Source organism: Quercus lobata, chromosome 3 (assembly GCF_001633185.2).
Source record: "Quercus lobata isolate SW786 chromosome 3, ValleyOak3.0 Primary Assembly, whole genome shotgun sequence".
In the NCBI taxonomy this organism is placed as follows: domain Eukaryota; kingdom Viridiplantae; phylum Streptophyta; class Magnoliopsida; order Fagales; family Fagaceae; genus Quercus; species Quercus lobata.
The window spans coordinates 39,081,645-39,218,590 of NC_044906.1; the positions used below are offsets into that span (position 1 = coordinate 39,081,645).

General features: G+C 34.6%; 6 protein-coding genes, 1 long non-coding RNA gene and 1 other non-coding gene across 14 annotated transcripts; 7 read left to right on the forward strand and 1 right to left on the reverse strand.

Annotated features, from left to right (window-relative positions):
- Positions 1-14,314: 14,314 nt before the first annotated feature.
- On the forward strand, positions 14,315-28,724 carry LOC115980869 (type IV inositol polyphosphate 5-phosphatase 9). Its single transcript, XM_031103076.1, has 10 exons — positions 14,315-14,444; positions 14,531-14,700; positions 14,838-14,945; positions 15,033-15,369; positions 15,649-15,833; positions 16,760-16,868; positions 17,015-17,166; positions 17,497-17,724; positions 24,757-24,788; positions 28,207-28,724. Exons 1-10 carry the CDS (start codon positions 14,424-14,426, stop codon positions 28,722-28,724), a joined length of 1,860 nt encoding a protein of 619 aa, XP_030958936.1. The 5' UTR covers positions 14,315-14,423.
- An 8,736-nt stretch (positions 28,725-37,460) lies between these two features.
- On the forward strand, positions 37,461-39,985 carry LOC115982825. The gene is made up of 3 exons (XR_004089747.1): positions 37,461-37,734; positions 39,065-39,126; positions 39,654-39,985. It is a non-coding gene; the product is annotated as an uncharacterized LOC115982825 (long non-coding RNA).
- A 10,346-nt stretch (positions 39,986-50,331) lies between these two features.
- On the forward strand, positions 50,332-59,943 carry LOC115982365 (cyclin-J18). 3 transcript variants are annotated; one of them, XM_031104941.1, is made up of 10 exons: positions 50,332-50,441; positions 50,522-50,598; positions 51,243-51,345; positions 51,441-51,539; positions 51,628-51,645; positions 51,729-51,799; positions 51,923-52,049; positions 52,163-52,223; positions 59,374-59,466; positions 59,578-59,943. In XM_031104941.1, the coding sequence occupies exons 1-9, from the start codon at positions 50,358-50,360 to the stop codon at positions 59,454-59,456; spliced, it is 723 nt and encodes a 240-aa protein (XP_030960801.1). In that variant the 5' UTR covers positions 50,332-50,357; the 3' UTR covers positions 59,457-59,466; positions 59,578-59,943. The 3 variants fall into 3 exon arrangements, with proteins under 3 accessions (XP_030960801.1, XP_030960800.1, XP_030960802.1); XM_031104940.1 differs by having other exon boundaries at positions 59,374-59,943; XM_031104942.1 differs by lacking the exons at positions 59,374-59,466; positions 59,578-59,943 and adding an exon at positions 53,467-53,545.
- Positions 59,944-71,135: 11,192 nt separating this feature from the next.
- LOC115981684 (65-kDa microtubule-associated protein 6) lies at positions 71,136-85,056 on the forward strand. 4 transcript variants are annotated; one of them, XM_031103986.1, is made up of 13 exons: positions 71,136-71,157; positions 77,677-77,784; positions 78,810-79,013; positions 81,356-81,622; positions 81,970-82,185; positions 82,264-82,419; positions 82,516-82,675; positions 82,903-83,054; positions 83,345-83,432; positions 83,508-83,581; positions 83,662-83,736; positions 84,020-84,372; positions 84,613-85,056. In XM_031103986.1, exons 2-12 carry the CDS (start codon positions 77,710-77,712, stop codon positions 84,356-84,358), a joined length of 1,806 nt encoding a protein of 601 aa, XP_030959846.1. In that variant the 5' UTR covers positions 71,136-71,157; positions 77,677-77,709; the 3' UTR covers positions 84,359-84,372; positions 84,613-85,056. The 4 variants fall into 4 exon arrangements, with proteins under 4 accessions (XP_030959846.1, XP_030959845.1, XP_030959847.1 ...); XM_031103985.1 differs by lacking the exon at positions 71,136-71,157 and having other exon boundaries at positions 77,174-77,784; XM_031103987.1 differs by lacking the exon at positions 71,136-71,157 and having other exon boundaries at positions 77,174-77,784; positions 84,618-85,056.
- A 2,588-nt stretch (positions 85,057-87,644) lies between these two features.
- On the forward strand, positions 87,645-99,272 carry LOC115981685 (IAA-alanine resistance protein 1). The gene is made up of 11 exons (XM_031103989.1): positions 87,645-88,362; positions 89,389-89,472; positions 89,570-89,619; positions 90,980-91,031; positions 91,545-91,664; positions 92,608-92,885; positions 93,235-93,405; positions 93,531-93,638; positions 98,599-98,700; positions 98,790-98,834; positions 98,922-99,272. The coding sequence occupies exons 1-11, from the start codon at positions 88,086-88,088 to the stop codon at positions 99,075-99,077; spliced, it is 1,443 nt and encodes a 480-aa protein (XP_030959849.1). The 5' UTR covers positions 87,645-88,085; the 3' UTR covers positions 99,078-99,272.
- Positions 99,273-101,237: 1,965 nt separating this feature from the next.
- LOC115981921 lies at positions 101,238-103,183 on the reverse strand. Of its 2 annotated transcripts, none has more exons than XM_031104360.1 (3): positions 102,959-103,183; positions 102,631-102,816; positions 101,238-101,819 (listed from the first exon to the last, which is right to left on the reverse strand). In XM_031104360.1, exons 1-3 carry the CDS (start codon positions 102,995-102,997, stop codon positions 101,526-101,528), a joined length of 519 nt encoding a protein of 172 aa, XP_030960220.1. In that variant the 5' UTR covers positions 102,998-103,183; the 3' UTR covers positions 101,238-101,525. The 2 variants fall into 2 exon arrangements, with proteins under 2 accessions (XP_030960220.1, XP_030960221.1); XM_031104361.1 differs by having other exon boundaries at positions 101,276-101,792.
- Positions 103,184-120,776: 17,593 nt separating this feature from the next.
- TRNAI-AAU lies at positions 120,777-120,850 on the forward strand. The gene has a single exon. It is a non-coding gene; the product is annotated as a tRNA-Ile (tRNA).
- Positions 120,851-123,108: 2,258 nt separating this feature from the next.
- On the forward strand, positions 123,109-124,501 carry LOC115978670 (putative clathrin assembly protein At1g25240). Its single transcript, XM_031100508.1, has one exon. It carries the CDS (start codon positions 123,169-123,171, stop codon positions 124,327-124,329), a length of 1,161 nt encoding a protein of 386 aa, XP_030956368.1. The 5' UTR covers positions 123,109-123,168; the 3' UTR covers positions 124,330-124,501.
- The last annotated feature ends 12,445 nt before the right edge of the window (positions 124,502-136,946 follow it).

A 136,946-nucleotide genomic window follows, 5' to 3' on the forward strand; every position in this document is an offset into this window, starting at 1 on the left:
GTATTGTTTGGACTTAGATTAGTGTTTACAGTTTGTGATAGCTCTTAAAAACTTTGATAGAAGTTCTGGAAGAGTTTTATTTGTGGGGCTTAACCAAATTCAAGCTAAGATGGAAATTTGTTACATCTTTGGTCAACTAGATTGACCAAGTCCTATTTAGGACTCCAAAATTAGTCGCTTTTTGGTTTGCTCTCAGTCAACAACCCCCTAACCAACTTTGCTTAGTAATATATATGTACATATGCAGCAAACCGGCAATTGTTTAAAATCATGAGAGTGCCGCAAAACAGAGCTAAGTCGTGGCATTGGTTTGAGAGAAATTTCAGGTTTTCTCGTGTCATGTGATTTTGGTGTGAGGAGTTCTTTGCGTGTATTTGAAATTTGGGATTTGTGAGTGTATTTTGGTACCATTTTTGTAATAATCTCCCTAAGTGAAACTTTCTTTTCAAATCCACTAGACGTAGTAGGTCTAAAACAAACTCTTGTAAATCTTTTTGTTTTTTTGTGTGATTTTCTTTTCTATTTTCTATATATACCCTTGAATGGGCCGGTCCTAAACCTAGGCCACTTAGCCCACCGCCTAGGGCCCCTAACTAGAGGAAGGCCCCAAATATTAGGGTAAAAATTGATATATTAAAAAAAAATGGAAATATAGGAAAAAAAAATTAGTTGTATAATTTTCCTCTACTTTTAAGAAGTCCCAAAGTATTGAGTAATGCTAAAGATAATATACAACTTTTTTTTTTTTTTGACTATATATAGAACTTTAAATACATGGGTTTTACAAATAGAATAATACTATAGTTTTACAAATTATTTTACAACATTTTTACAAATTGTTGTTGTGGCCAAATTTTTACTGGTTCTCATCTGAACCCATCGATAACATCACTTTTTTATTTATCTATAATCATTCACCACGTCATCAGTTTGTAAAAGTTTTTGTAAAAGAATTTGTATTTCAAGAAATAATTTAGATAGGAAAAATACTAGAAATATTATTAATTTTACTTGAAAATTTTACAAATTGATGTGACAATTAATATGATATGTGGACGTCAATAATCTATTAAATATATTTTTGAATTATTGTGATTAATGATACATCTCTATAATCCTCATCTTGTAAAATTTATAATATTTCTAACATCATTCATTCAAATACTTGTTTATTATCCTCTTGAAGTGTCACTAATCGTATTCATTTCTACATCATTTGAAAGTTTTTTTTTAGTAAAATTTGTTATAGTTTTAGCATTTTTCCACACACACACACACACACACAAAAAGAAAAAAAAAGAAAAAAAAAGCATATTACAAAATAAAAGGAATAGATTTTTGTTATAAAAAAATTATGATCTGAAATACTATTTTTTTTTTTTTGGATAAACAACACTCAATAAACATTCATTAATCCAGAACAGAGTTCAAATTGATTACATCACATTGTATTTGGTCCTTAATAACTAAGGGGGTATTCTCTACCCAAACAATACAATCATCTAAACCTTTGGCATTTTTTGCCAATATATGAGCTGCCCTGTTGCAGCCCCTTCTGGTGTGAACAGCCTTCCACGCACTAAATTGCCTCAGAGACCATTCAATGCCTTCAATTACCTTCCTTATGGAACTCTGAATGGGACCTTGCCCTCGCAGAGCATTCACCACAATCTGCAAGTCGCTCTCAATGATGATATCTTTGAGTCCAAGATTCCAGGCCAGTTGTATCCCCTCCTCCACGGCTTTAGCTTCCGTCTCTAATGCCCCCAAAGGCAGCTCCATATGTTTACTCATCGAACCCATCAGCTGGCCTCTTTCATTTCTGATCACAACACCCACTCCACAACAACCAATACTCTCGAAAACAGCTCCATCTGTATTAATCTTGTACCAGCCGAGACTAGGAGGAGTCCATGAGGGCATACCTGAATTGAGAGGCTGAGGATTGACTTGATGAGACTGCCTCACTTCCTTTGCGTACTCTGTTGCGAATCTTACCATTTCAGCTACTGTTTTTCCACTCCCTTCATGTCTGAGTTTGTTCTGATTACTCCATAAACTCCAACCCGTAATTGCAAACAAAACCCAATCAACCGCCGGGCATCTCTCCCTTATTTCCCAAACAATGTCCACAAAGTCCAAGCAAGGCTCAGGCAAAAGGAGAAGCTTTATTTTTGTTGCACTCCAAACCTCTGCTGCTGTTTTGCATCCCCACAGGATGTGGCTGACAGTTTCATCTCTTCCACACACATTGCAGCTAGTTTCCACCTCCACACCTTTCGACTTTAGTCGAAACTTTGTTGGGAGAATGTTTTTGCATGCCCTCCACATGAAGTGCCTAATTAAATGTTTTTAACTTGGATATGAAATACTAATTAAATGTTATTTAAGTGATAACAAAAATACTTCATTTAAATATATCGTCTTAGTCCTCCAAATTTGTTGCGCTGCCCTGCCCTTGCTTATTGGTTACATACACAAACTTCCGTTATTTCAAAAAATTGGTATCCATGCTTCCGTTGTTACAACAAAAAAACTTGAATATACAGGAATTGGGCCATCCGAGCTGGAGATGTTTGCTTGCAATAATTATCAAAAAGAATTTATAGCAGTTGTCACTGGCGCAGCACCGCTAATATTATTTTATTTTATTCTTTTGGGTTGGATAGCACCACTAATATGAATGGCCCGGGCTGAAATTTATTGCAGGCCGAGCTGGGTGCAAGTAGTCATCATCGATTTGAGCTCAAACCTAGCCCAACTTATATATATAATTTTTTTTGAGCTCAAACCTAGCCCAAGTAATACATATGGCTAATAAACTCCATGTCTCCATCCTTACTTTCTTTCTGTTTCATCATTCATGCATGCACGCGCACACAAATGCCTAACACTTAGTATAATTGGATTACTCCAAGAAGTGTATGGAGCACTATTGCACAAAGTTCCCAACCAGATCAAAAGAACAAAAAAGCGCATAAAAATCTAACAAAATATGATAAAAATTGTGTAAGAAAGCATTAGCAGTTTATAGCTATGCTCTTTAGATTGAAGTTCTTTTGATTTAAAACTAAATACCGGATGATTTAATGTAAATTTGACATTCTTTATTAATAGTGGCCACTGCCTCAGCCTATATAGATATCTATCCAAGCATGTCTTAGGCATATCAAGCTCAACAGATTTTATATTTTATTTTATTTCTCTGAACAGGCTTAATAGGATTGAGGGCTCATTATTACTATGCATGATTTCAGAAAATATGTATTAAACAACCTGTTTTAGTCCTTAGTTGATTTTATTCTCTCAGAATCTTGAAATATAAATCCATGCATATAATATATGAAATCATTGGAACATTAATTTTGAATTTTTAAACCTCAATTTGAGAGGACTAACCAGAGATTTTTTTTTCAAATGATAGAATAATCCCTTATCTCTACCCCACAGCCATGGTAGGTTGAACTGAGACCTAATTGGAAATATTATAATTTATTTGTATTGACTACAATGTGATATTTTCATTCTAAACAATTTTGAAATTTGTTTTTGACTTTATGACACAAATATCTTGAGATTTTAGTACTATAGTATTTTTTTTTCTCTTTCATGATTTAGTTCTAGTAATTTATAATAACTATAAAGCTAGTAAATATACAATTTTTTTAATGGTTTATGAGTCAACAATCATTTCCTATTATTCACATTAAAAGCTTGTAAGTTTATTTCCACGGTTTTGGAGGAAAGAAATTATATGGTCCAGAAGTTTCACTAGTAGATAAGCATTGTATAAATAAATATAAAAATCTGATCATTGACATTTTAAAATAACTAGTGGTGTAAGTGGATATATTGTTATAATAAATTAAGAAATGAATAATAGAAGACCACCCATTTTTAAATTCAACAAGCCAAAAATTGAAAGTGGTCCCTAGAGTGTAATGCTTGTTAGCTAAACAGCGTGAAATGGACGAATCATATTTATTTTGCGGCAATTGGTAACCCTTAAAGTGTTAATTGGGGAAGATAGGACGACAAGGTCATACGCTTGCAATTTGCAATATTAATAATGCACTTTCTCATTGTAATAAACTCTATTATTCAACCCGACTCTCTGTGGAAAAAGTTTTTCTTTGGTACTACATTTCATTCTTTGGTGTTTCATAGTAATCTTGTTATGCCGTCCATCCAATGCTACGTGATTTGCGTCTTTGACAAGAATCATAGAAAAGTACAAGCAGCACATAATCTTAATCTGTCAAGTTTAGGAAAGAGCAGCCATTGTTAAATGATAATCAACTCTCTTGTCCTAAAATGGAAAAGGGAATACGAAAGCACGCATGGCTCCAAGGATAGTCCTATTTCTTTAGAAAAATAAAAAAAGAAAAGCAGGCGGGGCCAAATATATATATATATATATATATATATTTTTTTTTTGTTTCGAGGATGATATGATAAAATAGACGGGGTAGTTGATCTTGCTGCACATGCGTTTCCAATTTTTTTTTTTTTTTTGTCCATTTGGATCATGTTTGCCCGTCATTTCTGCATTTTTGCCTTTTTTTTTTTATTTTTTTTATTTACCATAGCCTCTTGCACTATTTATGTCCCATGAACAGTGCATTAAGACAAAACTACAGTGTTTTCAGCAGTGAACAGTAACTTATAAATTATTTTTTTATTATTTTCAGTAAAATAAGCGGTATCCAAACACATACTAGTTCTATTATAGGTTTTGTTAGGTGACTAACTTTTTGGACAAAATGGGCTTCTCCCCTTTTCAGCCAAATTAATTAGTTTTTTGTCCTTCTTCCCAAACTAAATAGGGAAATGCCCCTCTTTTGAAACTCGACTTTTTCAAAATCGAGTTAAGTCCTATAGTGACGTTTTCAAGGACCTATAGTGACCTTTTTAAGGACCTATAGTGGCGTTTTGTAACTTGATATCCATGAAATCGAGTTATAGGCAATTTTATTGCCTATAACTCGATTTCATGGATATCAAGTTACAAAACGTCACTATGGATTCTTAAAACGTCACTATATGTCCTTAAAAATGTCCCTATAGGACTCCAGAATTTTTTTTTTTTTTTTAACTCGATTTTGAGAAAATCGAGTTTCAAAAGAGGGGCATTTCCCTATTTAGTTTGGGAAGAAGGGCAAAAGGCTAATTAATTTGGCTGAAAAGGGCAAAAGCCCATTTTGTCCCTAACTTTTTAGTAAGTTAATTAAGATGGTAATTAAGGACCTCATTGCATCACAAAGCTCCTAGCTTCTAATTAATTGAGTATCACCATGCGCTTTTTAATGGATAAAAATGTATGCACCACATTATATTAAAGGGTTAAATTGAAAGTGAAAGTAGAATTCTTGTTAGCTCTGTGATTACAGACAGACCAGATTAAATAAACTAAAATGTCAAATTGTTTAACAGGTAAAAGTGTATAGGCTATATATATAGGTCAGCTAAGTGTAGCACTTTTAGTTATAATGGATTGAAAGAATTGAAGCCCTCGTGTCATTGATTGTCCTTTAGTATCTCTTCCTAATTCTGTGTGATCGGACATTCGCTTATATATAGAGCTCAAACATGACTCAAAGATGTGATGGCCAACTACTGCATGACATGATATGTTGAAGCATTTTGATCGATAGTGATTTTATATGTTCTTATATATGTTTATCGAATTAGTTGTCTATGAGCAACGTATCGTTCTAATTAAGTCTATCATAATTAAGTTTGCTAGATATTGTTTTGGAGATTCTTCTCAAAAAAAAAAAAAAAAAAATTGTTTTGGAGAACCTAGCCTTGCGGTATCCACTCTGATTCTCTACTCAACATCTTCCTGCTGTGCTTCAACTAAATTTCATGAAAAACGACCAACATCCCAGTCAGTACCTAACTAAAATCTACATTCATCAGCACCCCAACAACAGCAGCTGCAGCAACAACAACAAAAAAACAAACAAACAAAAATCCCCAAGTGTACAACTTGTCAAATACTCACCCTTGCTCTGTGCTTCATCCCGGCCACAAAAGTAAGAGTAAATGTTGGGCCAAATATTTAATTTGGGGATGTTTCTTTCACAAAGTTTGTTTTACACGTGATGTGTTTTTATAACTGAAAATGTGGGATTAAGCTTAACTCATGTTTTAATTTATAATAACACGGAAGAGCATTTTTCCTTAAATTTATATAAGTATTATAGATATTACGCCCGGTAATATTGTGTGGTACTATTGTGGCCACTATCTACTTAGTTGTATTATAATATATATTTTAATTAGGGATGGTAAAGTAAACCCAAACTCATTTGCCAATCCAAACCTATTTGCCCATCCAAATCCACCTAGTGCCCGTTTGGGTAGAGCTGAAACTTGCGTTTCAGCTCTACGTTTTCCTACTTTTTTTTTTTTTTTTTTTTTTCCTCTGCACGTGAACAGTAAAAGTACTGTGCAGGGGACAAAAAATACTGTTCACGCACTGTTCACGCACTATTTATGGGTCCCACGACACTATTTACACATTTAAAAATTATTTTGCTACAGTGTTTTCAGTTTTCAGTTTTCAGTTTTCAGTTTCAGCAACAATAAGCTCAATCCAAACAGACCCCTACTCTAATTGAACCCAAATCCATCTAATTGTTATTAGTTGAATTAAATGAGCATTAACCCAATTAGACTCAATGATTATTGGGTTTTAATTAAAAACCCATTGAACCCCGTTTAACACAAATTCAACCCAACCCTTTCCATAATAAAATTAAAAAAAAAAAAAAAAAAAACCCTCAAACGTTTCAGTTTCAGGATTTTCATTTTCTCATTTTCTTTCATTTTCTCGGCCTCCAAACACTTCTTTCTCTCTTGCTGTCTTTACCTCTCACAGATAAGGGTGTCAAATGGAACAAAGAGATCCGTCCAACCCAAGTTTTTTGTTATCCAAGGCGTCCCCATTGAGCACCGTCGACTCAACAAGTTTCTCCAAACTCGTTGCCCAGAACTTGCTCTCGACTCACCTCCCAGCCTTCTGCTCCTTCGTGAACCTCCTTTGCTTCCCCGATTTAGCGCCGAGTCTCGAGAAGCACGACAAAGACTTGAACTTTGCTGGGTATGCGGACCGGAACTTCACCAACTACGGCACCGATCTGCTCGGAACTTGTCGGTGGACTCGTTTCGTTGATATAGCTGGGAATCCACTATTCACAAGGACAACTTTAACAACTACGCATCAAATGGAAACATGGTGGACCAGGGTTTCAATGGGTACGTCACTAGCTCCACCGGCAGTTCTAGCAAGTTCGCGAAGTACACTGACTCAGTGAATGCAGGTTGGATTTTCTCGAGAAAGTTAGAGAGAGAAAATGAATGAAATGAAAGTTTCTCAGAAATCAAACAGAGAGAGAGAGAGCAAAAGTGATTTTGGTCAAAAAGTGTTAGGTTTTACTTTAATGGCATTTTGGTAATTTTGATCATTGTGTAATTAGGTAAGTTGGGGTTTACCTATAATAATTGGGTTGTGTTGGATTTGGGTTAGAAGCAATTAATTAAATGGGTTTTAATGGATAAATGAGTTTTATATACCCAATCCAATTATACGCACCTCAAATCCACCCATTTGACACTCCTAATTTTAATGTGTTAAGTCACTAGCACAATAATAGTAAAATGAAGATTTTAGAGAGAGACAAGTGGTATCCTCTTATTGGAAACTAAGTTAGGATATTTTCCACAAGCCACAAGGAGCAACTTATGCATATATGCCAACGTAAAAACATATGACAATTACTTGAACAATTTCAATCTTTCCTCACACAAGATCAATTCACGAAAGATGGTAACGTGATAAGCATGTGAGTGAAAGCAGTAAATTTAAAGCAATTTATGAAGGGGTTTCAGCCAAAGTTCAAGGAAAGTAAAGCAATCGCAGCATGACACATGGCAAGAATCAAGATTAACTGTCAAGATCAATTTTTAAAAAGGAAAATACTTCCTCACACAACACATGTACACTCATCTATCAAATCAAAGACATTGATTCACTCAATCCTGGAATCCAAAGGTTATTACTTTTTGCTTGTAAGCACATCATCACCTTGCATGAAGTAGGCTTTGTAACTTATGAGGCATTGTAATTTTCTTTTTTGTTATTAATAAAGCATCTTTAATTTCCTTGTTCTCATTGTTAACTTGTGCATTATACAAAAAAGTCCAATTAAGTTAGGCCATACTAAACCCATTTCTCTTTGTGTAAAGCACCCATTCCTCTTTGTGCGAAGTTAGTTTCCTACTATGAGGTGTTGAATCACTTTGAGAGAACTAAAAAATGATTTTCAATCAAAAATATTGGTGACAATAGTGGGAGTACATGCCAATAACAGCGTGTAGAATGAGAAATACTCATAATAATAACACAAGTTCTAGTTTTCAACATAATCAAGAACGACGAAAATGTCATCATCCTGTAATAGGATAGGGTGAAGGGATTGATGCAAGGTTTCAACAAGTGTTGGAAGCAATGATGGATAAGTTCCATACAACTGCCAAACTAGATTCCTTTCCGGATCAAAACATGAATAAATTTGCTAAAATTATTGACAATTTAAATAATGCAAGATATCTAGGGCAAACTTTTAGAGGAAATAATGGCCTAGTGGCCAATAATATACCCAGGGGCATGAAGTATCCACTAGGATCCTCCTGAATGGCCTGTTTGGATTGAGGGAAGAGAAAGGAGGAGTAAAGTAGAATTTGTTGAAAATTAGCCTATTTTTGGACCTTTACTCCTCCTCAATCCAAATAGACCATAAAGAAATTTTAGTGAAGTTCCTCATGTGGAAGTACCACAATGAGTGGAAGGTTATCCTCCATGTATGGAAGAAAAGTTTCAAACCATTTCTCTTGAATTGAATTAGGAATATAAATGATTGATCTAGCTAGATTAAGGAATAAAGTAGATGAATTTGTAGACCAGTTCATCATGCAGTTTAAAAGGGCTCGCATGCAATGTCAAACTACTCTACCAAAAACAGAGAATGTCAGGCTTGCAGTGGATTAGAAGCCAAACTAATTAAGTTAATTGGTAGGCTGAAGGTGAAAGAGGTTAGAAAATTAAAGAAAAGAAGATTAGGATGAGAGAGAGAGAGAGAGGGAGGGAGGTGAAAAAAAAAAAGTAGATGATGGGTCGAAAGGAAAAGTAAAGGTAAGATAAGGAATAATAAAAAGAAAGAGGCATAAAAGAAGAAGAAATGTTAGAAAAAATATGATAGTAAGGGGGAAATAATAATAGCCAAAAACTAGAGAGAAAGGTTTGGAAAAAGGTACTTAACGTGGCACAATGAGAGATTAATTTTGTTCACACAATGCTTAATTTTTGCAGAAAAAAAAAAAAAAAATTAAGGAAAAAAAGGGGAGGGGTGGGGGGTGGGGGGAGGAAGCTTAGCAAAATAATTACAAATCAAGGTATAAATCCAATCAAGTTTATGAAGGTTTGACATTGTTAATAAGCTCAAAAGCGAAATTTGGTTTTTGAATTAACATGGGTCACCTCCCCAAATCTCACTCTCCTAATGGTATAATTATATAATTGAGTGTTTAATTATCGGGAGACATTTCTTATTTAATGCAAAATCATGAATCTTATTTTCGTTTTCTTTAAAGCTACAATGAAACAAACAAAATCGTTAGGGAACATAAATTGTTCATCATAGACTAAAAAACTGTTTATTTTAATGTCTGAGAGAGAGAGAGAGAGATGACAATTCCATTAACAATTAATGTATCTATCACCATCTATAAAATGGAGGCAAAAATTCAGAGAGAGAGAGAGAGAGAGAGAGAGAGAAACCCACCTACTGTTGATTTGATTTCCGTGACTCCTGTTAATGCCTAACAGATCCAAAATATTGAAAGATGCGTACTGATTCAGCGTGGGATAGTTTAATGTGCAAGTAGAAATGTAACCAAAAACCACTTGACATTTCTATATATATGTCAATGGATATTGGTGAGTGAGGCATAGTTAAAGCCTTTTCAGGTTAGGTTGGATACTAGTAATACTATTACAAGGTCATCTTCGCTTTTATGATCATATCCATTACACGACAGAATTACACAAGGGATTGTTTAATCTTTGTTCTAATTATTTAAAGAGAACGTACACCAACTTGTTCTAATTAGCACTAACCCAACCAATCTTGCTAGCCGATTAATTTCTCTTTTTTGGACTAAGCTGTTACCGACTTGATCTTAAAATTTATATACTGAATTGAGCTGATATTTCATGAAAAAGTGAATACCGTGTTTTATATGTATTCTTTTCATTTCTTTCTCAATAATTCAGAACCATATGAGAGATCCCTTTGGGGCCACTCATGCATTAAAAAACTAGTCATGTGAAAGTACACACTACGTTTTATACATCATGCAGAATAATAAACAAGAATGGGGCCGGGCTGCAATGCTGTAAATTCTGAACAGCTTCACTTTCACTGCATCACCTCTACGGTGAAAGGGAATGTACAGGTACAGCCCATTCAAATTATCATATTTGTCAAAATATAACTGTACTTCTATATAACAAAATGATATTAATTTTATTTCCTTTCTCTATTGATAAATTCCTTAGGTATATTAACTTTTGATAAATCCAACATGAAAGTAACTGTGATGGTAATACAATAGTTTAGAACTTATTGATATATTTTAACCAAATTGATGTCAGTTCAATTAATTAATTATGTTCCTTGAATTTAGATTAGTTAAAATTAGTCTCTCAAAAAAAAAAAAAAAAAAAGATTAGTTAAAATTAAACGAGTCACATAATCAATATTGTAATTATTATAGCGTGGAAATCAACCGAGACAACAATATGGTTACGAAGAATAAAATTTAATGTGAAAATCCTTCAAGAGCTTTATTGCTTATACTCAACAAAAGAATCCACTATCGAAGTTTAGAAATAAAATTAACCCTAATTCTAATTCGTTACCTCTATTATAACTTACTATTAGAACACCACCCAATTAACATCAACCTAGTTGAACTCTTCCATTATAAATCTCTTCCACGACTGCAATCTCTGACCGATTCCAAAAAACTTTTGAATATCTTCACAGCAGCAAGTTTTTGGTAGATGCTATGGCATCTATTTTTTCATTCATTTTTCTTTAGATATACTTTGATATCTCCAATATGATGAATTTAAAAGAAACTTGAATACAAAATCCTAGCCACACAAATGCAATTCTCTCCTCTAAAATCTCTTATTTAGGTCAACTTATAATGTCCCACTTATACCCTAACAAGTAAGGATCAAAATCCAAGAGTTTAGCTTACTTAATAGACTTGATTAAAAACCTTGTCCCTGTAGCTTGATAGATTGAGGTTGCTATTGAGCTTACAAAAACTTCTATTTTTTGAATTAATCTCAAGTCTTCGTCTTGATCTTGAATTACAACTGTTAGTGTCATATTTTGATAGTTGGCATACTCTATGACAAAACGCACTTTACTTATATTTGGTTAGATCTAAGTGGATTCAAGAATATCATGATGTACTTTGAAAAAGTTTTTCAAATGGTAGTATTGAAGACATGAAGGTTGTACAAAGAAACAAGTGTGAAAAAGCTGAAAACTATCTGCTAGACACCTGGCTCGATACAAGCTTCTATTGAGAATTAATCAGGCTTGATATCTCTCAATTTATCGAGTTTCTCAAATCCAAATTTCTTAGATTTGATTTTCAGCCTATGATGATGTGGCTTTTCTTTTTTTTTTTTTTTTTTTTTTTTTTTTTTTTTTTGCACCACCACAAATAGTTGCTCCAAAATCCATTCTTCCTAACTTAAAACTCCACAACAGAATCAAACCCAAAATCCACTAGTGAGGATCTCGGTGTTGTCGCTCAGCTCGATCTGGGACCATGAATTGGATTTTTTCCCAAAATGGGTATTCTGCAACTCAGTGAATTGCATTTGGGTTGTTGATCAAGAGAGCTTTTTTATGTGGGCTTTTGATGGGTTTTGAATCTAAAATAGGTTTTCAACGTAGGTTTCTAATGGGTTTTGAATCTAAAATGGTTTTTTTTATGTGAAATATTTATGGGTTTTGAACCGATGGGGTGGGTTTTGGATTTGATGAGTTTAACAATTGTCTTTTCTGATAGGTTTCATGTTGGATTTTAGATTTGGGTCATTGATGATGGTGGTTTGATGTTCGTTCAAATAGTGGCTACATGCAATGGTGGCTAGGTCTTTGGGTTGTCTTTGATGGTGGTAGCGTACAACGCACGAAGAGAGAGAGAGAGAGAGAGAGAGAGAGAGAGAGAGAGAGAGAGAGAGAGAGAGAGAGAGAGAGAGAGAGAGAGAGTTTTTTTTTTTTTTTTTTTTTTAATTTTAACTTGTAGCTTCAATGAACAACTATAGATGGTAGTTTAATTGGGATGTAGCATGGTTTTTGGTTTTGTAAGTGCTAAAAAAGGTTTTTTTTTTTTTGCTAGAATAACACCTCCAATATGAATGCTCTATTAAGCAATGTAAGTTTCTTGCCAAAGAGAGAGAGAGAGAGAGAGAGTTTTTTTTTTTAATTTTAACTTGTAGCTTCAATGAACAACTAGAGATGGTAGTTTAATTGGGATGTAGCATGGTTTTTGGTTTTGTAAGTGCTAAAAAAGGTTTTTTTTGCTAGAATAACACCTCCAATATGAATGCTCTATTAAGCAATGTAAGTTTCTTGCCAAAGATTTTAAAAAATATTCTCTCTCTCTCTCTCTCTCTCTCTCTCTCTCTCTCTCTCTCTCTCTCTCTCTCTCTCTCTCTCTCTCTCTCTCTCTCTCTCTCTCTCTCTCTCTCATAGATGCATCCGAGGTGGAGATTAGCGTGGGTTGTGGTGGAGATTGGTATGTGTGTAGTGGAGATTGGTATAGGTGTGTTGAGGACGTCGATATACTACGTACTAGTGCGATTTAAGGATGAAGACAATGAAGGCAGCGTTGATGGTTTCTAGATCGTGTATATGGGTTGTGGATCATGAAAATTGGGTTGATTTTGTATTTTTTTGGGATGATTTGTGGGTTATTTTGGCCGTGTTTGGGATGATTTTAGCCTGTGGCCATGATAGCGGTGGTTAGGTTGTGGTCACAATGGTGGTTAGGATGCTGTTTTTTGGTTGGGTTGATTTTGGGCTAGGGTTTGCGGTGGTGGCTAGTAGGTGAGATTCAGTTTGTGGTGGTGGCTATTGAGTGGGTGGGTTTTGGTTTATCGTAGTAGATGGTGGGTGGGTTTAGTTTGTGGCAATGGCTAGTGGGTGGGTATCTGTTTGATGGGTAAGATGAAGTGAGAGAGAGACAGAAATGAAGAGAGAGAAAAATGAATAAATAAATTAATAGTTTTGATTGCGATATGAAAAATAAGAGATGAGATGTAGCAGGTTATGAAATGATGTGTTAAAATAAATAAAAATAAGTTTTTTGAGGGTTAAATGCTAAAATTTTGTAGTTAACTTGATGTGCATGCTCTTAACTCTTTTTTTTTTTTTTTTTTTAGCTTTTATCTCTGGCCACAAGTAAATAATTATTGTTCACTGTTAAATCTTTTTTTGTTAGTTTGTTGGGGTTGATGCGTTTAGTTTTTGTGAATTTTTAGCTATCTTTTTAGCATCTTGACTAACCTGCTCACAGTAAATACCATGTAATCGGTTTGATGTTATTTTTCTAAGATGTTGAGCTCCAGGTTTCAATTTTAAACTCCTCAGCTCCGTCTCCTTTTTGTTGCTTTTGCTTACCCAATTAGCGATCTTGCTTCCAATTTTGCAACTTTGGCCGAGAATTTGTAGTGTGATGGGATGGGATGGGATGGGATCTGTGTTCATCAATCAGAGATACAATCCAAAACTTGATCAATCCTCAACCAATGAAATGGAAGGAAGAGAATATTCCATCATTTGGGGCTAAGATAATCTTGAAACATCATTGAAGGAAAAAATGCTAATCAATAACCTATGGCCACCTCGGCAAAAGCATGGTTTCCTCTTATTGATGGCAATAGCGACTCATTATCCTTTTTAACAATTTGTACATTTTGTCTTGGACCACCCCACTTGCACCACTTTAACAAATCTCTAACACATAAAGATATTATTCAAATCAACCCAACAAACAGAAAAATTCAAGCCTGCAAAGACCCATGTTCTATCTATCTCTCTCAGGGACAAACTTCTCAATGAAATGGTATATTAATTTCAAGCAATTTGGTCTCTGATGCATCATCATCAACGTCATTCTTTGAGCTTCTTCCATTCCAACTTGTCGAGGTCTCCCTCTTCCTTAGCCTGATCTCTCTCCCATTTCTTTCCTTTTATACGTTTAGGCTTTCTCTTATCCAATCCTTTTTCCTCTTGACTTTCTCCAACTTCCTCTCCCTCCCCTCAATGCCAGATATGAAGGGAGAAGTGAGCACCTCCTACCTCTGTCTCCTTAGTTTATTTGCATAATCTGTAGCTAACAATAAATATATAATACGTTCTTATTTTTTCAGGTCATGTGGCCTCGATTAGTGGCCAACAAATTCCTCAGGAAGACATTGGGAAGCAACAATTTTGTCACAGATTTTCCGGGCAACATAGAAGGCATCCTGGAAATTCCAAGCTCAGACCAAACATCTCCAAGACCTAAGACTATCTTCAATCATCGCAACGACGTGCATAAGTAAGCAAACATTTAATGCTATCTCCCTCAACCCCATATTGTAAAGTTGGTCTATCTCTAATATATGTAATTCAAGTAATACAATATATCTGAGTTATTCTGTTATTTTATTTTCTTATTTAATCTCTTTCTCTTAGAGTTTTCGTTAGTACTTGGAACGTTGGTGGGATTGCACCACACGATGATTTGAATATTGAGGATTTGTTCGATACATGCAACAATTCCTGTGACATTTATGTGATTGGGTAATTCTACAACTCCAAATAAAGAAACTAGAATGAATAAACTACAATTTTTTTTTTTTAAATGATCTAATGATATTCTCTATTCAGGTTTCAAGAAATCGTGCCCCTAAGAGCATCAAATGTTCTAGGATCAGAGAAGAGTAAAATTTCTATGAAATGGAATTCCTTAATTAGAGAAGCTTTGAACAAGAAAATACACAGCCGGGAACATGACCAATATAATCATCTACAAGAAAGTGCAAAAAATGCAAAAAATGGAAAGTCCATTGAAAGCAGCATTCCTCAAGATTATCAGTGTATCATAAGTAAGCAAATGGTTGGGATAATGATATCGGTTTGGGTTCGAAACAATCTCCGTCCTTTCATCAAGCATCCAAGCGTCTCATGTGTAGGTTGTGGCATCATGAGCTGCCTAGGAAACAAGGTAATTCATAATTTGTTTTACACAGTACTAGTTGCTTAATATTTTAAACTGATGATGTTGAATGTTTATCAATTGTCAACAAAGTAATGCTAGATAATAAACCAACAAGCCATAGTTGCATAGCCGTACGTAATTTTTTGCCAACCAATAGGGTTCTATGTATGATGCCTCCCATGTGTTTGCAACGTATAGTGCACCAATCAACTGAAACATATGAAAAAGTAATACATTTGAATATTGTTGAAATCGATGCTTATTTTCTAATCCTTTTGTTTGCAGGGGGCAGTGTCTGTTAGATTTCAGTTGCATGGAACAAACCTATGCTTTGTGTGCTGTCATCTAGCTTCAGGAGGTAGAGAAGGGGATGAGAAGTATAGAAACTCCGACGTAGCTGAAATATTTTCTCGGACAAGTTTTCCTAGACGCCCTTTACTTGATTTGCCGCGAAAGATTCTTGATCATGAGTATGTAAATTTCATTATCGTGTATCTATCAAAAATGGTCGACCAAACCACTATTTTATCACGAAAAATCTATAAATCAACGTTTCTTTTGCTAAAAATAATGAGAGAGTAATATTATTAATATTACAAATTTTATTATACACCTTACAAACTGATCGCCAATAAAAAAAAATAAAAATTAAAACTTAGATATTCATTTATTATATGGTTCATAATCTACTAATATTCATTATCACATAAATATTATTGCAGTAAAATTGCTAATAATTTTAGCACTTTCCATAATAAGAATGGCATAAAATAGATATAATTTCTAAAATGTTATAGCATAACTTTTCCGATTTAATTTCATCACATAGTGTATTAACTATTGTAGCATAAATAATATTATCTTGCTCATCAAAAAAATAAATAAAATAAAATTATCTTGAGAATAATGAAATTTGATGCAAGTATACATTTAAATTTAATTAAAAACCAAAAGTACAATATTCAAGAAACTGCATTTAAGCTTTGTGCAAATAAAAATATAGAAGATACGGAACTATCTGCAACAGGTTAAACAGCATTATTGCTTTCCATCCAACTTTTAATTTGTCCTTTTAATTAAAGCCGCCAAATTGTTAAATTATTCCTAGGTGGTTTAGATGTGGTATTTTTCTGTAATTTCTTTTTCAATCAGGGTAGTTGTTGAAAGAATATTTAATATGGTGGGCTGAGTGAGTTAGGGTTGCTAAACCACCTGAAAAACATGATTTCTCAAATTAAGTGCAAAATCACTAGTGTAATAAACACCCTTATAAATTATATAAAAAGTTGATCGTAACCATAACCATAGACTTAATGCAAATAACAATTTAAGTTAATTTTTGACTTTCTAATATCTTGATGATGTCAGCAAGTTAATTATGTTTGGTTTAATGCAGCCAAGTTATCTTTCTTGGGGACTTAAATTATAGAATTTCCCTACCAGAAGGAACAACACGATTATTAACAAATAGAGGAGAGTGGAATGCATTACAAGAAAACGATCAGGTAACCAAATACACAATTTTTAGATGTCTAAATTCTAAAAGTCGTGTGTATATATATATATATATATGAAATTCTTCCTATTGTTACTCTAGTTAACTGGAACAATTTTTTTTTTTTTTTTTTAATTTTTTTTTATGTAAATGAAGCTAAGGATGGAGCTTAGGGATGGTCAAATATTCCAAGGTTGGCAAGAAGGAATAATCAAATTTGCTCCCACTTACAAATATTATCCGAATTCTGATTCATATTATGGATGTCTTGAAGATATAAAGGGTGAAAAAAGACGCGCTCCTGCATGGTAATATATTTTTTTAATTTTATTTTTATGTATAATCTTTTGGACAATCAAAAATAATAATGATATGGGCACAACAAATTTTATAACTTTTTTTCACAATTAGTTGCAGTGATAAATTGTAATTAATGTAATATTATTTCTAGGTAGACCCATAATATCAGTTTTATTCTAAACCAATCATAATTAATCTACTATCTATCTTAACAATTATGAAAATGTGAAAAAATTTGTTGCCATTAAACTTATTGTTAAAAAAAATTCAAAGTGACATTTTGGATTTTAGATGGGAATTAATGTCAGGAACATCATTTTGTTTTTCTGCTTTTTTAGGTGCGATCGGGTAATTTGGTATGGAAAGGGTTTAAAGCAGCATAAATACTATAGAAGTGAACTAAAGTTGTCAGATCATAGACCTGTCAAAGCAATATTTACAGCAGAAGTTGGGGTTACACAAACGTTGAAAGGATTTCAAAGTTTTTTCCGATCCGACAGGTTTGAGCGAATTACAAGCCACTTTGAGTTATCTGCCTCCACTGATGATATTCTATGTAAAGGTAGATCAAGTTTACAAATGTAAAATTAAACTAAACCTATAAGATGGTATATATATGGTGTTTGAACACAAAATGAAAAGGGAAAAAAAACACCAAGTGTAGAAGCTTCTGTCATATATTTTTATATATATGCTAGCAGACGAGTGTACAGTGATTTTTTTTTTTTTTTTTTTGAGTGTACAGTGAAGTTGGTTTCATTATTCTCCATGGTTTTATATATTTAAGAGTCTTGGAAAGCCAGTCCAAAAAGTCGCTATTTCTCTTTCAAAGATAATATGAAGGTTCGTTTTTATCCAAGAAGAATGGTCCAAATTGAAGAGCTTACCTGATGCTCCCAGCCAGGGTGTTGCAGCCTCACGCAGTGCATGTGGTCTTTAATTAATTCCAAATACTTCTCAGTGACAGCTTGAAAGACAATTTGGCAGGCGCATTTTCAACTTTGAGATTGAAGAAATAAGGGGAGAAGAGAAAGAAGAACCCAGTTATTATCGTAAGACAAAATTGTGAGTTGGACCATGCGTCATCCTCCATATACAAATACACCGCTGCTAATTTGTTTATTTATTAACATGGGGTGGGAGATTAAAGTTATTTTTCTTTTATGCATTTGAGATATGATTCAATAACTACAAACAGTTAAAACAAATAGAGCTAGAATTTTCCTCCAAGTTGATGCGGAAGAATAATACTTTAACCTAGTTGCTAGATAGCAACTGAAATAACATTACGTTTATACCTTATTTAGTAATCACATACCAATCAAGATAATTTAATAGCCATTTTATTGAAAGCTCAAATTAATAATAATATATGTTGTTACATTGATGGTTTAAATTTCTTTTACCAAACTAGTTCGAGAAATACTTGTGCGAACACCCCTAGAAACAATGGTTCAATCTAATTGGACCTATCCTAAATTGTGTTTCTGTAAGAGTCATATTTTTATATATTGGCATATTTGAGTCAAAACACACTTTACATGTATTTGAGTCTTAATTTTAAGTGTGTTCAAGAAAAAACACAAGTGGTACTATTGAAAATATAAGACCAAGCAAGAAAAGCTGAAGATATACGAATTCAATACCTGTCAATCTATCAATAATAAATGATTCTCGATACCTAGCTTGATACCTCTTGATTTATCGAGTTACGAAAAAACTAACCAGTATTTTTTATTTCAACTCACAATGACTTGGCCCATCTTGGAATTTGTGCACTAGGGTTCCTAAATATATAAAAGAGATATTTTATGACCGTAATCATATACATAGAAAGACAAACGTATACCTAGTGGTTTAGCGACATTCTGTGCGCCTAGGGTTTTGTACCAAGTTACTATCGATTAATTAAAGAGTAATTTGAAGAACATTGCAAAAGCTACATCAATTTATGTGGTTGTTGTGGTGTTAGTCATGGATAGGAGATTCATACAAATGAGAAGTCTTTTGCAAGAAGTAGTCCAATTGGGATTGGAGCTAAGCTCTCTTATAGATTAGGTAATGTTAGGTTAAAGATTGCCTCAATTAATTAATTCAATTACCCAAGTTGATTAATTATTTAAATTACATGCAAATAACATGGAGACACAATCAAATCACCAAACTAAATTAGATGTAATGGAAAATAGATTTGGCATGGCAATTTGATCACGATGGGGAAAATCTTTGCAGACAAAAACCTCATTAGGTGAATTTCAAATTACTACTCCCGAGGAATCCACTAATCAATAATCAAGAGGTTACAAGTATAAAGAATCTTACTCTATTAGTATATTACAAAATACCAACCTATAATTGAATATACTAAACTATACCAGTATTAGCTCCAATACCCAATTAGACTTATTCTTGTAGAAACTTCACTCTACACGGATTCCAGTACGTGACTAATAACACAACAACTTGATGTTGTTGTATGATGCAGATTTCATCAATCCATGCTTGTATATCTGAAAGTAGCTTAGTACATAACCCAAGGCGCACAAGAAGTTGCAATAGCTCCTATAAAGCATGTATTCCAATATGCTCTGGAAACCTATTGCACAAAGCCCTAGGAAAGCATTGTCATCGTAGGCCGAAAATAGATCTTGAATCTCAAAATTCACGAATCTCAATAGATCAAGAGTTATTAAGCCTAGTATCGAGGTTCCTTAAATCTCGATAAATCGATAGGTGCGAGTGTACCGTCTCACACTCTTACGCGCAATTCATGCCCCCATGGGAAGTATGCCTCAACCAAATGGACCTATGTAATTTAAAACTATGCATAAAATATAAGCTTATAGATTTTATAGTAAATAATATCCGATTGACACAAAATTTGATATAAGTATTAAGAGCGTAAAAAACATGCAATCCAACCGTTAGATTTTTAGTAATGTTAATGATATTGAGGAAGGTTGTAGCCTTAGGTTACAACCAATTTTGAAACTAAATTTTGTCTAAGAAGTTATTAAAAGAGCCCTAATCCTTAACCTAAATATACATCATGAATTAAATGAAAAGAGCACACAAAACATGTTAAAGATTGCATCACACATAAAAGGAAACATATTAAAACACGATTAAACAGAGTATATTAAAAAGAAATATCAAATAAACAAAACATGCAAGGAAATATGTCAAATCAAACTTAACATGGCAAAAAAAGACTAAAGTAAACATGAAAAACAAAATATCAATTAATTAATCTAAAACATAGAATTCAAAATCAAACTAATCACAAAACACATGGGAATTAATTAATTAAATCAAAACAAATTTTTTGCCCTATTTTGGGCTTGGGGTGTGTACGCATACTCAACCATGCATGCGCATCTTCGAGTATGCATATGCATCCTCGAAGATGCGCATGCATCCTTAGCACAAAATTTGCTGAATACACATTTTGATCAAATCAATTACATACATGAGTTTAAATCAACGAGAAGTACAAAGAAGACACCAAAAACCAAACAAAACTATATCATGGTTAGGTTAACATCATGAGACAAATATCAAAATAATCTAATAAAGCACATGTAAATACTTCTATATGTTAGAACATATTAATTTGAAATTTAGAGGGATGAACAAAAGGAACCACAAAGGAAATACTCAAACAAAGCACAATTAAATCACATGTCTATATTAAACAACATCATATAACATACATTATCGTTAAACCAAACAAAAACAATAGATTCATGTGGATCTTATTAAGCAAAGAAGGAAATCATTGAAAGAAAACTACCTTGCTTTAGGCTCACAAATTTAGAGTTATTTAATCGATTCCTTAGTGCCTATAACACAAAGGTTAGATTGAGATAACAAGAATAATCAAAAGAACACAAAAGAACTTAGGTATCACAACTTAATAACAAAATATTTTGAAAAGATTTTGTAAAAATGAATTAGGAACTAGTTTCTGCTTTAGTAAAGTGAAAGAAAGAGGTTTTGAATCATGTAAAAAAAATGTGCTAGCTACTGTGTGAGTGTTTAGAAAAGAGTGAGTAGGGTTTTGAAAAGATGAAGACACTTTTTTAAGCTAAGGTTTTGATTAGAGAAATAAGGTTAGTATGTGTGTGTAAACTAGGGTTTTTAAGGCATTTTAGAAGTTAACATTCCCAAGGGTCTGGGGGCTGCCTCCCATCAAAGAATGAAGTTTTGGAGCCCAAAAACAGAAGTTTTGAAGGCTTGAAAATTGGATCACGTACGCATGGTCATGGGTGCATTTGGTGCAAATTTCCTTAGATTCCTTACTTCAATTTGACTCAAATTTAATTGGTTTGATCTCAAGGGAGTCAATTTTGTACCATACCGACTGGTACAATCAGAATTTACTGTACCGGTGCCTGCACCGATATAGAAACGCAACTATTTCTTACTGCTCCAAATACTTGATCATTCTGGGGTGTACCAGTTGTAGAAGACTAAATTTCTCGATTCGAAATGAGTCAAACAAGTAAAATAGTTTCACAAATGCGAATTTGTATTGATGAGTATGTGGCACAATTCTCTATAATTACAAAAAAGTGATCCTCTGATTCGATCTCCTTAAAAGACTTGTTGATTGGAATTGTGGTAATGTGATTTTGATTTGAACACAAGATATCCTTCAATTTGGCTAAGGAATGGATTAAAGATCTTTGAAACAGAATTACAATGAATCTCTAGCTATAAGCTTGTTAGAAATCCTTTGTTCTTCACGTTCTTCGTGTTCTTTGTGTGCTCTTTGTCTTCGAAGGTTTGTGGTGGAAGTTCTTCAGGGCTTTAAAGGCTTGAATCCGTAAAGCTTCACTAATTTGTGGTTGTTTGAGGTTTCTGGAGGCTTTTGAGCTTGATTCTAGTGAACTTTGAGATCTAGGAATATGATTTGGATGATTCCTCTTCGAATGTTCTTCGTATTTAAAGGTTTGTAATGAAAGTTCTTTGGGGCTTTGGAGGCTTGAATCCGTAGAGTTTTGCTGATTTGTGATTTATTGAGGTTTCTAGAGAATTTTGAGCTTGATTCCAATGAACTTTAAGATCTAGGCAGATAGTTTGGATGATTCTGTTTCAAATGTTCTTCGATTTAGAGTTTGAAGTTCTTGAAGGCTTTGAGGCTTGATTCCTGTAGAGCTTATGTACTTCTGAGTGCTTCTGAATCTTCTCTGATGCTGCTTGTGCTCCAGATGGCTTGGTCCCCTTAAATGCCTTAGGAAGGCTTCTATTTAGAGGAGTTTAGGGATGGATGAACGACACGTGGCAGAGTCTGATTGATAACACATGTCACAACCTAATTGGTCCACTTATGTCATCGCTTACACGCATTGGATTGCTTGTGTCATCGCTTACACGTGCTAGACTGCTTGTGTCATCACTTACACATGTCGGACTGCTCGTGTCATTGCTTACACGCGCTGATATGTGATTGGTTTTTGCATGACACTTGGCAAATTTCTGTTGGTTTCTGAATAGTGATAGCAAAACCTAGCAGCAATACGTGGTGCTTTGTAATTGGCTGTATTTTGTGGACTTGGTAGTATGACGTGTCAGCTTGTGATAGGTCAGAAATTTTCCCTCTCTACACCGGCCATACCAGGAAATATTTTGGACTTCGGCAGAAAAATGAAAATTGGACAGTAAATAAAAGTACTCAAAAAAAAAATTCAGCCTAAAAAAATACCAGAAAATATCCTTGCAGTCACCACCACTTTTTATGTGGTGAACCAATGTCACCGATCTTCCTCACCATCTCTTGTTCTCTGTCGTCTTCTTCATTTCTCCTATGTTTCAGCTTTTATGAACTGAAGTGTGAATGAGGAGTGAAGACTTTGCTCCGACTTGCCTTTGAAAGGTTATAAAAGCTAAAAAGAAGTCTTGGCCTTTTGTTAAGTTTGGGGGTGTACCTAACAACCACTTGCTATTAAAAATTTATAAAAATAATACTCTTTGCTTTTTATTAAGGGTCCGTTTGAATTGAGCTTATTTTTGCTGAAAATGAAAACTGAAACTGAAAACACTGCAGCAAAATAATTTTTAAATGTGTGAATAGTACTGTGAGACCCATTTTTAATGAAAAAGTGGCTGAAAAGTGGAATTCGTGGGACCCGTGTACTGTTCATGGTTGACTTGTTCAAATAGTGCGGCTGGAACCAAAAAAAAAAAAAAAAAAAAAACGAAACGTGATTTTCCAAATGCAGACGTGCAAAACGCCGAATCCAAACGGGTACTAAATGTGATGGTGTAGTGTTTTAATAATGAAAAAAAAAAGTGTGGTGGTGTCCTTTAATCCTGACACCCACCCACGTGAACTTGAAAATTCAAATTTCAAATTTTTTTTTTTTTAAAAGAAAAAAGTTGACAATTTTTTGTTTACTCCTTGTCTTATCAAACTAGTATTATTATCATCATCAATTCCGTTGATGATGTTAACCTATAAGAATTTTGAGTTAGTGAGCGTTTGGGTTCAGCATTTTTCTCTTGCGTTTGCATTTCTAACGTTTCATGCCTCATTTTTTTTTTCACGTGTTTCAGCTTTAGGAATAAAGTGCACTGTTCAAGCACTGTTCACGTACCTGTTCACACACTATTTATGAGACCTATAACCACTTTATTCAGAAAAAAAAATATTAAAAATGGGTCTTACGGCACTATTCACACATTTAAAACTTATTTTGCTACAGTATTTTCATTTTTTAGCAAAATAAGTTGTATCCAAACGAACCTTTAATATGGATTTTGAGTAAATCAATATCTATATCTATTTATTAGTATATGTATAAAATTAGCGGTAATTTAAAAAAGGTACACCGGTATTAAGGGTGAGTTTGGTTTAGCTTTTTAAAACTAGGTTTTTTCCAAAAAGTGGAGTTTTTAAAAAGTGCATAATGAAAAAATGCTTTTACAAAAAGCTAAGTATTTGGTAAAAACTGTTAAAAAGTATTTTTTGAAAAAACTGAGTGTTTGGCTAACACTTATAAAAGTGGCGGTTTGAGTGGTAAATTACCAAAAAGGACAATGTATATGTAAAGTATTGTGAAAATACTTTCTAAATTTTTTTTTTTATAAAACTTTCTAAAAAATTATTTTAAAAAGAACTTTCAAAGTTTCTAAAAAATTATTTTTTTCTCACCAATATTAACTAATAATAACCTACCACTTAAGATTTATTGTGAAAATATTGTGATAGCATTTCTCAATTTTAATTTTTCATTCTTCATTTTATTTTTCCCTTATTTCTTTACCTTTTTTTTTTCATCCATATTTCCTTCTTCTTTTTTCTTTTTTTCCCTCTTTTTTTCTCCTCCACACACGTACCCTTCTCTTTTTCTTTTTTTCTTTTTTTTTTTTCCTTTCTTTCCCCTTTTTCCCTACCACTTCCTCCAAAACATTCCACTTTTCTTTTTTTTCTTTTTTCCTTCTTTCCCTTTTTTCCCTTACCACTTCCTCCAGAATGTTCCCCTTTCTTTTCTTTTTTTTCTTTTTTTCCTTCTTTCCCCTTATTCCCTACCACCTCCAGAACGTTCCCACTTTTCTTTTTCTTTTCTTTTTTTCTTATTTCCCCTTTTCCCTACCACTTCCTCCAGAACGTTCCAATTGCCGCAGAGCTCTCTCTCTCTCTCTCTCTTTTTCTTTTTTTTTTGACAGTTCAAAAGTTACAAGGAAGAGAGAAGATGATGATGATGATGATGATGATGATGATGAAGATGAAGATGATTGAAACATAAGGAGATCCCTCATCTCTCTCCTTAATTCTTAGATCTCTTAAGTCTCTGCCACTATTGAGTTTGTATTTGATTTTGATTTTGGGTTTGGGTTATGAGTTTTCAGTTGATGGTTTAATTTTGAGTTGATTTTCTGTGGATTTTGGGTTTGATTTTGAGTTGATTTTGTTTTGGGTTGATTTTGAGTTGGGTTTGGGATGGGTTTTCCAATGCGGTTTGAGTTGATTTTAAGTTTTTTTGTGTTGATTTTGAGTTTTTTTTGGTTTGGTTTTGTTGATTTTGTGTTTGGATTATCAAATGTTGAAATGGGTTTTGTTGATTTTGTTGATTGTGGTGGTAGACTGGTGATAGTTAGGTGGTGCTATGTTTGTAGTAGCACGAAAAGGGTAGAGTAAAGAGAAGAGATGAGAGGAATGAGGAACAGGCGTGAGAACTGAGGACATGAGCATGATTTATTGAAAGGTAATTTGGTAATTGCTCAAAGAGTCCAACGGATAGTTGATCAACGCGCATGGACGTTTTCTAAAATGGACCTCAGAGCTCCTTTATGGTTTGCGCGTTCTCAGCCTTAGCCCAAAACGCAACTTTTTCCAAAAAGTTGCATTTTATAACTCACCAAACGGGCTTTGGACATTTGCTTTTTTCAAAACGGGCTTTTTGGGTTGAAAACGTTGAAACAAACAAGCACTAACTGGTAATGAAATATCTTGTTCCCTTGACCAAACCAAAATGGTCTCTAGTATAGTATTGACTCTCTTGATTGACCTTCTTTAACCTTATTATGGCACTTGTAAAAATAAAGTCCATTAGCCTTCTATTTTGTACAAATCTGCTCACCATTTTCTCCTTTCTTGCTAGATTTAATTTGATTTTCCTACAAAAAACATATTCACACATTAAACTTCATTTAAGCACAAAATTAATTATTCAACATTATTCCAAAACCAAATATAAGATGATGAATTAATATAAAATAAGTATGATAATGCTTTTTATAATGATATAAATATGAAAAATTAAGTTATTATCAATAAATTAATTGGGGTCAATATCTTAACGCAAAAATACCGATGTATGCCATTAGTTCAAGGCTAGAGCAAAGAATAGGAGTTGCCACTTGGTTAGGTCTAAACCACCTAGGACTCCTATACAAAGGTTAAACAAACTAAATGTGTGTCTGGAGTTAGGATACGAGTTTAGGAAAGTGTTAGACACTCAAGTTTACCCGATTGAATGTGTCAATCTCCACTTATGTATTTCATAGACATGGCCAGACCTTTAGCACTGGGCTTCTTATGAATAGAGCTTAAGTCATATGAGATACAAAATAGGGTTTGTCTACACTACCACCGCACACCCTTGATGTGGTGGTCACTCCACAAGTTAAATGTTCGTGGGGTGTGAGGGTAAGGGTCAGGATTCAAGTCTCCAAGAGAGAACTTCACACAGATATCTATATATATATAGACACACACACACACACACACACACACACACACACACACACACACACACACACACACTTAGATTAGGTTAGAGTAGAATTTCTATCTTATATAAAAAATAAATAAAAATAAAAATAAAAAATTTAAAAAGGGTGTGTCTACACTTGGTCTAAGAAATATTAAGTATTCTTCGATTAGAAATGAGTTTAATCCAATACCGATAAGAACTCAGTCACTTTCATTCCAATGCAAAATACATGATTGATCGTTTGGACTTCTTTCTTCTCTCTTTCTTTATCCTTACAAACAATAAATGTCTTTCACTATGGTTTAGCTACAATTACCAAAAACTCAGATACCCTTAATCCTATGCACATAACTTCCTTGAACTTGCTTGATCTCTCTGTCTAGCTCATACTCTCTCTCTCTCTCTCTCTCTCTCTCTCTCTCATCCTCACAAGGAATTTAAAAACCAAACTAGTCAAAGAATTAGAAAATGAAGTGGTTCTCGATTCTCTGACCGGATCAAAGTCAGATTGGTGATTGAATAAATGATGTCATAAATAATTAATTAGTAATTTAAAAATTATAAAAATATATAACAAGTTTATAAATAATAATATTTATTTAAAAAAGGCAGAAATCACATTTATGTCTCTACATTTTCAGGCAATTTCCACTTTGTTCCCTAGATTTTATTTTTACTGTTGTTAGTCCATATTTAGAAAAACGTCATCCATTTTAGTCCTTTCCATCAGTGCCCTAACAGCAAAATCCTAGGTGGCAGACAAAACTATTAAAATAATAATAAAAATTTTTATTTGGCATTAAAAAATGCTACGTCAGTATCTAAATTAAAAAAAAATTAATTAATTAATTAATTTTAACTAAATAAAAAAAATTAAAAACATACTTAAAAACCAAAAATCACATGAATTGAGATCTAAGTGTGCGTTGAACAAGAACAATAAGAACACAAACTCAGATCTAACACACAAAAAAAAAAAAAAAAAAAAAAAATTAAAGAATTCACCTTCTAGTCCTAGCTACTACAATTTAGCAGCTCAATTCCTCAGCAACAATGCAAGTCAAGATCTCACACACCATCTTAGAGGTTGTTTGGATGACCTGTTTCCGTAACTTAATTCTCAGTTTCTATAACTCATAACTCAAAAATGGTGGGACCCATAGCTCAATATCCGTTTGGCGCACGATAACTTTGTTTCCATCATTCAATTATCTGATTTTTGAGTTATGAGTTATGGAAACTAAAAACACATTTTAGCTGTTTTCAGTTTCCATAACTCATAACTCAATGGCATTTTTGTAATTAAACACACATGGGGGACCCACTAGTCATAACTCAATCGCACCTTTTGACCACCTTTTGACTTTTTTTTCCCCCCTTCTTCTCCTATTTCGGTCTTCAGTATTCTTCCTTCTTTTTCTTCTTTTTTTTTTTTTTCCTTCTTCTTTCATTGGTTCGGTCTTCATTTCTTTTCTTTTCTTTTTTCTTTTTTTTCACTGGGTTCGATCTTTAGTTCTTTCTTTTTTCTTTTTCTTTTTTTCTTTTTTTTTCTTCTTCTTTCACTAGGTTCTGTCTTTAGTTCTGGGTTTTTTTTTTTTTTTCTTCACTGGGTTCGATGAGTTTGGGTACTTAAAAAAAAAAAAAAAAACTGCACTTAGTGACAGGTATGGAGCCCACAAATAGTGTGAAAAATATTGAGTTATGAGTAATGAGTGATGGTGGCAAACGGGTAAGGTATTTTAAGTAATGAGTGATAAGTGACGGAAATTGAGTGATGAAAAAAAATGATCCAAACAGCCTCTTAGTATCTCCCACCATTCCACGAAGACCACACCCTCCCTCTTTCCCATCTCAACATCGACCCCAACCTCCACGTCACCTTCTGTTACCTCCGCACCTACCTTAACACCGCCACCATTGCTGCTGCCGCTAACAACCCTTTCCAAGTCATTTCCACCGCACTCTCCACCACACTCTCCGCCACTCTCATCCACTACTACCCTCTTGCCACCATTCTCCACCAAAACCACCTCTTTTGTAGTATTAAAAACCTAATCGTGCCACTTACCCACACCACCGTGGATGACACCACTCTTGACTCTCTCAACTATCTCGACGACAACCTAGATACCCACTTTCTCAGGCAGTTGGTGCCCGACCTGAATCAAGAAGAGAGGCTTGTAAACCCGTGTGTGCTACAAGTCACGGTGTTCAAGTGTGGTGGGTTTACTCTCAGGGCTGCAATACACCACTCGCTGTGTGATGTAGTCGACGTAACTCAATTCTTCAACGTTATGGCTGAGTTGGCTCGTGGGGCAACTCGGGTTTCGGTTAAACCGGTGTAGGATCGGACGAGTCTGTTAGGACCCAAAGACTAGCTAAGAGTTGAGGCACCGATTCATGAGTTCTTGAGTTTGGAGAAGGGGTTTTCATTGTACAGTGAGGGCATTGGTCCGGTTTTGAGGGAGTGCTTTAACGTGAGTGAAGAGTGCTTTAAGGTGAATTCTTTAGTTTTCTGGGTTTGTGTATTAGACCTGGGTTTGTGTTCTTGTCGTTCTTGTTCAAGACACACTTAGATTTCAATTCATGTGATTTTTGGTTTTTAATTCTATTTTTAATTTTTTTATTTAGTTAAAATTAAAAAAAATTAATTTAGATGCTGACGTGGCATTTTTTAATGCCAAAATAAATTTATTATTATTATTATTTTAATAGTTCTGTCTGCCACCTAGGATTTTGCCATTAGGGCACTAACGGATAGGACTAAAATGGATGGCGTTTTTTTAAATAGGGACTAAAAGTGGTAAAAATAAAATCTAGGGACCAAAGTGGGAATCGTCTGAAAATGTAGGGACAAAAATATGATTTCTGCCTTTAAAAAATATATATAAAAAATTATTTGGCATATAACAAGTTTATAACTAAATTTTATTTATTATTTATTTGGTTTATATAATAATTATTTGGTATATATATATATATATTTGTTACTTATATAATATATCAGTGTTTAGTTAATATATAATTGATTCAGATATTTATAATGCCAATATTAAATTTAGAGTAAAGGATTCAAGCTGCGGGATTAGCAGCATGTTGTAATTATCTCTAAAAAAAATGATGTGTAACCAATTACAAAGAGGTCATTCAAATATTTATTTATAAGGTGATTGAAACTCACCAATCACATTTATTGTCATATCAATTTGTATGTTTTATAGTACCTACCACATTTTCCATGAATTTATGGTCATGTTTTTGTTTTTTATTTTGTCATAAATAAAATTTATGCTAATATTTTTGTTTTGTTGCATGGCCAACAACGTATCACACTACGACTCACTACAAATTGTATAGAAAAGAAAAAAATTCAATAATCAATCTCTCTCTCTCTATATATATATATAAACCGAATCCTTTAACTTAGTTTTGACTTTTGTTAGAGCTCCCACATTTTTATACATCAGCATTATTAAAAAAAATTATAAAAAATAAAAAGCTAAAACTCAAAATTTTTTCCACAATTCTGAAAATCAAACTCGTAACCCCCCCAACTCTGAAAATGTTCTCTACTTTCTCTTTTCTACCCTTCTCTTCCCCCAAACACCATTCTCTACATCAGCTTCCTCCAATTGGTTTTAAAAAGAAAGTCCCAACTCCTTTGCTCCACAAACTCTATCGTCTCCTTCTTGCTCAACTCTACCTTGATGCCGCAGTGGTAGTGGCGAGACACTCCGTGTTTTCAAATCAATGTTCTTAATTTTTTTTTCCGTGTTTATTTTTCCTCACATCCATGATCAAACATAAAACTTCAGATTTGCTACTAAATGATTTGTGAGGGAAAAAAAAAAGAGTAGAAGAAGAAGAAGAAAGAAATCTGCCGTTCTTCAAGGTTTGCATCTGTACTTTGTAAGTTTATAGAGTTTTCAAATTGCTATAGTGAGATAACTAAATGAGACTTGGAAATATAAAAAGGCAAAAGCATTGGAATGTGGTATCATGTGGGTAGGTGGCTGGACTTGGGAGTGGAGAAGCTTCATGATGTATAAAATTATAAATATACCAACATATTTGTTTATTTACAAGAAAACCCAAATGTGAATTATTTTTTCCTTAGTAACCACTCTGATCACTTTATTATGATTTTCTTTTTTAAAACATTGTAATAAATAAAATTCATTAAACTATATCATTTAGCTTAATAATAGTCATATATAAGTAATATATATGAATATTGGATATATAACTATTATGCTGTGTATCTAAGAGTTAAGTCATTTTGGATATACACTACTATCAGTTTCTTTAAAACTTTCTCCACTCTCCCCATGTGTATGTGTTAAAATACTTGGTATTCTCAAAAAAAAAAAAAAAAAAAAAAAAAAAAAAAAAAAAAAAAACATGGCAACATTTATTGGATTATTGAATACTATTTTTTATTTCTTATTTTTTGTATGATTGATATTTTCCAAGAAAATGTTAATGCTAAAACAAAAAGAAATTAGTAATTTAATGTTTCATATCAAATTTTTAAGATTGGAATCTTAATATGTAATCAAAGAGGTTACAAAAGTTATATTTGCAAAATATTCATATAATATAATAAGTCATACTCAATAGTTTTCCTATGCAACGCACGGGTTAGCGACTAGTTTATAATATATTATAAAAGTTAAATCTCTATAATTAATAAATGCATAAAATGGTGACACATGTCTTTTTTACAACGCACAAAACAATGACACATTAAATGCCACGTGGTAGACAACTATTGGCATATGTGAATCTTCTTGCTATGTGTCACTAAAAAATAATAATAAAAAACTTAAATGCGCACTATAAATTCAATCCTTTTAATAATTATCCACTATAAGCTCTTTTAGGGTGTGTTTGTATGAAGGTGAAATAGGGTGGATGAAAAATTTTGGAGAGAAAATGAGAATGAAAACTTTTTTAGAGTGTATTTGGTTTGGTAGGGATGAAAGAAAATAAATAGTGGGGCCCGGGTGTTTTCTCCCCGAACCCACCAAAAAGTTCTCTCTCCAAAATGGAGAGAAAACTGAAGGGAGAAAATGAGGCTGTTTAATGGAAAAAATACATATGTGCACGTGCAAATGGGCAATTCATCCAATTCCTTTCTTCTTCTTCTTCTTCTTCTACTTCTTCTTCTTCTCCTTTTTTTTTTTTTTTTTTTTTGTGCTTTCCTAGGAAGTCGTTGCCTCTTCCTTTTTTAATTTTTTTTCTTTTCCTTTCCTAGAGGTTTCCTTTTTTTCTTTTTCTCTTTTTGATATCTTAGGCTGTGGGTGTGATAGTTGTTTTTTTTTCTTTTTCTTTTTCTTTTTGTTGTTTAACTAGACATGATTTTTTTTTTTTAATAAATTGGGTGATTGCTTTTTTTTTCTTTTTTTTTTTTGGTTGTTTGTCACTTTTTTGTTTTAATTGGCCATCATTTTTTAACAATGGTATATGAGTAAATTTATAAAATTTTTCTTTCTCTCTACTTTTCCACTCCTAACCAAACAAAAATCAAAGAAATTAAAATTTTTTCTATCCTTCTACTTTTCCATCCTCCCACCATTTTCTATCCTCCCATTTTTTCACCCCTCTAACCAAGCCAACCCTTAATTACTCCATAAATTTTTCCATTCTTATTCCCCAACAATTGTTTCTATAAGTAACTTAAAAGACATGTTCTGAAAAAGGAATATTTAAATAATGCTCGATTTGATTTTAAAAACACATTTAGGCAACAATTTGTCTCTCCCTCATAGGAGCTCTCTCTCTCTCTCTCTCTCTCTCTCTCTCATCCCAAAAAGTTGAGCCTTTCCCTCCCTCTACCTTGATTGGGGTTCCTCACTAGGGCATGCCCCTCCCTTCCTAGTAGTGTCGTCATGGAGCAAACGGTGGTAAACGGCCTACTTAATCTCTGACTTACGAAGGAAGAAGAAGAAGAAATTTCCATCACAACAAAATGCAAGTTAGAACTACTAGAGGAATGCTCCCTGGGTCTCTTTGGCCAGCTTCTCTTAGACAAGCACCAAAATCAAAGAGCAATGAAAAACACCTTGAAATCAGCATGGAAGATGGGATCGGATTTATAGATAGTTGATGTAGGCAATAATGTGCTACAGTTTAAGTTCAGTTTAGAATGTTAACTAAAATGGGTCGAAAAGAATGGACCTTGGAACTTTGATAACAACCTCTTGCTACTGACCTGATGGAGAAAAGGCCTATCTTCCACAAACATTATCTTCACCCACTCACCTTTTTGGGTTCAAATCTAGGGGCTCCTGTTTGAACACATGTTAAAAGAAGTAGGCAAAGAACTGGAAAATAGCCTAGGAAAGTTTATAGAATCAGATAGAAGATCAAGTCAATCAGACCAAGCTAAGTTCATGAGGATTAGAATGGACTTATAACTGGACAAACCACTTCGGCATAGGGGAAAGATAGCAAGCATAGAGGGGGGAAAGTTCTGGGTAACCTTTAAATATGAGAGGCTCCCAACCTTCTGCTTCATATGTGGCAAGATGGGTCACGATGACAGACACTGCCACATGAGCACAGAGGAACATAACACTCTCCAACAATATAGGGATTGGTTGAGAGTGAATGGAAATCCCAAGATGGGGCTTGACAGATCACGCTTAACTAGCAATGGAGGGAGAAGGGATAGAAACGAAGACAGAGTGGAAGAAAATATCCAGGCCATGGCAAGAACCTCCTTCATCTTTGTAACGGATTTAGGCGTGGGAAGTGCTAGTAACAGAGGCAACCAGGGACCAAAGGAACCAGGATGTACGAAAAAAGTAGACGTTTTTGGATCCCCCAGAAGCAAATCGACACAAATCCAGGATGGATGAGACAATACATCACAGAAGGAGTGTACCCCCAGGCAAGAATAAGAGGCGTGTGCGAGTGAGACAGACAAGTTGGAAAAGGATGCCCTGTCTATAATGGGTCTATCAACCCAAATTGAAAAGGATATGATGGAAGTTTCAAGCCCATTGAAGCCCAGAGAAAGCTCAATTGCAATTGAGGTAAGTATAAAGGAAAATATGAGCCTAACGAATGTTATAAAAATAAAGGGAAAGGGCTGATGGAAAAAATTAGCTAGGGAAAAGGGCCAAACCCAGCATTCTTATCCAAAGGCCCATTCAAAAGTCTCTGGGTTCAAAAGATTAAAGAAGATAGAATTTTTGGAGGATGAGGAAATAACCCAGAAAAGAAGAAGCATGATTACACACACACACCAAGCAGAGCCTAATGAGGGATCGGCAGTGGTTGCTAGGCAGCACCGTCGGGAACCATGAATCCCTTTAGCTGGAACTGCCAAGGACTTAGGAACCCCTGGTCAATCAGAGCACTGCACAATCTTGTGAAGCATTGGAATCCCAAAATTGTATTCCTCTCGGAGACAAAATCAAAAACAAGACGTATGGAGCAAATAAAAACAGAATTAGCTTGGCAAATGGACTCATCATTCCAAGTGAAGGACAAAGTGGAGGAACTGCTTTCCTTTGGTCAAGACAGATCGACCTGGAGATTAAGAGCTACACAAAGAACCACATAGATGTAGTGATCAAGGAAGCCAACAGTGATTTTAAATGGAGACTAATCGACTTCTATGGCCATCTGGAAACCCATAAAAGGTGTGAATCCTGGAATCTTCTTACTTTCTCAAGTCCCAATTCCACTTGCCATGGCTATGCCTGGATGACTTTAATGAGATTCTGTCGATGAATGAAAAATTTGGGGGAGAAGACCGCTCTTAACAACAAATGGATGGCTTCAGGAGTGTAGTGGACTACTGTAGCTTTCAAGATTTGGGATATAACAGGCCAAACTTCACTTGGAGTAATATGCAGGAAGGTGAGAATAGAATTTTCCTAAAACTAGATAGAGTCTTTGCAACCCTTGAATGGACTACAAAACTTAGGGATATAAAGGTTCACCACTTGGTCGACTCAACGTCTGATCACTGTGCTTTGCTAATCACAGATCCTCTAGCAATACGCCAACCTAAAACGAAGTGATTCCACTTTGAGGCTATGTGGACAAAGAGAGAAGATTGTAGAGCCATTATTAAGGCATCATGGAGAATAGAAGGTGATTTCAGCACCCTTGAAGGTATGGCAGCAAACCTAAAGAATAGTTCCTCAGAACTTTCAAAATAGAACTCAGCAGTATATGGGCAACTTGCAAAGAAAATTCAGACAAAAAGGAATGCACTAACCAGCCAAGACAACATGGGAGAGATGAGCTCAGAAATCAACAAGCTAAGGAGGGAAATCAATGAACTCCTTGATGATGAGGAAACCTATTGGGGTTAGAGGGCAAAAACTCATTGGCTTAAGGAGGAAGATAGAAATACAAATTTCTTCCATGCCCAAGCTTTGAAGGGGCGTAAGCAGAATACAATTTTGGGTCTTTGGGATGCGAATGGAAGATGATGTGATGAAAGAGAAAGCATAGCCCAGGCAGCCACATCATACTTTAAGAGCATCTACACAACCTCCCATCCTTGTCAAAGTGACCAATGACATGAATGCAAGCTTAACTCGGGATATCTTTAGGGAAGAGGTTGTTATTGCACTCAAACAAATCCATCCCACAAAGACTCCCGAACCAGATGGTATGTCTACTATTTTTTATCAGAAATATTGGAGTATTGTGGGTGATAATGTCACTAATTTGGTGCTAAATGTCCTTAATGGTGGTATGCCTATAGCAGAGCTCAATAAAACCAACATAGCCCTTATTCTGAAAACAAGTAACCCTAAGAGGATGGTTAAATTCTGACCCATAAGCCTCTGTAATGTGATTTACAAGCTTATATCTAAGATCCTTGCCAATTGCCTTAAAACTCTCCTTCCCAAATCATCACAGAGAACCAGAGTGCCTTTACCTCTGACCGACTTATAACGGATAATGTCCTTGTGGCTTTTGAGTTGATGCATTACCAAAATCATAAAACCTCGGGCAAAGATGGCTACATGGCAGCAAAATTAGACATGAGTAAGGCGTTTGACAGAGTTGAATGGGGATTCATACAAAAGGTGATGGAAAAGTTGGGTTTTAATGCTATATGGGTAAATTTAATCATGCAGTGCATTACATCAGTAACATATTCAGTCATCATAAATAGGGTTGCTTATGGAAACAGTATCCCAACAAGGGGGCTTTGTCAAGGCGACCCCCTTTCTCCAAGCCTTTTCCTTCTTTGCATAGAGGGATTATCTACCTTAATCCATGAAGCTGCCAGGAACCAAGCAGTCATAGGTATCTCCATTGGTAGGGGCTGCTAAAGGGTCACTTACCTCTTCTTTGCTGATGACGACATCTTTTTCTGCAAGGCAAGTTTGTAAGAATGCCAGACACTCAGAACAATTCTCCAAAGATATGAAGAAGCATCAGGGCAGAAAATCAACACCAATAAGTCATTTTTGTTCTTCAATCCTAACATAACCCAAGAAACAAGGCAAATGATTTTCAGCATTTTGGGTCCCATGCAAGATTTAAGACACACCAAATATCTAGGCCTCCCGTCCTTTATTGGGAGATCAAAGAAGCAAGTGTTTGCTGTCCTAAAGGAGAGAGTGGGTCAAAAGCTAAAAGGATGGAAAGGCAAACTTCTTTCAATGGGTGGAAAGGAGATTCTCATCAAAGCCGTTGCCCAAGCAATCCCTATATACACAATGAGTTGTTTTCAACTCCCACAAGGCTTACGTGAGGACATGGAAAGTATAATGAGAAGTTTTTGGTGGGGACAGAAGCAAAAAGAATAAAAAATGGTCTGGATCAGCTGGAAAAGAATGTGCAAACCAAAAGCTAAAGGTGGCATGGGCTTTAGAAATTTACAAGCTTTTAACCTGGCCATGTTAGCAAAACAAGCCTGGAGGATCCTTTCAAATCCAAACTCTATAATAGCTCAGATGCTCAAAGCCAAATACTTCCCCACAGGTGACTTCCTCAATGCTATGCTAGATAACTCACCTTCTTACTCTTAGAGAAGTATTCATAGCAGCTTGAAGATTATCAAGAAAGGGACTCGTTGGAGAGTTGGAAATGGGAAGCTTATCCATGTTTAGGAAGACAGATGGCTTCCAACACCATCTACCTACAAAATTGTGTCCCCCCCAAACAACATCCTTGAATTCCCTATGGTCTCCTCCTTGATTGATACTGACACAAAATGGTGGAGAATGGATTTATTCAGTGCAACCTTCCTACCCTTCGAAGCCGATACAATCCAAAAAATTCCTCTGAGCCACAACCTTCCAAAAGACAAAATCATCTGGATTGGGAACAAAAAAGGTGAATTCACAGTTAAAAGTGCCTACCATATAGCATATAATCTCATTAAAGCCAAGGAGGAAGGGGAATGCTCCTCGAGTGACCCCAATGCCCAGCTTTGGAAGAAGCTTTGGTGTCTTCATCTCCCTACAAAGGTTAAGATTTTTAGGTGGAGAGTGTAACACCCCGACCCAACTTTATAATTAAACTATGTGTTTGAACGGTTAATTATTATTTTAAGCCACTTTCTTTCTATAATTAATAAAAGAGTATTTAATAAACATATTATTTTATAATGATATTGAATAAGAATTGTAAAGATTATAAATAAGTGAATGGCTAATTGTATTATAAAAATATACTAAGTATGTACAGAACTATATTAAGTGGTTAAGTTATTAGATATATAGTTATTGGTGCTTAATTAAGTGTTTAAGGTAAGGGTTTATATGCTTGTTATTATCTTAATTACTTTAAGTGCATAAAGTTTTGATATTGTGATATTATAAAAGATATATGCTCTTTTAATGATAGAAAGAAGTTTATAAAGGTAAGGGCTTAGATGTAAGGTTATTTTGTTGTTTGGGCCTTTCTAGAATATAAGCTTATAAAGGGGGGGGGGGGGAAGTAAATTTAAAAAAAAGAAAAAAAGTTTAAAGGGTGACCCATCAACCCTCTTTCTCTTGGTCAACACACGTGCCCCACAAATCCTTCCCTCTTATCTTTTCTTGGCTGCACCAGAAGGTTCAGCCCTTATTCTTCTTTCCCTATTCCTTTTTCTTTTTTCTTATCTCTTTCTTATTTCCTTGTTCCCACACAGCAGCACCTTATCTCCTCTTTGACTTTCTCAAAGCAACTAAAAGACGTAAGAACTCTCTCCCTCTCATACCCACGAGTCCAACATCAAAAGAAAGAAAAGCTCTCAACACTTCTCTCCCTCTCACACCTACGAGTCCAACAGAAAGGAACAAGAGTTTCTTTCAAATCTTCTCAAGCTCTTGTTCCCAACTTGAAATTAGAGTGATTCTAGCTCTATCACTCTAAGAAACTGTGTCTAGGGTAAAGGGAAAATCTAATCCTTTTAATCTATTGTTCATTTTAAACTTAAGTGATGGTTGTATGAATTTGTATATATATGTGTTGGATTTTAGAGACTGTTGATTGGCTGAATATGAAGAGTCATTGTTTATGCTTGCATGTGCTCCTAGATGATAGACTATGATAAAATCTGTTATGGGTAAGTGTTAAAATGAGTAAAATGACTAAATAAACTTTATGGAAGTGCTCTTTGAGGTGCTGAATGTGTAATTGATTCAGTAATTGAAACTTGTTGAGAGTTAGTTCATGAACTTGTTAAAAGTTGCACTCGCTGGTTAACCTGTTTGGTCATTATAAATCTTGTATTTTTCTAGGACAACTATGGGTAAAAGGTTTATTGGAGATTATTATATGATATGTCTAATAGGTGTGTATTAAATTTCATATGAAAATACCATCGTTTGATAATTGTTTGTGAATTTACAAGAAAATGTTGTAAAGCTGTCACTGTGACAGATTCTGTGTTTACGCATGATAAATTATGTATTAAATTGTATATAGTGAATTAGGATGCTAAGAATAGTTCTTATGAATGCTAAGGCACATATGATTGTAATGGAAGTGGTCTCACAACATTTGGATTAATATAAAAATAATGGTTTAATTTCTAAGTTGCATAAAATTCTGTTAGGATAGATTAGAGCATGTTCTTGTATGATTTTTAGTAAAGTTTTATTCTTTGACTCCAAAATTAATATGATATTTACTAGACATCTAGAGGAGTTACTCTGTAAAATTGCACGAAGTTTGGATGTGAATTGATAATCCATTTGTATTTCATAAGTGAAGTATATGCTGCTAAAATAAAACAATGAACAGTAAGGACATGCCTAACTTTGAGGATTTAATTCTAAAGTTAGGATGAATGTTTTGAGCTCTAAATTATTTTGTATAACTTGGTTTAAGGTTTAGTACTCAAAAGAGGGGTTCTAAGCCATTCTACTACTTTTTCATGTTGCGGTCTTGTTCAACATGTTTTATGTTGTCATATGAGTGTATATGGTTATATGACCATGTTTAAAAGAGTTTATGTTTATGCATGCATTATTGCCTTAATCTCAAGCACCTTTTGAAATGAAGTTGGCTCCTATGGAGATATGATATAAATATGAGAATGATGGTTTTTCTTTAGTTTGGTACATCATTTGTTGATGTGTGCTTCATATGTTTGTGGGAACCTCGTTGAGGTGAGATTAAGATTTCCTTGATTATAAGAAATAGGCTTTGAGATAAATATGTAAGTTTATGGTAAGGAGTAATTGATAGTAATAAGCTTTGATATTTGGTTTAGGTGTTACCAGTTCCCAAGTTTAAGCTCCTTCAACTTTAGGCTCTCGGTTCCTCTACTTTCAGGTAAGGGATAAGTTATATGACCATTTGGTAAGTCATGGGGTTATTTTAAAGTGTATTATGCATTAAAAAGTTTTTGATTAGAGATATGGCATGTAATCATGTTTTAGACAGAGATATGTTCGTGAGCTTTCGAAACCTTATGTATATGATTTACGCATATTGATGCTATTACTAAATCCATAAACATGATGTTTAAAGAAAACAATGAAAATGCTATTATTGTGAAATGTAATGTTAACTATGAATTTCAGTATGATGTATAAGTATGAAATGTTTTTGGGTTATGTCCTCTGGTGATCTGAACTCGGCCAGTAGGGGTTAATTACTGGCTTTCCATGGAAAATGTTATCTGTTTGGTCATTTAAAGTAGAGGAAATGAGGTTGCCCGTAACTCTAGGCTATTTAAAGTAGAGGAAATGGGGTTGCCTGATGAGAATGCAAATTGTCATATTTTTCTCCCTTACTGTTTAGTCTTTTATATTTATTTAGTGTCTAAATGTACTCATTATTCTTATATTTTGATTTAGGATGCAAATGAAGACGTTAAGTGCAAAACGTAGCTAATTGGGCGATTCTGGACAGCTTTGACATTGCTTCGTAATCTGGGCATAACTCTCTCATCCAAGCTCCGATTGAGATGATTCAAAATGCTATGGAACGCCAAGACAAAGTTCTACAACTTTCATATTTTGAGTTTTGAGAGATACGGGCTGAATCAAGGTCGAAATTGGGCTTGAAGTTGCTGCACCTGCACTATTGACGTTCTGGAATGTTCTTTTGCCTGCAATTCTAATACGCAGATCTGATGGGGTTTATTTTCAGAAGCTTCCAGATTTTGTGCACGAAATTTTCAGCTGAAAAACACCACTTTCCTAGTTATATTAGGACTTTGTTTTATTTTTAATATTTTTCCTTAATTAGTTAGATTTGGATATTATTATTGAGAATATTTTTAGGAGATTTTGTGGGCATGGGAAAGGGGGAATTAACATGTAAAAGGGGGAGGAGAAATTAGAATTAGAGACATGCCTCTTTCTCCCCTCTTCTCTGATTTTTTTCCTTTGAGTTTTCATCATGGCCCTACTTGACTAAAGTTTTATACTTGGTCGAAGGAAACTGAAGCCTGAGAATCAATAAAATTATGAGATCTAATTTGTTTTTATTGTTCAATTTATACTTTGAATATCGGATGTTCTTTTGTGCCTATTTTCATGATTGTCTCGTTTAATTACTAGGAGGCCTACTAGTTTATTGTTCGTTGCAATCTACTGCTAGGTTAGATACTAAATCCGTAATTGTTTGATCTCTCTAACTTGTGAAGCAACCAAGATTTAATAATTTGCTACGTCAGAAATTATTAGATCTTAGGAAGAATGCTCGACTAAATTAAATGCAATCGCTTGTGTTTGTGTTATTTAGTTTCATCGATCTCTCTAATTCTTAAGGCTGCTACTAGATTAAACCTTTAGCGCTTGTCTTAAGTTGTTTAGTAGTTAGGGTTTATTAGATCGCTTGTTTTCTAATTAACTATGACTAAAGAGAGATAGGAAAATTGTTCCAATGGTGAATATTCAAAGTGTGAATTGATATATACTTGCATCGATGATCAGTTGTAAAATTCCGATGGTGGATGTTAACTTAGACCAAGGTTTGTTCTTTTGATTAATTTTGATACTTTAATTTGAATTGTTCCTTAGTTGTTTTTTTTTTTTTCCTTAAAATTGTTTTCATTATACCCCCCTCCTTATTCACATATCATAAAACTAGGCTAGATACTCTCCGTGGGAACGATCCTTACTCGCACTGCTACATATATTTTTAGGAGTATAGGTTTTATTTTTGGTTACCTGCGACAACACACCATTGCCCGTAACTCTAATTTGAACAAGGCCTTTTCCCCAATGTGTACGGACGGTTGGGAGGAACAAAACCTTGAGGGGATGTGCCATCAGGTCTCCCAAAAAGGACAATATCATGCACACGAAGGCACCCAAATGTGATGAAGCCTTCTCTGTACAGACTTGTCAGATATGGACTAACCAATATGTATTTATGAACAGCTATATTATGTTATTAATCATGAGAGAGTGATTTTGTTAAATGCATTGTGAAAAGTTAAAAGTTCTCCTGAAAAGAAGAAGTTTCTGATGAAAAGAAAAGTTGTTCTTTAAAGATAAGAGTTTCTGAAGTTCTGTCGTGCGTTAAAGATAAAGAATCTGATGAAAATGTTTTAGTGTTCTGTAAAGATAAAGCTTCCGATGAAAGTACAAGTTTATGTTAAAAAGTTATCAGATATATGATATTTATGAAATGTTAAGTTTTATGACTATGAAAGTTATAATATTTTATGAGAATAAGTTTATAAATACAAGTTTTCTTATTCGTCAAGATGTGTCTAGCTTAAGACAAAGTTACCAATCATTTTATTTAATTTAAAAAGATTATCTTGTAACAAGAATATATATATATATATATATATATATATATAAATGCATGTATGTAGATGGTTTTAAATAATCAATATTATATTTGGTGACTTTGTAAGAAATGAAAGAAATTCAATCCGAAAGGTTTGGTAATAGTATTCTGATAAGAAAAAAGGAGAACAATTATTTACCTATGAAAAGCATATAAGTTATTACTAAGAATAGTATAAAATACTATGCATGAAAAGATGTTCTCCTATCTGAATATTTATAGAATGAAATGATTTGATTTACCTGTATCCTTATTAAATTCTCATGTATCTTACCCTTACTGAGCTGTGTAGCTCACTCATTCCACTCTTTCAGTTAACCGGTTTTATTTTGAAGTAGAGGGAGCCTTAGTCAAGTTTTCTAAGGAGCTAGTTTTAGTTTTAATGTATAGATTCCAAATTAGAAATTTGATGTTAATTTTGTAGTATTGTGTATTTTAGGATCTAATGAAAGTTGTGTACCTTAAAGCATTAAGAGATGTATTATGTGAGATTTAGAATTTGGGTAACTAATGTATTATGTTATTCTTTGAGTACAGTGTAAATGCTCTAAATGTTAAGTGAAAAGTTATTTCATTTAAGTAAAGAATCAAGAATGAAAAGAAAAAGGGAAACTTTTGTAAAATTTTTGTAAAAGTTAAGTTGGTTCTTATTAATATCAAGTTTAAGCTTGATATTAGCATGCCGGCCATTATCACAAATCCGGGTATCGGGTTTGGGGCGTGACAGAGAGCTTGTGTCAATGGCCTTCCAACTTTGGAGAATATTGCTATTAGGGGTATTAACACAAATAAGATTAGCCCAGTCTACAATAAAGACCCTGAGTGCCTCCAACATGCCTTACTTTGCTGTGAGTTTGCTAAACTTGTCTGGGATCACTGGCAAGATACCCCACTAATCACTCACCATAGCAGAAGATCCTTTTTAGACTTTGCCTTGCACCTGATCACAAACAAAACCACCCAAGACCTAGAATACTTCTTTGCTTCAGCTTGGGCTATTTGGTATAATAGGAATCAAATCATCCACAATGAAGCCTGCCTTTTCCTATGTAGGTCTAGCAGATAGCAAAAAGTATTGTGGAAGATGAATGTTCAAATAGTGTGAAAAACACCTTGAACGTTTAGACCCCCAATTTACAAATTACCAATTTAAGCTTATAATCAAACAAAGTATATGCGAAATATGAACATAAGCTTAAAACAGAATTGATAAAACAATCTAAACCAAATAAAATCACAACCACAATAAAAATTAAATGACAAAGATTAAGGGAAGAGAGATGCAAACACAAAGACAACACAACGATGTGTTATCGAAGAGGAAACCGAAGTCCTCGACGTAAAATCTCTTCGCCGCTCTCCAAGCAGTCAATAATTCACTAGATAATGAAGTTGGGATACATGAACAGCAGAAGACCCTTCAAGCCTAATCTACCTAGTGTACCTAAACCCTCTAAGCTTCTTGCTCCAACAAGGTTACGCCAAACCTTTGTCTTCTCTAACTTACTGGATTCCGCTATAACTCATAGCATCAACCAATATCAATTAGTCCTTTCTTAACTGCTTCCCTAGTAGCAAAAAAGTCTTCTCACAGATATGGGTATGGTAAGAAAAGGATTTGGTTAATGAACCTCTTAAGGATGTAACAATGGAAAGGGTGAGAGTTGAGGAATTTGGAGAATCAATATGTAAAGATTGTGGATGAGTCAATCTTGTTTTTCTCTAGGGTTTCTCTCTCAAAATTCTCTCTGGAAGCTCTTTACATTTCGTGGGTATAAGAGGTATTTATACTGGTGTGTGTTTGGAATGCAAAAGGTCAGTTTTTCTCAAACAGAGTGGACTGGCGACTTGGCCTCGCGACTTGACTGAGTCGCAAGTCCAAGGTGCGAGCTAATTGAATGGCCAGACTTGACTTTTTGTCCTGTAGTACTCCAGCTGGCATGACTATTCAGCTCCTCTGCATACTTCACTCATGTGCATCCTTTGGCAACTTGCAAACCACGAGCAAGCCACGAGATCCAGTCACGAGTCCCTTAATGCTGAGTGCACAATCTTGAGCTTTTCTTCACACTCTCTCACACTACCCTTACATGATTCACACCTAAATATAAGGTTTCTAAATGTTGAATTACAAGCAAATTGGCATAGAATAAAGTCAACAAAATGGTTGATTAAATTTATAGCAAGCATCTGCAAGCCCATTATCCAGCAAAGTTGGTGGAAGTTTTGGCCATGGAGCAAGGTGTCCTGCTGGCCCAAGAAATGCACCTATCTCAGGTCATCTTCAAAGTTGATGCTCTCTCAATCATACAAGCCATTAATGACAACTCGACAGGGAATGAATTTGGTCACATTATACAGGAGATACAGCAAGCCAGGCACTCCTTCGTTAGGTGCTTCTTTAAGCATGTATGTAGGGACTTTAACAAAGTAGCCCATGATCTAGCACAGTTTGCTAGGCGTAGTGAAAGCACTCACTTATGCAAAGGTGTTACACCACCTTTTGTGTTGCCTTTAATCCAAGCTGACTTATTGTAACGTCCTACTTCTGCAGGCACTTTTGCTGTACTCTTTATTTATTTTAATTTTTTTCTGTTTTATAATACTATCATTTCCACTTCAAAAAAAAAAAAAAAAAATGTTTAGGCAAAGAATCTGAAATCAAGCATGCAAACAACCGTTACTCTCCCTTTCTCAGTTGAAGGGTTTCATATACCCACCATTGCTTCCACCATCTTCTCAATCAAATGTGAGTTGTCACGTTCAAGCTCAGCACAAACCCCCATCTTTTGCCTACCCTCTATCTTTCCATCAAATCCTTTTCTTACGACTGCAATGGTCGCCCAAAAATTGATTGGAATGACTTCAGAGCCATACGTGAGCTCCCTAGCTCCACCTTATCCATTGCCTTGATTGTTATTTTTATTATTATTATTTTATTTTAACGTTGCTGGTTTCTGCTTTCTACTTTATTTGCTCTGGGTGCTTAAATTTTGTAGGTAATTTGTCTCAAAATTAACTATTTTTAAGAGACAGAGAGTACAAAGAAGAAGCCTGCACTTGACCATCAATTACAATGATTTTCTTTGTATAGCATTATTTCAATGTGTATGATGTAGGCTGCTTAATTAATGTACTTCGGAATTGTTCCCCAATTTTCTTGGGTAAACAATATTGAACTTCTTTTCTTCTTTTGCAGCTTCACCTTTGATGCCAAACCCGCAAAATCAAAGGGATGTAAGATGTTCTTGGGAATGGCGTGGCTGAAAAGCACTAAACATCAGAAAAGGATTACAGGGAACATCCTAAAAAACTCACAAGACTACTTGAAGGGGATGTTCTGTGTAGTTGAGAGGGAATTTTTGCAGCAAGATAGTGGATGGATCTACTGCAATTTGTACATTGATATATGGACTTTGGTTGGATAATTATCTACTACATTTTTCTTTGCAGATGTGCCCTCTAAACATATGAATCTCCTTGGAGCTACCTGCTTCAGTCTTACCCTCACGTCCCTCTTTCTACAGTAGGGCATTTATTTCTTTGGAGATTGATAGGTACCACCCTCATGGCTCATGCTCCTCATATATGTACTAATAGGAATTATAGTACCATCGGAAGAAGGGGCACCTATTAGAACATGAATTAAGATTGGTGCAATAATTAGGGCTATTGTACCATACAATAGGAAATCAACGATTGAGATTAAAAGTTGCAAAAGTTGCTTTTACTCTCAACTCTTAAATAAATTTTATTTTAACCCTTAAATTTTTACACTATATTTTTTCACCTCTCTCTCACACCACATGGTTGTGTATATATATATATATATATATATATATATGTATGTATGTATGTTAAATGAAGAGTAGATGGTGGTTGTGGTGGTAATGAAAGTGGTGGTGAGTAGAGGGCTCATAATGAATAAAAACCATGCCAAACCGCTCAATTCATTTGATTTGTACATCATTGGGCCTCACACCACATGGTTAATTGTACATTGCAATAGCATTTTACTATTGCACCGGATTTCAATCCATGAGAACATCTTTATTGACAAACCGTTTCAAAAGTACGGGTAGTAACTTGTTGCAGTCAAGTACTTTTCAATTTTCCTATTAAATGGCAAATAAAGAATATCATTATCATGAGTAGTTCATTGACTAATTATGGTAAACGGTCATGATTTTAAAAATCAATATGAACAAAAAATTAGAAAAAGAATGGTTTGTTAATTTTATGGTCCAGTTGGGGTCGAACTAGTAATGTCATAATTAATATAATTAAAATATTTAAAAAATAGATAAATAATTTTTATGTGGAATTTCATAACTTATAATAAGAAAAAAAATTTAAAATATAATTTTTTTATTTGAATACAATTTAAATTCTGTATTTTTATTTTTATAAATAATATTTTAATAGTTTAACTTTACTTATATGTTTTAACTTTGAAGTTAACTACTTATTATCATTTTTAAAAGTCATAAATGTCACTTTCTAACTAAGTGTATTTAAACACTGAGAATTATGGGGGCAAAAAAAAAAAAAAAAAAAAGTGTGTTTGGTAAGGTTGTTTAACTAAGAGTATTTAAGGGTCCGTTTGGTACATGTGTTTAAGTAACATTTTTCAATTTTTTTGGAAATACGTGTGGGTGAAAAAATATGTGGAAATACGTATAATGCTATTTAAAAACTGAAAACATGTGTTTAAACACATATACCAAATGGGCCCTAAGTCACAGCTCTCAATTTTTATTATATAAAAAAAGTATGAATAATAAATATTTTATTAAAATAATATTTAGAATAAATAATCTAAGGTGTATCTTTGGAAAAGTGGTTAGGTTGAATAGAAAAAAAATGTTTTATGTTAAAATAAACAAAAAATTTTGCATGAACTGACGCGAATGCTCTTGAATATTCATTGTGGGGCCTGAAATTTGGAATCCCGGCCCACTTCACATTAAGGGCCCAAAGCCCAAGCCGAGAAGCCCTACTGCCAAGGATGTATGATGAGAGCCCCTTAATGGCCCAAGAATGTGGCCGAGGACGATCTTACGCTCAACACCTCACAAAACGCTTAAAGAAAAAGACAAACTCAGTACAAGAGCAGTACCAGCGGGAAAGCTGCCAACACCATAACGTGGAGCCCAACGCTTGGCAAGCCCATACTCCATACCATGCTATCCAGGTTTTCCCAACCACTCTGACGTAAGGATTGATAGGACGAGTAACTGCCCCAAAAAAGGGAAAACTGATGCGTAGATGAAGAACGGGAAGGAAATACCAGTATAAAAGGAGAAGGAGAGCTAAAAAGAAAAGGGGGGGGGGGATCATGTAAAAAAAAGAATGGTGAGAATGAGACGCTCCTCGGACTTAGTCCGAGGAGCCAAACCTTCCAAACCACATCCGTGTAAGGCTCAGCTATACAATCCAAACCTACCTTTGTATAAGTTCTCATGAAACCAGGACCAGACCCCCGCCCAATGACCAAGGTCCAGCCTTTCCAAACCCACTCTCTACAAATTGTATTGTTCGGGCCCTTTACGTACAAGCCCAATGTTATCCTTGGGTCGTTAAAAATCGTGTCCTTACAATTGGCGCCGTCTGTGGGAAAGGCTTGCGCGTTGGCGCAGGTGGCGATGGAGTCAAGCCTCTATCAAGCAGAGATCCGCGAAGTTTCCTCCATCTCCGGCGACGTGCAGTTGTTGCTCCGACATAAACTTCTGCTAGGGGCTACGTCTTGCAGTGCCAATGGCGCGGGTAGCTCAAGGGGCTTCCGGCCTCAAGTTGACTCTCCCCGCCCTGGTCTAGGGGCTGACCTTCGAAAAATAAATAAATACAGAGAAAAAACTACTTAACAAGAAAGAAAAATTACAAGTTTTGGACAGAACCAAGGTCTTGTATGGTCCTCGGACTCAAGCCTATGGGGAAACCAAGTACTCAAAAGAAAAATTACAAATTTTGGACAGAACCAAGGCCTTGTATGGTCCTCGGACTCAAGCCTATGGGGAAACCAAGTACTCAAAAGAAAAATTACAAGTTTTGGACAGAACTAAGGCCTTGTATGGTCCTCGGACTCAAGCCTATGGGGAAACTAAGTACTCAAAAGAAAAATTACAAGTTTTGGACAGAACCAAGGCCTTATATGGTTCTCGGACTTAAGCCTATGGGGAAACCAAGTACTCAACAGGCGAATTATTTGAAGTTTGTCGTTCTCGGACGGTCGCCTCGCATGCATTACGAAGCGCTCAGTCATTGTCTCGGTTAGTTTTATGAGTTTAATCTATTGGGAATTATCATTATTATGGTTGGTAATGTCGGTAAATTAGAATTAGTAGGGTTCTGTTTCAAGGTTTCCTGCTCTAAGTATTATCAAAGGAAAGCACACATATAGCACACCCATGCACAAAATAATCGTTGCAGAAAGGAAAGATATTTGAAAAGAAGTAAATTCACCTTTTATTAAGACAAAGAAACAGTACAGTGTACATTGAAAGAGCTCAAATAAGCTCATACTGAAACTAACTACACAAAACAAAAAGAAAAAATACAAGGGAACTAAGAAAAAGCCGAAGAATAGGTGCAGAGGAGAGACGTGCTGCCGCTTCAAAATTTAGTCTAGGGGAGCCATTCCTCAATACTTTTACATGCCTATAACTCAGGCAGCAAAAGAGCCCGACTTCGGGTCGGCACCGTTGAAGAAAAGGAGCCAGGAGTCCAACTCGAGGCTAGCGCTGCTGAAGAAAAGGTGCAGGGAACCGGAAGTTGATGAGCCTCTACGGAACCATGCCTGCGAAAAAGCAGACGGCGCTGATGGCGGAAAACCTTTCTTCTGACACACCGAAAATCTGATGTGACCAGAACCTGCTTCGGATTTTGACTGAAAGAGGTAGGGGTACCATCCCTACCTTATCCAAGCGGGAGGTTACCTTAAATCTGTGCCTCCCCTGCCCAGACCACACCACCTTAAGTCTCGGAAGGGACCGGTGCCTCTATGGCGGGTGAAGTTCCTCCACCTCCACCCAAGCCTCAGACATATTGCACTAAAGAGAGACGACACTGGATGTGGGAACTGGTTATGGATAAAGGGTTATGATTTTGAAGAGAGCAGTAGGGTTTACATGCCAGGAGAATAACCACCTATCCTACTTATATAAAGGGTAGGGTGGTGTCATTTAATTTGAGCAGATTCCCAAGAAACGCTGCAGACAAGGCAGCTCTGGCACGATTTCCAATACTATCCGCCACCACAAGATTTAAAGGTCCTCGTAAAGGCGCACCTCGAATACTGAAACATCAAAGGACACTGCGCTGGTGAAGAATAAAGTAATGCCTCTTAATTTGGCACATCTCCCATGCAAATGGAAGAACACAAACAACAGTAAGGTACAGAACTGGAACAAGCCGCGAGGTGGGCCCAACATCACCAAAACCCTTCTTCCCAACTAAAAAGTCGGGAAGCAGGATTTTGAGGGGCTATTGTGGGGCCTGAAATTTGGAATTCCGGCCCACTTCACATTAAGGGCCCAAATCCCAAGCCGAGGAGTCCTACTACCAAGGATGTATGATGAGAGCCCCTTAATGGCCCAAGAATGTGGCCGAGGACGATCTCACGCTCAACACCTCACAAAACGCTTGAAGAAAAGGACAAATTCAGTACAAGAGTAGTACCAGCGGGAAAGCTGCCAACACCATAACGTGGAGCCCAGCGCCTGGCAAGCCCATACTCCATACCATGCTATCCAGTTTTTCCCAATCACTCTGACGTAAGGATTAATAGGACGAGTAACTGCCCCAAAAAAGGGGAAACTGACGTGTAGATGAAGAACGGGAAGGAAATACCAATATAAAAGGGGAAGGAGAACTAAAAAGAAAAGGGGGGGGGGGATCATGTAAAAAAAAGAATGGTGAGAATGAGACGCTCCTCGGACTTAAGCCAAACCTTCCAAACCACATCTGTGTAAGGCTCAGCTATACAATCCAAACCTACCTTTGTATGAGTTCTCATGAAACCAGGACCAGACCCCCGCCCAATGACCAAGGTCCAGCCTTTCCAAACCCACTCTCTACAAATTGTATTGTTCGGACCCTTTACGTACGAGCCCAATGTTATTCTTGGGTCGTTAAAAATCGTGTCCTTACATTCATGATAGAAAGTGTTATAAAATATAATTAAACTACTTGGCCCTGAAATTGTACTCACATACTTCCAATCAATTTTATTGTAAGAAGTAATTATCCAAAAAATAATAATAATATAACGGGTAAGAACAACCTTTAAATTATTTTTAAAAAAATATGGTTAAAATTTCATTTTACCAAATAAGAATTTTTTATAATTAGCTGTGGTTTGGATAGCTGAAAAGCCGCGCTTTTTGCGCCTGTGTTTTTTTTTTTTTTTTTTAGTTGTGATTTTTGACTTTTCTGTTAGTGCATTGTTCACCTAACAAAATAAGCGGTGGTGGATAGTGCACACTAGTAGGTCTTGTGCACTGTTTACAGAACCCACAAACATCACTTTTTAGTAACTTTTTCATTAAAAATGGGTCTCACGGTATTATTCACACAATTAAAAATTATTTTACTACAATATTTTCAGTTTTCAGCAAAATAAACTGCATCTAAATTGTCCTTTATTCCTCTCCCAAAAAAAAAAAAAATGCTATAAATAAGTTTAACACTTCAACTTTCAAATTCATTCTTCAAAAGTGCGAAATATTGGGTTCCCGCTTCCAGATTTTGAGAACATGAACATGAAGATGTGGATGTGGAGTGAGCAGCAGCGGCCTCTGCGTCTTCCACTGCTCCAATTCCTCATCCAATCCGCTCAGGTCATCTCTTTTTCTTCATATTCAATATCTAATCACTTCTCTCCAAATTTATTATATTCAATTTTTTTTGCAAACAAAAGGAACTGAAAGTCGCACCGATTGTGAAATACGCCGCATTGTCACTCTTCTTTGATCGATTCTACCCCTCCTTGTCCAGGTCCAACTCCAACTTTTTCACTGCTTTATTACATTACATATTTCAGGAATTTGATTCAATTTTTTTTTTCTCAAATTACACTCACTATGAATCTGCAATTGCGATTTAATTATGCAATTTTCATGAACTGAAACTTCAATTGTATCACAACACTATTTATATATATTTGTGCCTCACTATTTATTCACGGTTTTATTGCCCTTATTATTTGTTTTAAGCTTTCAATTACTCCATTACATTATGATTGCATACATAGTTGAGGACTTTGATCAATGTTTTCCTCAAATTACACTGCATATAAATCTGCATTTGTGATTTAATTATTCGATTTTCATGAACTGAAACATTAATTGTATAACAAGTTAACAACACAATTTATAGATTTGTGCAGGTTAAGCTTCTTCCGTTTTTTTTTTTTTTTTCAATTATTTCTAGTCTCAATAAGGATGACAATAAACCTCGGACTTGGTTTGAAGTTTGAAATTTTTTTTTTTTTTTTGTATTATTAAAATTTTATTTTTAGGAAGAATCGAATTTTCAAGCATTATTTGCATTCTCTCTATGTTACTGTTTTTTTTTCCCCCCCAATTTCTTTGTTCCTTTCCTATATGATGTAATGCTAAAATTGTAATGTTCTTGTAAAGGTTCACACAACAAGGGGATGACACTGCAAACTGGCTTTTGCAACCAATAAGAGAGAGCAACTTGCAGTTGTTTGCGCTTATTTCTATATGGGTTTCGAGCAAAGTGGGTTTTCATGTTTTAATTTTCTGCAGGTTCTCTTTTATTCTTTTGGGTTAAATTTTTTTTTATTGCTTCTTACAATGTTGATGTTTTTGTAGATACATGATTCCCGTCCATTGTCGGTGAAAAGTTTGAAGTCTTTGAGCGACAAGACTATCACGGAACAACATTTTACAACGCGTGATTTTGTAGAAGCAGTAAGCTACTTGTGTTCTACAATGGTTTTAGAAACTGCTTGCTTTTTATATTGTTGTGTTCACTGTGGTTGATGAGGATATTCTGTAGGAGGTGGTCTTATTGCAGGTTAATTTCATTGAACCATTGAGGTTTCTTGAACTATTGTGGTTTGATCTACATGATATAAAGATATAGATGGCATTTTGAAGGTGTTGGGTTTTGAGATTGGTACGGCAAACAATGCTTTTGTATTTCTTGAAGAGCTTTATTTTCAGTTCAAGTAAGCCCCTTTGTTTCAGACTCATAATTTTTATAGTTACATAGTCATAGACATATATAGTTTTTTTGTCTTAATTATAACTGGGTTCATCTAGGTACATCTTTTATGTGTTTTTGAATTCAGGGAAGTGGCAAAATTGGGCGAGGTTTTGAACTTTGAAGCATGCATTGATATTATGGATCTTCTTTATGAAAGGGATGAGACATCGGTTCTTTATAGTTCTCCTCGTTCTCTTGCTGCATCAGTTTTGGCATGTTCTTTTTTTCCTTTTTAACTATTTATATTCCAATTCAAGTAATTATAATTTGATGCACATTTATCATTTTCTTTCTTTTGGGGATAAGATTTTCTTATCTATTGCAGGTTGCTTCATATGTCATTACAGTCCCTAAACAGAGGCAGGAGTTTCCTGTTCTTCCCTGGGGTAAGATACTACTTGTAAATATCATCAATTCATTTTCTTCATCTCAAACTTGGACATAATTGGACAGTTAAACCGTAGACTACCTATCAGTCTAGGTTTCAAATTTTCAGTTCCATTTTTTTCATCCCACTATATTCGTATTTGTTTGTCAAGTAACCTTTTTTCTATTATTTTCTTTATATAATATATCCATATGGTAAAGAAAATTACATTCTTAATAATTTTCATCACACAGTCTATTTGGATTAGAACGTTAGAGTCTTTTAGCGTGTGAAATAACCTGCTTTATCGGCTGAGGATGGTCTTGCTTTCAGAACATCTGTTTTACCTCCTGTTTACAGCCGAGAAGGGTTGTGGTAGATTGAGGGCCAGCCTAAAATTTAGTTTATTATGAATGGACCTATGATAGATACACTTTGGGGCGTCCTTTCTTAACAACATGCTGTATCAGGCCCAAATGCAATGAAAAGAAGACAAGGGTTAGTTAGGGCATTCCCTATATGGGAGCTTAGGTGTAGTGAAGTTTGGACACAAGTTCCTGCATTTGATGGACATATGAGGGTAAAGACGTTAGTCCAAGAGAATAGAATTTATATAGGCACTTGGAATATAGGGTCTTTAAAATGGAAACTAATGTAAATAATAAATACAATGATCAAAAATTGAATAATCATAGGACTTAGGAGACAAAGTGGGTAGGTGAAAAATCTAGAAATTAAATATACAAGATATAAATTATGGTATACAGGAAAAGGTAAAATTAGAAATAGAGTTAGGTATAATCATAAATAATCCAGAGAAATCATTAATTTTCGGAGGATCACAACTTATTGCTGACTTTGGAATCCATAGAACTCTGATTATTGAAGATTTGGAACTTCAACCTATGATTGTTCAACTTGCTGATTTCATAGTTCACAGAGTTCCGTTAATTGATGCTAATTCAACCTGTTGATTAATTCAGTTTAGGAATTGAGATCTGAAATTTCACAAGCATGTTGAACAAAATAGATATAGCATATGGCTTTGGACTTAATTCGAAAGCTTGTAGGTAATGCTTCCCTCTTGCTAAATTGATGCCATAAAATATGAGTAGAAGAGACTTAGGAGGGTTCTGCATTGGATTGACTCATACAATATTTATTGCCATATAGGATCAAGGCCACTGTAATCTCTTAGCCTTATTACCAATCACTAGGTAAAGTGTGCAATATTTGTCGAGTTAAGAAATTTCTATCTCCAGGTGATGTGCTAACGAGGTGCTTAGCTGACAGGACCACAATTCTGTGTATTGGCTAATTTCTGTTTGTTTTTTAAGGGAATTTTGTCTTGAAATATTTAATTATTTCTTTTGCTTGTTCATTGAAAATCACATTTCATTTGCTTTGCTTGTAGTGGATTATATATTGTATGGGGGGATAAGGATTTGCTTTAAGAGTAAACCATAGCCTGTTAGAAAGGGATTTCAATGATTTGTTTGTACTTTAATCTTACTTGTTGATTTTAAATATCTTGTAGCCTATAAATACTTAGAAAGAAACAGATTATAGATTTTAAACATTATTTGACTTTGAAAAACTTAAGAAAAAGAGGCAAACGGCTCATGCAAGTATTTGTATTAGTATTGTAAGCATAGTGTCTTTCAATAATGAGAATGTTATGCACTCAAAATAACAAAAACACACACATAGAGAGGATGTGTTTCATGAAGCTTGTTACAGAACTATCTATTTAAGGCTGTTATCTCAATTCTTACTCTATTTAAAACATTAATTTATAAAGAGATAGATTGATGCCACTGCATCATCAAGCATAACCAAACCTCTGACAAGAAGGTTAGTTAAACTATTAAAATTGATGCCACTAGCATAACTTAAACTATTAAAATTATGAAATGTATTTGATAAAATATCATATTGTATAGTATATGCATCAAGACTGCTAGTATGATTATGACACTATATGAGCACCCCTTACTCCTTTTATCTCTATTTCTGTTTTTATTTTGCTAAGAAAAGTGTAAACCCTTTTTAGTCATCATCTCCTAGGCATACCTTGCATGTGTGTGCACAAGCTGTTATCTGAAAACTCCAATATGGTTGTATCCTCACCTTATAGGTGACCAAACCACATCAACAATCCATCTGTGTTCAAATAACATTTACCCTGTAATTTTAAGTTTGTGGATTATGTCTAAAAACACTCATGGTGACATGGGCATGGTAGTGAGGGGCAATTGTGAAAGCTGTGACAGTTTTGATTTTGATGGAGTGGCAGTTTATGTTATGTTGATGCTAAACTTCACGGTGCTTCAATTGCCATGTTACCTTTAGATAGCAACTCATCCACTTAGGTCATACTTTCAAATTGGTAATCACTTCACATTCATAGTGAGTGCCACGCTTTAAGAGTGGCATTGTAATCCCTTGGTATATCAGTAAGTTTAAAAAGTTTAATGACACAAATTTCATAATTTTTTTGACATATATATTGAAGATTTGAAGTGGGCATGTCATGATTGGTGCATAACAAAGTTTTGGATACATAATAATAATAATAATAATAATAATAATTAAAAAAAAGAATTAGCATTACTCTTTGGTATAAATGGCATATTTAAGGCCAGACTTCTTTTTCTTTTAGTTGTTATAGGGTGTGCTTGAATTCTCTCCATTCCCTGACCATTACCATGGGACCTTGGAGCCCTCAAATTCATGAGGCCCGTTTGATTATTATTGGGCCATATAAACACCTAGTGAAAGAGCCCAATATTGTAGCTTATGAGATATGAGTAATGATGGTTGATGTGGGGGTACTCATTGTATTTGATTGTTGATGTGGTCCCAATCCCAACTCTTAAGTCCAAATTCTAACCCTTTAAGTGAAAGGGTTTCCGAACTTTGAGTGATAGACAGCTTTTCTTGATGCACTGCTGATTCATTCATTAGCCGGTCATCTTTGTCATTCCATAGTCATCAACCTTGACTCATAACCACATTGCTGTATTTGATCATCAATCTTGTGGTCCACCAAAATGTAAAGCCATTGTCGTGGTCCGTTGTACATTACTTACATGAACTACATAGAATCACTGCTGACAACACCTATATATGATCCTGGATTTCTCCTTTGGACGGCGTAGTATATTTCTCTCTCATATATCTCTGGGATTTATGTCGTGGACTTTGAGCTGTATCCACAACTTCCCAAAAAATAATTGTAGCACCGTAATTTTGTCACAATTTTGACGTAACATATTGTGATGGATGAAAAAAAAAGTATTGAGTTTATGTAAAAATTACAAAAAATAAGTTATAATCTGTCATATAAAATAGTTGCGAAAAAGAGTTTGACAAAGGATGTGTTACTAGAATTACACCAAATCCCCTAGTGGGTCCACCCATATTCTTTACTTGGATGTGAGCCGTGATTCTAGTCGTAAAGTACAAAATGGCAATGGAAAGCCTGTTAGTTTATAGAGAATGCTCGAGTAAATTTAGATCACAGCGTAGATGAAATTTTTTGTTTGGTACAGTCAATATTCTTTTGAAGTACAAATTTGTCTATGAGGATAGTAGCTGTAATCTGTCCTGTTGTGCTATTCCTGAGTAAAAATGATACCCCCTCCGACTAGGGGAGAGAAGAGGAGTGTCTTTTGCTGAAGTGATAAAAGCAAAAAGGGGAAATTTGTTACACATTTGCCTGGATTCATAGCCAAAATAAACTGAACTGGTGACTCTTAAGTCACGAGTTTACTTCATTTTGGGCTGTGTGTAATAAATACTACCCAAAATTGCATCCTCTTTGTTTCTTTGTAAATGTTTTCAATTGAAAATATTTTTAGTCAACGTTTTTAGGTATTTGGTATGATCTAAAATTTTCCAACCACAAACCACCAAATCGATCCAAAACTGATGCCTCCCAACCACTTTTGGCGCCTCTCATCTGCTATCAAGCCTCCTTGCCATCATTTGCCATTGTGAAATGCCAGTCACCATCTGATCCAAAGAACAATAAGAGGTTTTGACGATTTGCTACATTTTTGTTTCAATTTGCTTGCCATTGCACCGATTTGCCTGACACTAAGCTAGTCGGAGAAGGAAAGAAGGGAGGAGTGGGGGTCTTGGAAAGAGAACAAAGAAGGAAGGGGGGGGTGTGACTGTGTTTTGTATAATGTTTTACCGAATATTTTTTAAATCAAACATTTTACAAATTTTTATAAAAAGTTTTCCATTCAATGGAAAATATTTTCAAATTTGACTAAATTTACAATGAAACGCATATCTGAAAATGCAGAATATGTTTTTCAAAAAATATTTACAACGAAACAAACAAAGTTTAAATGCATGAGTGAAAGAGTCACATTGGATAGAAGTGTACCAAAAATTGTTATTTCCAATGTTATTTTTTAAAGAAATTATGAATTAGGACATGGACAAAATTGCCAAATGTCCATTTCGGGAAAACTAATTAGCATTTTGTCCTTTTTCCCAAACTAAATAGGGAAATGTTCCTCTTTTGAAACTCGACTTTTTCAAAATCGAGTTAAGCCCTATAGTGACGTTTTCAAGGACCTATAGTGACGTTTTTAAAGACTTATAGTGGCGTTTTATAACTTAATACTCATGAAATCGAGTTATAGGCAATAAAATTGCTTATAACTCGATTTCATGGATATCAAGTTATAAAACGTCACTATAGGTTTTTAAAACGTCACTATAGGTTCTTAAAAACGTCACTATAGGGTTCTAGAATTTTTTTTTTTTTTAAACTCGATTTTGAGAAAATTGAGTTTCAAAAGAGGGGCATTTCCCTAATTAGTTTGGAAAAAAGGGCAAAATGCTAATCAGTTTGGCTGAAAAGGGCAGAAGCCCATTTTGTCCATTAGGACATCGCAAAACATAGGTTTTCTAGGTTATATTGATTAATATAAAAAAAATAGTTTTATCTCTTTTAAAACAATTAAATTCAACCTAAAGAACTTAAATGACAATACTTAAAAGAAGATTACGTAAATTTTATCCTTTCAATTAAGTTTTCTGGTGAATCAATTTCAGTAAGTGCAAAATTTTCTGTGGCCAGTGGGGCAGTCATCAAACACAATGTCTAATGTCAAGATTTTCATCGACCAGTAATTCACACTGGGTATCCATCTGTATTAAAGGAGTCAGCAAAGATATTTGACCCAGCGACCACCATAATATTCTTCCTTTAATTGACAAATTCGATTTGATAGGTGGGTAAGGACTTTGGCATTTTCTGTTTACATACAGTCATACCTCTTCACCCCTAGGTCTAGGTGTACAAGGGTTGTTGAGAACCAGCCTGTGCTAGAGATATAATAGCCTTCCCAAACATACAAATGAAAAGCACACGTGTGAATGCGACGAGTAAAGGCATAATAAATATATGAAAACCAGTCTGTACTAGAGAATATAGCCTTCCCGTAATAACTCTTTGATGACAATGTAGTTGGTTTGCATGCGCATATCTTAGGAGTTGGCTTTGCTTTTGGGTTTGTTTTTGTTTTTGTTTTCTTGCTGCAGATTGGTTCTCTCTCTCTCTCTCTCTCTCTAGAGGATGAATCTTTTTGTGATTAAAGTGCGTGGGAGTAGTAGGGGTGTTGGTGTTCTTACAACCTGTCTCTACTCTCTACTCAATGTTGCATGTATTGGAATTTATCCAATGACACAACTTATGATGACGATGAAATCATTAAAAATCTTGGGGAGAAAGTTCGTACACAAAATTTTACACCTGCTCGTGGTGTATTGTTAGTGGTAAATAAAAATAGAGTTATGTTAACGGGTATCATAAGATGTTTGTTAACAATAATTTTTTTTGACTGTAACAACAGGTTTTTTGGTAGCTTTTGGTAGTTTTTATCTTGCAGTTTTTTTTGACAATTTTTTTCCTTTTTTTTAACTAAGACACATATTGAAAAATCTTAACAAACACCGTACGGAATATATTAACATTTCTCATAAAAAAATATAATATAAGCTTGTAAACTCAACTATTATAAAAAGAAAAATGGTAATAAGCAAGATCGGTACTTGTTAAGGTACAAAAAGGACAAAAAAAAATGGTCAGAAAAAAAATCAAAAAAAGATACCGAACTATACTTAATAGAACTGAAAAAATAAAAAAATAAAATTCAAAAAAATTGCTATTAACGGGACCTACCTTATAAAAAATATTATCAAATTTTGTGTGCATATAACATTGCTTGGCCCATTTGTACTGTTTTTAGTTATAGCCAGCTAGCTTGCTTGCTTTCAAGGAAACTGATGCTTTCCTGGCATTGCCACCTGCTCTACCATGGTAGGCCAGTACCTGGGTCCTTCTTGTACTCGTACTTTTTAATAATATGACCATTTTCTCTTTCCACTCCTGCGGTACACCTACCAAGTATAATCAGTTCTTGCCCTGCCTGCATTTACTGTGTTGAATTGAATTATTGTTTCGTTTGCTTCTGTCATCTGTATCATACCAGTCCTCCCTTAAATTGGGATATTTTTTTTCTGCTCTCAATTGGACCATAAGTTTTGGACTACCATAAACAAATATAAACTTCAATATTTTGGTCAATCATGTGTTAAAATCATGGCCAGAACCTAGGTAATCTGATGTTTAGTTAGCCAAAAACTAATTCTTTATAATTAGGAAAACATTTTGAGTAGGAGATTTCAAGCTAACCCAAGTGTTGTCTAATACAAGCTTAATACTCATCTAAGTTTTCTTAAACTCAAACATAATCTATTAGAACTTGTGTTGATAATTCTAGGCAGGTGTGAACTTGCTGAGAGAAGGCATTGATCCTCCTTTTAAGGTTTCAGTTATCAAAAACCCAAAATTTTGTGGAAAATTGTTTTCACAACTTGCACCATGTTAAGTGGGTAAATTTGTTAATCTTCTTTAATGATATAGTAATAGCTAAAAATATTGTTTCATTAATTATATTCTGAAATTTTCATTTTATCAAGTGGAAAAATCTCTCATATGTTAAGCGCATGAGACCATTCTCTCATTGACAGGTGAGCTAGTGCATGAGATACCATCTCCTATTAAGCATAGTGGCAATGAAGCTGAATAGTTCAATTTATGAGATGAAGCTAAGCACTAATTGAGGAAAATTTTGTTGTTGCAGTGAAGTTCGTAACCTCATGCAAAGAAGAGGATATCATAGAGATCGTCACAGACATTCTGAAGCATGTGTTTGAGCCTTCTTGATTGTTACAAGGTATTTGATTTTTAACCAGGAAGCACTAATGACTTATGGATGCAAAGTAGGCAAATGTTATTTTCACCCTCAAAAGTATCGCTTTAGAACTCACACGTGTCATCCCACCAGGAGGTGCTGGTGCTGAAGCAAACATTTTGGGGTATTGAAGTAGCATCCCAAGGAAAGCTCTTTTTTAATCCTTTTTTGCTAATCCTCATTAAAAGCTACTTAAATTTACGTTATAGTGAGGTCTTTTATCTGTAAAAAGTGATTGTAATAAAGATGAGCCCAGAAAATTGTGAAAATAGATAGTTAGGTGGGGTTTCATCAATCCAAATCCAGAAAGTGCTTTTGGACAGTTCATGAAGTGTGGGCTCTACCACACGGCCAATTGAGTTCATGGACAAAAACTCTTAATTTTTCATGTCCCTTTAGAGGTAAGTCTCAAGAGAGAGGGAGAGAGTGCCAAAACTTTGTACTGCCGAGCATGGGCATGTGTACCATATGTGAATTCTATTCTTATTTCCAGTTGTTTTTTTTCTTTTTTTGAGAAATTACATAAAAAAAAACCTAGAGATTATACTCTCATATTGGGTTCTAGATTATTATTTTGTCAATTACGGTTTTAAATTGAAACCTCTGTTCATCTCCATTATTCATTTATGTTATGCTGAACAATAATGGAGCGAAAAATGCAAGAAACCAATGATGAAACTTTGCATTTCACCTAGGGTATGCATATTCATAATCCAATTTAATGGCTGAAATATTCTCCAAAAAAAAAAATTAATGGCTGAAACATAAAGTTTTATCAACAGTTTCCATTTTCTTTCTTTTTTTGTTATTTTCCAGAATAACGGAAATAAATAATAATGATGGACATAGATTTTAAATTGAAACAGTTTCAAAAGTTTGAGAATTTAATTGATAAAATTAAAAGTCTTGGAACTTAATCTCAAATAGGGTATAAATTTTGTACTTTTTTTTAGGGGTAAAAGCTATGTATATCTTTTTTTTTTGAGAAACCGCCCCCTGCAAAAGAGGGAGGAGCTAAGAATTCATTAAAATTTCATCCATATAGGCTACATTAGAGACATCAGGGACTTCTTCGATCCATGTACAAAAAGGAGAGAAATTACATGCAGCTCTTGCTAAGCTATGAGCTACCTTGTTTCCCTGCCTGCGAGTATGCCTAAAAACTAAATGTCTGAAATGAGAGGAAAGGACCTTGATGTCAGCAAGAATGTGACCAAAGCTTGCCGAAGAGAAACTCCCATTCATCATAGCTCGGATGGCTGTGTCCGAGTCACCCTCCAATATGATATGATCAAACCCAAGCTCATGAGCAAAAGAAAGAGCTCTTCTTGCTGCCAACACTTCCACCATCTCCACTGAAATGGGTAGTGGAATTACTTGTGTTAATGCAGCCATAACTAGACCATGGTCGTTGCGGATAATGACGCCCAGCCCCGCAGCATCATTCGCTTGAAAGGTGGCGCCATCAAAATTAATTTTTACCCAATCCAAAGGGGGCGGTTCCCACTTGGTGAGACTTCGAGTGGGAGTGGGAGGAGGAACCGAGGTGTGGGCTTGATGAAATTCCTGGAGTGCTTCTCTTGCCATCGAGTGGAGGAGTCTTAAGTCCGGCACAGATTCACCCAAGCGGAGCTTATTTCTTCTATTCCAGATCAGCGACGTGATCATTGCAACCAGATCCGTGGGGTGTCCTTTCTCCATAGATGTCTGAATAATTTCCAGGAGACTTGTGCAATCCTTTGCATCATTCCTAAGAGGGCCGAGGTGAGTATCCCAGACACTTCCCAGTTTTGGGCACAGCCAAAGCGCATGCAGGGAGGATTCCGGCATTGAACCACAGAGTTGGCATGTAGCATCAGTTAAGACTTTTCGCTTCATCAGGTTGACCCGGGTCGGAAGAGCATCAGAGGCTGCCCGCCACAACAGAGTTTTAATTCTGTTTGGGACGTTTAGTTTCCAAAGCCCCTTCCATGTGCTTCTTTGATGCGAGGGGGCAGAGGGACTTTCAGCAGAGGATAGCTCATTCTCAACCAAAAATCTGTACCCGGCTTTCACAGAGTAGGCCCCATCCACCTGCCCCGGCCAATATAGTTGATCCTTAGCTTCGGAGAAGCTTAGCGGAATTGATTTGATCGCTTTGGCTTCCAAAGGGAGGAAGTTGTTATCAACAGCATCTTCAATCCAGCAGCTACTATCTCTGTCTATTAGAACTGCTACCTGCGCATCGCTTCCAAGGAAAGATGGGTGGGATTGGACCTTAGCACAGTGAGGATCCGGCAGCCACCTATCATGGAATATGCGAATGTTTTCTCCATCGCCCACCCTCCAATTGGCACCCTTGTTTATGACCTCCCGCCCTTTTAGGATACTTTTCCAAGCAAAAGAACCCACACCATCCTTTGCCTCAAGGATATTCCCATTCGGAAAAAATTTTGCTTTGAAAAATCTATGGAAGAGCGAGTTTTTTTCCTCTAGAAGCCTCCACACTTGCTTGGCCAACATGGCGTCATTAAACTTTTGGAGATCCTTGAAACCCATACCCCCAAGGACCTTTGGGAGGCAAAGGTTGCTCCACTTTGACCAATGGATTTTCCTTTGCTCCCCCCGTTGGCCCCACCAGAATTTCCGGATTAGCTGCTCAATGTCGCTGCACAAAGTAATGGGCAGCTTGAAACAACTCATGGCGAACGTTGGTATGGCCTGGACAACCGCCTTCAACAGCACCTCACGACCCGCTTGGGAAAGAAGTTGTTCCTTCCACCCTTGCAACTTCGCCCAAACCCTCTCCTTGATGAATCTTAGGCTGGCTTTTTTGTTTCTGCCCACAAGGGTAGGCAGTCCGAGATATTTCTCGTATTGCTTGACCTCTTGGGCCCCGAGGTGGCTTGTGATCTGATATTTGGATTCCGGAGTAGATGATTTGCTGAAAAAAACAGAGGTTTTTGATCTATTTAGTTGCTGCCCTGAAGCACTCTCATAACTGGTCAAAAGATCTTGGATTTTCTGGCATTCCTCCATGGAGGATCTACAAAAAAGCAGGCTATCGTCGGCAAAGAAGAGGTGGGTCAGCCGGGGGCCTTTTCTACATATGGAGACTCCTCTAATTTGGCCCGAGGCCGCTGCATGGTGGAGTAAACTATGGAGACCCTCCGTACAAAAAAGAAACAGGAAAGGGGAGAGGGGGTCCCCTTGCCTAATGCCTCTAGTGGGGTGGATAGGGGCTGAGGATTCGCCATTGATAAGTATCGAATAGCTGACTGATGAGATACATTCCATCATTAAGGCTACCCACCTATCCGCAAAGCCCATACGTCTCATCATTAGTTCCAAATATTTCCATTCCACGCGGTCGTACGCTTTACTCATATCGAGTTTCAGCGCCATGAAGCCTGAGTTGCCTGCTTGGTGATGTTTCATGTAGTGGAGCGTTTCGAATGCCATTAAGATATTATCTGTAATCACCCGACCTGCCTGAAACGCACTCTGATTTTCTGAGATTATTGATGGGAGGATAGTTTTGAGTCTATTTGCTAGCACCTTAGACACTAATTTATAAATCACACTACATAAGCTTATAGGGCGGTATTCAGAGATACATTCAGGGGATTTTACTTTAGGAATTAAAGCAATATGAGTATGATTTATGTTAGTGGGAATCTTACAGTTTTGCAGGCAGTCAAGAACGGCAGAGCAGACATCCTCTCCCACCGTGCTCCAAAAAGACTGAAAGAAGAGCGGGGGCATGCCGTCTGGGCCCGGAGCAGTGATGGGGGCCATTTGTTTCATGGCTAGTTCTATTTCCTCCCTCTGGAATTGCCGGAGAAGCATTTCATTCATGTCATCCGTGACTGAGGGGTGAACCTTTTGGAGGACTTCTTCAAAATTGGAAGGGGAAGACGATGTGAAGAGGGATTGATAGAACTCAAAAGCGATGTTCTTGATCTGACTCTCACTAGTACACCAAACATTCTGACTATTCCTCAGACCAGTAATTCGGTTTCTCCGGAATCTTTGGGAGGCCTTGGTATGGAAATATGCTGTATTTCTGTCTCCGCACTTCAAAAAAAGAACCCGAGAACGCTGCTGCCACATCTGACTCTCCTTATCCAGCAGCCCATTTATTTCCTTTTGGATCGATTTCACTAGCAATTGGTCCCCACCATTTGTTTTTGTGGCGAACATTTCTATTATTTTTATTTTGTAATTTCAAAATAAGAATTACTTTTCTTGGAATAAAAATGTTTTACAAAAATTTACCTATGAAATTATATGGAAGCTCTTTTATCAAGTGTAGTATCTAGCATGTCCAATCTTTATTTGGCTGAAATTATTTAGTATGCCTGGTGTACTATATTTTCTTTTCATGTCTAAATAGATGTCACATATAGATCTCACATATGGGATTTATATTCATATGAGATAGAGATTTAATACATTTCTATCAAAAGAAAAAAAAAATGTAATAGATCATGTGTACAATATAATTTTTCCACTCGTGGCAAAAAAAAAAAAAAAAAAAAGTATATTATCACATCATTTTATAAAAAAATTTATGTTTTTGTGTATAGTATGGGATGCTCTTTAAGAATATTTGTTCTAGATATGTGAATTTTATACAACCGAAAGTAAGACAACTGTTATTTTATGTTTTGGTTCAAATACTCAAATGGAATCCTGCACCTCTTATGACTCAGACGATGGATCTGGTGGAAGGTTCAAATTCTAAGTACAGCAATAAATTAGCTGTAGAAAAATAAATAACTATAAATGGACTTATGTTTTCCAATCATTGCATGGATAACTTATATTTATGTTTATTAAATCCATAAAGTCAAAGGTGACATGAATTTGATTTTGATATTTTATGTTCATTATGATGTGCTTCAACTCCATACATTCTCCATCTAGTGTGTGTGAGTGAGAGAGAGAGAGATTGGTTGAATGGCCTTACTAACTTTCCTACTGTAATTAAGATTGTTTCATGGTGCAGGATTAATCATGATTCTTCACAGTATAAATAAAAGATTAACTAAAATAAGAAGCTTGAGTAACTAAAAACTTAACTTGAGGGTGGAAATGTTTGTTTCGAGATTCTTAATACCCACTATTATTATGAACTAAAACTCGATTAGTTCTTTAAGAGAGAGTCCATGACATTGCTCTCAAAGCATTTAAGACCACATTTCATTGATTGTGTCGGCTAATAATTGTAAATAACTACCCAGCCTCCAGCCACTTGGTGCAAATTTGAACTTCTTGTCTCCCCTACCAAACAAATCATATTCATTTTTCTTAGTGGTAAGTAGGTACCACTGAATTTGTCAATTTTTGTGTGGACGAGGTACTAGTAATTGAGCTTTGTTAACTTTTAGCCTTTGGATTTTTACCTCTCTCTCTCTCATATGTTTTAAACTCCCAGTTCAGTAATTTGGTTGCTCTTTTCTTTTGTCTTTGTCCCAAGTACTGGTAAGCAGGAAAGTGCTAAGGAAAATTTCAAAACTTAGTGAGGGATATGATTTACGAGTAAGATTTCAATCATTCAATGAACTCACTAGTCACTATAATGGCTTATATTCTTTTGTTTCTTTTAGAAGGTGCGGTGGGGACGAGAGGGGGGTTATTGGTTTGGGAGAGGCACCATGCTTCTACTTTTTTGTACCAGAAATGCTTCTTCTGCATTCCATGTTTTTATGAATTCACTTTTGAGACAAGAATCGCCCTTTGGTTTGGTTCGAAAACTCCAACATCTCATGTGACACCACACAATTGTTACAGTAGCTGGGAATAGGAAAAACCCATTGAGATTTTAAAAGTGATATGGTCACATGGAATATTCATGACTTGCTTGAGAAGAATATGTGGGTAAATTATATTTTAAACCCTATAATATTTTTCTTTGAAGAGTTTAAACCCTATAATTTAGAGTTGCAACAAATTAAACCCTACATATATTTTCAAAAGCTATAAATTGAACCTTTAAATTTTGAAATTTTGAAGAGTAACAAATTAAATCTCACGCAATTAAGTGGAATTACAGTGTATTTGGAATTCAACATTGGATTGAGGGTTTGATTTGTTACTTTTTAAAACCTAGGGCTTAATTTGTTATTTTTGAAACTATATAATTTAATTTGTTACTTTTTAAAATTTAAGGATTTAATTTGTTATTTTTGGAACTATAGGGTTTAATTTGTTATTATCCTAAATATAGGGTTTAAAATGTAGTTTTCTCAAAATTGTTTCAAACAATTGATGAAAAATGAATAGACACACTAGGAAATTTGCTTGCTCCCATGACATTTTAATTAGTAATCCCCAACCATGTTTAGTCAAGTCCACCCAAAAAAAAAAAAAAAAAAGTGGGTTCAAGTTAGCTCAACTAATAAAATTTCTAATGATTGAATAAGAAATTTGGGTTTAATCCACCTACACCAAAAATCGATTAGTGTTTAGGTATGATGATAAACATATTGTTCAACATCTTGAGCATGTTTTGCTCACAAATGAGTAATACTATTGTCATTCCTACGAACATGAGAAACCTCAAACCTATGAAAAGTATGAGAAAGAGAAATAATTCCATACACAACAAAAGCTATCAATGATAAAGAAGAAGTTTTCTTTGCAATAGCATTAAATAGCACAAGAGAATCACCCCTAAGGATAATCTCATGAATTTCGATATCCCTTGCAAATAAGAAACCCTTTTCAAAATGGCCCTAAAGGCAAATTCAACTTCTTACTGAGAGCACCAACCACCAAACCTTTATCATGTTTTATCACAACACCCACACCACACATATGTTGAAAAAAAAAATAGCACCATCCGCATTAACTTTGAACAAAGGGGCAGAAGGTTGAATCCATGCATGAGAACTAGTTTCATTTTCTAGAGGAAGCTTCACATTAATTTGCAGACTGAAACTCGCTGAGGTGCTGCCTAACCCACTGCACAAGCAAAAGACCCGATAAAAACTTCTTATCATTTCTTTTCTCATTCCTTCTTGTCCACATATCACAAGCAGTAGAAATAGCGAAATAGAGAGTATCATCACTACATTGTTGGCTATCCCAAAGGAATCAAAGTTAAGTCCATAAAGTTCTGAAAATGCACCCTATGCTGAGCCTGAAAAATAGAGGTTAACTCCCACACTTTTGCAGCAAAAGAACAGGTCCAAAACAAGTGACCCGAGGACTCCTCCTCCACACCACATAGCTCACACACACTATCCACCAAAATACCTCTCTTTTTAAGATTAGAAAGACAAGGTAGTATATTTTTACAGGCCCTCCAAGCAAAATGCTTAACCTTACTAGGAATTTGTAAGCTCCAAACTTTCCTCCAAAACTTTTGAAGCACCCCATCATTAGAGCTACAGAAAACTTGTATGCACTCCTAACAGAAAACTTGTCATTTGGTGAAGCATTCCATATCTCTGAATCCTCCAGAAGAGTTGAACTAATAGAAATACCCAAAATGGTTTTAGCCTCATGTGGAAGAAACATAGTCTTCACTACCTTGGATTTCCACTCCCCCCACATTCACTGCTGATCAAATCACATACCCGGGAGATCGAGGTTCATGGGAGAAGTGACTTTAAAAGTCGATGGAGTGGGAAGCTATTTATCAAACCAAATCTTAATCTTTTGACCATTCCTCACTGTCCAACTCAAACCCCTTCTAACAACATGTTGAGCAGATATAATACTCCTCCACAAGATCTCCTCCCCAAAGAAGCATCCATAAAATCACACTTGGAAAAATATTTAGCTTTGAGAACACGATAGGCTAAAGAATTAGGTTCTGGCCGAAGTTTCCACCATTGTTGAGCTAACAATGCTAGATTGAACTCCTTAAGAAGCTTAAAACCCAAACCACCTTGACTTTTAGGAAAGCATAATTTCTCCCAATTGATCCACACCATCTTCCTTTCCTTATCCTTCGGACCCCAACCGAAATTCCTCACCATACTAGTTAACTCATCACATAGGAAGTTTAGGGTCTTGAAGCAACTCATTATGTATGTCGGAACAGCTTGAGCTAAAGTTTTAATTTAAATTTCCTTCCCAACTGTTGCCAGAAGTTTCTCTTTCCACTCAGCCATTTTATTTACCAACTTTTCTTTGAGATCCAAGAAATTATTTCTTTTAGATCTACCCACCAACGAAGGAAGACCAAGATACTTTTCATGTTGATGGATAACTTGTGCATCAAATCTAGATTTGAACTCCTCTTGGATATCATTTGGGGTATTTTTGCCAAAAAATAAGGATGTTTTTGCTCTGTTTAATTGTTGGCCTGAAGCTTTCTCATACACACCAATTATTCTTTGTAAAGAATCGCATTCCTTCAAAGATGTTTTGCAAAATATTAAGCTATCATCTGCAAAAAAATAAGTGAGAAATATTGGATCCTCTTTTGCAAACCGAAACCCCATGTAACACCCCATCATCAATAGATTTTTTAATCAAAGCAGAAAGTCCCTCCTCACAAATTAAGAACAAATAAGGAGATAATAGATTTCCTTGGTGTAAACTCCTAGTAGGAGTTATGCAACCACGAGGCACTCCATTAATCTTTAACAAGGGAAATACACAGTATTATTAAACTTCTCCATCTATCACTGGAGCCCAGTTTTTTCATAATTTTCTCCGGTCATACCCATTCCACCCAATCATAAACTTTCCTTATATCTAGGTTCAAAGACACTTCCCCCACCTTCCCCTCTTTTTTGACTAATATGATGCGTAGTTTCAAAAGCAACCGGTACATATTATCAGTAATTAACCTTCCGTGCACAAAACCACTTTGTGTATAACTAATAATTGTAATAATTGGAGGCAAAATTTTCCTTAACCTATTTGGAGATGAGACTTGTCTTTGAGCTATACATGGAGTTTCAAAACTCAAAAGACCAAAGTGTAAGCCGACGTGATAGTAAAGTTCACCAATTTTTAAGCCTAGAGAACAACAGCAAGAGGACCAACTCGTCAAAACTCAGATTCTAATCTTTCTAAAAAAAATGAATTTAAAAGATTCTACATGCTTGCTCCTTTTTAACTTTCTAAATTACTTTTCTTTTTGTCATTTCGAAAGAGAAAATGAAGTTAGATTTGCAACTTTATTAATAGGTTAGATATGATTTGATGTGGGTGATTGGGGTTAGAAGAATAGTAATTAAATTGTTACATTATTTCTTTTTCACCTAGTTGAAAAAAGAAAAAGAAAAAAAAAGAAACAGATACACTCAAGCGGGGACCATGAATAATAAAGATGGCATCTTAATTTTCTCTTTGCTACAACAATTGATGTTGAAAAACAATACTGGGTCCATCAATCCTATACTCTCTTATAAGGCCAGCTATAGTTCCTTTGTCTTCATCTTTGCACCCTAGTCACTCTCCTTTAATTAATGCATTAAGCTTGTAGTATATTATCATATCTTTCATTTATAATTAATATAGAATTGTGACCTAAACTACTACCAAACCAACACATTCTTTTGCATTAATTGGGTGTTCTATAATTATTGAGATGAATGATATTAATGTTATTAGGTCAGATGTCAATCATTTTTAGCGTGTTAGATAGGGTAGAATATGCTAGTCTCGATGATCTGATTAATTGGAGTTTAAGCAGACGGTTAAGATAATGACTTTCCCATTAGGTCTTCACTGTATGATGAAATATGATTGTTGAGCTGAATAATTTTGTTTCTTCTATTTTTTCACACCCAAGTGACTCTTGCAATTAATATGTGTATATGTATAACATAATTAAAGGTAATGAATTGAGAAGATGTACAACACTTAAGAAAGTTATTATTTCTCATCAAAAAAAAAAAAAAAAGTTATTTTATTTTACTGCGGTAAAGAAGAAGATGAATAAAATTGACAACTTAAAACTTTAATTTGATCATTCCATAAATTAACATCTCAAATAGTCCAAAATATTTTTGCATGCCTCTTTTATGTACATACGTTCATACGTTAATTAAGTTGTAAACATCTTACATGTTAAAGCCTAATGAATTTAATTATATAATATGCATATAGTTTTTTTTGCTATGTCATCAATAATTTTTAAATACTATTATGATTATGTCATTTTCTTTACACATGATTAAATCCATTAGATTTTAATCTAAAACACCAATAAAAGGTTTAGTTTGTCACAAACCTAAGATTCATGAGTTTATGGTGTCCCATATAAGGGATATGCAGGACCTCTATTTAAGGATGTCAATTTAAACCAACCTCGTTGGTATTCTTTAATGGACAGGTTTTACCTGCCCCACATAGCAAATGGGGTAGAGATTGGGGCTAACATTTTCCCCAATACCCGCCCTGCACCCTGCCCATTTATATTTAAACTATTAAAAGTATTTTTTATAGGTTTTTAGTAAAATATGTATGTGTGTGTGTGAATTTATGATTTTTTAAATTTATTATTAAATTTATATTTTTATGTTTTAAGATTTAAATTGTTTATATTTTTTATTTGTTGTATTATTTTTTTTTGAATTGTTTTTGTGTTTATTAACACTTGAATTGTTGTATGTTAAAACTTGTTTTTGTTTTTAATGTTTTATGAATTTTAATTTAATGAATTCAAAATAAACTTTTATTTAATTATATTAAAAATTTTGAGTATGGCTAGAATGAGTAAATGGGGCAAGGGCAGGGAATAGGAAACCCGCCCTATTGTCATTCCTACCTCTCTTGTTGGATAGAGGGGTGTCCAGTCCTCTTTCCAATTGTACTCAATGATTCTCCGTAATATATTTATTGCTTTGGTTTAAAAAATGACAAAATTAATTGGATTTAAACATATTTTGGAGCTGGAAAGAGAGATGTCCTTCTTTCCTCCTTCCAATTATACTTATTGATTCTTTATAATATATCTATAGCTTTGGTTTAAAAAATGGACAAAGTTTGGCTATAAACATGTTTGGAGCCTACAACTCCAACAAACCCTAATAAAATGACATATGTCTTTATTATATGTAATGCACATGACTAATTTAAATGGACATAACCTTACCCAACCCTAGTTAACTCACCTATATTTTTACTGATAAAAAAAAAAAAAACAAAAACAAAAACAAAACACCGCTCCTCTAGTCAAAACTCATGTCTTTCATCATCCAGCTCTCTTTCTCTCCATAACGACCACCAAAACATCTCTTCATCACTTCCTTCACCCCAAATGATATTGTATTCATTGATGGAAACAACAACATAAACAACTATAGCTAAGGAAGGGGAGATGATGAAGGGTGGTTGGCAAAGGACAATTAAGAACAAAAATGAAGAGTTAATGGTGTTGGCAGGTAGGGAGGTCGTTGAAGAGTTTGTCGAAGGACTTGGTAGTTGTGATCAAGTTCGAGAAAGTCCCTAGTGTGGTGGTGAAAAGGTTCATAGAGTTAGAGAAGTCGATGACATTTATGGTGGTTAATGTAGTTTGGTGAGTTTAAGGAGAGGCTCTTGGTCGATGATCTCTTCCTCGGTGAAGTTACAGTGACATGGTGGAAGGTGAAGTGCTGGAGATTGAGTTGGCTGGCAATGGAGATAGGCGAGGGTTGGGTGTGATTGAAGGAGTGAGAGGATTGACAGAAGCTTGGTGGTCCACTGGGCACAATGATGTTGAAGAGAGAGAGAGAGAGAGAGAGATTACGTTTTTGAGTTTTACGTTTTTGAGTTTTGTTTCATTTTTCTTTCAATTGGCAAAAATATGGGTGAGGTTATGTGTAGTTAAATTAGTCATGTGCAATATATATGACAAGAACACATGTTAGTTTATCATGGTGTGTTGAAGCCTAAGGTGGAAGAAGACATGGGTTTGATTGGCAAAATAGTAGTGACGTGGTCGAAGGTGGAGTGCTAGAGACTAGGTCAGCTGACAATGGAGACAAGCAAGGGTTTGGGGGAAACCGATGGAGTGAAAGGATTGATCGGAGCTCAGTGTTTCACTGGGCGAATGATGTTGAAGAGAGAGGGAGAAAGAGAGAGAAATTACGTTTTTGAGTTTTGTTTAATTTTATTTTTATTGGCAAAAATATAGGTGAATTAACTAGGGTTGTGTGAGGCTGTGTAGTTAAATAGTTATGTACAATGCATATGACAAGGGACAAATATTAGTTTATTAGGGTGTGTTGGAGCTTATAACTCTAAACATGTTTGAAGTCAAATTTTGTCGTAAAAGAAATTGTTGAAATTAAAAGTCAAGAGTCTAAGTTAATTCTCATGGCTCACATAAACATTAATTAAGTCCAATATAACACTTGAAAACCCCAAAAAGAAAAAGGAAAATATCTAAGTAACTACTCACTGTATTTTTTTTTTTGGAAGAAGCTACTCACCGTGTTTAAGATGCAAAACAAATTATAATCATCTTCTTAATCACTATCTAAGGTTGAACTGCTTTCATCACTAATTAGGTGTTGTATGTTTTCAATATTGACAACTCATCTCAAGATGAATGCAAATGTAGAGAAATTAATGTAGTGAACAATAAATACATAAGCAAAAACATATATCACATAAAAACATTGCCAAAATAAAGGCTTTAATTTTTTGGGGGAGGACAAGTTTTAGGAGAATGGTTAATTCCATGATTTTCATAGTGAAACCTGACCTTCTTTTATTACTATTTTTGTCCATTTTGATCTAATCTCTGAACTTATTCCTGTGAAAGATAAAAATGACCAAAACTATAAAATAAAAAACTCACAATAAGGGCAATTATTGAATTAAAACAATTTACCTGAAATGAAAAGAAGTATATTGGACGGGAGTGAAAGGGACCATGATGTACGTACGTATTTATAGAAGTCGAATCCTAATTGGTATGGGATTGGCTCCCATACTTTATCCTGCATGCATTATTTCTGCACAATTATTATTATAACCAATTAACCATAGGCTAGCCAAGCATCGATTCTCCACAAAAAAAAAAACCATAGCCAAGCAAATCATGGATCTATATAGACGGATGGGATATGAGTTTCTTGTATCACAAGGGCAACCAAATTCCATGTTTCATAATCTTACTTTCCATTCGTGTGCTTACTTTTTTTCGTGGGGTCTCTATGTTTAGAATCTCTATGAACCTTTTTTTGCCATTGACTGAAAGCTTTTATCTTGTGTAATAAATGTAAAAGTCTTTTATTTTTTTGGTATTAATTGAGTTTGGTTTCAATGAGGAGAGAATTTCAATTTAATGATCTTTATTGATTAGAATCTCTTTTGGGCTCTTTTTTGTGTGCTAAATAACTTAAAGAAAGAAAAAGGTAGAGAGAACTTTGTGTGTGTTAAATGATGGTGATTGAAGTTATTGCCTTACGAATGCTAGATTATATAAGGCCTCTCAAGTCTCAAGTACTTTTAATATGGGTTGAAATGATGTCGCAAACCCAAACCCCACATAGGGAAAAGGGTTGGAACCTGGAAATGTTTTTCTTCAATCTCAAACTGATGGACTTTTTAGTTTTTACCATGGCCATGCATGGGGTTCTTTCTCTCTTTTGGGGCTTCTTTTCTCTCCTCGATTATTGATGTCTACCTTATAACTATTATCGGTTAAAAATGATGACACAAAGAGTTGTATACTTTCTGATGGTTGAAGTCTCAAAAGTTTTTTATTTTTATTTTTTACTATATATATATGTCGGTTAAACGCTTTTACCATAAAGCCCTTTTTTTATATATAAAATATGGTGTCATTTATAGAAGTGTATACGTAGGGTGGCAAAATTTGACACGACCCGCGAACCCGATACGACTAACCCGTTTATAAACAAGTCATAAGTTGAAACTAAACGGGTTCGGGTCATATTCGGGTTGACACGACAAACCCGTTTAATAAACGGATCGGATTCATGTTCAACATGCGAACCCGTCTGACCTATTTAGCTTATTAAGTTATTTGTTTTTTTTTTTTTTAATTATTGCTTAATTTATTATTTTTTTATATGTTTATTTCTATATTTATTGTTGTAATTGTATTTTAATTTTAGATATATGGAAATTAACAAAAATTATATAGGTTAGATATGACATATTAATCAAATAGATTATTAAATGGGTTATTTGTATTGACTTTTACATGAATTTTCAATTAAATGAGTTAAACGTGTCAGGTTGGGTCGACCTGTTTAATAAACAAATTGTGTTCGGGTTAAGGATTCTTGACATGTTTACTAAATAGGTCGGGTTTGGGTTAACCCATTTAGTCAAATGCTCATGACTTGACACGACACGAACTCAACCCGTGAACACGAATTGTCACCTTTATGTATACGTTATAAATTACCAAAAAAAAAAAAAAGAAAAAGAAAAAGAAAAAGAAAGAAGAAGCCAAGGAAAAGAAAGAGAGAAAGATCCACTCAAAGATATTTGGTCCCACATTTTAACCCTTAATTTATATTAGATATCAAAATCATTGCTTTATTTTCTTGTCATACATCATGCACTGGTATGGTACACTTACTAAGTTTCTATACATACATGCACTGATATGGTATGATTTGACATTAAAAATAGTTGGTTACCAAATTACTCAATAATATGTCAATATGTAATAGTTTAGCAAAAAAAAAATGTCAATATGTAATAGGACGAGAGCTTGATCTTTGCCCAAAAGAAAATTGAAAAGAATCAATGATTCTTTGATTGCTTTTATAAAAAAAAACATAGGAGTATTACACAATGAGATACCATATGTACTTAAAATGTACTTAAAATTTTCTTAAAAGGTAAAATATATCATGTCAATTTGGAGGTAACTTTTTTAATAGAGGTAGAATTTCTTTATATTAGTGCTGCTTTTGACAAAATAAGGTCGTAAAAAAAATTCGCAACACCCTCTAATTTGCTTACCATCTCAAACTTGGCTCACTACAACCAATAAATTTTTTTTTTTCAAAAGTTATAATTAATGTGTAGGGTGGTAAGAAAATAAGGTGTTGTTGTAAAATTATTTTGAATTATACTTCCACAAAACTACAAAAGAAGAGGTTTGGATTAAAGATTGTCCCCACTCTTTAATATATATCATTATTTGTAGGTAAGGATAAGGATATTCAAAATGATTTTTTGTTAAAAATGTCAAATATTGATTATATTCCCTAGATAATAAGTTGATATATCATATGTTAATGCCCATCTGCAATGTTTGTCTTTGTATGCGAATTGGCAATTGGCTTAATATTACAGCATAAAGGTGCCAAGGTCCTTATCCAATACTGTATCTATTAGCAAGAAGCTGTAGTCGTTGAAAATGATATGCATGATTAGAAGGTTGGCTACAGCAATTAAAAAAGGAAAAGGCATAACTGCCATTCTAGAGCATAAAAACAATTATTGGTGTGTTTTTTGCTTTTTGGTAAAAGATTGTGCTTGATTTTTAAACATGCAAATGCAATGTTGTCAGTGTCACAAAAACAAAAAGTATTCCATTACAAAATTATCAATGTCATTATCAAAAATATATTTACAGGACATATTTAATATGCAACTTTAACATAGCTTCTTTCAAGTAACATATATTAGAATAACAACCGAGATGGTCCTCATGTCTTGAACTTTTGATATTACCATATTCCACAAATTCTCTAACATTGTGTTTAGATGAAGGGGAAAGGGAAGGAGAGGGAAGTATTAGGGATATGAGACAGCGGTTTAGTTCATTTTGTTTAGATATTTTCTAAAAAAGAAATGGGAAAAGAATTTGAGCAGATTTACATCCCTCCAAACTTCTCTTTTTTTTTTTTTCTTCTTTTTTTAAAAAAAAAAAAAAAATTCTTCAAATGGGGCAGTTTGGAAGGAAAAGTTGAAGGATTTCATTTATATTCAAAATTTTAAAAATATTAAATTTTCCTTATGATATTATATATAATTTTTTAAATTTAAAAAAGAGTGATATAATTTATAATTTATATGATATCTTATTTTCTTCCTGTTCCATTTATTTTCTAAATTATCATCTAATAATTTTATGAAATAAAATAAATATTCAAAACATCAAAACAAAAAGTAAGAGAAGAGAAGGATGCATTTTCGTCTCTCCATTTAATTTTTAAAATATTCAAACAAGTTTTCTTTTCTCTATTCTTTTTTTACCATGTTTGGTTAAAAAAATTCATCTGATTTTATAACTATGAGCTTTTGTCTTTAACCTTTTCATCCATTAAAAAAGAAAAAACAAAGGTGGGGAGGGGGAGAAGAAAGGTGCAAAGAATAATCAAAGTAAAGAATCTGAATCTGTAATAATAATAAAACTATAAAAAGGAGAATTTACATATTTAATAAAGAGGAGAATTTTGTCCCAAAAGAGAAAAAAGAGAATTTATATCTTTAATATTTAATAAAGAGGGTTGCGAGTGTAGTGCAATACAAGTATACCAAAAATTTAGAGGTTACAAAATTTTTGGTTTCTTGGTCTCTTTAAAAGAAAGGGGAAAGAGTTTAAGCAAATTTAGAGGGAAAAGTATCCCTCAAAATCCTCATTTTAAATTCCTCAATGGGGTAGTTTGGAAGGAAAAGTTGGAGGAGTTTCAATTATATTATTATTATTTTTTAAATATCAAATTTTCCTTTTGATATTAATTTATATATAATTTTTTTTAAAATTAAAAAGGAGGGATATAATTAACAATTTATATGATATCTTATTTCCTTCTTTTTCATTTTAATTTCTAAATTATCCTCTAATATTTTTATTAATATATATATATATATATATATATTCAAAACATCCAAACAAAAAGTAAGAAAAGAGAAGGATATGTGCTCCTCTCTCTCTCTATTTAATTTTTAAAATATTTAAATAAATTTCTTCTCCCCTTTCTCTTTTTACCATCTAATCATCTATCCTTCATTCGGATTAAAAAATTCATCTGAGTAACTGTCAGGAGGTTAATGTCTTTAACCTTTTCATCCATTAAAAAAGAAAAAAGAAAAAAGAAAAAAGAAAAGTGCAAAGAATAATCAAAGTGAAGAATCTGAATCTGTAATAATAAATAAAACTATAAATGAGGAGAATTTACACATATATTTAATAAAGAGAAGAATTTTGTCCCAAAAGAGAAAAAAGAAAAAAAGAGAATTTATATATTTAATTAAAAAAAAAAAATGGTAACTGAGTGCAGTACAATTCAAGTATACCAACATCAACGACAACAACAGGAAGTTGTAAGTAAAACCAGACTTCAACATCATACAGCTACTCCACTTCCTGTGGAGTGGAGTGGAGTTTCATCGTTTTGGTCATAATACAAAAAAATAATACTTCACTCGCCAACACTTACACAGTGTATCAAACATCACAAATGATTGTTCCGTATCATCCACGCGCAATGGAAACAAAGTTGGAAATACTTCTCATTATCCTCTTCACCCTTTTAGTTTACTGTGCTTTTTTTAAAAAAATTTTCTTTCTACTCTGTACCTACACTGTATACATTATAGAATAATAATATAGAAATAAAGAAAGAAAAGAAAGAAATCATTGGCTAATGTGCACATTACACAGATCCATTTGCTCTCTTCTTTCAACTCTTTTTAACACTTCAACCTGAAAACAAAATACAAAAACAAAAACCCATTATCCTATTTTTTTTTAGCTTTATGAATATATTATATAAGTAATATTCTATATATATATATATAATAGAAATAATGGCCAATGATAATGGTTTTCTAACCACTAAGAATCTTTTCTTTTAACTCCAAAAAAGAAAAAAAAGAAAAGAAAAGTCTTCCTCTTTCTCTTTCTCTCTCTCATTTCCGTTCCGTTTTGTTCTTACAGTCACAGATCCCATATTGCTTCTTCAAAAAAAGGGTGGGAGCTTGGTGTTGAAATGAAGAGAGAATTTATGCAGAGAGTGTTTCAGATCTGAGGGAAGTAGCAAAGGTTGTTTGGAGCTATGGAGACAAGAAATGTGTGCTGCTGGTTTCTTGGTCACTCTTTGACTTCGCTATAATTAAAATGACAACCCCATATCTATACTTTACTTTCTTTCTTTGTTTTTTTTAAGGCTAGCTTTGCTTTCTCTTTGAGGTTTCTGGGAAGCTGTGGTGGTGGTTGTTGTTGAGAGTTTCTTGCATTTGTCGGTGTTGTTTACTTTAAAGGGTCACTCAAAAAAGCAAAGAGCTTTCTGGGTTTTCTTTCTTTCTTTCATTTTCTAGTTGGAGAGAGAGAGAGAGAGAGAGTGAGTGAAAAAAATGCTGGCGATTGGGAGCCCTACCATCAGTGTTCGTACAAGCACTAGTTGCAATGCTTTGCTCAGAGAGCTTCAGGTCATCTTTTCTGTTCTTTTCTCATTTCTCTCTTTTTTTTGTTCTTGTTGGGTTTTATCATAATGAAATAAAGGTTCTAACTTTGTGTTTTATTAGTTTCTGATTGTTCTGAAAGGCTGGTTTTTTTGGGTAGATAAAGAAGAGTTGTGTGTTTCTTCTTCTTCTTCTTCTTGTTGCAAATACACTTTGCAATGATGGGGTTTGCTTTGTTGCTGTGTTTAAAAAGAAAGCTTTCTTTTTTGAGTGTCTCATAATGGGTCTAGACTCTAGTGGAGCTGTGAGCTAGGTTCTCTGTGCCTTATTTTACAGGGAAAGAGGGCTTTTGTTTCTACTTTTGAATTAAAGGCTTTGGTGGGTGTGTAATTATTGTTGACAAAAATTGATCATATGGGGTTTTATGTAACAGTTATTTAATGCTTTTAAGTGGGTTTATTATTCAACCAACAGAGCTTCTCCATTTTCTTGAATTCTACAAAAAATTTCATTGTAAAATCATGTGAATTTTGATGGATTTCTCCCTTTTTAACAATTTGACTGTTTTATTATTTCCGTTTTGATGACCTTTGTGGAATGGTGCATAAATGGAATTTCTTTTCTGGGTTTTACAAATTACTTCTGTTACAAATTTTCTGTTTCCACATATAATTTTTTATGCTCTTCCTTATTTTCTCTTCTTTCTTTATTTATATTTTAAGAACAGTTTTCCTTTCCCACTTTTACTTTCTTTCAACTTTGATTAAAAATTTAAAGTAATTAGGGAGGTAGAATAGGCATTGAGGTTTTGAGTGCGTTGAATAAAATTGTAATTCCAGTTCACCTTAATTTCAGCAAATATATTTTTTTTCCTGTTCCAGCTTTTCTTCTGTTCAAGTTTTGGGTAAATTTTGATAAGGGAGTAGATGATTATTTAAAATTTTCGTTAAGATTGATTGGTTTCTTGTCAATTTTAGTTTCATTTGAATGAGAAGGAAAAGTGTCCACATATCAAAATTCCTTAATCGATTTTGCTATTGTTATGAGAGCAGCAAATATGGAATGACATTGGTGAGAGTGAAGCAGACAAAGATCGCATGCTGTTGGAATTGGAGAGAGAATGCTTAGAAGTCTACCGGAGAAAGGTTGAGGAGGCTGCCAATGCCAAGGCACGCCTCCATCAGTCTGTCGCAGCCAAAGAAGCTGAACTTGCCACTCTCATGGCTGCTCTTGGGGAACTAAATCTTAACTCACCGGTATGATTATCATGTTTCTTTTATGCATTATCCTGAATATGCTTTTTTTCTGTTTGCAATAGCCTGCCCTTTTTTGGCTCTGAAAGTATAAATAAATCAGAGTCAATACGTTTTAGCTTAAATGATGCATCTTTCCTTTGATCAAGGTGGAGGGTGAGGTAGTTGGTTCAAGACCTAGCACGTGTGTAAACTTACAAGATACCAGACATGTTAAGTTCTGAATATTTTCTACCTCTTTTCAACTTGTATCGTTTCAGTGTTCTTACTGATAAGTGAAGTCCTGAGCCCCTTGTTTAGGGTATCTTTGGTGCCGCCAGACTGTTTGTCTTGTGATCATAATGCTCTTAATGACGTTTTCAAATCATATTTGTGATAAAGATATGTGATTGTGTCTTTTTTTATTGAATATGCATTACTTTCCTTATATGTCTGTTGGCTACTTGACTATCAGATTTCTAAATTTCAAAGGACCGGATGTATCAATTTTACAACATTTAGTTAACCTTTTTCCATTTTCAAGATTTAAGAAAGTATTAGTGATGACATTCAGAATTTGGGCAACACGGTTGAGTTTAATTTAAAAGCTTTTTTTGTGTATGTGTGACATATACATGCAGCAGGAATAATCAATGAGCTGTTGGTGTAGTGAGGGTAGTAGTAATTAGTTTTAAATCTTTTGGCTCAAATTTATCCCAATTTTTATGAGAAAGCAACCCCATTTTTCACCTTGAGTTGATCAAGTGGACTTACAAGATGTGATGGAATTTGAGCAAGATCACGGTTGAGTTTAATTTAAAAGCTTTTTTTGTGTATGTGTGACATATACATGCAGCAGGAATAATCAATGAGCTGTTGGTGTAGTGAGGGTAGTAGTAATTAGTTTTAAATCTTTTGGCTCAAATTTATCCCAATTTTTATGAGAAAGCAACCCCATTTTTCACCTTGAGTTGATCAAAATATGTGGACTTACAAGATGATTTTGGGATTAGAGCTAGATCTCTACTCTGAATTTGAAAATGTTGTAATAACTGTAGCTAAATTTTTTCCTGAAGCTAGTTGTGTAGCACTTGCTACATTTCACAAGTCCTTTCTGAGGGTGATAAAAATTATTATTATATTTATTTTATTTGTGTGAAATTCTGTAATATCACTTATATGAATAACATCACATGATTCACATTTTTGTTAAATTGTTAACAACCAATGTTGTGAGTGATCTTAAATTAATTGTGCATGCATCGCTAGCTCATACATAAAGAAAGAATGCCAAGAGCCTTGTAGCTTAATGCATTGCCTGATTTTCCTTAGGGGAGAAGCTGGGTTCAAATTTCCCCACCCCCACTTGTGAGGGTGATGCAAGAAACCAGGCTCAAAAAGTGATATTTGGCGATTTGGTCATTGAATGGCATGTAAAGGGTATTGACCTGATATGCACTACTGTAGTTTTTCTTTCTTATTCACCATCACTCAGTTCTGTTTCAGAAACATTACCTTTTAATTCCTTTTACTCCCAATTATTCATGCTGTTAAATGGAGCTTAAATTTTATGTGTCACAACCCATGCCTCAAGATGTTTGGTAATGAAATGAGTTACTGCCACTAGGTTAACTTAATGCGTTGATTTATCCTGGTTGGTTAATAACCATGATCCATGTCCTAGAAAGTTGAAGGCAACTGCATAACTGAAACAACTGCAAATGACTAATTAAATTGTTGATTATGGATTGACCTTTGTTCAACAATATTATCTAAAGCAGTTAACAGCAAGGCGAAAAGCTCAGAAGTTGTTTACTGAGTGCTTATGTTTTTACTTCCGCACTTTAAAAAAAAAAAAAAAAAAATTAAAGCTCAAAATGTTCAAAAATAAAATTGCATTTTCCGATGGGATGATGTCATTTTGTGTACAGTTACCAATGCAAATCGTATATTGTGTAACTTTCCAAAAATTGGTTTATGATATATCCCTGGTGTATATAGCTTGCAACTTGTTCTGTGCCTTTGATGAATCTTTTGCTTGTATATGTTTTGTGTAGATTGCAGGGTTGCAAATGACATTACTTATGGCTATTTCTCTTATATTGTGAAAGTTGTGTTATTTTGTATGTCAAGAATATGTATGTTTGTCATCATAAAATGAGTTGTGTGCAAAGCTTTGCTCTCTAAGAAATCAATCCATTTTTCTGAATGTTCACTTATTGGTTTAATTATTTGTCCATATATCTTGCAAAATTTTGGTGCATATTGGAATTACTCATCATGGATTGTCATCAACAAATTTGACTGTACAATATATGCCTTCATATTATGCACTTGCTGATCTGAATCTCACGGTTAATATACAGATTCAGACAGAGAAGAGATCAGCATCTTTGAAGGATAAACTTGCTTCTGTCACACCACTGGTGGATGATCTGAAAATGAAGAAAGAGGAACGAATGAAGCAATTTGCAGATATAAATGCACAAATTGAAAAGATCAGTGGAGAAATTTCTGGATACAGCCATGTCAACAATGCCATGATTGGTTCATTGACACTGGATGAACTGGACTTGTCATTAAGAAAGCTCACTGAATATCAAACACATCTTCGCACTCTTCAAAAGGAGAAGGTATCCATGTAATGATATGAAATGGATATTGAAATTCTTTCTGGCTGCTTGCATGGTGTTATGTTACAACTTCTCATGAACCATCTTAATTAATTTATCAAATTCAGTGTTTAATTAGATATTACTGGGTGGAATTTAGAGAAGTTTAAATTTGCTGTATTATCTCACGACTCATGCATGGCATAGACTCATAAATGGATTTGCTTCTTAGATGAGAATTTTTCAAGATTATAAAGAAACTTTTGTACATGTTTAATATTTTCATGTTTTGGGCTGATGCGAATAAACTTTTCCTTCCTTTCAATCACAATTTGATAATTTGTGAACATACTTATTGCCTTTTGCAGTCTGACCGGCTTCATAAGGTTTTGGAATATGTGAATGAGGTGCATTCTCTTTGTGGTATGCTTGGCTTGGATTTTGGGCAGACTGTGAGTGATGTGCATCCAAGCTTGCAAGGGACAAGCATGGAGCAGTCGACAAATATCAGCAATAGCACATTGGAAGGTCTGGAACAGGCCATTGTCAAGTTGAAACTAGAAAGAAAAGCTCGAATCATGAAGGTAATTTGGACAACCACATTATTGTCTATTAAATTTGTCTTTGCTATTTAAATTAAAAAAACCTGCTCTGGGATGCAGGTGAAAGATATTGTGGCATCACTGTTTGAACTTTGGAATTTGATGGACTCACCTAAGGAAGAGAAGAATCGTTTTTCAAGGATTACTTCTATTCTTAAATTGTCAGAGACTGAAATGACAGGGCCTGGTGTTCTTTCAACAGAGATAATTGAACAGGTCTTAAGAGCAACCTTAATTTTATTTTCTTTCTTTAATTTGTTAATTCTTGAAATATGGGTCCTCAACTACTAGTTATCTCATTGTCTCTTGTAGGCATCAGCAGAAGTGGAGAGGCTTACTAAATTGAAGGCAAGCAGAATGAAGGAACTTGTTATGAAGAAGAGGTCAGAATTGGAGGAAATATGTAGAATGACTCATATAGAACCTGATACAAGTACAGCAGCTGAGAAATCCAGTGCACTGATAGATTCTGGTAATATATTTTGTTTCCGAGAAGTATCTCATGCATCGGATATATGAACCTTACCTCTCATTGTGTGGGTCCCACATGGCTGTGGGGCCCACATACTGAGAGTTAGGGTGCATATAGCTGATATGCACCCTATAATGCTAGTCATGCATACTTACATAAATATACACATTCTCTGAATTTTTTTTGGCAAACAATGGTACTATGTGAACCTTGCTGTCTTTGTTCAGGTCTTGTGGATCCTTCTGAACTCCTGGCAAATATTGAAGAAGAGATAGTCAAAGCAAAAGAGGAAGCTGTGAGCCGAAAAGAAATAATGGATAGGATAGACCGATGGCTTTCTGCCTGTGAAGAGGAAAATTGGCTTGAGGACTATAATCAAGTAAGCTGGAAACTTTGTTGTTTTAGTGTTTCATTGTGCTGATAGCACAAGGGGCTAAGATTAGGATTTTCGTTGATTTCTTTCTCTTCCTCATCCTTTTTGTCTTATTCTTCTTCATATTACACAGATCCTTTTTTTTTTTTTTTTGGGGGGGGGGGGGGGGGGTACAATTTAGCTTCTTAAGTTTATATCTGACCCAAATGGGCTCTAATTTGATCTGCAAACAATATTTACCATTGGAATATCTTGGAAGGATAACTCTTCATGTAGAACATTCTGTTGAATTACAGGATGATAACCGATACAATGCAGGGAGGGGTGCTCACATTAATCTTAAACGTGCAGAAAGAGCTCGAGTAACTATAACCAAAATTCCAGGTATTGCTTTCTTATTGATACTACCCTTTCCTGTGGTTGCACTGTATTTTGGAGCTAACCAGGTACTTTTTCCAGCAATTGTTGACAATCTGATAAACAAAACACTAGCCTGGGAATATGAAAAGAAGAAGCTATTTCTCTATGATGGGGTGAGCTCCTTAAGCAATATGAGCTTTCTTAGATGTGCTTTCTTTGTAGCTTTATTCTCTAAATTTTTAATTATTTGCAGGCACGGTTGGTATTGATATTGGAGGAGTACAAAATAACCAGACAACAGAAAGAAGAGGAGAAGAAGAAATTCAGGGTAATTCAGCTTGCATTTATTCATATGCATCATTGTGAAATCTGTTGTGTTTCATAAATTCCCGGTCAAGTTAATTGCAAGTATTTAGATGATGTGTATCATGTCCTTTTAATTGGAATATAGATGCCATTTTTAATGATATAAATGAACTAAATTTTTGTTAATGATTTGAGATGGCTTAATTCCATTTATTGAATTATTGCATGTTTCGATATGATCCTGTATTAAGTCTTTGCAAGCTCTTGTAGATGATATAGTAGACCTCTTGATTTTTGCATTTTAGGACCAAAAGAAGCTTCAAGATCTGCTTCTCACTGAGAAGGAAGCCATGTATGGGTCAAAACCTAGTCCAAGAAAAAGTAACAGCTTTAGGAAGCCAAATGGCTATCGTGCAAATGGAAATGGATCCATGCCTCCCACACCTCGTCGTAACTCAGTTGGCAGTGCAACTCCAGAGCTCCTTACCCCTAGATCCTACTCTGGGCGCCAAAATGGATATTTCAAAGAAACGAGAAGGTTGTCTACCACTCCGCTGAACTTTGTGGCAATATCAAAAGAAGACACAATGTCGACGTATGCATCCATTTGTGGCTCTGAGTCTGGGTCCCCTCGGTTGAATTGAAAAACTGGAAATTGGTATGTTACCATGTTTTGCCTATTCTTGACCTAGTGCTGTTTTGTTGCTGTGCTTTTCATCTGTTGCAGTGGAACCTAGTATCAAATAAGCAAATATCATACGATGAGACACATGTACAAAACACACAAGCATGCAATGAGACTTCATTTTAGTGGTGTTCAAAATATAAAATCTGGGTTTAACCAAATGAACACTACTATGATTATTGGGATTTGATATTTGATAATATATTTGTGCAGGACAGGCTACCTTCTACGCGTTTGACGACTGTACACTCAGTTAGAGCCAGTGGATACCTTGTGAATACGGAAGGGATTGTATACTAGTGTATGCTTGTGATTTGTTAGAAGTTCTTGGCTATAGTAACTGACAATTGAGGATTTGAATTTGGATGTCATCTGCTTGGAAGAACATTGGCTTCGGGAACGAGGGGTGACACCGTTAGATAGTTGTTTGGGAATTTACTTTGTTAACTTGGAAGACATTGACCAAAAATAGGGAGCACTGATGGTGGGAGTTGTTATAGTAGCAGCACTGACCTACATGTATTTTGTGGATTTTGCTTTGTGTTTTGCTTATTCGTGTATGTATATATGTATTTCAGTGTGATGTTTACCATTTTATGTAGGAACCTTGATTCCTTTTCTTTGGAGATTGCATCATTTAGAAATTTCTGTGATGAAGTGGGTGTCTGCCATCTGTACTATTTATTTTGTTTATCTTCCGCTGTAGAATTTACCATACAGCTGGTTGCCTCAATTCAATGGTTGGAAATTGTTTTGTATGAAGCGTAATCAATTTCTAGTAAGAAAAATTGAGATGAACCAAAACGTGCGTTGGTTGTTGGGCATGAAGTGGGGTGAGGTGATTGTCGTTAGGTGTGTGGAGGGCCAATTTGATCGTGGGGTGGTTGCATTGGGTATGTATGGGCTGAGTTGGCTGTGAAATGGTTGATCTTAACCTACTAGTGGCCGATTTAGGATGTGAGATTGTGTGGCCAATCCATTGGCATAGAGGCCTGCATTTGATACTTACTAAACCCACGCATATAATTTGATAATTCAATAGTTACAAAATGGGCACGCATATAATTTGATAATTCAATAGTTACAAAATGGGGGCAATATTTGAATCCTGAATGTTTATATTAAAAACATAAAGAGGTGCTAGTTACAAGGTCCCTGGCTCGCCTAGGTAAATTTGGAAGCTAAGTTTGGGGGGGGGGGGGGGGGGAACCCAACATTTTGATAATTTGATAACTACAAAAGGGGAGTAGTATTTGAATCTTGAATATCTTTGTTAAAAACACAAAGAGGTGCTAGTTACAAGGCTCTTTGTCTAGGCAAATTTAAATAATATAGTTTCAACTATAATTTAGTTACTAATTATTAACAAATATTTGTAAAGGGATAAAAAAAATTATTTGCAATGTTTAGCATATATGGGAAATGAATAATTTAATCAAGTAGCTCATTAACAAACTCGAGCTTGTTTGTCAAGAAAATGAATTAAGCTTTAATATTTAATCATATTTGACATTGAGCTCAAGCTTAACTTCTATTTAAATTAAAATCAAATGAAAAATTATGATTTTTTAAATACATGGCTTAACTCATTTATCCCGAAGTAAGAACTAGATGAATTTATAGTTTTTGTTTCATTTGGATGTGTATTGTATTTTATATTTACTTATATATATATATATATATATATATATAAAGTAGATTGACAAATAAAAAAAACTAGATGAATCTATAAAATCAAAAGACAAGATTAATGTACAGGGTAAGAATTCTACTCCCATGCCAAAAGTTGATTCAAAAGCAACAGTGGCTAATATGCCAAATTCCATTGAGCCGAAGAAATGTCCCTGACTCTGTTTTTTGGCTGCATAATTCAAGGGTGTTAAGTCCGCATATCATGTGGCTAGGAGGCTCTTAATTGATGTGAACCGAGGTGGAACATCGAGGGATTGTGCTGCAAAAAATGTCTGGACTGCAATATGGAAGCTTCGGCTTCCAAACAAAATAAAAGTTTTTGCCTGGAGAGCTTGCCACGAGATCCTCCCAACTGCAGCGAATCTGACCAGAAGAAAGGTGATTACGGATGATAAATGCTCGGTCTGTACAAGGGAAACGGAGTCCACCTTTCATGAACTTTGGGATTGTGCAGCGATCCAAGATATCTGGGCTGGAAGTTCTCGAAAGTTGCAGAAAGCTAGACACGGCCAGACTGATATGATGCACCTGATAGAGGAGTTCTTGGAGCGCCTTTATCAAGATGAGCTTGAGTTATTTTGGACCCAAGCGTGGATAGTTTGGAACCAGCGTAACTGCTTGCTGCATGGAGGAAAAATGAAGGTTCCAAGTAGTTTGACTAATCGGGCTGAGGAGTATATTACAGAGTTCAGAATCGCGCAAACCCGGCTGGACGCACAGAGGACACAGCAACCAAACGGAGATACATGGCAGCCACCACCACCAGAGGCGTACAAACTGAATTTTGATGCAGCTGTATTTTCGGATTCAGGCAGAACAGGCTATGGTGCAATTATTCGAAATGATAAAGGAGAGGTAATGGCTCTTATGACTGCTAGTGGTCCGATGGTGCGCACAAGTGATGAAGCAGAATTTCTTGCTTGCCGAAGAGCCATAGAGTTTGCAGTGGATGCTAGATTTTCGAGGATGATAATTGAAGGGGACAACATCAATGTCATTCATGCCATCTCTTCTTCTTTGGAAAACACTTCACCGTTTGGCAATGTCGTGGATGACATTCGACATTGATGCGGGGTTTGCAATGGGTTAGTGTTTGTTGTATTAGGAGGGGGTGGAAATCGAGTAGCACATGTTTTGGCCCAATATGCTATAAATACTTTAGATGGGGATGTATACTGGATGGAGGACTCTCCTCCACCAGCAATTGATGCTTTGTATTGTGACATTTCACTTCTTTAATGGAATGAACATTCCCCTTTCAAAAAAAAAGAAAAAAAGCAACAGTGGCTACAAGAATACTCAATAGATCATGTGCCATTAAAGAGAGCTCAGACAACTTAGTTTGGGTTTGGGTCAAGTTCATGTCCAAAAATTGGGTTGCAAGTAGCTTGGGTCAGTTTGGTTACGAGATCAAATTAATCAAGTACGGGTTTTGACTCAATCAGCGAATTATCGGGTTCGGATTCAATTTTTGATAGTCCCTGGTGTGGCCCCCAAGTTAGGTGGCTACAAGAGTACTGAAGCAGTGGATAATGGTTAAAAGAGTAAAGTAAACCAAACATACGATGTGAGCAACGACAGTAGTAGCAAGCAGCAGACTGTGTGTGGACTGTGTCCTAATTCTGCTGCACGGCTTCCTCAGATAAAACCTTCAGTCCCAGTGGAGAGAGAGAGAGATCCCCCTCTTTTAGCAATTCCCGATTCCCAAGTGAGTCTGAGTCACCAAAAAAGAAAAAAGAAAAAAAGAAAAAAAGAAAAACGGAAAACAAAATTAAAGTAAAGGTAAGGAAGTAATAAAGGTAGTTATAATAAATGGATGTAGTAGCCTTCGGTATCATAATCGGGATAATAGTTCTCTTCTTAATCATTGTTTGCTTCATCACTATTGAAGGCACCTGCAAACGACGCAACACCTAGTCTCCTTAATCCCACTCCACCCAAACACGCCCTTAATTTAATTGCCCCCTCCCAAACAAAACAAACAAAAAAAAAAAATGGCGTTGCTTCCGAGACAGATCGGTGGTGCTGTGTTGGTAACTGCTTTGGTTGTTGCGCTGAGCTGTTTGGATCTGAGCTTCGGACACGAATCCCATGCTTACCACCACCACTGTGATCATGGCCACCACCATCGTCATCATGAAGAGGAGCGTTTGGCGTCTAAGCTACTTCCCGAGGAGTTGGCTGAGGAGGAGGATATGAGATTGTATGGATTCGGCTTCGAACACGATCGTATTCTCGACCGTTTTGCCTTTTCGGACCTCTCCGGCTTAGGTACTTTTCTACTTCAATTCCTTGAATTTTCAATTTTCAATTCTTTTTGTGAAATGTGTGTTTGGTTGCTGAGAAAATGTGTGGAAACCAAAGTAACTGATTTTTTTTTTTTTTTTTAAACCTCAATAAATGTTTTAAGTGAGTGTGAAGCAGTAATTCAAGGAGGAATCAGATCTTATTATACTAGGCCAACTTTTAAGTAAAATTGAAAAATTTAGGTATATTTTTTGACGCAATCGAATCGTTGATAAAAGTAAAGCAAATTTAGCTTTTAATTGCCTCAAATTTAGGGCATTCTGCTCATAGGTAGGTGTTAAGCTTGGTACCATTCATTTTTGGTGGAAACATGTGTTATTAAGCCAAAAGATAGGCCAACAAAATCATGTGGGATACTTTTGTCACCGTGTCATTGGTTTTCATGATAAGCCTTACTTGTCTTAGACAAAGACGAAAGATTGCACTTGCCTCATAGTAACAAGTAAGTTTCATGTACGATGCTCGTGCTTATGCTCGTTCCTTTGGTTAGTTAGGCCGCCCTATTTACTTGAATGAAGGATGATGTGAAAAGTGTTTGCCAGTGAATATATAAATTTCGTGAACGCCAAAATGTATGTAATCAATGTCATAATAATTAATTGTAGTCCTTTTCCAAAATAATCTTATAGAGTCCCTTTGGAAGACAAAATTTTAGTGGAGATCAGTTCTCTACAGAGGTCTTGTTTGAAAGGTTGAATAAATTAGCAAACAAATTAATACTACTGGCACCGAGCAGTAAATTCAACCCTTTTTCAAGTAGTAGATTTTGGTAAATAACCATATCTTCAATCTGTGTGAACTCTCTTATGTGATCTAGTTTGTAGCACTTAAATTAACCGTGCAATGTTCACCTCTCTGTTCTGATCAATCTTTACATTTCAAAAACGAAAATCTTCTCAAACTTTGTCTGCTGTTAAAAGTGATCCCCATTGGAGGCAAAAGTGGGAGTTAAGTATTTATTTACTTATTATTATTATTTTTTTCTGAAAGGTCTTTGGGTAAATGCATTGGGCTGCTCTCTTTTGGTGAGCATGGCTTCTCTTATATGCCTGATTATCCTGCCGTTGATATTTGGTAAGTAACATTATTGTCAGTATGTACTTAGTGGTTTTTTCTGAAATTCATGATGCATATCCCTATGAACAGTGACTGAATTCTTTGGGTGTTGCAGTACAAGGGAAACCATCCAAGGTGGTTGTTGATTCATTGGCTTTATTTGGGGTTAGTTTCTTGAAGCCTATTTATTTAGTTTATAAATCTTAATTGATTCTTTTGATTGTGAAATGGTACATCTGTTGAATACTAACGCATATGTATCTCCTGTTTTAATTCTAATGCTACTGCTTATCTGTAGCTGTTGTCACTAATGCTTTTTAATGTCAATTAGGAATTGTAAATTGATTTGACTTTTATAACTTTCATGCATGAAGTAGACTTATCAAATAAATGAATATGTTGTGCTCTTTGGTTTGTGACTTCTTATTTGCTACACATCAAACATGATACCAGTTTTAGTTAAATGTCTTTGTTTCAAGTCGTGATGAGTTCATTCTTCCCTTTTATGTGATGTTAGACTGGCTGATATGACTGTCAAGAATGTCAGCAATACAGAACTTCATGAAAGTTGAAATTTGTATGCATACTTCCTCGGCATAGGTGCCATTCCAGTTGCCTACAGGTTCTCATATTTTTGAGAGTTCTCAAGATTATTGCATGTGAGTTGCTGTACTTTCATTGATAATATAAGGAAGACACACACAAATCAGGGTCCTGTCTGCAAGAAATTTAAGCCTGACAAAAAAATCAATCAGATGACCTAAACAATGATTATAGATAAATTCTTTGGACCTTCAATCAAGCTATGATTAATGATTTAGCTTATGGAATCTTGTAGCAGAAATTGGAACAAAGTGAATTTTGGTGAATGATAATTTTAAAGGTTCAAGAAATTGGAACTAGTTGCAATTATCTATTTACAAAATAAAATGGGTGAAAGAATAATATTCTGTTAATTCATAAAACAATACTTTAGTGCAAATCAATTAATGGCCTACATCCTACATTTTTCTTTGATCTTCTATTAATGAAATGACTGTTGACTATGTGTCTTAATGCATTGAATGTACTGAAATTTTTGAATTCTTGGGGGGATCTTAATTGCTTTAAATTTTTATTGATGTTCATCACAATATAAGAAACTTTTATTGGTTGTATACATTGCAAAATTGATTTATTATTTATTTTCTCATTATAGCTCCTTAGAGTATGTTACATGTACTGAATTAATTTATGGTTTCTTATCTTTTGAGAACTTGGAATTGTTACACATCTTTTTTTCCTTGAAATCTTTAATAGTTAATTAGCATCATCATCATCAACAACAATATCAATGTGTTACTTTTTGTTCTTTGGCCTTTTTCAAAGGTTAAAATTTACTTTTTATTCTAGTTGCTCATGGGCTTCTTGCAAATTTTGGGACCATAGAGGGTTTCTGTGAATGAGATGGAGATATACAAGTAGTGCTTCTTTTCTTCTTTGCCATCTCAAATAATTTGGTTGATTTTGATTATGCCATTCACAGGCAGGAGCTATGTTAGGAGATGCTTTTCTTCACCAATTACCACATGCTTTTGGTATGAGTCTAATCAGATACTGCTTTTATTCTCTGTGATTCCTCCACATGTTTAGTTGCCAATCCTATCTTGGTACCTGAATTTCAATGTAGTTTGATGTAACTATGACAATAATGACATAGGACATTGAAGATTTGTACTAGGTTTTATTGCAGCTTATTTTTAAAAACTTTTAGGATATTTTAAAATTTTGTATACATCCAGATTCTTTTCTTTTTTGGGTTTGGGAGAAGGGGGGGGGGGGGTGTTATTACTTTTAGCATCATTTTAGAGGTAACTGTTCCATTTTCTCTCTTCTCTTCTATGTATATTGGCGTAGAAAGCTTTATATTTTTCAGTTTTGTTTTATTGACTCCTAAAACATGTTGTGATATGAAACTCTGAACCTTAGGAATTTTAATAAAAATTTCTATAATTTCTGATCTTTTCTGGTTTTGGGTGGTTTTTAGACTGAAAGCCAAAAAAAGGAAAAAGATATTTCAGGCATAAATTAATATACTCATATTTTTGCAGGTGGTGAACACTCCCACTCGCATGATCACCATGCAGAGCATGATCATCACGATCATTTTGGACATGAGCCATCACATTCGCATTCTTTGAAAGACCTTTCTGTAGGAATTTCCATTCTGGGTTAGTAGTAACATACTTGATGCTTGTCTTATTAAACAAGTCAACCATGTGGCTCCCTGTTTCAACTTGTTTATAACTGTATGAATATGTTTGAATATGGTTTTAAATGTATGAATAACTTTGTGCCTGTAGTGACAGATGAGCAAATTAGTGTAATAGGCTGGATTGAACACTTTTTCTTTTCATAGCTCCAGCCTAGGGAGAGGCTTTTCTGTGCTCTTTAAAGGTAAATAAAGGGGGTTAACTGGGAATACAAAGATGCAAATAATTTTCCACATGGTTTAATGTTTGATAATAAATTACCTCTCCTGAATACTGTCTTGAGACCATTTGATGGATTTTACCTACCAAAGAGAATCGCCCAGGGGGAGAAACTGTTGGATGTTAAACACTCACATTGGCAATTGCAATTTATTTTGATGATTAAGGGCTGTTGTTGAAGGATTGGTTTGATGCAAATCTAATTAAAAGCAAGAAGGGAGGTCCTCCGGTTTTTCATCAATCTTGAATTAATGCTATGTACTTCTGTCTTATAGAATATTGAAAGTGTTAAGTTGTTAGTTGCTTAATATTTGTTGAAATGTCTATTTGTACAGTTACTTTAAAATAAGAAAAGAAAAAAGAGAAGTGTCTACTACCAAGGAGAAATAGGAAAATTGTTTGTGCTATTTAATGTCTTATGAGATGATTATATGTCAGTTTCAGTCCATTATATTGTATCTCAATTCCATGTGGTTTCTTGACTTGTGTTTACCTATGAAAGCAAGCTATCTAATTTTTGCTGAATAGTAAGGTATATAACTTAATATACGGTGATCTCTTCTTTTACTTTCCTGTTGCTTTATTCTTGTTGATTTTGTTTCTTATTCTGATTATTATCAGGGGTGTTGCAGATTGGGAATAAATACCTTGAATTCTTATTGTGATGTATTGGTTGTTGCAGCTGGCATTGTAGTTTTTCTTCTTGTAGAGAAGCTAGTGAGGTATGTTGAAGGTAACTCTGGAGGAGCTCATGCATGGGGTCATGGTCATCACCACCATCATCATAAGGGCAGTAAGAAATTGAAGGATGACAGTGATTCTACTGACATTAAGCAGTCACAATCTTCTGATGGAAAAGATGGAAAAACGTTGGAGATGTCATCTGAAGGAAAGGTGTCAGATGAAGTGTCAAATGACTCTTTGAATGGAGATGATCTGAAGCATGAATCTCTTCGGAAGGTGAGGATTTGGTGTATCATGTGTAACTTTAGGTACTATTGAGATGTACTTTGATTCATGGTTGGGCTACTGGCTTGGAATGGTGTAAATTTGAGCCCAGAGTTAAGGTCAGGCAAGGCTAGGGGTAGACATGATTGTAGGGGTAGACATGATTGTTCATGCATTGGGTGCCTGACCAGCCATATTGTCATACAATACAGATGGATTTCACATTGGTTTGTCAGTTGACTATAGTGTATTCTAATAATCAGTGAGAAATTTAAACCAATTTCTTTCTGCATCTTTCTTTTTTTGGATTGAATTGTAGGATTGCATACTGAACCTTGTCTGTCATGCTTTCTTCCTGCAGAGAACTGCTGCTGGTGCTAGAAAAGATGAAGCCGATGTAGATACTGCAAATGGCTCCGCTGATGATACTCATTCAATGGAGAAGGATGATACTCATTCAAAAGAGAAGGAACCTGCTCAATCACCATCGAATCTTGTGTTCGGTTATCTCAATCTCTTTTCTGATGGTGTTGTATGTGTGCCTTTATTATTTACTCTCCAGCATGTTTAATTTTTATTTCTTTTAAAGAAACGAAATTATGGATTTGAATGATACAGTTTTACTTTGTGTTATTGAAAGGAATTTGTGTATTGCAGCACAATTTCACTGATGGGATGGCTCTAGGAAGTGCTTTCCTTCTTTATGGATCTGTTGGTGGTTGGTCTAGAACTCTGTTCTTGCTGGCACACGAGCTTCCTCAAGAGGTTTGAACTCTCCCTTCTATTTTTGTTTTATTATTATTATTTCTGATGAAGTTCTCCCTTTTATTTATTTCACAATGTTATGCCTTTTTTAAGGGCCGATGTCTTTGTATTTTGAGACATAATATGATCTAGACATGTAAATATATTATGCAAGTTTGTTGGAAGCCATTTGGATAGGGTTGACTCGTGAGACTTTGTGTACAAGAAAGAGGGTGCCATGCTTTGGCTGACCTGTTTTTTTTTTTATCTATGGAGAGCTAGGCCTTGAGGCGGTTATGAGGCTTCTTAGGACCCAAGGCACAATAGCAAATATGAGTATTAGTTTGACATAACATAGGGGAGACAAGAGAGTCAAAGAGTAGGGGGGAGAGAGAGAGAAGAAAATTTCTAGGATTAAGGGGCTCATGTAAAGTGAGAATAGAAGATAAGATCCCCTTGAGAGGATGGTAAAGTATTAGGAAGTACTGATATGGATATGGGATATGCATGTTATATGAGAGTACTCGTATGGGATACGTGTTCAATATGGATATGGCTACTAGTTTGAAGTATCTGTGCTCCTAGGATAGCATTTAAGACAAATGAGACTGAGCTTGTGGCAGTAAGAGATGGGAATGAGGGCCCCATAGCTTTTAGGGTAGATCTAACTGTGAGATGTGATTCTAGAGTGGGAGGATGTATAAGATGGAAAAGATATAAAAGATGATGGTCTTCGCTTAAAATCTGGTTATGTTTTTTGTGTTAGCCCATGACTATAAGATACGCATGAGCGGCAAGGATGAGGAAATGGTGGTTAGGAATGTTGTCTTTTATTGAATTGAAGATTGTAGAATAAGTAGTGTTTTTGGTGGTGATACTAGTCATACCTCAATTTTGACATCTAATTGATGCTATTTGTGGGAAAGCAGAGTTGCACTAAAGGTGAGGCTTCCACTAATCCAATGTGTATTTTGGTTTTTGAACAAGGTGAGAGATCAATTGAAGATATTAGGATGCTTGAGAAATGATGATGATGGCCATACTGATCGTTTAGTATATGGGAATAGCTTATAAAGAACATTGGTCCCATGATTTGCGTCAAATGAAGTGGAAACATGTTGTAACGATTCTAGACTCACCGTCGGGCTATAAGGTTGGATGCCTTCTTATGAGCTATCTATGATCACTTAATGCCAATTTATATTGCAAAAAAGATACAAAGAGATTTTTTTTAGGAAGGGACGGGGGATGTTCCTAATTTTCATTAGCTGGATTGGGGGGGAGTTGTTTCCCATTGAAGGAGGGTGGTTTGGGGAATCTTACGTTGAGCACTTTTAATAAAGCCTTCTTGGTATGGGAAGTAGTCATGGAGATTTGGGGGTAGAGAATGATTTCTTGTGGAAACATGTTATTTGTACTGACCATGGGGCAGATTGGGGGGAGGGTCGTGTGAGGTTCCCATTAGACACTAGAAATTGAGTGTAAATTGGCTAGGTGGAAGAAGCTGTATTTGTCAAAAGTTGGAAGACTGACGTTGCTTAAGAGTACATTATCTAGTCTTCTTACTTACTTTTTATCTCTTTTTACTATCCGTACGCATGTGGCTAATAAAATTGAGAGGTTGCAAAGGGATTTCCTGTGGGGGGATTCTAAGAAACATTTGGTGGGATGAGATAAGGTGTGTGCACCTATGGAAAATGGTGGGTTAGGAGTAAGGAAATTAACTACTTTTAATAAAGCCTTGCTAGGGAAATGATTATGGTGGTTTGGGGTTGAGGAGACAAGGTTTTGGAGAAGGGTTGTAGCTTTGAAGTTTGGGGAAGAGTGGGGGGGGAATGGACCTCCAAGCTAGATAGAGGGGTACATGGGTGTGGTTTGTGGAGAAATATCCGAATGGGTTGGGAGGTTTTTAGCAAAAATATTGGGTTTGAGGTAGGGGTGGGGGATAGAGTGAAGCTTTGGATAGATCAATGGTGTGGGCATTCTCCACTCCATTTGAGCTTTCCGGTTGTGTATAGGATTGCTTCCAATAAAGAGGCATCAGTGGCCTCTTCTCTTGAATGGTTGGGGATAGAGGAACGGAGAAGTTGGGATGTTCGTTTTATTCGGAGACCAAATGATTGGGAAATGGGTGATGTGGATGAATTTCTCTGTACTTTGGGTTCTAATTTACCTCCAATTGAGAATAGAGATCATATGAGTTGGAAGTTGACGAAGAATGGAGATTTTGATATCCAATCGTTTTATAATAAGAGATCCCTTGCCCATTATCTTTCCTTGGAAAGGTGTTTGGAAGGTAAGGCTCCTCGGCGTGTTTCTTTCTTTGTGTGGACTGCTGTTTGGGATAAGATCCTTACAGGTGACAATTTGAGGGGTAGAGGGATGGATTTTGTTGACTAGTGCATTATGTGTCGTTGTAATGGAGAGGCGGTGGATCATTTGCCAAGACTTACCGGTTGTGGAGTTTGGTTTTTAGATCTTTTGGAATTTCATGGGTCCTGCCAAGATTGGTTGCAGATACTCTTTTTGGTTGGTGGAATTGGCTTGGAAAGCAATCGTTTAGCATTTGGAATTCAGCTCAATTGTGCTTAATGTGGCGTCTTTGGAGGGAGTGAAATTGGAGGACGTTTGAGGATATGGAAAGCTCCAACGGCTAGATATTGGCCTCTTTTAGTGGCTCCCTTTTTGACTGGTCTAGGGTTTGGGGACTTACCTCTAGTGATTTTCTTCCTATGTTCCTTAGCTCTCTCTTTTGTAATTAGTATCTTTTTTTATTTTTTTCTTTTTCTGTAATCTTTTTTCTGCCTTATGACTTTATGCATGAGGTAGTGTTTTTGAATATACATCTTTATTACTTATAAAAAAAAAAAAAAAAAAAAAAAAAAAAGAAGGAATATTCCAAATAGAACAAAAGCCAAACTACTCAAATGACCTTTCTTGTAGCCAAGCACTCCTTCCCTGTTATTTCATTTTCTTAGTATAATGTTTAAATAATAAAATTCACCCTTCTTAACAATTTAAGCTTTCGTGACAAGTGAAAGTTTATCATGATATCAAAGCAAGTGGTTCTAAGTTTGAGCCCTGTCTCCTCTTTACCTACCAATTAAAAAGTTTAAGTTCTTGTGTAGGTTCCCATGTATTAAGGGGTAGTTTGGACCAACAAATGAGGGGGGTTTGTTAGAATGACTAAATGATAAAATTCATTTTTTCCTAATAGCTTAAGCTTTTGGGACAAGTTGTACTTTATCACATCTTCTTCCTTACCGATTCTGCTTAGGCTTAATAACCATAGTACTACATTCACTATTTATCTCTTTAGTCATCTCATCACAATCCTTTACCACCAGTGAGGAGTTGCTAGCCGACTAGGGGTACTCAAAGCCAATGGTTGCCCTGGACAGAATGCTGGACAGGCAACCCTTAGATCTGCAATCTAACGACTTAAGTAACAGGGATCATCATTTATTATAGATTGAGTTTGTCTTGTTATAGTTATTATTTATTCATCATGAAAAAATTATTTTTAGATTTTTGAAGGATTGTTGCTTTTTTGGTTCTCAATCTTTGAGAAGTATTTGTACAAGAACTTAAACATTGTGAAGCTCATGTCAAATCCTAAGAAGCAAGGTGGAGAGATAGAGAGACAAGGGCGAAGGCTATATTTGTTGAAATTAGAAATATTTTTGTAAGAATAATAAAATAAGGGAGAGAAATATGAAATGTAGAGAGCTTATAAAAGTTATCGTAAAATGAACATTGAGATTGTTGATGGGTAGGATTGAAACTTTTGATGCTGAAATGTATATATTGTGCCCCAAATTGTGGTTTTGTATGAATGTGTGTTGTGCGGACATGTGTTAAGTGTCTAAATTTGCACACTTGTGCTTGCACTGGTCAATCTAGGCTATATAAATGATTAAAATGAGTTCCATTTATGATTAGTCCTTTTAAGGTATAACAAAGATGTGGCTAGTACTTTTGCAGATTGTGAAAACTGGTTTCAGAATCAACTTGATAATGTTGTGTGGCTTGTGGGCATTGTAGTGTATTGTGAGCCTTGAAAGGACATTAGAGGTTTACATGGGAGAAATTGTGATGCCTTAAATTGTGGATTGTATGAGTGTGTTCTGCGGGCATGGGTGGAGTCTCACATTGGGCTATGCAAGTGATTACGAGTTCCAATTGTGACTAGCCTTTTTGTTTTTACTCGGATTGTGGCAATATATCAAGGGTAATTTGTTTGATTCTGGGTCTTCCTCTTTAATGTATGCTCAACTAGTTTTAAGTGAGTGTTCCTTTGTTTTGGGTTTCACTTGATAGAATGTACCAATATTTGTCAAACTTAAGACTCATAAACGCTTACCTCTCTCAATATGGTATTTGATATTATTTATGGACTTGTATGAAGTACCATACACCAATTGTAAGGCCCCTCTTGAATTTCTAACATCTTCATGATTGTTAAAACTTGGAGGATTTGTTTTCAACACTGTTTGTATGTTATCTTCAATATTGTTCTTGAGTGTTCTATCAGTCCTTTTTTCTGTTGTTGTCAAATTTGGAAAATAATTAATACCAACTTTGCTTGATCAGTGTGTAAGGTATTGGCTTCTTTACCGAGATGAAGCTTGTAGTTTCTTAAATGTCCAGTTGTAATGTCTACAAAATGCTTTTGAACCATGGTAGGTAAATTTCTGTCCCTTTGGTTAGTTGCATCTTGTCTTGGATTAGCTGGTTTCATATTCCACTTCCAGTGAGTTGGCCATACAGGAAGAACTCATTTTGTATTCATCTCACCCCACCCCCCCCTTTCTCGATTTGTGATATTGTACTATGGAATTTATGTATCTTTAATTAATGTAGCATACTGTAAGGCTATTTTCATCCATCATTGAATCACATTCATTATTTCTATTCAGAATAATAATTATTTTCTTTTGTGCTTGGTTGTTAAATAGCTTTGTTCCTCCACACTATGCAGGTTGGTGATTTTGGCATTCTTGTGAGGTCTGGTTTCAGTGTATCCAAAGCTCTCTTTTTCAACTTCCTATCAGCGCTGGTGGCACTAGTAGGAACTGCAATGGTGAGTTTGTCTTCCTAGGGCAGGGGAAATCCGTCTAATAGTTTCTCAATTGATTTGAAAGAGAAATCTAATTACTGTTCTTGCTGTAGGCTCTGCTCTGGGGTCAAGATCCAGGGCAATCATCTTACATTGAGGTGAGAATAATTGGTGAAGTAATGTCAAATGTGTTCATTGGAGGTTTAGTTTAGCAGTTTTGATCAAAAGTAATGCCATTTTTGCAGGGATTCACAGCCGGTGGATTTATATACATTGCAGTAGCTGGAGTGCTTGCAGAAATGAATAGCAACAGCAACACAACATTGAAAAGCACAGCAATCCATATAACCTCACTGATACTGGGCATGGCTGTTGCACTTTGTATTTCCCTTGTAGAATGATTTTTTTTACTAGTTATATAGGGTCGTTTGGTAACGTTGTTTGTATTTTTTGAAAATATTTATGGATAAAAAAATGTGTGAAAATACGTGTAATATTGTTTAAAAATTAGAAACATGTGTTTATCCCAAGAAACTACACTACGTACACATGTACATTAGCGGAAGATTTTTATATTTATTAAAGCATATTCAACATCCTTATCTGAGGTGAAATTGATTATACTTATCAAGGGGAAAGGAAAAAAACAGTGATTTTGTGGTAAATTATAGGGTTTCTATAGGCTCTGGAAGGGGGGCTACTTGAACAGAACTCGGAGGCATTTTATAGATTGTACTTTTCCTATTGAGGTAATCATTAGAGTAGAAAAATTTGACACTAGTATGATTGATCGTCCATTTATACCTTTGGTATTCGTTGTGTGATGGGTCCGTCACAATAAAATAAAATAAAATAAACTTATTTTTAGGTCATGCTTTGTCTGATATTGTCAAATAATGTCTAGTTTATCTAAGAACTTCACGTCTTTTCTGGCTCATGATGTGGGAAATCCCGGCGTGAGTGTATCATCGTTAATAAATTGCGGGACTGGACCCACTAATTTCAAACTTAGATGATTGGAATTTGAAATTCAATAATCGTGGCTATGCTTCATGATCACAGAGGCCAAAAGGCATGTATTGTTCTTTGACCATCAAGGCAGCCCCGACAGATTATAAACACCTTTTTTTTACCCCTTAAAACAACCCAACATACTAGGTGTTAGCTACTTTTTGTATAATTGCTACAAAATATTTTCCCTAATATTTTATACAACAGGTCTGTGCCTCATCATGCATGCACAAATTTGCAAACCTTGGGTCGAGTTTGGTTCACTAGGTAGCTCATGGTGGCGTTCAAGCTTAGGGTGGCTTTTCAAGCAGCAATTCAATGGTAGCGTGAGCTCAGGGTATGACTCACATGGCAACCTTCGGTTGTGGTTGGCATGGCGGCGATGTGGTTCAACGTTCGTAGCTTTAGGTGTTTTGGGAATGTTGGCTATGTGGGTTTGAGTGCGTAAGGGCGGTTTTGAGGGTGTGGGGCTGCTCATTTGAAGAGTTAAAACAGTTTATTGGAGAGTATATTTGAAAGGCTAGCATTAGCATTTTCCAGTAGGAGCTAGGGGAGAAAAAGGGGTATCTAATTCAACTTTAGCTAAAAAAAATTGAAGGGATTGATACTAATGCACATATACCATATTTGAATCATCAACCGCATGGTCAAACTGTCCTGTACCATAAATTGCGATTTGATTGAATAATGTCTGATTAAATTGAGACACCTGAATCGAATAAACGTAGCTAATATCTACTAAAGGGAATAACCAGATGCTACTTCTCTAGGTGGCTTCACTGCACAGAAATTAAATATGTTATTCATGGTCTTGCATGTACGAAATTTCACATTAGCGGGGAGGATATCTTTTACAAGGTGCCTGAACTCCCTGCTGCCTAATGGGAAACATTATGAGGGCAAGAATGCATGTATTTTGGTGAAAGCTGGTCATGCATGGGAAGTCTTTTTTGATTGCTTTTAAAGTTTCATAATTAACCAATATTGAACCAACGACAAATACCCGATCTCCATGTAATAAGAGCCAATGGAGAGAGGTTTTTTTAGGATGAAGATTTACTTTTTCATAAATTAAAAGGAGTGTATAATATTACATTATTTAAAATTTTATTTCATTGAGTAAGAAAAGATAATTTATTTTTAAATGAGATGATACTAGGTACATTTTTTAATTCATAAAAATTAAACCTTAATCTCGAAAGCGATTCATTTCCATTTCAAATACAAATGAAGAAGATTGGTTCAACCCAAAAAAAAAAAAAAAAAAATTGAAGAAGATTGGTAATTATAATGGTCATAAAATTAATAACCTTATCTATACTTGATAATGATTGGTAATGGCAATGACATTGGTCGTAAATGTCATTCCTAATAAATCTAAATTTACCTTCCAGCTGGGTATAGAATAATCCTAGTCTTCAGGAAACAAAATGGTGCTACACCTGAAAAAGAAGTTGAACTCATGGTCCTTTTGAGTCTCACCATCAGCACAGAAAATTAATCTAATTAAGATTGAGCTTCCAATAGGTGAATTTATCTAAGACTTAGGATACATAATCGGAGATGTTCTGATTGATGTTCATATATGTAAATTTAAGCATAAAATCTTTGCCATATTATAAGTAATATAAGCTGCAACAAGTTCTGATGATAATATACAAAATATGATAACAAAACAGCTGTAGAATTACAAAGTACTCCTTGCTACATCTAGAATTTCTCTTGTTCTGAAGCAGCTACACCATTTGCTAATCAAGATGAATGTATCATGGCTTCCTAATAATGGGCTAAGAAAAGCTTATACGAACAAAGTTTTGAACCAAATCATTCATTATAGTTTATTCAGACTCAAACTTGTCAAACTGCTGGAGCATTTGAAAGATGGTAATGTTCTGGTTTGGGAGAGGAGGCAGAGAGGGTGTTCTCATTGTAGGGGTCATAATATAGTCTCCACGGGTGAGAGTGTGGTGCCTTTTTCGTACTGCTCGAACAGGAGGCTCTGCATCCACAGCAACCACTCTTTGTCTGTTCACAGCTGCTGGCACAGTCGCTTCTGCTCTTTTTCTCAAGCTTTCACCAATCCTTTTCTCATTCACACCTCCTTCCTGTTCATATGAAATTCTTTTCTCACACTGCCATTTATCATTACATTTATTACTTTCGAAAGAACATAATTCGTATAGGAGCAAAGGGTAGCAATGGAAAGAAACATATAACAATCCCAACTTAAAATGTGTGCTTTATCAAAGGGGAGCATAATTGGACAAGGGGAGTACCATATTATTTGAAAAAATAAAATATAACTAACACATAAAGCCAAAAATCATATATTAAAAAAACTTAAAACCATAATGCAACACTACTTTTTTTTTCTATCGAGTAAAACTTAGGTGCAGTTGCAAACTGCACCTTAACTTTGTCATTAATTAAATTCAATTATGTGATTATATTAATTAATACAATCACGTGGAAGACGCCAACTCAAGTTACCTCTCTCTACTTATTTTATTTTCTAGCAAAAGAAAGTAAAAATAAAAACATAATGGCATCTTTCTTCTAATGACAATAAATTTAATCACGTGGTTTGTTGCTTAATGCAACAACGTCGTTAAATTGGGAAATTGGGAAACCTGAGATACAGAATTGTACCCACTTAAGTTTTGTCCAATTACAATAATCCTATTATGTACAAAGCCGTAATTGCTGACGAGAGATTAACTCAAGTTTAAGGAGGCTATCAAGAGACTGAAAAGCCGAGCTAGTTGGATTAATATTCATTAAAATATAAAATGTGAGATATTTAAAGAACCAAAAAGAAAAATATCATGACTAATGAGCCAAAAAGCACATGCTCTTAAGGAAACATCAATACAATCAACCAAGAATGAAGGATGAAACATGAATGGAATTTGAATTTAACGAAAATAATTGAAACATTCTTACATTGATAACAGTAGAATCAGGCATTGGACATTTCACTGGTCGATCTTCATCCGGTGGCTCCATTGGGTGTTCAACTGGCCAGAAATCCATGTCCACTTCAACCTCAAGATGGTGCCAATCCATACCAACCCTGTATCTTGCGTCTCTGCTTTCATCTATCAGTGGAACTTCGCTTTCATTTGCATCCTAAAAAAGAAGCAACTTAGCATATGAAACTAAAGTAAAATTCACATATAACAAGCATATTTAAATAAAAAGATAGCTAATGTAATACCATAGCTGTGAAAACAAGAGAGGAAGAGAGAGAGAGAGAGAGAGAGAGACTTACATAATCACCCTCACAAGAAAATCCCATAGAAATGTTCATAATGAGAATCAGAACAAATCCAACTTTGTCCGTATGTGTGTGTGAGAGAGAGAGAGAGAGAGAGTGAGAAAGGAAAACTGAAAAGATAAAGTGAGCATGAAAAGGAGTAGAAATGAGGGTATGAGAGAGGTGGCGCTGTGGGATCAACTGCACAGTGGACGACGAAGAAAGATTCCCACCATTTTCCTCTTTTTGTGATTTTGTGAAGTACTTTATTCTTAACCTTTTCCTTTCTTTATTGGGTCCCTATCTCTCACCCATAAGAACGAGAGAGCTTTTTTTTACCTTTCACTTTGTTGCTTTAAAAACAGTAGCAATTTGGTTGAAAAAAATCTTAACAATCTCCTACTTTCTGCTTTTCTTGGTTTTGCAGAAGATTGAAAATGTAGGAGATAGCGGTACATACATGAGCTTAGCTGTTATCATGTTTTGCTTTGCCAGGATACCCTTGTTGTAGTAAAAAGATGAGAGGCAAAGCAAAGAGTGTCGGAGCGGAAAGCACGAGATAGAGGCCTGTCTATACACACTTTTTAGTAGCCGTTTGTTCATTTCAATGTAATCGATTGTAAAGTGACCTATAATGTATGTTGGAGTCTCTACATACAATGGTAACAATGCAATACCTCATCCAATGTTTCAGTGTTCGTTCATTCGAATGAAAGTTAAAAAGCCTACTTAGATTTGAAAATTTTTAATCTTTGAACTTTTTACTTGAGATAAATTACACTTTCCCTATTTTATCTTTTGGGTCATTCACAATTCTCTTCTGAAACTATAAAATTTCTGAAACTATAAAATTATGCAATGTCCCTACTTAATTATTGAAAATAGGCAAATACTCCCTGTTGTTTGTTTAGCTATTAACAAATAACAAAATCTTCTGATTCCTTTAATATTCCATACCAATGTTACTAAAATACCCTTGTGGAATTGCAAATGACCCAACATTTTTGGATCATGCCATTCAAGAACCCACAAGACTTTTTTTTTTTTTTTTTTTTTACTACATTTAAAAAACATTCTAAAATTCTCATTCGAGAACATTGTTTTCAGTGGATTCTGAGACAACCAGTAACATTCCTTTGCTGACTTATACCTATTACTTGAATATAAAATTTTCACACCTACAAACCAGACCATTATGAATCACTATACTACCGCGACTAAACCAATTCCTTGAGAATGCACCATTATACTACTTTGAATTGCTTGGATATTTTCTCAAATAATTACCATTCAAACTATAAACTAACTATGGAAAATCTAATCCCCAATATTCCGATACCTCAAAATCAGTCAACCAAAACAAATGGCTTAAGCCATCAATCCTAAATCTGAAACAAAAACCCCATAATTTGAAACAAAATCCCAAAATTAAAAAGTAGTATGATAGTGCATAATGGTTTTTTGGTAGATATGAAAATGTCATATTCAAGTAACAATAGTATAAGCTAGCAAAATGAATGTTAATGACTGTCTCGAGCTCCACAATGAATGTAACAATAGTGCATTATGATTTGAAGAAGGTTTTTCAGTCATGGTAAATACAAACAAAATGCATCTTTTGGGTTCTTTGAATGGTATGATACAAAAATGTTGGGTCATTTTTTATTACTCCCTTTATTTATTGTGTTATTTGTACTTTTGCCTCCTTAATTAACTATGGGTAATTTGCAATTTCCCCTCAAGGATATTTTAGTCATTTCATTGGAATATTAAAGGAATCAAAAGATTCCATTGTGTTAATAGCAATAAAAAAAAAGGGTAGAGGGTATTTAATTATTTCCAATAGTTAAGGAGTGACGTTAGTCAATTTTATAGTTTAGAAGGAAAATTGTGAATGAACTAGTAGATGAAAAGGGGGAGGGGGCGGGGGGGAGAAGTGTACTTTACCCTTTTATCCCTTTTTAAATTTGTTCTTTCATATATATTTTTTTTCTTTTTTGAAATTAAAAAAAAAAAAGAGTTAAAAATGTAGAAAGTTTAAAGGGTGAATTACAATCTGTTCTCTCATAATAATTGTGCATGCAACTGTAAGGTGAAATAGCTAGGTCTATATCCCTATAATTTATAGGTTTTTACTAGCTTTTATATGCAGTCGATAAAGCTTAGTTAATTGGAGTTGAAAAGTAAGGCACACAAAAGTATGGTTGTATTTGATAAAAGTATAGTCGTATATTTTTTAAACAACAATATTTAAACAACAGCAGTTTTTGTTATTTAAACAACAGTTTTTATTATTTAAATAATATATTACATATTTTTACAATATTTTTTTATCCACATGTACTTTTAAAAAATTTAAACAACGTTACCAAATGGGCCAATTACACACTTAATGTTTGGGGTGATTTTGATTTTACTTGCTAAAGTTTCAAAATTTTGACATGCTCCCTTAACCTTACATAGCATTTGGATTTACTCCCTCCATTAATCCTGTTAGTGAAGTGGCCTTCAAGATCCAAATAAACTTATAATCTTTACAACTAATGCAATAGAAGCATGACACATCATTAAAATTTACTAAAACTTTTAATAACTTGTACTAATAAAATGATTTTTAAATAACATTTAAGAATTTTATTTTCAGATCTAGTATTTAAAAATTAGGAAATCCTCCCTCTCTCTCTGAAACTAAATCCTAACTTAAGGTTTATACCCCCTCAAAAAAAAAAAAAAAAAAAAAAAAAAAAAAACTTAAGGTTTATAACGCTCTGATACTAATTGAAATGATAGTTTAGACCTTATTGATTGATTTTAATAGAATTAATCCAACTGGATTATGTAACCTAGTTATGCTATTCAACGGGATTTTGATTAATAAGCCACAACGAACAAATTAGAAAGTAAACTAATGTGCAGTCATGTAAAATAACAAAATGATTTATTGACTAAGTGAAAACCAATGGATAGAATCTATAGGGGAAAAAAAAAACCCACTCCGAGGGTTACTGCCAATTGCAAGAAAAATTCACTATTAGAATGAAAGTTATTATAATTGAAATAGAGGCCTATCTCTAATTGCCACCTACAGTAGAACTTATAATTGTGACCCCACATCGCTCCAGGCTCCTTGGACTCTTTTGATATGGACCTCTCTCTATGAATCATGTCCACGAATTCAAGGATCACATTAAAGATTTGTCTTTATTGTAACACATTGAAGTTACCGTTGTTTCAAGTGTGATCACCAACTTGAACAACTGAACTCCATATTCATGAAGAACACTAGGTAGTGGTGATATTGAGGTTTTGGATTTCTTTCAATGTGATACAACGAAACCTATCCCAAAAACTTCTTTTTACCTAACTCTTATGTGTCTTTATACACGTTTGCATTCAGGGCAAGAACTCCCACTTAAACATTCAAATTCATAGGCCTGCTAAGAATCAAGATTCTCAATTCTCGATAGATCGAGATGTGGTCGAGAAATATGAGATTGCCTTAGCTTAAGTTGAATCTTGGACTTAGTCTTGCGCTTGAATATCAACATTACAACTCAATCAACTGTACATACAAGGATTTTCCAATACTTCAATCTGTAATGCTTAAATTCGGGGAGGGAAGAAATCTTGTACATTTTTTTTTTGCTAAACGGAAGAAATCTTGTGCATATCATGTAGTTCTTTGGTAGGTTTCATTATCCATAAGTAAACCCTTTAGGGTCTGTTTGGAATCCGCTTATTTTACTAAAACTGAAAACTTATTACTGAAAGTACTGTAGCAAAATAATCATTTGGCTTAAAGTACTGTAGTTGAAGCTGAAAGTGCTGAAAGTACTATATATATATATATATATATATATTTGGGTGTAATTTAAACCCTATTTTAATGCTTGAATATGCAAAGTGACTTCCAAATATGAAAGACAAATATTTAATAACAACAACAACAACAACAATAATAATAACTAATTTTTTTTGTCTTAGATATTAATTTACTATCAAGTTTGTGGATCATAATTAAGATACATATTTCATCAAAGCCATCAATTATGGTTACCAAAAAAAATACCACAATGTTAGTGTTAATTATAACCACAAGTTTTTAAATCTTGACCAAAAAAAAAAAAAAAAACATAATATGAATGGTAATTATAACATTAATAACAAATTAAATCCTAGGATGGAGGCATTCCACATATCAATGCTATGATATTGTTCCGAACCACTTTTATCTTAAGTTCATCTAAAGAAGAGATTAAATGTGTCATTTCATCGTAATAACCTCCCTCGCTACTTTCACATGTGCCCTGTCTAGAAAGCCCTTGTCCAAGGTCGTTGTCTTCATGTGCTCTAATTAATATAATTATGAAGAACCACTGTAGCAACAATAATGTGTTCTTGAATGCGAATATCATAGGATGGCATAGAGAAACTCTTACTACAACACCATTCCAATCAACTCCTTCAATACAATCCCCTTTCCTTCACCAAAGATCAGGCCTTTTTTCGTACTGTTTCTCTAGCCATAGCAACTGGAACATTTTATCATGCCTATTTGCTGCAAACATGTGCATCACATTTTGATTTTCCATGAAAAATATGGAGCTGAACATATGGAGGTGATCACCCGATTACAACCTATGAAGACTCAACACCATGTCCATAACTGCTTGAACCTCAATAGCTGTTACAGAAGTAAATGGTGCAGGACTACTTACACTTTTACTTTCAATGATAACATCCGTCATGCTCTTCAAAAAGTTGGACATTTCTTGCACAACTGAACACTTTTTACCATGCTCCTTGTGAATTCCTTTGAAGAGTTGGACATTTCTTGCCAATAATGGGCATTCAACATCCATTGGGTCAACATCCACAGGGGACTGACATTGGGGGTTAACAAATTCTTTACTATCAGAGGAGTCCCCAGAACCTTTGGTACTTTCCTTTGGTATTTGACCACTTGGGATCCATGCATGTTTTCCCGTTGCAACTGTGCTTTCAAACATGATTTCCATGGAAGTAGCATTCGGCAAAACCTTTTACGAAACGGTTTTGCTTTTGGACTTTCCTACATGTTTATAAACAACAGTTACAGTACTATTTCTTAGTTGTAATGTCAACATTCTCAAAAGTAAACTAACCTTAAGCTTTCTTTCTCACCATTCATCACTTGCATCAATCTTCCTAGTGTCAGGATCATAACCCAACCTAGTCTCATGCTTAAAAAGCTGCTTCCATACCTTCCATTGGCTTCTCAGATGATCCCATTTGTTTTTAACTTGCAAGTGAGTCACTACTTTGTTCATTTCATTCAATTGCTTTATCACTTCATCATACCCTTCCTTTTTCAAAGATCCTCCACTCTTATTGCCTGCTAGAACTTAAGCAGCACACAAATCACAAGAGGCTTTTAGTTTTATTGGATCTTTCCACTTAGTTCGCTCATCAACTGTGCCTTCAAACATGATTTCCATGGAAGCAGCATTCGGCAAAACCTTTTACGAAACGGTTTTGCTTTTGGACCTTCCTACATTTTTATAAACAACAGTTACGGTACTATTTCTTAGTTGTAATGTCAACATTCTCAAAAGTAAACTAACCTTAAGCTTTCTTTCTCACCATTCATCACTTGCATCAATCTTCCTAGTGTCAGGATCATAACCCAACCTAGTCTCATGCTTAAAAAGCTGCTTCCATACCTTCCATTAGCTTCTCAGATGATCCCATTTGTTTTTAACTTGCAAGTGAGTCACCACTTTGTTCATTTCATTCAACTGCTTTATCACTTCATCATACCCTTCCTTTTTCAAAGATCCTTCACTCTTATTACCTGCTAGAACTTGAGCAGCACACAAATCACAAGAGGCTTTTAGTTCTATTGGATCTTTCCACTCTGTTCGCTCATCTTTTTGTTCAGCATCCTTCGATTTCCCCTTATCCATTTTTGCTACAAAGAAATGCTACACTCATAAGCATCCTTTCATATAGTTCATATGCTAAAAAAATTACTAGTATAAAACATAAACACCCTCCAAGCCATGTTCCATTAACCATTCCTAATTAGACCACCATCGTTGTGGGTAAATTTTCATTATTGCACATTCATTTAAATAATTGCTCAAGTAACATTGTGTACATAAGTCTTTTAAGGAAAAATAAACATTGTGTATATAAAGACATGCAACAAACAAGAGTAACAATTAATAAAGTTATCATTGTGTACCTGTTCAAATCATCATGAAAGAGTTACCTACTATAGAGTTATTCCTACTGATGTGTGAAATTGTTTTTAGATGTTGTAAGGACTGTGTAGCTGTTTCTGATGAGGTAGAAGAGTTGTTTCTATAACTGTTTCTCTAAATCCTACCCAATTCTCTATTTGTAAAAAGCCCCTTCCTAGCTATTATCTGGTGGAGAATCTAACGCCCCTATGATGACTGATGATTAAGCCTCAAACAAACTGCGAATGAAACATACTTCAAATTATAAAATTTTTTCCCAAACCACTACTCAACATCATGCATGTTGTATAGCTATTCTAACAATAAAGGATTAGGCATTTGTGAAAATTTTGATCATACAAGGTTTCAGCTAAACAATTCTTTCATTACTTGTGTAAATGGCTTAACAAGTCCCTTTCATATATCAATTGCATGAAATTGTTGACAAGTAATTACATGTTACATATTATCAAACAAACATGATAGAAAATCAACACGAACAACAAGTTGGTGTGGGGGCTACCATGTATCACATTGGGGTTAAAGGAAGATAAGGCTGAGAACATTGCCAATAATAGATAGCTCATAGAGGCATTTCATCAAACAGTTAATTGCATTTCAATTAGATCCACTTGAACTGTAAAAAAATATAAAATCTCTAAAAATATCTTTACAAAACTAAATCAACTCAGGTCACCAAACCTCACAAATAACTTAAAAAATTGAAACCCACAACAACATTGCTATGCATAGTTTACTGGTGGATACATGCCCACATAGAAAAATCTAAATGAAACCCACACAATCCAAATACAAACAAAGACAGAAAGACAAACCCACAGAATTAAATGAAATAGAGAGAAACCCACAAATAAATCACACAAAAATACAAAACCCACAAACAAACCTACACAATTCCATTGATATTTTGTTAATACAACATTTAGCCACACCCAACAAAAAGGGAAAACACACGACACATCTAAATATAAAAAAATTTATATACAACTCACTGATAACATCGACATCTCTCCCTCACAGTGGCAGCATCAGCTTTGTGGTCTATTTTCTCTCACAGCCAAGAAAATCACCGGTAAGGGTTTGTCCAAATTGAAGAATGGAGATCTTGCAAGATACACACCACTGGTTGAAGAGAAAGCTTAATATTTCAAACTATTACCATTGTTTATCGGTGCATTTTGGGCAAAATAAGCTGTGTTTTTTTTCTTATGAATGGGCCCCATGAACAGTGAAAAGGGACCCACCTCCAGCTCAATAATAAGCAAAACGCTGAAAATGCAGGAGTTTTTCAGCTATCCAAATGCACGCTTAATCATGTATTTTCTTTCAATCTTTTATTTATGAATCTTTTTAATTTTATTTTTTATTTTTTATTATCATATAATATGGAAAGGAAACTGCGATGATCACTCACTAGTTTCATCTAGCTAGTGAGAAAAAAATCCATTTGTGATTAACAGTGGAAGAAAGAGTGAAGTTGAAACATAAAAAAAAATATTTACTACGAGTACAGAGAAGAACTTCTTTGATTAGGATATGAAAATGAGGAGATTCAAACACATAGAAGAACAAAAGTCCATTTGTGATTAATAGTGGAAGAAAGAGTGAAGTTGAAACATAAAAAAGATTTACTATGAGTGTATAGAAAAAGTTTTTTGATTAGGATATGAAAATGTGGAGATTCAAACACATAGAGGAACAAAAGTCTAGAAAAGACACCTGTCAATCTCCTCCATTGGCAGTCTGGGAAAAAAATCCAACAATTGTAAATATAAAACACCCAAGATTACAAAAAACTGAATTACAAAAAAAAAAAAAAAAACCCTTAGCAAGGATCATTCAATCTTAGAAACCACAGAACGAACTAGGAGAATAAGAATTGATAAATTTTACACCTGTCTTTCTACAAATACTAAGCAAACACATTACATGCATCATGTGAAAAACAATGACACCATAAATTTAGTTAGCTCAAGACAACTTATAATATAAACAGAATTCACAATGCAATAATTTTTCAATATAAGCATAACAATGTCAAAAAAAACTAGATATGAACTGAAGATTGTGCAAAATAAGCACAAAGTTTGATATTCAAAAAACCGATATTGAACCTTATGTACAAATTGAACAATAAATGGCTACCAAATAGTAGATGCATTAATAAAGCAAAAATAAATAACTTTTTCGCCTAAGTTAATTACGTAAAAAAAAAAAAAAAAAGAGGTTCCCCTAACAAAAATATCTTAAAATATATCATTCTCACCCCATTCTATCACTCCCATTTTAGTCATGATTGACATAGGGCAATCATTGATCATTTAAATGGGGTGGAAATTGACGCTCAAGACTAGATAGCTAGCCTATAATATTTGTAAGTTCGTCTAAGATGACATCCTAAGTTTTTAGAAATTGAACTTAAAGCATCTAGTACATTTGGGATACAGATCATCAGATCTATCATCGGTGTAGAAGTTGTAGTAGGAATTTCATCACAATCAAACTCGACAGTAACATATGCAACATCTTCCTCAGTAAGTATCTCATCCTCCTCATTAGTAGTATGGGAAGTGGATGCTTTGTTCTTAGAGTACTTGCTCTGAGTGCCTATGAGAGCAAGGGTGCAACGATTGATTGTAGACATGAGTTTAAAAGAGTCAAACTTTGGAAAAATAAATACAATTAAGAGGTGTAGAATCTGAGTGATGACCATAGAGTATGAGAGCACAAACCTCTTATTTGAATTGTAGTGAAAATCTATAAAGGATTTACAAATGACCTTAGGAAGATCAATGGGGACATCAGTGAATAAGGCATAAAGCATGGTAGAATAAGCTACTGTGATCATGTTGATATGGGACATAGGACAAATGGTGTGACCCATAATTTTGTTCATGAGGAGACTTTCATAAAAAAATTAGGAAGTGCGCACATTTGGACTAGATGTGCACTTGGAAGTACGACCTCCGTAAAAAGTTAGTATTTGATTATGAGAGGGTTCGTCTTCATTAAAGAATGAGAAATGAAAGTTTTTAACCCTAGGTATCTTAGGGGCAGTAGGCATAAGATCAAGGGTAATAAAGTACATTGTACTACATATACACACACGTGAAAACAACTATTAAAGGTATCACAATTGTAGATGTTGAAGCAAACTCAAAGATCATGTAGCTTGGAAGGCAAGGAAGATTGGTACATAATGACAACCACTATTTTGATCTAAAGATGTGGGGGACCATGGTATGTTCAAGCTCATTTAGTCTTATCTCACACTCATCTATATACAATGATGGACAAGAACTTCGGCATGCTCACATCTTGCCTCTCTATCCCTAAATAGATGGTATTCATATGGAGGAGATAATTATAGCTTAGTGTGACTGAGTAGATTTTCCAAGTGCTAGAAATGAAATGAAATTCAAAGGCATAGAATTGCATGAGTATATGGTTAAATACAATTCAATTTTCACTCAAAGCAAAAACCACTAAATGTCCCATAATGCATGAAAACACTTTGCATGCCCTAACCTATGTGAATATGATGCAATAAAGCAACACAAAATTGGTATAAAACCAAAAACCCTTCACTGAGGCATTTATCATACACCTCATATGCATACATAAACCATAAACATGTGGAGAACTTGGGGAACATTAATTTTCCCAATTTTTTTTACATTTGTGTAAAAAATGGGTAGTACACACTACCTTTAGATAATCCCAACATCTCAAAAAATCAAAATTTTCATCTAATGCAAATTTAGAATTTTTATGTATATAAAACCCTAAAATTAAAAGCATGAAAGGCACGAAAATTAAAAAGGATTTTAGTTCAAGAAAATACCTTCTATTTTTATTTAAGTAAACTAAAGAATTTTGGCTTGATGAATAAGTTTGGGATGATCAATGGCCTTGGTGTCAAGAGAGAGGCAAAAAAGATTGCAAAAGCAAATTGTTTAAATGACCAAGAAGGGGGCTTAAGGCTTTTAAAATCCCGAGACCTAATCATTCAAGAGACATCGAGACTTGATCAAAAAAATAAAAAACTTCTAGGATAGTGACCCTACTAAGCTCATTTGTTATAGTTAGAATCAAGAATTGATCAAGGAAATGTTTAATCAATCAAAATACATTCAAAAGCGATTGAAAAAAAAAAAAAAAAACTTTAGGCAAACGACAACTATTTTGATTGATTAAGGAGGAATCAAGGATGAATTTTAGAAATGACAAAATTATGTAGAATTGACCCAATGGTTTACAGTTTTGTATAAGATGCAAAATGCATGAAATTTATGCCATGCTTATGCAATTTTGACTTAAAATTATGACATTGACAATTTCATTTTCTTGATACTCTCTAAAGCACAAACTTTAGCACATTAAGTTCAACTAGTCAGAAGGCATATGTAACATCCATTGATCAATTACATGGCATAAGTGAGATGTGGCATAACTAGCAAAGCCTTTGTGAAGTGTGAGAAGCATGCAGATGAGCGAGTTACAAAATATTTGTGAGGTGGTTTAGATATATACAAGAAACCAATCAAATGAAACACACACCTTATACTATAAGGACTTAATCAACGCTATCCTCTTTGTGAGTAATATCAAATGACTTCCTCTTACTATGTGCCTTACCTAAGGCACATACATAAGATGTATAGTTTTATGTTCAAGTACCATTATTACAACTTTATTTATTAATTATACAATGCTCACCTTTTACCTAGATTTAGTGCATTGACTTTATCTATAAGCAAAAGGGTAATGTATTTTAGAAAAAAACACATAGCAGTAGGATAGTCATTTAAACCTTTCTCCTTAGAGTGTCTAGTACATAGTCTAACTAAGTGATAAGGTCACATATGACACTTGACTAATTGCTTGACTTTATTTATAAGCATAAGAGTAATGTATTTAAGAAAAAAAAAACGCTTAACAATAGAATAGTCATTTAAATCTTCCTCTCTAAAGTGTCTAGTACACAGTCTAACCAAGTGATAAGGTCACACATGACGTCTTAAGTTAGTGTAATAAGTGCAAGGTTAGACTAATAATGGTACACAGTCATAGTCTCATTGATGAAGTATTCTATGACCAACCAAAGGTACTTATACTTAGTATACACACTGGATTTGTAATTTTCTCTTTTTTATTTTTTGTTGTTTTCCATTTAATCCTAACGAAAACAAAAGTAGAAAAAAAATTATGAAAATAAGCTACATTAAAAACAAAGACATAAGCTAAATTGCAAAACAAACAGAAACTACTCTTAGATGCTTTAAACTACTAACATGGATGATGATGCATGAAGACACACAAAAGGAGTTAAAGCAACAAAGTCCAACTAAAACTTGAATGAATTTTAATAGTGGATAGCAAGAAGACAATAAAGTCTCAGAAGCTTTTTTCACCCACAGTTCACGTGACATAGGCCGTATAGATGATGTGGCTTTATTCCTTGAATGATGACGCAAAGGATGAGAGGAATTCACATTCATTTGGAACTAAATTAAAAACCTGAAAGCCTTAATCAACTCACTAAGCAAAAGCACAGGTTCTTATGCCTTAGTATAAGACCCTTTCTCACTAGCATGTCTTTTGCGAGCATTTAACTTGAAAAAGTTTGAAAGAGTATGTGTGTAACGACCCAAGGAAAAGCGCTAGCCACATATGCGTTATACCTTAAAAGGACTAGTCACAATTGAGGTTCCTTATAGTTGTTAATAAAGCCCAGATCTACCCAGTAAATACCTGATGTGGGACTCATCACACACCCACTCACATCACATAATTAATCAAATTAGGGCATCACAATCTCCCCCACTCAAATCCCTAACGTCCTCGTTAGGGCCCACTTTGTGGGTAGTGTCTCTGAGCTCACACGAGGTTATTGGGCTGGCTCTAATACCATATGTAACGATCCATGGAAAAGCGCTAGCCACATCTGCGCTATACCTCAAAAGGACTAGTCACAATTGAGGCTCCTTGTAGTTGTTAATATAGCCTAGATCTACCTAGTAAATACCTGATGTGGGACTCATTACACACCCACATACATCACATAATCAATCAAATTGGGGTATCACAATGTGTCATACCCGGTTTCTCATAGAGTTCAACAATGTTCCATGTCATGGGATGTTTTTACTTGGTGATATTAGTGGTTTTTACAAAAATAAACAAGTGTGTGATATGTGTACTGTTGTAAAATAGCGAAGGCTCAAAATTATCAATATTTATTGTGAAAATATTTTAGGCTTGTGAAAGATCCCCAAAGAAATAATAGAAACGAAGAAAATTAATTCAAAAGAAAATAAACACAAAACACCAAGATCGACGTGGTTTGGCAATAGCCTACATCCATGGGCGATGATGAACAAATTTCACTATAACAGACTTGGGATAATACAAATTGGTATAGAGGCACTCTCACAAACCCAAATCCCAAATACACCCAAATAACTCTCTCTCACAAATGCAAAACCAAAGAACCAAAGGTTCATAAATATCAAATACGAATACCAAATACCAAATGCGAATTACGTACAAACCAAAAGAGAGAGCTATAAATCAAATCTAATAGTTGCAACACACCAAGAGAAAGTAAATCACCAAACCGCAAAACCAAAACCGGGCAACAACAAACCTTTCTCACTATTCCAAATTGCAACCCACAAATATCAAATAACCAAATCAAGAGAAAGCCTCTTTTTCTCACTCACACAAAACTCTAAATTTGCCGCAACACACTGTTTATATAGGATATTCAAGTCGGCAAAGATGCAAGTCCTTCAAGAAATAGAATTTATAATGCAATTTCCTCGTGTCCACGTGCACCATACTAATCCAAGCAAAAGACAAAGTCTACTCCAAGTATAATTCTAAATCACATGGCTATCTCTCAAGGTCATCTAAATTAAATCAATCTCATGTTGGACTCCAAAGTCAAGTAGAATTCCAAGACTAATATGAGAACAAGTCTCCTTCACCACGTGAAAAGAGATCCAATTCAAGTAGACCTCCACCAAATGACAAGTCATCCAAAACAAGGAGTCCTAGTTCAATTTAAACTAGGCAAAAAACAAGTGAATCCACTTATAGTGGAATTACTCCCATATAGATCATGTATGTGCATAAAAAGCCCCTAAATTCAAGCCATATCTCTACAAATCTCCACCTTGGCTTGAATTCCATCAAACCTAACAAACAAAATTTGTAGACGTCTAAATACAAATCCTTAACAAGTCTTTATCTTGACAAGACATCTACCAAACCACAAATGCAAAGTGCTAAATCAAATTAAAGCGTAACCAAAAGAACAAATTGCAAATTATCCAAAAATGGCTTCCAAATGCGCCAATGGACGCCAAATGCACCAAAGATGGTGTCAAATCCAAAAAACAAAGTTCAAATAAGTGCATATCACCACAAATGATATTCTCTGTCGCCACAACCAAAGTCCCTATGGGCTAATTCAAATTGCAAATACCAAATAAGTCCAAGCAACACTTGAACTTGTGTAAAGGCTTAATAACTATGTCACCACCAAAATTAACATCATGATTCCTACCTCCAAAAAAGCAACTTTAATAGGCTCTCATACTTTAGTGTGTACATAGTTAAGCATACCCTTAGTATGATGAACTACTATACCAAACTTGACCCTATTTTGCCAATCCAAAGCACAAGTCTCACAAATTTCAAATTTGTAGTTCTTGGCGCTCTTAAACAAATTATTATCATTGGCATGCTCTAAAAGTCTAATAGTATCTAAAGTAACCTCCCCATTTGTATCAGAAATTGTGGTTGCTCCACTTTCAACAATACTCCCTTTAAGGAAATACATGTTCCTTCGACGTGTGGCCATCATCACTACCAAAGCACCATGTAATACCTTAAGAGTTCCATTCTCCATAACAATTTTGAAACCCTTGGATTCTAATAAACCAACTGAGATGAGGTTCCTCTTCAAGTCAGGTACATATCAAACCTTATTCAGAAAACGAAATATTCCATCATGTAGTTTCAGCTTGATTTTACCTTTCCCCAAAATCTCACAGATTTGATCATTACCCTTGATACTGAATCAAGTTTCGACTCTTCTAAGTTGTAAAACTATTCCTTCTTCGGACGCATATGGAGGGTGCAAGCTGAATCCAAAACCCACTCACTTGAATGGCAAACAAATGATGAACTAGTCGATGCAAAATCAGAATCATCATCCCAATTGTGTGCTACATTTGCATTAGAATCCTTCCTGTCCTTGTTTTGCAATAAGGGACAATCTCTCTTCCAATGCCCTTTTTGTGACAATAGGCACACTCATCTTTCTCAAGTTTCTTATCATTAGACATGTCATTAACAATCAAAGCCTCAGTCATTGTGTCCCTTTGAACTTGCTTATCTTTCTTACGATAGTCATTATTAGTCAAAGCAATGTTGTAATTAGATGATCATATGTATCAGGCAATGAATTCAACAACAAGAGAGCTTTATCCTCACTGCTAATATCAACATCCAAAGTTTGCAAATCAGCAAGTATTTTATTGTAATCATTAAAGTGCTCAGACATAGAAATACCTGCACGATATTGGAAACGGAAGAGCTTTTTCTTCAAGTAGAGATGATTCTCCACACTCTTGGTCATATACTTGTCCTCCAATTTCTTCCAAAACTCTTTAGCCTTCATCTCCCTCATAACAAAATATTTTTGATTCTTAGCCAAACACAAATGAATGGTGCCACAAGCATGTCTCTCTATCTTTTCCCAATCATTATCTGACATTCCTTCAGGTTTGTCTTCCAAAGTAATATCCAACTCTTGTTGGACCAAGACATCCATAACTTCACATTGCCACGTGCCAAAGTTATTCGTTTCATCAAATTTCTCTACTTCAAATTTGGCATTAGAAACCATCATCCTAATAGCCAAAGATTTTGTAGAAGACTCTGCCAAAGTATTTCCAAAGGAATCCGCCGAAGATTTTATAGAAGAATCACCTGACATCTTTCTCCCTAAAACTCAGATCCATGAACCAATCACCAAAATTTCCAAAGAGAACACATTTAAATGCCTAGGTAACGAACCTTGGCTTTGATACCAGTTTTATTGTAAAATAGCGAAAGCTCAAAATAATCAAGATTAATTGTAAAAATATTTTAGGCTTGTGAAAGATCTCCAAAGAAATAATAGGAACGAAGAAAATTAATTCAAAAGAAAATAGACACAAAACACCAAGATTTACGTAGTTCGATAATAGCCTACATCCACGGGCAACGACGAACAAATTTTACTATAACAATTTTGGGATAATACAAATTGGTGTAGAAGCACTCTCATAAACCTAAATCCCAAATAGATCTCTCTCACAAATACAAAACCAACGAACCAAAGGTTCACAAATACCAAATACGAATACGAAATACCAAATGTGAATTGCACACAAACCAAAAGAAAGAGCCACAAATCAAATCTAATAGTTGCAACACACTAGGAGAGAGTAAATCACCAAACTGTAGAACCCAAACCACAGAACCAAAACCAAGCAGCAACAAACCTCCCTCATTATTCCAAATTGCAACCCACAAATATTAAATAACAAAACCAAGAGAAAGTAAATTATTTCAAATTTAATCTTAAATTTCACCATTTAAATAACTATTAAAACATTTAGCATTTTGGAAGCTAAAAAGGTATGCATACACATGTGAAATAAAACGAAACAAAGGTAAAGACATGTAATCTATCCTAGGATGAATGGCATGTGAGGATGACATGCATAATCTATCCTAGAATGATATGTGTAATCTATATTAGGATTACATGTATAATCTATCTTAGGATGACATGAAAAAGGATGACATGTATAATATATACTAAGATGACATGTTAAAAAATGAATTATTCAAAGTAAAAGTGCCAAATAATATACTTGACGCTTTTTAAATAAATAAGAACAATTATTCTCATGTAAAAAAGAAAAAAAGAAAAAAAAAAGGCAAGACACTAGTTTAAAAAGAAGGGGGGGGGGGTTGTTTTTGTTTGCCTTTTTTAGGGAGCTCATGGACTTAATGAATTTAAGCCATGGGCTAAGCATCACATTTTAAAACACTCAAAATAAAATTTCCATGAGTTTTTAATCTAGAAAAATTCCTTAAAAGGATTTTTGTGAAAATCTTATGTGTTTTTGAATTTGGAAAATTCCCTAGAAAGGGTTTTAGTAAAAATCTCATGAGCTAGCTGATAGTTTGAAAATTTTCCTAAAGGAAAAGGGTAAAAATTCTCACAAGTTTTGATTTTTAGAAAATTTCCTAAAAGGGAAATGATGAAAATCTCACGGGTTTTGTATTTTGGAAAATTCCCTACAAGGAAAAGGATGAAAATCCCATGAGTTTTTGATTGGAAAAAAATTCCCTAGAAGGGAAGAGATAAAAATTCTCATGGGTTTTGATTTGAAAAATTCCTTAGAAGGGAAAAGAACAAAATTCTCATGAGTTTTCGATTTAAAAAGCCTTAAAAACATTTATTAGTGGAAACCCATTCTTTAGAAAAAGCTTTTTGAAAACTATCATAATTGGAGAAATCTTTTGGAGACTTATTTTAAAAGGATGCAATTTCCCAAGCCATTTGCTTTAGGACCACGTGTTTATAACGTTAACTATGAAGTTAATGTATGAATTTACATATAGGTCCAAAAGGGATATATATATATATATATATATAAAAGTATTTTATTTTTAACTATATATAAGTATTTTATTTTTATATTTATACATGTCCAAAAATATACTTATATAGACTCGGGAATAGAATAAGTATGTTTGTAACTAGGCATATAATACAAAGGGCATATTTGGTAGACTGTAATAGGCACTGTAATGTAATAGTTATTCCTATGGTTTAGTTATTCAATAGTTTGATTATGTTTTTATTACAGGGAATAGTTATTCTTTATGAATAGCTATTCTTTAAAATAAAGAATAACTATTCCTCTCTAAAAGGGTTGTAATAATTATTCCTTAGTAGATATAATAATTTTCAACACTAATATATTTCCAAATAAATCAACTTTCCATATCCACCTAACAATTTTGGAAATAAAAAATCATTAAAAAAAACTGATCTCTCTAAAATTTAAAATATATTATTTTCTAGGAAATATAATTGTATGAATGAGATATTTCCTAAAATAGATCATAAGTTTTATTCTAATGTTACAACTCACAACCAAATTAATGAATATGTTTAGTTATTCCATTACAACATATTTTATTCCTGGTAATAAAGATTACCATTTATGTTGTAATCCACATTCAGTATACCAAACATAGCCCAAGTTTTTATTTATAATATATTGATAGTATAAATAGTTCATCGATTCTTATTAACATTCATAGATTTGTGAAGGAATAAGAAATTTTAGTCATGGTTTTATTATATATGGGTAAGAAATGAGTTAATTAAGTTGCTAGTAAACAAGATCATGCTTGTTCAATAATAACATAAACCAAGTTTGGAAATGAAATCTTTTTTGGTAATTAAACACTATGATAGGTATAAATATTTCAAATTTCTTATAGTAATTGGCCTATTAGCTCAGTTGGTTAGAGCATTGTGCTAATAACGCGAAGGTCGCAGGTTCGAGACTTGCATGGGCCAAAACATTTATTTTATTTTTATTTTTATTTTTCTAACAAAATGAACTTAAAAAAAAAATCTGGCCCTTGTATTTCTCCTTTTATCCAACCAAATCTGGAAAATTGAGAAATATAAATTTTTAGCTACACTTAGCATTAATCACACATTTTATCAAGCAGCAAGCTAAATGAATTGAAAAAAAAAAAAAAAAAAATCCTGGCCCTTGATAAAATTCCTTAAAACAGTGCTAACTTTATAGCTATGGTACTTTCATGGGTGGTCTTTAAGATTGTTTAAGCTATCTTAGCAACTTTCTCGTTGGAAATCCTTCTAAACTCTTTTGGATATACGGAAAATTCTTAAGTACTTTTAGAGTATGGAAAAATGGTGTTCCCTTCTCCACATTCATGGTAAACTCTACCATAAATTTAATGAATGGACCCCACTATAAATGTGAGAGAAGAGAGTACCATTCTCCATAATCCGGAAATACCTAAAAATTACTCTGGATATACAACCATGAAAATTTCATTTGAGGCTTTACTATTTAAGTTAGCTACTACTAAGTAACTATTTTGTGGACCATTCAGTCTTGGAGGTTATGGGCTTGGTCCAACTTCCTCTACTACTAACTATACTTTTTCGTCTCTGAGGATTACTACCAACCCCAGCCCAAAGAAAAATCCACTTTTAGAATCAAATTTGGTACAATTTAAATAAAACCCTATCTCGAATTCCTACCTATATATAGTCGAACTTACAGATGTGATCTCACACTGTTCCAAACATCTTGGACTTATAATATGTGCTTTTTTGATCTTCTCTACTATAATACAAGGAAGTTACCATTTCTTTAGCTTTGATCGCCAAGTCCAAAAAACCAAACTCTAGATTAACTTAAAGAACACTCAGAAGTGGTAATATTGAGGTTTAGGACTTCTTTTGGTGTGGTACTGCACAATCTCTCCAAAAACTTCCTTTTGATTGACTCTTATGCGCCCATATATATGTTTGCATCGGGGCATAAAATCCCACTTAAATAGCCGACTTAATGGGCTTGTTGAGAATAAGGATTCTCGATCAATCGATCAAGATGAAGTCAAGAAATTCGAGATTGCCTTGACTTAATCGGATAAAGTAATTATTGTTGTGAAAAATTTTTTAAACACGGACTTCACAAAGAATAAGGAAAATTGGATATGTAAGAACTTTACTAATAAATTTACCTTTAGAAAATCCTAATTAATAATGTAAAACAAAAATTAAAACTAGTAGTTCATTGAACTTTTCCTTCTACTGCGATGTAGTTTCAAATTCAATCCATAGTTTCTCATTTTAGTTAGTCAACGGCACTCGTCATATTTTTAACAAAATACAAATATAAGAGAAATTTGCAACATAAGTCTTCCTTAAAAATGGCATAGGGAAATAAACCAAAAACAGAAAAGAGAGAAGAGAATTCCTGCAAAAACTGAGGAAACAACTAGCTCCACTTCATTAAATTTTTATATTTTTTTAGAGGGTTTCAACCTATGGTAACTTAAAATAGAAAGAATAAATTAATTAACTATTATAATTTTATTTTTTGGATTTGATTTTTAAGAGTTCGAATCCAGTAAGGATAAGGTGTAAAACTCATGTTTTACACTATCCAATTAGAGGTTGTCACATCAGTATTTTACTTAAAATTCAATACATCCTACCACTTTTAATAACATCTCAATAAAATCCCAATTTGGTTAGATTTATATATGGGTATTATAATTGATTGAGTGTGGTTATGTTTATTCTTAAATATGTGATAATATGATATGACATATTAGAATTAGAAAAGTAAAACATGAGTTTTACACCACGTCCTTACAAAATTTAATCTTTAATTTTAAATGATACAAATTTAGAGTTGTAGTATTTAATATGACTAAAGGAGTAATGAAATGAATATATATTAAGTAGTGAAACAGAAATGATGCTTAATTTGCTCCCACAAAACTAGCTTTGATTTCCTCAGCATGCAAGCTTGTCCCCAATGCAAAAGCGCGTCAACCATGACATCATAACAACCTTGACAAAGTCTTAACATGTTAGAACTTAGAAGTCCAAATAAATTTCTAACAAGAATAAAATTGGAAAACCAATAGTACAGCACATCATTGATCATCCTCAATAAACAAGTATAGCTTATTTGGGCCGGCAATATTAGTGTTTTTTTTTTTTTTTTTTTTTTTTTAATAATAGTAAGGCAAGCACGTTCAATTTCAGGCTGTCATGATGTGAGGAGCAAATATAGTTCAAAGTCACAAGCTTCTGGGGGAAACAATAGAGAAGAAACAAAATAAATGAGGCTGTGGAAAAAGGCAGCCGGAGCTTTGAAAGATAGGAATAGCATATTGATCGCAAGCATATCAAGGAGGTCAGCATATCGCAACCCTGATCTTGAAGCAGTGATCATCAAGGCCACAAGCCATGATGAATCCTACCTAGATTACAAGAACTCTCAAAGGGTCTTTCAATGGGTACGTACCTCTCCCATTTATGTGAAACCCTTAATGTGGGGGTTGTCTATGCGTATGGAAAAGACTCGGAATTGGGTTGTGGCCTTAAAGGGTTTAATGCTCATGCATGGCATTTTCCATTGCAAAACCCCAGGCGTACAAATGATTGGCAGGTTACCATTTGATCTATCAAGTTTCTCTGATGCTCATTCCAAACAAGACAAGGCAGAGGGTTACAATGTTTTCATTCGTGCTTATTTTCTATTTCTGGACCAAAAGTCTGCTTTCTTAGCGGCAGAGATGAAGGTACAAAGAGGACTACGTTTGAAACAAATGGAGGAACCGCTGGTGGATGAGCTTACAAGGTTACAGAAATGGCAATCTTTGCTTGACATGCTGCTTCAAATCAAGCCACCGGCTGAGACTATGATTGTGACTCTCATTCTTGAAGCTATGGAATGTGCAATCGTGGAGATTTACGATGTTTACAGCAGGTTTTGCAGTGGGATGGCGCATGCTTTGTTAAGGATATACGAGGATGGCGGGAAGGTTGAAGCGTCAATGGCGCTTAGAATTCTTCAAAAGGCAAGAGAGCAAAGTGGAGAACTCACTCGGCATTTTGAATTTTGCAAGGACATTGGTGTTCTTAATGCAACCGAGTTCCCAAAGGTCGAGCAAGTCCCGGAAGAAGATATTAAAGATCTTGAGAGAATAATTGATGGGGTTCCCAAGAGGAAGAGCATAGATGGAATGGTCATGCCACAGGAGGACAAGGCCATTGTGGTGAAAGGAAATGGTGACATTGTTGAACAAAGGGAGTCACAGAGAATTTTGAGGACAATAATTACAGATAAATGGGAGGTTTTTGAAGACAATTTAATGTCTGATTGGGGAGGGAGTTCCTCTGATGTTAGAAGCACTACTACTACAGCCTCTTCAAATGCATTAGTAACGTTTGTACCTGCTTCTTCTAATCAAGACATTCCTGATTTAATTAATGTATAGAACTTGATATCATGAGATCTGCTTTCCCTTTCAGGATACATGAGATTTGTCAATATTTGATCATTCATTCATTATCGTGGAAAGAGAATTCCGTCAAAATTTTTGGATTTTCCTTTTAAAAAAAAAAAAATTCAAGTTGTTTCATATCATTATTATCATAGCAATGCTATACGTAGGAAAAGATTTTATTTAATGTTCATAAGCTACATGAATATCTACATGTTCAACTTTAGAGTCTCTATCTTGTTGTAAACATTGTATTCAAAGGAAAAAAAATGACATATCTAATGTTTTTTGTGTCTCATTCTAAAACCATAATGCCCTTAGATATTGTACAGATTGACGTTTGGGGCCTTGCTTCTGTTATGTCTTTGAATGATATTTAGTATTGTTAGAGATATCTTAGCTGATCATTAGCATTGATACACAATTTTGAATATGCTAGTATGGATGCGAAAGCGGAAGCATGTGGTTCAGCCTAACGGCTTACATCTACGAAGGAAATCCTGAAGGGTTACATCAATAATATATTAAAGTGTAGTACAAATACTATGTTACAATGAACCATAACATGAGTATATATAGTAGATTAAACTTTAGACGAATAAACTTCTAGTACAAAAAGGAGACTTGACTTACACACAGTAAAATTAGACTTGGACCTATGCCAATGGGTTAATATATCTCTAACAAGTACTATATATGTCATTTTGTAGATGATTATACAACGTTTTACTTGGTTCCTTCTTTTAAAAAGAAAAACCCTAGTTCTTTTCTCCTTTATACATTGTAAGAATGTTATGCTATATTTGGAAAATCTACTTGTTAATGATGTCAAAATCTTATGTGAAAATTGTGGAGGTGAATACACTGATATAGATTTTCAAAATTTGTGTTCTTTCACCAATGTACACACTCATCTCACACCAACCAGCAAAATGGAATGGCTAAAAGAAACATCGACATATTGTGGACGGTGCAGATATGCACTTATCTCTCAATCATCGTCCTTACCTCTTCATTTTTGGCACTATGCCTTTTTAACAGTTTGTTTTCCTCGTAAATCATCTATCTTCTCATAGTCATTAGTATATTTCTCCTTGGCAAAAGTTATATGGCAACTATCCCCGATTGTCTTAACTTTAAGTCTTTTGAGTGCACATTTTTTCGATTCCTTATCCTAGTCACAAACTTCATCTTCATTCAACTGAAAGTGTGTAACTTGGTTACCAATGTTTTGATCCTCAATCTAATCGTTTTTATGCTTCACGGAATATGTTGTATTTGATGAAACCACTTTCCCCTTTAAATAATCATCAACAGCTTCTCCTTGATCCTCATATCTTCATCTTCAAGCTCTTGACTTTGTTGCATCACTTTCAGACTCATCCATAATTATCTTTTACACAATAACTAGGAATGTTCCTTCTACAATTGATTCTCTTATCTCTTATTCTCTTATATTGCGTCTACATTTGAAGTTAAAGATGTGGGTCTTCTATGAAACTTTTTAGGACTTCAAATTGACAATAAAATTCTTGAGGTTCTTTTTCCATCAGTGTAATTATGCTTTCACAGATGTTGATTGGGATGGGGATCCTTCTGATTGTAGCTCCACTACTGATTTCGTTATTTTCCTTGGACCCAATCCTATAATCTAGATGTCCAAGAAACAGAGTATTGTATCATGATTCTCTCTACAAAAGCTAAATACAGCTCTTTAACAATGTGTGTTGTTGAATTGGTTTGGCTTTGCATGGTTCTCCTTGACTTGAGCTTTTGTCTCCCCTTTATTCTTACTATATGGTGTAATTAATAATAGTAATGCATTTTATCTTGCTTCAAAATCGGTCTTTCATGTCCATACTAAGAACATTGAAGTGGACTTCAACTTGATTCTCAAAAAAAGAAAAAGAAAAAAAAAGTGGACTCCAACTTTAATAGAGAATGGGTTGTTTGTGATGTCACAGAAGTCTGAAGAAAGCACACACAATGTCTTCTTTGATGAAACAGAAACTAAACTGTTAGTTTTTAGTAGTAAACCTCGAATCCACGAGGGGTTTCCCTGAATCCACAAGGAGATAAAAACTACACTTTTTCGATTCCTTATCGCGTAATTTGACAAAACGTCTATATTTATTGATAATAGTCTAATTTGCCTCTAATGGCTACAAAACATATAAATATTAAGAAAAATATCTAAAATCCTAATTCTCATTAATTACGCAATTAGGTGACAAAATACTGAAATTTACCCAAACTGGCAAGATTGAGTTAAATGTAGAATCATAAACTACTAACCTTAAGGGTTGTCCCAAAATAAGCGAGACCTTATTCTGACTTTTGAGCAAAAAGTTATTAAAGAAATAAATATTACTATAAACAGCAAAATCACAGTTTTCGGGACCTAAATGAAGGAATTCGCCATTTTCAAGGGGTACATTGTGGCAAACCTATGATTATTGCTCAGAAGACCGTTTCACTTCAGCCTGCCAAATTTTATGTGATTCCAACTCCGAGGCACATGATTTCTTCTAGTGCCTTTTTACCTTGTGTGTTGATTTTAAGCGCGCATGAGAGTCCAAGAAGGCCATGGCGGTCTGTTCTACATCAGTTTAAAATGACTTATAGCTCCAATTCATCTCCACAAAAGACTAGCTAGCATACTAAACAAGTGTCTAGCTTTGTCTGGATTTCTTCGACTTTGATACAAGCTCATGCTTTCTCCATGAACCATTCTTTTGTAGGAGGATGTTAGAGTATTTGCAGTAGTTATACCCTTAAAGTTTGGTTAATTTTCATTCTAGTACTTTAAGTTTCAATTTTTTTTTTTTATTTGGTCCTTTAAGTTCATATTTATTGTCAAATGTGGTCATTTCATGACTTTCGTCCATTCTGTTAAAAAACTGCCATGAAACCTCTTTAAAATGACATAATTTCAAAATTTTCCTAATATTTTATCAAAATAATTTGCATACATTTTTAACAAATGAAAAAAAAAAATTTTAATGAAATCTCTCTCTCTCTCTCAAATGCCCTAAGAAAATGTCTGCCACCAGTTGAATTTTTCTCTCTTTGTCGCAATTGCCCTTTAAGGCTCACTACAACCTATCTTGACTTGCCATAACCCATTACGAGTCACTGACTGTTTCCGCTTGGGTTTACTCAACGTTTGCTAGTATTTATTGGGCAATTTTGCTTATTGTTGGGGGTCTCAATTTGGCTCCGTATGACTGCTCTAAAAACAGGCTCGCAAGAGGTGATGCTAAATGCTATAAAAAACTTGAATGTATCTTCCTCATCACCAATTGGATTTTAGGTATAGTAGTACATCTCATAGTCCAAAAAGTGATATTAAAGTCAAGGTAATGGGTTCGCGATACGAGTGCGTCATCGTGAGGTAGGGATCACAATTTAGCTTCCTATGACTGTTATAAAAACAAGCTTAAGGTGTGTGATGTTGGATGCCATAAAAAACTTACGAATCTAGAGGTGGGTCTTCTTCCTTGTATAGATTGAAGTTGATTTCGATGGGAACACCTTCTAAGTTTAGTAGTAAAAGGAGTGTTTAAACTTCCATGCTCCCAACCCAAACAAAAGCTAGGCATGTGACAACGGCCGCATGTTTCTAAAGTTTTCACCCTATAAATGTGCACGGCATTCTTAAAAACTAACAATTATCCTCAAGAAAATTACATCAAATTGCCTAGGTCCAAATCATAGTCAAATTGTCCAAAATTAAATATTATAAATTATAGTTCAATATATATATATATAGATATATATTTATATTTATATTTATTTATAAGGAAAAATTACACTACACCACCCTAAACTATACCCCATATTATACTTTGCATTCTAAACTATGACCCTCGTTACACTTTGCGCCCCGCCGTTAATTTTACTATTAAGTTATATGGAACTATGAAGCACATGACTTGCACATGCGTTGCTTAAGTGACACAAAATTAAAAGACCAAAAACCCCCCTCTTCCCAATCAATTAAAAAGTTTTTTTTTTTTTTTTCTTTTTCTTGTGTGTATTAGACTATTAGACATGGAAAACGGGGGGGTCGGGTTGGGTCAAGTCGGGTCAAACGAGTTGCGGTTCAAAAACGAGTCATTTTAAGCAGGTTAAAAATAGGTTCGGGTCAATCGGGTTGCAGGTCGGGTGAAGTCGGGTTGACTCGTATTTTTCACATGATTTTTTTTTTTTTTTTGGTGAAGAAAATAACATGTATTTGTCATTTGGAAAGTCATGCAATAAATTACTTAATGTAAAATACATTACTTTGAATTCACCACTTATATCAAGAATGAACTCAGTTAAACTATCAATACTTATTCAATAATTTTAAAATTATACAAATTCCAACATTGCTAGGTAAAACAAAATAATGAAAAGATAAGTAAAACAAATACACAAGTTTTATTTCCACACAATATCAACATCCCAAAATATAAAACAAAATTACAAATGATTTATTTGATAACTCATTTGACAAAGAATAAAAACATATAAGAAATTTACAATCTTGAAAAAAAAAAATTATAATTTATTATCAATTATGGTTGGCACTCTATTTCAATTTGAAAATATACATTAAAGTTTGATTGTTTACTTATTTATATATGATCTCTTTTATGAATATCATATCATTGTTAAATAACACACTCTAAGAAATATAATAATTTATTTTGAAAAGCCATTTATTTTGGACAGAAATTGTTAAAAAAATAGGTCTAACCATTCATAATTTATGCTAATTTGATACTTTGGCTTCACTATTTTCACATTTATGAATGTTTCTCACATATGTCTACAATTTTAGAATCTATTGAAAGATCGAATTTGTGCTAAAACACAAGAGCTTGTGTTCGGGGGCCTTTTTTGGATGCCCAGCCATGTGTGGTCCGTTGGAGGGATGACCTTACTAGGCCCAGGTTCTTTTTGGGGAGTTGCGTCCGGAACTCAATATTGGGCCACGTGGTCCAACGGCTACCAGCGTATTTTTTAAGCCTATAAAATAATTAAAACCAAAGTCTAAGAATCGCAATAATAGTCGAATAAATATGTAATATGCGTTTGATATAATAGTTTTGATTAGTAGTTTGTAATAGTAGTCGAAATAAAGTAGTATTTATTTAGAGGTAAAGTAATCATATACTCAATGATGTAAATTTAAAGATATGGAAGCAAAGTCACTTATCTTTGTATGGTTTATAGCCCAGCTGTGTAGCATCAGTGAGCTGATAGAATTCCAGCAGAATGCCAGCGATAAAGGCTAGTTTATCATGCATTTAAATGAATTTAAGCCTTGATTAATAGTTGTAATAGCAGTTGGAATAAGGTACTATGTATTTAAATGTGAAGTAATCATATACTCAATAATTTAAATTTAAAGATAAGGAAGCAAGGTCACTTATCTCTGATGGTTTGCAGCCCAGCTATACAGCTTCTGTGAGCTTATGGGATTCCAGCATAATGACCCCAGCAGTAGAGAGACAATTTGCCATGATAACTTCAAGATTGAGGGGGGGAAAATGGGTGCAACTGGAGGGAGAGAGAGTATGTCCAGTTGTGTCTAGGGGCTGGTTAAGCTTGCCCCTCTTATCATACACTTAAATGAGTTTTCCCCTTAACAATGCTCTTTTAGTTGTTGTGAAGTTATGAATAGTGTTGCCTTTCATGAGAAGAGCTTTTGCATGGAGTATTTGTGTCTTCTAAGAGAAGGGCTTTATGTAAGAAGTAGTTATGCCTTCTAAGAGAAGGGTTTTTGTAAGAAATAGTTGTGCCTTCTAAGGGAAGGGCTTTGATATGAGATCTTGGTGCCTTCTAGGAGAAAGGTTTTGGTAATAGAAGTTCATGCCTTCCATGAGAAGGGCTTTTAATATAAGTGTTTGATATCTCTTGAGAAGGTGGAGATAGTAAAAGATATAGATGTTTTGTGGTATATAGTATTTGTGATATGTATGATATATGGAAGTATGAGAGATATGGAGGTTTAAAGATAGTAAAAATGTGAGATTATAACTGTTGGAGAAGTTGTAGAGATTGCTTTCCAAGAGGATAAATTTTGTAAGAGAAGAGTATGGAGATGTGTTTAGATATTTGGAGATAGGGGCAGTAAGATAGATGTATTTTCTGGATATGGAGAGTGAGAGAATGAGTACAAGAGAGTAATGATGTTGTAGTGTGTTTAGCAAAGCTGCTGGGATTTACTGCTGGAGGATGTATGAGAGCTTATGAAGGCATTTATGAGCTAAGGGCTGAAGAGTTTAGTTCCTAATTTGGAAACTAAAAACTCAGAAGCTCAGTACTTCATTAAGAGCTTCAGTAGATAATTAGAGTGAGGAAGAAGTTTATAAGAGAGTTCCCCCCCCCCCCATTGGTGTCCCCCCTTTGAGGTGTTGATGAAGGGTTCCATTTAGAGCTGAGCTTAAAGGGGTATTTTAGCAAAAAATATCAGCCAAAATCTGTCCCAACTAGCAATGAATCTTCAGAAAATCCATCTTAAGATTTGGTCAAAAATGGTATGTTTAGTTTTAAGATATTCTTGCTATTTCGGGTAAGAGTTGTTTGGGAAAAAGTAACAGAAAAGGAAGGTATTTTAGCAAGAGAAATGTAGTTTTAATAGTTGGTTTTGGTTTTAGCCAAATGTGGAAAAATTAGTAATGCTCAGGCTGTTGGGTCAGCTGTCACAGCTATTCTGAAAAGGCTGTTCCAGCTGTTAGGAAAAGCTGTGACAGCTATCATGAAAAGCTATCCCAACTGTCAGGAAAAGCTGTGATAGCTATCATGGAAAATTGTCCCAGCTGTCAGGAAAAGCTGTTTGCTTTAGGCAGAAGCCAATGAGGTCAAATGGGTGCTTTCAAACTGCTGGAGAGGACATTCAACATTTATTTGATGGATTTGGCTGAAAAATGGTAAGATCTCTTTGAAAGGTATCTTGCTATTTTGGGTATAACAGCTGATTGCTGGGATTTAAGCATTAAATAACTGATGATATCACTTCCAGCCAGGTGTCAAGTGCTAAATGCACTGCTGAGGTTCAACTGGAAATGTTTCCTTTTCGGGTGTTTGTGTTTTTGGTTCAAGGTTCCATTACAATACATTTCTAGTAAGTAATAGAAGGATTGGTTGAAGGTTAAGGAAGCTTTAGAGATTTGGTCAAGGTCTCATTGTGTTGTGACCTAATCTTGGTGAGCAAGAAGAGTATTTAATGCTTTGCTCTGGCAGCTGATAGAGACATATATGGTTTGATTGTGGTAGATAGCAGCTAGGTATAAAAGATATCATGAATATTTTGTACATAGTTGGAGATAAAAGATAGCCAATCAGATTAGACCTTGTGTTTGAGTTGGATTTTAGCTGAAAGTAGTAATGAGATTTATGTAGAATAAAATAATGAAATTTCTAAATTTGTATAGCAATAACTGGGGATTGAATGAATAGTTATCTTCCCAGCAATTAGATGGTTAGGGATATTGAGCATTTGTCACATGATGAATATTAAACTTTAGAAAAAAGAGCAATGGGGAATTCTATCATTTTAAGTGCTACGTGATAAAAGACGCTTACCACATATATGGTTTGATTGTGGTAGACAGCAGCTAGGTATAAAAGATATCATAAATATTTTGTACATAGTTGGAGATAAAAGATAGCCAATCAGATCAGGCTTTGTGTTTGAGTTGGATTTTAGCTGAAAGTAGTAATGAGATTTATGTAGAATAAAATAATGAAGTTTCTAAATTTGTATAGGAATAGCTGGGGATTGAATGAACAGTTATCTTCCCAGCAGTTAGATGGTTGGGGATATTGAGCATTTGTCACGTGATGAATATTAAGCTTTAGAAAAAAGAGCAATGGGGAATTCTATCATTTTAAGTGCTATGTGATAAAAGACACTTACCATACGCTACCCACTACACACAGACTCGTAAGAGTTTAGAGAGTTGGAGAAGACACGCCAAGCAACATGTTTCTTTTATCAACTTTAAACCGTTGGAACTTTACTGAATATACCTCTTGGCCCTCCAAACCACAACTCCTAAAGTTTCCCCAAAGAGACTTATGAGCTTGGATCATAAGCTGAAGATGAGATGACGTACCTCGGGTTTTGTTGTCATTTTGTGTAAATATGGGCTCTTGTTGAAGAAGCCACTTGCCATGAGTGTAAGAGAGGTAATATGGGCCGTGAGTTTTGATTCATTGCTTAAGCCCAATCCATATGTTGATGTCGATGATATCATGGGTTATGATCCCAATTGATGTAAAGGAAATGTGAGCCATGAATTCGCCTCTTGAAATAAGGATCTCACGGGCCATGTGAGCCCAATCCATGTAGTTGAATAAAATATGAGCTTATTTTGGGCTTTAAAGAGATTTATCCGAAAAAACCAATAATATGTTGATGTGGCATGGGGTGCCAATGAAGTAATGCCACGTGGGCCGAAAAAATAGTCCTCAACAGCTTGTTCAAATCCCTAATTAAAAATTACGGCTAGATTGCTTTTACTCTAACTTAGACTAAGTGTGGCACAAGTGTATATAAGCGCAATGAACCGATAACACTATCCTAAGCCATATTCATCCATCATCAACAATAAAATGAAAGCTTAAAGAGTAGGGAAGAGAGATGCAAATACAAGATAACACCAAGACGTGTTATCGAAGAGGAAACCAAAGAACTCAGCGAAAAACCTCTCCATAACTCTCCAAGTCGAAATCAATCCACTAGAGAATAAAGTTGGAGTACACGAATAACAAGAAACCCTCCAAGCCTAGGCTACCACATGTACTTGAGCCCTCCAAGCTCCTGCTACCAACTGACTTCTCGGAGTCTTGTCTTCTCTAACTTTCCGGATTTTGCAATTCAGCCCGATTGCATCCGCCAATGAATGGCTTCTTCCAATGCTTCCCAGTAGCACCAAAATCTCACTTTACACTCAGTATGGGTGTGGTAAGTTTGAGCTAGTAACTTCTCAAAGATATAGAGATGGAGAGGTAGGAGTTGAGGAAAACCACAAGGAAATGGGTAGATGATTGTGGGTGTGACAATCTTTAACTTTCAAGTGTGTTTTCTAGGGTTTTCTCTCTAAAAAGTACTCCCTACAATTTGTGGATAATGAGGGTATATATAATGTGTGTAAAAACATGGTAAAGCAAAACATAACCTTTTGCCAAACAAAATGTTTTGCGGGTCCTTCATGGGTTGGCCTTACCCGCAAGATACTCGCAAAAATTACAGTCTGGCACAACTCTTCATCTTCCAGTCATGTGTTCTACATGTGGCTCTTTTTGCGGGTAAGCTTCTCACGAGCCAGTCGCGAAATCCACTTGTACATTCTTTGAAGCTTGAGTCTTCACCGATCTCTCACACTCATCCCTTACAATTAATCCCACATACATACAGGGAAAATGATTGAAGAAATTACAATCAAATTTGGCATGAAATTAAAGCCAACACAACATAGTTGGAAATCACAACTTTAAATCTATGTTTTTAACTCTATTGTAACCTATCTTGTCATGTAATTGGCTATTTGATATCTAAAAATCTTTGCTCATTACAGAATGCTCAACCATTCATCTTTCAATTCATTTGCATGCAGTTATGTAAATGTATCAATTGTTTCCTTAAAGCTCACAATAAACAATTAAACCAATATTGTCTTAATTTTTTTTTTTTTTTTTTTATCAAAGAAAAAATTTTAAAAAATGGTTTGGGTCACAAGTCGGGTCGCGAGTCAGATCGGGTTGACCCACAAAAAATAGGGTCGGGTCATAGGTCAACTCATTTTTGCTTTAGGTAAAAAAAATCGGGTTGGGTCGGGTTAGGTCAAAAAATTCTGATCTGTTTTGCCATGTCTAGTATCAGTATCAGCCCCTCTCCCAAATCAAAATCCCAACAACCCAAAATCCCAAAATCAAAATCATCTCTATCATTGCTCCACCAGTTGTACTTAATACTCTTAAACAAAAGAAAAGATCTAAGGATAGATCACTTGAGTGATTTTACAGGATAGTTTTTTTTATTATGGTTTTTGGGTCAGAAAATTAATTTAGAATAGTCAAGGTGTTAGATCATTACAAGGTTTATCAAGGCACCAGAAACTTAAGGGAAAAGAAAAAGACTTAAAGTGGGAGATAAGTCAAAGTTTAAGTAGTTGAAACCTGAGCAAGATTTTAAGATTATGTTGAGTTCTATTGGCTCTGACTTGCAATTATTTCATTATGATTGTAGAGTAGTTCTTTTGTCCATTCAAAGTCTATCAAGAAATGTTCTTAGGAGGTGTTGCAGTGGTCACGAGAGTGAACTACAAAAAATAGAAGGTTTGTTTTTAATTGATTGGGAAGGGGTGGGGGGTTGGTTTTTTAAGTTTGTGCCACTTAGCAACGCATGTGCAAGTCATATGCTTCATATCCAACTTAACAATAAAACTAATGGCAGGGTGCAAAGTGTAAAGAAGGTCATAATTTATGGTGCAAAATTGTGCATTCGAGTAGTTTAGGGTATAAAGTATAATATAGAGCATAGTTTAGGGTGGTAAAGTGTAATTTCCCCTATATAATCAAAACTTTGGTTTCTTTCACAAAATTATACATGCTTGATCCAAGTTTGTAACCAATCACTATTGAATCAAATAGTATACTCATTTTATCATGCATCTAGTCCTATTTATGATTAGCCATTATTCAAATTAAAATTTTACATAATTAAATTCATTCATTCATCACTCCCTATCTACAGTTTCAGCAATTATTCAAAATACAATTTTTACATTCATGTTAGAAGGTGAAGAACCAAAACAATACTTATTTGTAACTATTATGAATAAAAAAAAATGCTAATATATTTCATAACTTTACTTTAGATGATTAATAGGGAAGGATCATATGTGGTCAACTCAATTAATTTATTTATTTTTAAATGTAACTATAGTCTAAAGTGGTTCTTGGTCAGTTTAGAGAGAAAAAAAATATTAAGGTAATGGGTACTGGTCCCATGTTGACCATGTCATTATTAAGATATGTGTAATGAGTATATTTAGCTAACATATATAAGCTTATAAATGAGTCTATGCTTGAATTGTGTTGCATCAAGCCTAATAGCTGACAAGCTTGTTCGTGAATAAATTTCTTTGCTTAGGCTCGGCTTGTTTATTAAACAAGCCGAAAACTAAGGCACAAGCTTGACTTATTTATAAACAGACAAACATGAATAAGCTTTTTATCGAGCCGAGCCCAAGTTGTTCATGATTAGTTTGGTTCATTTACAGCTTACTCGTCCGTTACCATGGCGTCTTAGAAGAGTAAGCATTAGGTAAGTTACATACTTACATCACAAGGTGTCAGAAAGGGTACCTAACGACCCATAGGTATGTAACGACTTCTTGGCGACATGACAACTCTCATGTATTAGATTTATCTAGTTTTGGCCAAAATGTTCCCTATCACCACAAAATTCCACATGGTATGGTGATTTAAACAAATCATTATTTTTTTCCTAAAACCATTTTTTTTTTTTCACTTCAATCACATATGAAATTTTATTATTATTTTCCTTAAATAATGTGTTTTTCTTGTATCCTTTACTCACATCTGACATGGTTTTTTTCTTCATTAATATTTTTTTCTTACTCATATATATGACATGTAATATATTTATTTTATGTAAAGTTTATATTAAGAATGTGCATTATTTGATTTTGAATTAATAATTTGATATGATATAATATCATGTGACGTAGATTTAGATATAAATTTTGTAATATATATATATATATATATATATATATATGACTTTAGCGTTAACCTCAAAATGGTATGTTGAAATTGGCCATTACAAAAATGTTTCATTCTAATAGACAAATTAAAACAGTATTCAAAAATATTAATACACAAAAATATTTGGAGGCTAGAGATTCCAATCCTATAACTACTAAGAGCCCTAACTTCTAATAACTTGAGACTTTATCCCACAATTTCCACCCCTCTCAAGTTGTGACTTATCCGTCGATGCCTAAAGATCAATCCCGACTAAAATGCAAGGATCCAAACGCAAAAGGAATTCCAAGCTTATCATGAAAATTCGATAGAATTCCACCTAATATCCAAAAAGGATTACATATAATTATGGCATTCCATACAATTACTCTATTTGCATTGGTATTCCACTTGTTTCTACACCTTTAGCTTATTTGATACATCCATTCCTGAGTTTAGGAACTATATATATATATTTTTTTTTTGGTTTTGTTTTTCCTCGAAGTCCGTATACAGAAATTCTCAAGGACACCCCAAATAACAAATAAACAGTAAATACTACCTTAGTTAATATGGAACTATTAGTGTCACTCTTAGAGACCAATCATACATAATCATCAAATGCGATTGGAATGGACTCAGAGCATTTCTACCCTTTAGGTATCCCAAAAAAGGGTCCTAAAATAGTAAAATACGTCAATGTTGAATTTAAGATGCAACATACTATTATACCTATCCATAACAATAATTTAAAAAAAAAATAAAAAATAGAGAACTTTCTTCCTTATTAAAATCTAAAGCGTGTTTAGATACCGTTTATTTACGGAAAACTGAAAACTTAT

Excerpts from the sequence above, each read along its gene's own strand:
- LOC115980869 (XM_031103076.1), top strand. The coding sequence starts at position 14,424 with ATGCCAGATATGAAGGGAGAA. Across the intron at positions 14,445-14,530 it reads TGCCAGATATGAAGGGAGAA|GTCATGTGGCCTCGATTAGT; the intron begins GTGAGCACCTCC and ends TTATTTTTTCAG. Across the intron at positions 17,167-17,496 it reads AAAAGACGCGCTCCTGCATG|GTGCGATCGGGTAATTTGGT; the intron begins GTAATATATTTT and ends CTGCTTTTTTAG.
- LOC115982365 (XM_031104940.1), top strand. The coding sequence starts at position 50,358 with ATGAACATGAAGATGTGGATGTGGAGTGAGCAGCAGCGGCCTCTGCGT. Across the intron at positions 51,346-51,440 it reads CTATATGGGTTTCGAGCAAA|ATACATGATTCCCGTCCATT; the intron begins GTGGGTTTTCAT and ends ATGTTTTTGTAG. Across the intron at positions 52,224-59,373 it reads GTTTCCTGTTCTTCCCTGGG|TGAAGTTCGTAACCTCATGC; the intron begins GTAAGATACTAC and ends TTGTTGTTGCAG.
- LOC115981684 (XM_031103986.1), top strand. The coding sequence starts at position 77,710 with ATGCTGGCGATTGGGAGCCCTACCATCAGTGTTCGTACAAGCACTAGT. Across the intron at positions 82,676-82,902 it reads CAGTGCACTGATAGATTCTG|GTCTTGTGGATCCTTCTGAA; the intron begins GTAATATATTTT and ends GTCTTTGTTCAG. Across the intron at positions 83,582-83,661 it reads AGCTATTTCTCTATGATGGG|GCACGGTTGGTATTGATATT; the intron begins GTGAGCTCCTTA and ends AATTATTTGCAG.
- LOC115981685 (XM_031103989.1), top strand. The coding sequence starts at position 88,086 with ATGGCGTTGCTTCCGAGACAGATCGGTGGTGCTGTGTTGGTAACTGCT. Across the intron at positions 92,886-93,234 it reads AGCATGAATCTCTTCGGAAG|AGAACTGCTGCTGGTGCTAG; the intron begins GTGAGGATTTGG and ends TTCTTCCTGCAG. Across the intron at positions 93,639-98,598 it reads CACACGAGCTTCCTCAAGAG|GTTGGTGATTTTGGCATTCT; the intron begins GTTTGAACTCTC and ends CACACTATGCAG.
- LOC115981921 (XM_031104360.1), bottom strand. The coding sequence starts at position 102,997 with ATGAACATTTCTATGGGATTTTCTTGTGAGGGTGATTAT. Across the intron at positions 102,817-102,958 it reads TTTCTTGTGAGGGTGATTAT|GATGCAAATGAAAGCGAAGT; the intron begins GTAAGTCTCTCT and ends CTTCTTTTTTAG. Across the intron at positions 101,820-102,630 it reads CTGATTCTACTGTTATCAAT|TGTGAGAAAAGAATTTCATA; the intron begins GTAAGAATGTTT and ends GATAAATGGCAG.
- LOC115978670 (XM_031100508.1), top strand. The coding sequence starts at position 123,169 with ATGAGGCTGTGGAAAAAGGCAGCCGGAGCTTTGAAAGATAGGAATAGC.